The sequence below is a fragment of the Halichoerus grypus genome, chromosome 5 (assembly GCF_964656455.1).
Source record: "Halichoerus grypus chromosome 5, mHalGry1.hap1.1, whole genome shotgun sequence".
NCBI lineage: Eukaryota > Metazoa > Chordata > Mammalia > Carnivora > Phocidae > Halichoerus > Halichoerus grypus.
The window spans coordinates 778,888-887,887 of record NC_135716.1 but is presented as its reverse complement, the minus strand read 5'-3'; the positions used below and the strand labels follow the sequence as shown (position 1 = coordinate 887,887).

Here is a 109,000-nt window from a genome sequence, read left to right as displayed (position 1 = left end):
GTGCTTCCTCCCTTCCGGGACCCAGGAGCGGCCCCTACGGGGGGACCCTCACCTACGGGAGGGGGCACGGCTCAGAGTCTGCTGGGATCCTCTTGCTGAGGGCCCCAGAGCCTCCTTCCAGGGACAGCAGACGTGGTCAACGTGCGCGCGTCCTAGGGCAGAGCGGCTTTCCTGAGCCGGGACCGCCTGCGGGGCCCGCTCGGGGGGGTCGGTCTGAGAGACCCCCAGAGAACGGTGCTGGCCTCCGAAGGAACTTACCAAGCTCGTGCATCCTGGGTTTTGGCTGCTGGTAACAGCGGTTTATATTCAGCGGGGGTTTATCTGGTCCTCTAAGCTGAGTCCACAGGGGCCACTTGAGGCCGGGGCACTGCTCCTCAGAGTCTGAGGAGTCTCATCTGACCGCAGGGGCCACCGGTGTTTCTCATCTGCCCTTCTCAGCCTCGGCTTCAATCCTCAGGAGGAAAGTGCCCTGGGCCCTGGCTGTCGTAGCCGCACACCGAGCAGGAAGAAGGGGAAGGCCACGGGGCCAGAGGAGACCTCCCCTCTGTGAGCGGTGACGTGTCGCACACTCAGCTGTCCTCGCCGATTCTGGGGGTTTCCCCAAAGACATCCCTGCGCTCTTAAACAGAGACTGGATGGAGGGTAGCTCAGCACCAGCTGGCTGGCGAGGGCGGGAGCTTAGAGAGGGTGCAGACGCCATCGGAGGCCAGTTAGGGAGCCACGTCCACGCTCAGCACCAGATGCTGAGCAACTGCGGGGAGGAAGCGGGTGCGCCGTAGCACGCCCTGGAGCCAACTCTGGGCTGTGGGCCCTACAAGGAAAGGGGGGCAGGCAGACACAGAATGCTACATTTTGTGTAGGAAAGGGAGCGTATTAGTGTCCTGAGGCTGCCGTGACAATGACCACAAACTCAGTACCTAAAGCAACAGAGGTTTCCCCTCCCACAGTCTGGGGACCAGACGCTGAGATCGGGGTGTTGGGGGACCACACCTTCGGAGGCTCTGGGGGAGGATGCTTCCTGCCTCGTCCAGCCGCTGGGGCTCCTGGTGTCCCTGGCTTGTGGCCGCGTCCCCGGTCTCCACCTCTGTCTCCACATGGCCTCTTCCCACCTCTGTGTGTCTCTAACACGTGTCACTGGGTTTAAGGCCCACCTGGGTAATCCAGGGTGGTCTCATCTCAAGATCTTTAATCTATTTACATCTGCGAAGATCCTTTTTCTACATTCACAGGTAAAGGGATTGGGATGTGGACATATCAGGACCACGATTCAGCACACTATAGGAAGGAGACACATCGTTCTGTTTGTATTTAAAAAGCAACAGGATCCACACATGTGCTCTTTGTTAGGGCGGACCACCCAGGTTTGCTGAGGGGAAAGGGGCATGTGGGTGTTGAGGGAGCAAATAGAAATCCCAGGGCGAGTCCTTTCCGGTGCGTTTGTGGGGGTTTTCTCTGCACTCTGGTGTGCATATACCTTCCAAAGCTTGAAGGTCCTCCCTTCTGTCCCAGTCAAAGAAAAGGAAACTGCTTCCAGAGCTGTCTGCGGATTAGAAGGCAGGGACAGTGTCTGCTGGCCCGGGGCTCTGTCTAGTACGCAGTGGTGGTGGTCCTGGGGCATCCCTGCTCGGGCCTCCGACAGTGTCTAGTCATTCTCCATGGCCGTCACTTCTTGTACCCCTGCGACACTGAAGGGCTGAAGGGGCCCCCAGCCCCCACACAACTCAGACACTGACATCATTATCTCCGTGTTGGGACTGGGGCCATAACCTCATCTGGTCCATGAGCCCACTGGGCCCACCGTATGAAGAATACGGAAACGCTTCTGTCACACACTGCTGACAATAGGTTGAACTGTGTCCCCCCCAAAGATATGTTGAAGTCCTAACCCCCAGGAGCTCAGGATGGGAACTTCTTAGGAAATAGGGCTCTTGCAGATGTGATCAGTGAGGTTGTGATGAGGTCACCCTGCAGTGGGGTGGGCCTAAACCAGGTAGGACTGGTGTCCTGGTAAGAACAGAGACACAAGAAGGCCCGTGACAGGGGCGCCTGGGTGGCTCAGTTGTTAAGTGTCTGCCTTCGGCTCAGGTCATGATCCCGGGGTCCTGGGATCGAGCCCCCCATCGGGTTCCCTGCTCGGCGGGAGGCCTGCTTCTCCCTCTCCCGCTCCCCCTGCTTGTGTTCCCTCTCTCACTGTGTCTCTGTCAAATAAATAAAATCTTAAAAAAAAAACACACCTAAAAAGAAGGCCCATGACAACGGAGGTGGAGACAGAGCGATGCGTCCACAAGCCCAGGGACGCCCAGGATCGCGGCTCCACCAGCCGCTGGAGAAAGGCCTGGCACGGAGTCCCCCAGAGCCTCCAGAAGGAGCCAGCCCCGCCCACAGCTGGAGCTTGGGCTTCTGGGCTCTAGAGCAGGGAGAACATGAGTCTCTGTTGTTTGAAGCCGCGGGCGCCCGGGGCACCCTGCGCCCCCTGCGGCCATTAGCCCCCCACCAGGTGGCCACGGGAAGTTCTCAGTCCCAGGAATTAGTGTTCATTTGGGCCAGCTGTTGCCTTAGCACCGGGCATTTCCCTGTTGCAGGCCCTGGGGGGGGAGGGAGGGACTTAGGGGACGTCGGGGGGTCCCTTCCCCAGGGGCTGGGGCGGGGCTGGTGCTGATGCTTCTGGGGGCTGAGGGCTGATGAGACAACCTGGGGACCCTGGGGGCCCTGCGGCCTCTGACTCCCCCTGTCCTCTGGCCGCTGGGGTCCCAGCACCCCACAGCCGTGAGAGCTGGAGGAGGCAGGGCCGCGGCGAGGCATGGTGAGCCCCGTATTTATGCTCTCGTCTCCACCTGCAAACCCCCCACTGAGGAAAACTTCTGCACCCTTCCGGCCGGCGCCCTGAACTACGTGTACCCCACGTGTGTGTCAGCCAGGTCTGCCTGCCCGGAGCTGGGGCCGGCTGCCGACCCCTCCCTCCACGCCGGCCCGGAGGAGCTCCTGATGCAGGAGGGGGAGCGCGGGTTCCAGGCACCCCTCCCGAGGACGCCGGGGGGCCGTGGGGGCCACGGGGGCCGCAGCCTGGGCAGGCAGAGCCGGGGCGGGCCGGTGCAGGGAGGCTCCCCGGGCGCCGACCCACTGTGCCCTGGCCTCGTCCCTGGGCTGCCCTCGCAGCAGAGGCCACCGTGGTCACTGGAGGCTCTGAGGAAAGCCCCACTGACCAGCCGCGCCCCTTGCCCTCCAAACCCGAGGACCACCGCCCCAGTGCTCCCCCTGAGAGTGGGACCGCACGGGAGGGACAGGCGCGACGGCCGCCAGCTCCCACCGCACTTGGCCCGGGGGAGGGAGCATGGGCACCCTCACCGGCCACCCGGGGGGCCAGCCGCTGCGTCACCGACTACGGCCACGCCACCTGCGACCTGATGCGGCATCGCTGAGACGGACGGACCGGGGGGCTACATGCGGACACTTGGGGACAAAACGGGGACTTGAGGCAAGAACCATGCATTTGAGGAAAAGAACCGAAGGCAGGCATTCCGCATGAAGAGCGTGCTAGGCGGGCTCCGTGAGGCAGGGACAGGAGGGACGGGCGCCGGGGACGCAGGGGCGACCCTGGTGACCAGACCACAGCCTCCCGGCTGGCAGCTGGGCAGCAGGCGGAGGTGCCCCAGAGGCGGCGGGATGAACAAACCTCCCGGGGCATCTGGAGAAGCGATGCAACCCGGTTTCCCCGAGTCGAGGAAGGGACAGGTTTACGGAGGAGACCAGGGGAAGCCCCTGAGGCGGCCGGGTGCTGGCCTCTGGACGCCAGATAAGGGGGTGTTGTCTTCACACACGAAGGGGGGCCAGTTGGGCCTCCGATTTGCATATCCAGCCGTTCAGCACTTAGCTGGCCTCGGGACAGTGACGCCACTGCCATGGTCCGAGCCTTGGCGCTAACAGGAAGAAGGAAGTAGGACAAGAAACACAGGGACAGAGGTTGGGGGTGGGCCATCGGCCACAGGACTGGAGGGGCCAGAGTCCAGAGACAGGCTCCGAGACACTGCTCCTGAAGGTGAGCCTGGGGCTGGAGGAGGCCAGCAGCCCCGCCCGGGGAAGATGCGGGCAGAAGAGGAACCAGAGTGGGAATCCGAAGAGCACCAAAGACAAGAACAAAAATTAAAAAAAGATTATTTTTAAAATCAGAGGAAGAAAATTATATTTATGTGATGGGAAGCAGATGGGAGGGAGGAATAAAACGAAAAGTACAGTAAATAGAAGACATGCTGTAAGGGGGCAGAAATCATCTACATGTACCAATAGGTACCTGATGTGCGTGAGTTAAACTCACCAATTGGAAGAGATTCTTGCACTGGATTTGAAAAAAGCACAAACAAGATCCAGCAGCATGTTGTCTGCAAGGATCCATCTTTTTTTTTTTAAGATTTGATTGATCGATCGAGAGAGAGAGAGTGCACACGCGTGCTCGAGCACAAGCAGGGGAGGAGCAGAGGGAGAGAGAGAATCTCAAGCAGACTCCTTGGGGAGCGCGGAACCCAAAGCGGGGCTCGATCTCACAACCCTGAGATCACCACCTGAGCCAAAACCCAGAGTCGGAGGCTCAACCCACTGAGTCACCCAGGCGCCCTGCAAGGACCAATCTTAAAACCAAAGAAAGCAGTCCTGATTCCCGACCAAGTAGAATTACAGACAGGCATCCTGAAGGATGAGAGGAGCCCAGAGCACGGAGCACCCAGCAGCCCTGCAGAATCGATGAGGAAATGCAGGGGCAGGTGCGTCCACCAATGGCACATGCTTCGAAGAAACAGGTGGTTCAGAGAGACGAAAACTGCAGATCCAGCAACACAACCGGTGAATGTGATTTGTTGGATGCCTGTAGACGCAGCAGGTACCCAGGTCCCACAAGCCAGGCGCACCTACTTGTTTTTTTTTTAAAGATTTATTAATTCATTTGAGAGAGCGAGAATGAGAGAGAGAGAGAGAGCATACGATGGGGGGAGGGTCAGAGGGAGAAGCAGACCCCCCGCTGAGCAGGGAGCCCGATGTGGGACTCGATCCCGGGACTCCAGGATCATGACCTGAGCCGAAGGCAGACGCTTAACCGACTGAGCCACCAAGGCGCCCCCAGGCACACCTATTTTTTGAGTCCATAGGGAACATTTCTGCCCAAATATCAGCCGATAAAGAAGTCTTGGAGCATCCAAAATGATCAATAAGTAAAGACGTAAATAAGATTTCTTTATAAAGTCAAGTCATTTGAATCCCTAGATATGACAGATGTATTCTTAGAGGTATAGAATATATCTAAGTTGGACAATAAGAGACAGCAGCTCTCAGCAGACCCGTAAATAAAATGGTGGTTAAAGCACTTCCCACTGCAAAATCTCCAGGCCCAGACACCTTTAGAAGTCATTCAACCAAACTTTCAAAAGAATTTTTTGTGAACTCATGGCAGTTGTTCAAACAAAACCAAACAAAATAGAAAAAGAATCTAGCAAACTTTTTTATGAGGCTAGAACATGATCGATTCCAAAATCAGAAAAGGACAACAGAGGGCAGAGAAGTGATGGCCAGCACAACGTAGGAACGTGGATGCAGACACGCTGACTGTGACGCGGCCTAGTGAGCACGACGGGTCAGAGACCGTGTGTTAGTGTCTGCAACACGAGGACGGTTCGGTGTCGGGAGAGCCAACGTCACTCGCCTGCTTGACAGACTTCAGGGAACAAACCACGACACCAGCAGATGCAGCAGAGCATTTGATAAATTTCAATGCCTATTTATGATGATAAAAACAAACAAATCCCAGAAAGACTCTTAGCAAATTAGCTCTAAAACATGACTTTTTTAAAGCACGGAGCCCAATGCGGGGCCTGAACTCAGGACCCTGAGATCAAGAGCTGAGCCAAGATCGAGAGTCAGACTCTCAACCGACTGAGCCACCCGGGCGCCCCTAAGTCATGATTTCTTTAGCTGGCCTTTGCTTGTTACTGAAAGCCAGCAGAAATCATTCTGTCTAGTAGGCAAACTTCACGCGCTTTCCCCCTAAGCACATGAGCAGCATGAGGACGTTCATGGCCACTCAGTCTGGATAGTAGCGGAGACCTTGGCCAAGTCTCCAAGGAAATAAAAGGAATGAAGGTAAAATAACTGGAAGAAAAGAGAAAGAAATTGCCTTTGTAGGCAAAGGATATCACCGTCTACCTAAAAAAAAAAAAAGCAACAAACTCTTAGAAGCAAGTGAGTATTTCTCTAATACTCAGGAAGAGATGCGTAGCCTAGCGGAGCTCGGGCGCCATGAGCCCCATGCCAGGACTCAAGCTGGAGGAAAGGCCAGCATGTGGATGGAGGAGGCAGTCCTGGCCCCAGAGGGGACAACAGGCAGCCTTGGCTTCCAGGCCATGGCCCCAGATCTCATGCCCCCAGAGACTGGACTCCCTCTTGCCCTTGAGCTGGCAGCAAACACTGGCTTGGGGAGGCACCTGGAATCCCTGGGAATCCTGCATCAGAAGCTCGAGCTGGGGAGGGGAGTCGGCCTGCCCTGGGTCTGTGTCGGGTCCACATCCCTGTCCCCTCTCCTTGAGCCCATGTCCCAGTCTGCAGAGGTGGGGCTGGTATGGGGGCAGTGCACGGGTAGTGGTTTCTAGAACTGCAAGTGGACTCGGCCGTGTGTCATATTCCCATTCAGCGTTGGTGGCTTTCATTTGCATATTGCTCTGGGTGGGGGCACTTACGGATGTCAGGGTACTGGTTATTTGATGATATTGAAAAGGATTGCTAGTTTAGTCATGATAAAGGTATTGTGATTATTATTTTGCAAAAGAGCCTTTGTCTTTGATAGATGTGTACTGATGATGCCTGTGGGGAAAAGGATGGGGTCTAGAGACTAAAAGGCTGGCCACGAGCTCCTGGTGGTTGAAGAGGTTGGTGTGGGTCAATGGGATTTATTGTATTCTGCCTACTTTTGTAGGTGTTTAAATTCTCCACTGTAGAACTTATAGAAAATTTTTAAAGATTTTTATTTTTATTTATTTTTTTATTATTATTTTTTTTTTTTAAGATTTTTTAAATTTATTTATTTATTTATTTTTTAAAGATTTTATTTATTTATTTGAGAGAGAGAATGAGACAGAGAGCATGAGAGAGGGGAGGGTCAGAGGGAGAAACAGACTCCCCACTGAGCAGGGAGCCCAATCCAGGACTCGATCCCGGGACTCCAGGATCATGACCTGAGCCGAAGGCAGCCGCTTAACCGACTGAGCCACCCAGGCGCCCGAAAAAATTTATTTATTTTTGAGAGAGAGCGCACACACGGGGTGGGGGGCAGGGCGGGAGGGGCAGAGGGAGAAGGAGCAGCAGGCTCCCTGCTGAGCAGAGATTTCCCCATATGGGACTCAATCCCAGGACCCCAGGATCATGACCTGAGCCGAAGGCAGATTTGCTTAACCCAGGCACCCCAGAAAATTTTTAAAAAATAAAACTAACTGGGGGCACCTGGCTGGCTCAGTTGGTGGAATGTGTGACTCTTGATCTCAGGTTTGTGAGTTTGAGCCCCACATTGGGTATAGAGATTACTTAAAAATAAAATCTTAAAACAAAAACAAAAACAACTAACTGGTTTCTTACCCATCTGACTCCAGTTAGCTGTGTGTGCCCACGGACATGCCCTCGGATCTTTTCTTGAGTCCCTCTCTACATGCAAACCCCGTTCTGCTTTTCTTGACTTAATCACGAATACTTCAACCACACCCAGAACCTTTGGTCTCTTTACCTTGAGCCGTTTTGTCACTTGAGAGGATTTACAAGATGCCTGCCTAATCCGTCAGGGATTTGGGTGTGGGTTTGCTGCGCTACCTGGACTTAACCCTTGACTTAAGGCTGAGGTATAATAGCTTCTGTCACTCAGGTATTTCTGTCTCCGGTTGAGAAGCAGTTGTCTCTTCCAACTTTATTAAGTCCCTGAAATTATGGACTGGCTCCCTTTCCCTTTCCCTGGCTTGCAAACCAGCCCATTCTTGTCTAGGCATCTCACTCTCTCTCTCTCAAAATATAATTCACTATCATAAGATTCACTCCTTTAAAAGTGAACAATTCAGTGTTTTTTAGTACATCCCAACGTTTAGCAACCATCACTCCCATCCAATTCCACAACACTTCATCATTCCTAAGAGCAACCCCATACATTTTAACAGTGACTCTCCAGGCCCTGGAAACCACTCATCTATTTTCCGTCTCTAGGGACTCGCCGACCCAGGGCGTTTCCTGCTCACCGACTCCTACGGTCTGTGGTTTGTGTCTGGCTTCTTTCACCCGCCGTAATGTCTTGAAGGTTCATCCATGTGGTAGCAGGTGTCAATGCTTCCTTCGTTTTACGGCTGAATCACATTCCATTGCATGGATGCACCACATTTTCTTAATCCTTTCATTAGTTGGTGGTAATTTGGGTTGTTTTCACTATTTAGCTATTATGAATAATGCAGCTATGAATGTGAGTGTGTAAGTTTTTGTATGGACATATGTTTTCAATTCTCTTAAAATTTACTCCTTAATTCCTAGGAGTAGAACCACGGGGTCGTGCCGTCAGACTGCTCTCCAAAGCGGCAGCACCATTTCCCATTCCCGCCAGCAGTGCACAAAGATTCCGATTTCTCCACATCCTCTCCAACTCCTGCTATTTTCTGTTTGTTTTTAAATTATGGCCATCCTTTTAAAAATAAAGTGGTATCCCATTGTGGTTTTGATTTGCATTTCCCTAGTGACTAATAGCAGTGAGTATCTTTTCATGTGCTTTTTATTTTATTTTATTTTTTTTTTTTTAAAGATTTTATTTATTTATTTGCGAGAGAGAGAGAGTGAGTGAGAGAGCACAAGCCATGAGGCGGGTGGGAGGGGGGAGAGGCAGAGGGAGAAGCAGACTCCCTGCAGAGCAGGGAGCCCGATGCGGGACTCGATCCTGGGACTCCAGGATCATGACCTGAGCCGAAAGCAGTCGCTTAACCAACTGAGCCACCCAGGCGCCCTCATGTGCTTTTTAGACATTTGTAGATCTCCTTTGGAAAAATGTCCACTCAAATCCTTTGCCTATTGAAAAAGTTTTCTTTTTACTGTCAAGTTATAAGTGTTCTTCATGGATTCTAAATACAAGTCCCTTATCAGATAGCTGATTTCCAAATATTTTCTCCCATTATGTGAGGTGTCTTCTTGCTTTCTAGATAGTGACCTTGCATTTCCGGGATAAGTCCCAATTGGTACTGTGTATAATCCTTTTTTATACACTGGTGGATTCAGTTTGCTAGTATTTTGTTGAGAATTTTTGCATCCATGTTCATGAGGGACATCAGTCTGTAGTTTTCTTGTGATGTCTTTGGTTTTGTTATGGTGGTAATACTGGCCTCTTAGAATGAGTTAGGAAGTCTACTCCTTCTGGAAGAGTTTATGACAAATTGGTGTTGATTCTTCTTTAAACTTTTGGTAGAATTCAGCAGTGAAGCCATCTGTCTGGGCTTTTTTGAGGGATGATTTTAGATCGCTGTCTCTCATGTTAGCTCAAATCTTCTATTTCTTCTTGAGTTAGTTTAATATCTTCCTGGGAATTATTTCATCTAGGTCATCTAATTTGTTGGCATATAGTTGTTCATAGTATTCCCTTATAATCATTTTTATTTCTGTAGGGTCAATAGTAATGTCCCCTTTTTCATACATGATTTTAGTGATTTCAGTCTTCTCTTTTTCTCTAGGCCAGTCTAGCTAAAGGTTTTTCAATTTTATTTATCTTTTTAAAGCAACTTTTGGTTTCATTGACTTTTTTCCTACTGTTCTCCTATTCTCTGTTTCTGCTCTCATCTTTATTATTCCCATCCTTCTGCTTGCTTTGGGTTTGGGTTTAGTTTACTCTTCTTCTCTAGTTTCTTAAGGTGAAAGATTAGGTTATTAGTTTGAGGTGTTTGTTCTTTTCAGTATAGGTGTTTAAAGATATAAATTTCTCTGAGCACTGCTTTTACTGCATCCCATAGTTTTGGTATGTTGTGTTTTTGTTTTGTTTTGTTTTGTTTTTTTAGTCGTTTCAAAGTACTTTCTAATTTCCCTTGGAATTTCCTCTTTGATCATTAGTATTTTAGGAGTGTGTTGTTTAATTTCCACAGATGTGTGAAATTTCCAAATTTCTTTCTGTTGATTTATAATTTCATTCTATTGTGGTCAAAGAATATCTTTCAATCCTTTCAAATTTATTGAGACCTACTTTATGGCCCAACATACAGTCTGTTCCTGGAGAATGTTTCACATATACTTGAGAAGATTATGCATTCTTTTGTCGTTGGGTGGAATGTTCTATTCTGTTCGTTAGGTCTAGTTGACTTACAGTGTTGTTCGGGTCTTCTCTCTGCTGATCTTCTGTCTGATTGTTCTATCCATTATGAAAGTTGGGTATTGAAGTTTCCAACTATTATTGTTGAATTGTCAATTTCTCCCTTTAATTCTGTCAGCTTTTGCTTTGTGTATTTTGAGGCTCTGTTGTTGGGTGCATACATGTTTATAAATATCATGTCTTCTGGATGGATTGACACTTTTTTTTTAGTAGTCTCCACACACAGCATGGAGCCCAACATGGGGCTCGAACCCACGACCCTGAGATCGAGACCTGGGCTGAGATCAAGAGTCAGATGTTTTAAGTGACTGAGTCACCCAGACACCCTGATGGATTGACACTTTTATAATTATAAGATGTCTTTCTTTGTCTCTAGTAATAACTTTTGTCTTAAAGTTTGTCTGATATTAATATCCACTCCAGGTCTCTCCTTTTTTAAAATAGCTATTTTCTTAGGGATTATCATTATCATTATCATCTTAATTGATAACAATCTAATTTGGATTATTACCAACTATACTTCAATAGCATACTAAAGCACTGCTCCTACACAGCTCCATTCCACTGTTTTTCCTGTTAATGTCACAAATTCCATTTCTCTATATTATGTAAGCATCAACTTAGATTTATATTGCTTATGTAGTTGTCCTTTAAGTCAGGTAGGGAAAAAGGCAGTTACAAACAAAAACTACACTCATACGGTCTTTTCTATTTACCTTTGCCATTACCTTTGCAGGTGCTCTGAATTTCTTCATGTGAAACTGAATTATTGTCTAGTGTCCTTCCATTTCAACCTGAAGGACTCCCTTTAGAATTCCCTGTAGGTCAGGTGCACTAACAACAAACTCTCCTAGCTTTTCTTTATTATTATTAAGAATGTTTCAAGTTTTTCTTCATTTTTGAAGAATGATTTTGCTGGATATAGAATTCTTGGTTGACTTTTTTTCTTTTGGCACTTTGAATGTGTCATCCCACTTTGGGTACACATCAGGTCTCTGAAGTGCTGTACATTTCTTAATTTCTTTTTCTTTCTGTTTCTAAGACTAGATAATCTCAATTGATATATCTTCAAGTTCAATGATTCTTCTGTCTGCTCAAATTTGATGTTGAGCCCCTAGAGTGAATTTTTTATTTCAGTGATTGTACTACTCAACTCCAGAATTTCTATTCGATTCTTTAAAAAAAATTTTAGGGGCTCCTGGCTGGCTCAGTGGGAAGAGCATGTGACTCTTGGTCTTGGGGTCATTAGTTCGAGCCCAAGGTTGGGCATAGAGATTACATAAATGAATAAAACTTAAAAAAATAAAAATTTTTAAAAATAAAATAAATTTTACATTGTGTTAAAATTTTACATTGTGTTAAAAACAAACTTAGCATTTTAACCATTTTAACATCTACAGTTCAGTGGCATTGAATACATTCACGTTATCATACAGCCATTGCTGCTATTCATCTCCTGAACTTTTTTATCATCCCACAATGAAATTCTGGACCCATTAAATGATAACTCCCCATGTCCCGCCCCAGCCCCAGCCTCTGGGAGTCACTGTTCTGCATTTTGTCTCTGTATATTTGACTAGTCTAGGTGTCTCATATGAGTGGAATCATACAGTGTTTGTTTTCTTGTGTCTGGATCACCTCACATTCCATAATGGCTTTAGGTTCATTCAAGTCATAGCATATATCAGAATTTCATTCTTTTTAAAGGCTGAATAATAGTCTCCTGTATGTACATACCCAATTTTGTTGATCCATTCATCTTTCAGTGGATACTTGGGTAGTTCCCCATTTCCTTTTTGTAAATTTATTCTCACTCATAACAAGTGAATTGGCTGAGAGTCTGCTCTGCCATCTTCATTTCAGGATCCAGGCTGAAGAAATGACCATTATCTGGAATATTTCTGGTCTTCCTGGCTGAGGGAAAGAGAACTCTGGCACTGAAGCAGTCTGCTGTGAAGGCACCACTTCCTCTCACCCCTCGTTAGCCAGCACTGGTCACGTGGTCTCACCTGACCACAGCAGGGCCGGCAGCGCAGTTGTCCCATGCAGTGGAAGAGGGAGCAGAGTTGGTGAATACTCACTTCACTGAAAACCATCATATTTATCCCATTTTCCTTAATTTTAATTATTCAGTTTTGTAGTTTATCCTCTAAATAATGAGTAGCATTATTTGGTATTGGTGATTATTTTCTGCATAAATGATCTGGCATCATGTTACTGATTTTTGCTATGATTTCTGCAAAATAAAAAATATTCACTGTATCCCAGGTGTACAGTTGTTTGGATGGTCTTCTGAACCCTAGATATTGTCTCTTCCAAACTCGAACCCACTACTGTCACAGCCTGTGGATGTCTACAAGGGTAACATTTCTGACATTGAAAACTTCTGGGTTTTTAATACTTAAACTTTTAGAACATACGATCTCTCAATTTTCTTTCCAGCAATATATATTTATATCCCCCCAAATCAATAAAAGAACTTTACCAAAATAATGTATGTAGGGGGTGGCTGGGTGGCTCACCTGGTTAAGCATCTGACTTTGGCTCAGGTCATGATCTCAGGGTCCTGGGATCGAGCCCCACGTCAGGCTCCCTGCTCCATGGGGAGTCTGCTTCTCCCTCTGCCTCTGCCTTCCCCCCTCCCCCGCTCTCTCTCTCAAATAAATAAATAAAATCTTTAAAAAAATAATGTGTGGGGAAAACCTTGGGTTACATCTCAGAAACAATGGATAGATGATTGTAATCACATGAGGGCGTTTGGCACAGCACAAGGATAAACAAATGAGCGTGTGCGTGCTCGGGGCAGGGCTGAGGCCAAAAGAAGCCACGTTCCTGCTGGTGGATTTGTGAGCATCCCTGTTCATCACTGTGTTTAGGAAGTGAACTGTTTAGCATTTTACATTCAGTTATATATTAGTGTTACTTACACAAAAATGCTTTACTGGTTTTTAGTTATATTGTAATTTTTCCCACTTAAAATAGACTCCCAACTGATATTGTTGTGGAGAATGTCTGACTTATAGGAATAGATTCTTGACATGAAATGGAAGCGACCTGTGTATGAGCAATTGATAACAGCAGACCACCTAAATTACACTTTTTTAATACAGTGTCGATTCCATAGCATAAACTGTTAATTTTTTTTCAAACTTTTAAAAAAGCTCTAATGCTCAATATCATTACTGATGAGCACATTACATTTTCATGTTCACTAAGATACACTTTGTCTCCATCCTCACTCATCACCTGGTATTTTTCATGCACAAAGAAGTTGTGCATGAAATAAAAACAAAACACACAATCTTTTATTATATATTATACCATGTGTTGAGAAGCACAGGTTGTTTGCGATGATGTCAGGTCAAGAGGTCCCTTTGCTTCTGGCGCATTTCTCTGCCAAGAGCTGATGTGCATGCAGCCCCCCAGATGGACCACCACCCTCCCTTCCCTGGTCACAAAGCTGGAGTCAAGACCGATTTGCATCAGAACAAGACACTTTGCTGCCATCTGCTGGGAAACTCTCATAATAAATACCTGCCTTTACCACCAATGTTGTTGGAGACCACCAACCACAATTAAAACATACTATAATGAAAATAAGTAAAAGGTCGTCAGAAGTAAGAGGGATGTCGGGGACACGAGGTTGCCTCCACAGAGTCACTGTCCTGTTCCTGGCCACTCACAAAGACAGATGAAGGAGTTGGACAGGGGAGGAGCTGACGGAGGGACATCCCACAGTGCTGAGTCTTCTCAGCCCTGACGTAGATGTCAGGTCTTTGGCAGTTTGGACCCATCGCCCCCACTTTCAAAGACGGGCAGGTAAAATCTCCGTTTCTTGAGGGGACACGGGTGCGTGGTTGGGTGGGACATGGCCCAGCCCAGCACACAGAGGGGAAGGGCAGGCCCGTGCCCCACCGCCCCACAGCCCAGACCCACCAGGCAAGCCCCTCTGTTTTCCGGGGCGAGGAAAGAAGGCTTCTCCCAGCATTCCGGCTTTTATCGTCTCTCTCCACTTGGCTTATGGTTCCTTAAGCTATGGTCCCCGAGAGTGTGGGTGCGGCTGCCCGCGTGGGGAGGTGCTCAAGGCCAACCACCCCTCAGCACACTTTGCTCCCCCTTGTAGGGTCCTGCTCTGACGCAGTGGTGCCCCTCTGATCCTCTGGGGATCCTCCTGGCTGTGTGGGTGGGAGTTGCTCCCAGACGGCTCTGAAACGTATCAGAACGGGACACGGGTGAAATGGGCTGGGTTTTTGGCAAGATTGCTGGTGGCTTGTGCTTCCATCAGGGGGCTCACCGGGGTGACCTTTGCTCACTGGCTGCAGTATTTCTACAGGGAGAAACTTCCCCTCTCCCACGGTTTGGTTACCTAGAGTCCTAGTTTGTATAGGAAAAGCAGGGTAAGCGCCCGACGCTTCTTTTTCCTTCCAATTTAATAATTTTCCAATTATTGCATGTTTTGTTTATTTCCAATTTTTAAAAAAACTGTTCCCTTTTCCTTTCTTTGTCATTGTGGTGAAATATACATAACATGAAGTTTATCCTCCTAAGCATTTTTTTTTTTTTTAAAGATTTTATTTATTTATTTGACAGAGAGAGAACACAGCGAGAGAGGGAACACAAGCAGGGGGAGTGGGAGAGGGAGAAGCAGGCTTCCCGCGGAGCAGGGAGCCCGATGCGGGGCTCGATCCCAGGACCCCGGGACCATGACCTGAGCCGAAGGCAGACGCTTAACAACTGAGCCACCCAGGCGCCCTTCCTCCTAACCATTTTTAAGTGTAGAGTTCTGTGGCATTACATACGTGTATAGCGCGCCCAGCCAATCCCCACTGTCCTTTTCCAGAACTCTTTTCATCTTGTAAAACTGAAACCATACCCATTAAACACTAACACCAAATCACCTCGTCCTCCAGCCCCTGGCGATCACCCTTCTACTTCCTGTCTCTATAATGTGGACTATGTATCTCCTACAAGTGGAGTCATACAGTATTTGTCCGTCCGTGACTGCCTTATTTCACTGAGCATAATGTCTTCAGGGTTCGCCCATGTTTACACGTGTCATAACGTCCTTCCTGGTGAAGGCTGAATAATATTCCAGTGTATGGACTTTCCACACTTGGCTTGTCCACTCATCCATCGATGGACACTTGTGTAACTTCCATCTCTTAGCTGCTGTGAATGTCGCTGCTATGAATGTGGGTGAACGGATACCTATTCGATCCTTGCTTTCAAGTCTTTGGGGTCCATGCCCACCAGTGGAATTACTGGATCATATGGTAATTATATTATTGATATTTTGAGGAAATGCCATGCTGTTTTCCCCAGCAGTCACACCACCTTTCGCTCCCAGCAGCAGTGCACAAGGGGTGTTCCGCTTACTCCATATCCTTGCCAACACTAGTTTTTTTTTTTTTTTAAGATTTTTTATTTATTTTTTGACAGAGAGAGACACAGCGAGAGAGGGAACACAAGCAGGGGGAGTGGGAGAGGGAGAAGCAGGCTTCCCGCGGAGCAGGGATCCCGATTCTGGGCTCGATCCCAGGACCCTGGGATCATGACCTGAGCCGAAGGCAGACGCTTAACCATCTGAGCCACCCAGGCGCCCCAATAGTGTCCTTTGATGTATAAAAATGTTACATTTTCATGCAGTCCAATTTGCTTACTTTTTGTTTTGTTGCCTGTAACCAAGAAATCGCTGCCAAATCCAAAGTCATGCATCTTTTGTCCCATGTTTCATGCTAACAGCTTTATTGGTTTTGGTCTTAAAATTAAATCTTTGATCCATTTTGAGTTAATTTTTATATACAATGCAAGGTAAGGGTTTAACTTCATTCTTTTGCATATGGATGTCCAGTTTTCCAGGACCATTTGTTGAAAACACTGTCATTCCCCATTGAGTGGTCTTGGTATCCTTGTCAAAAATCATTTGATCATATATGTGAGGGTTTATTTCTGGGCTCTCTATTCTATTCCTTTGGCACATATATCTGTCTTTATGCCATTACCATATTATTTCTATTGCAGTAGGTTGGTAGTATGTTTTGAAATCAGAAAGTCTGAGTCCTCCAGCTTCGTTCTTCTTTTTCAAGATTGTTTTGGCTATTTGGGTTCCCTTGAGATTTCATGTAATTTTAAGATAAGTTTTTTTCTATTTCTGCAAAAATTGTCATAAGGATTTCGATAGGGATTGTGTTGAGTCTGTAGATCATTTGGGTAGTATTGGCATTTTCATAATAGTAAGTCTTCCAATCCATGAACAGGAATGTGTTTCCACTTATTTGCATCTTCTCTAATTTCTTTGAGCCATGATTTGTAGTTTTCCTTGTTTTTCACCTCCTTGGTTAATTCCTAAGTCTTTTATTCTTTTTGGTGCTGCTGTAAATGGAATTGTTTTGTAATTTCCTTTTCAGACTATATGTTATTAGTATATAGAAACTCAACTAATTTTTGTGTGTTGACTTTGTGTCCTGCTACTTCACTGAATGTATTTACTAGTTCTAACAGGGGTTTTTGTGCAGTCGTTAGGTTTTTCTACATATAAAATCATACTATCTGCAAACAGAGATAAGTTTACTTCTTCCTTTCCAATTGGGATGCCCTTTATTTCTTTTTCTTGTCTAATTGCTCCGGCTAGAATTTCCAGTACTATATTGAAGAGAAATAATAAAAGCAGATATTTTTGCTTTATTCTGATCTTAGAGGAAAAGCTTTCAGTATTTCGCCTTTCAGTATGATGTTTGCAATGTATTTTTTCATTACAGCTTTTATTATGTTGAGATAGTTTTCTTCTACTTCCAGTTTGTTGAGTGTTTTTATCATGAAAGGGTGCTGAATTTTTGTCTAATGCTTTTCTCTGAATCAGTTGAGATAACCATATGGGGATTTCCTTTATTATGTTACTGTGTCTTTCATTTCACCCTACAGAATTCCTTTGAGCATTTCTTTCAGGGCAGGCCTAATAGTAATGAACTCCCTCAGTTTTTGTGTATGTGGGAATGTCTTAATTTCTCCCTCACTCTTGAAGGACATTGGTGGAAACAGGATTCTTTAGTTGACATTTTTTTTTTCCTTTTAGCACTTTGGATATATAATCCCACTGCCTTCTGGCCTCCAAAGTTTTTGATGCAAAATCTGCTCATTATCTTACTGAGGATCCCTTGGATGCGATGAGCTGCTTCTCTCCTGCTGCTTTCAAAATTCTTTTTGTTTTGTCTTTTGAAGGTTTGATTATACTGTGTCTCAATGTGGGTCTCTTAGAGTTCACCTTAACTTGGAGGTCATTGAGCCTCTTGGATGTTTATATTCATGTCTTTCATCAAATCTGGAAAGTTTTAAGCCATCATTTCTTCAGATATTCTCTGTCTCTTTCCCTCTCTCTCTTCTCCTTCTGGGATCCCATGATGTATATGTTGGTCTGCTTGGTGATGTCACAAGTCCCTCAGGCTCTGTTCACTTCAATCTTTTTTTTCTTCTTTAGACTTTAGACTTGATAATTTCTATTGTCCTATCTTCACGTTTGCCAGTTCTTTGTTCTGCCTGCTCAAATCTGCCTTTGAATCCCTTTCATTCAGTTTTTGTACTGAATGTATGATTTTTTTCATTTCAGTTATTATACTTTTCAGCTCCAGACTTTCTTTTTAGTTTCTTTTTAGGTTTTCTATCTCTTTGCTGATATCTCCATTTTATTCATAATTCATTTTTTTGACATTCTCCACTCTTCCTTAAGTTCTTTGAGCATCTTTTAGGCAATTATTTTAAAGTCTTTGTTTAGCAGTTCTGACATCAGGGACCAGGGACGGTTTCTGTTGACCTTTTTTTTCCTTTGAATGAGCCTACTTTCCTATTTCTTGGTGTGTCTTGTGATTCTTCTTCTGTAGACATTTGTATCTAATAATGTGGTAACTCTGGAAATCAGATTCTCCTCCTTCCCCAGGGTTTGCTGTTTTATTATTATTACTGGTATTGGTATTATGATTACCTGTCTCTGTGCTAAGGATTAGTGTGAGGGGTAAACATAAGGTCTTATTTGGTCTTCTCTGAGCCTGTTCCTTTCACTGTGCCTGCATGGTCACTTTCTTTCCTTCTTTCTTTTTTCTTTCTTTCTTTCTATCTTCTTTCTTTCTTCTTTTTTAAGATTTTATTTATTTGAGAGAGAGAGAGAGAGAAAGCACGAGTGGGGGGGTGGGCAGAGGGAGAAGCAGGTCTCCCGCTGAGCAGGGAGCCTGACGCAGGACTCGATCCCAGGACCCTGGGATCATGACCTGAGCCAAAGGCATACGTCCAACTGACTGAGCCACCCAGGCGCCGCATGTGGTCACTTCCTAATTTTCCTTTTATATGCAGTTGCTTTTGAATGTCTTAGTCTGTAATGTTGGGCTCCCAAAGGGGAGAAAAGGAGAAAATAAAGTTGGAGGAAAGAGTGCCAGCCCTTTATTTTATTTTATTTTTAAGATTTATTTATTTATGTTAGAGACGTGGGGAGGGACAGAGGGAAAGGGAGAGAATCTCAAGCAGACCCCTGCTGAGCGGGGAGCCCAGTGCGGAGCTCGATCTCACAACCCCGAGATCACAACCTAGGCTGAAACCAAGACTCAGATGCTTAACTGACTGAGCCACCAGGTGCCCTGGTGCCATCCCTTTCATACCCTGGAAGTCACTTCAACTGGAGCGGGAGGGCTTGCATGAGTGTGGGAGGTGCATCAGCCTCCCACGTCTGTCAGCAGAGTGATCAGAAGAGAAATCAGTGATCAGAGCACAGATCCTCAGTATTTGGAGGACAGGGTCCTTTTGTCCACCCAAGATCTCGCAAGCTGTGTGCACGATGCTCCAGGAGCACATGTGCTGCGGCCTGCCATGAGATGGGGTCAGGGGTGAGTAGCTGCTACTGTGCTAAGAGCTCATATTGACCTAAATTAATCACATCGTATCATCTAAGTCTTTCCCTGGAAGTTACAAACCTTCAGTAGACTCCAGATTTCCATTAGTGGTTCAATCAGACAGATTCTGCCAGTGCAACTCTTGTTTTAGTGGAGAGATGGATTCCTGGTGCTTCATACTCTGCCATCTTCCAGTGTGTGATCCTCTTGCATTATTATCAATTTTAAGATATGTATAATAAGTTGGTTCTCCCAGTATCCTCTGAAGATGAGCAACTCATTTTTTTTAACTCGTAGAGTCAAGCAGCTATTTTCTTCCCTGATATGCAGATCGTCCCATCCTCCAATTTCTAATATTGTAAAGTCTTACGTTCTGAGAGGAGACCAGAGCAAGAAACCCCTTCCAGCAGATCACGGAAGTCCCATCCCTTCTGGGGACTGGCTATGCGGAAGCTGCTGTCATTTTGGGCGTGGGGTACCCAGTGTGGCTACAGTTCTGCCTCGCTTGGGCGGCGCCCCTTGTTTCCTGCTGGGTCTTTTGGAACAGATGCCTCCTCGACATCCTGTTGAGACAGGAGCTGAGATGCCGTCGGGGCCTGGAGCCCAGGGATAGGCTCAGTGGAGGCCAGGCCTCCTCCAGGGGCCTCTTGGGCCCTGCCCCAGGCAGCCACAGTTACAGTAGCTGACGGCCTCTCTGCCTGGAAGCAAAGCTGGTGGCTTACCCCTCCTCCTCCCACCCCCTTCAGTCCAGGGCTCATAGTGCAGCTGGCTACAGGATGGGGACTGCTGGGGAGATAGGGGACGGGCTGAATACAGGGGTCAGCTGGAATTAGCGGAGGCCCCAGAAAACAAGGACAGCTCATCTGTGCTGAGCCTGGGGATGAGGAGACTGGGAACAGTGCTGTCTCTGGATCCTGGGGGGCAAACAGGGAGGGGTGCGAGTTCAGGAGATAGGACACCTGGGTCCTGCCTGCCTACAAACAAGTAGGACACACCAGTGTTGCCACCAAGGCCCCAGGCACCTGTGCTGGGGCTGTCCCTGAGATCCTCAGCAGACGGATGCGGGCTAGGTGGGCACGTCCCGTCTCCCATGCCAGGCCCTCTGCCTTCCTTGGATGTGGTCCCCACAGGGCCTCAACCCGGGACTGAGGGGCTCAGCTTCTCAGTCCCTGAACCATGACACCCATACGCCCCAGGGGCTCTGGTCCCTGTCTGGGGCACACCTTCCTCCATCCTTAGCAGTGAAGAATTACCTGCTCCCAGAGCCCAGTGGTCCGGGGCGGCCTGATCGCCCCCCGAGCAGGGTGTGCTCGTCAGCAGCACCAGTGTGATAGTCGCTGGGCTTCTAGAACGCACCTGCCTGGGGCCAGCGGTTTGGACAATGAAGTTTATAATATTGTCACCTGGGGACTTTGGAGAACCCGGAAATAAACCAAAGAAAAAGCACTCTTGGAAGGGGAAAGAGATGTCCGTTCTACCCAACAGGATGGGCTGTTTTCACCGGGATGTGCCTGACGTCGCAGCCGCCCGCTCTGGCCGCCCCCGGCCCACGTCTTTGTCAATGGCCCCTTTGTCACACTCTCATCAGCCACCCTGCTTCCTGTCAGGACTCCAACCACAGGCACACCGCATTTCCATCCTTTGAATTTTGAATTGTGAGATCATGTTTGAAGGCCCGAGCTTTCAGTCTGGGAGTCCTGTGAGATCTCGGGGACAAGACCTCCAGAGAAGATTCTGTTGGTTCATGCCGGGCACCAGCTTGTAATCCATCTGGGGCCATGTTGACGTAGTTTCTTTGCATGCGGTTCCCCCAAATACGCAGGGGAGGACCTGAATTGTAAACGCCCAGTGGAAGGGGCCCTGGTGGCTCAGTGGGTTAAACATCCAACTCTTGATCTCAGCTCAGGTCCTGATCTCAGGGTCGTGAGGTCAAGCCCTGAGTCAGGCTCCACACTGGGCTTAAAAAAAAAAAAAATTGTCCAGCGGCTCTCCCGCAGAGCCCAGAGGCCAGTGGGTTTCCTTTCTGCACCATTTGCCAGTGGGCAGGGTTTTTTCTGGCCTGCGTCTTCACCAGATTTCACACAGAGCCTGTGCTCGTGCGGGTCCGCCGCCTAGGACCTGTTCCAACTTGAGGCCTTGGGTTTCTAGAGTCAGCAAACGGCTCAGGAAGTGTTGGCTGAGTCCTGCTTTTTCACCCCTGGGGATTTCCTTTTCTGTTTTGCGACCTCAGCTATCTGAGAGCGTATTTGTTAGGTTTTACCTAGGACATGGAGAGCAGGAGGGTTTTTCAGGGTATCTAGGTCCATCACATCGCGGCCGCTGCTGGTTAAAGCAGGTGCTGCTGGTGACGCCCTCAAGCCCCCTTTGGGGGGTCAGCATGCCCACCCCCAGCTGCTGTAGACTCACACAAGCACCCTTAGCCAGAGGATGGCCATTCAGAGATGCCTGGGAGCCCCCTGCCCCACCCCGAGGGCAGCCGCCAGCCCATGGCTGACATCGGGGGTAGCGGCTCCGATGCCTGTCGCTGGAGAAACAGCCTCTCAGGTGAAATCCATCCTCCTGAGCTCCCTGTGGTGTCGAGCTATGGCCAGACTTCAGCTGAACACGCATCCTTGGCCGGCCACCCTCAGACCGTCTCCTGAGGGCATCGCTTTGTAAGCCCGATGCACTTGAACCACCACCACAGGCTCCGCTTCTGGGGCCCGGACCTGTGACAGCTGGTCCCGGTGTGGTCCCGGGACGCACACTCTGTGGCCAAAACGCCCACTGGCCAGTTGGCCGTAGGACTTGCCTCCGGTGGCAGGTGGATAACGTTAGCCCCGGCGTCTTCCGCGGCGCGGCAGCGAACCCTGGGGCGTAGGGAGGTGCGGGCAGGCCGCGCGGAAGGGCGTCATTCTCACGACTTGGAGATGGGTCTTCATGGAGGTGACGAAGGTAAAGGTCACTGGGGGGGGCGGAGGGGCCGATGCAAGTTGACTGGCGTCCTTACAAGAGGAGCCCAGGACACGAACACACGCGGGGGTTCGAGCGCGTGAGGACCCGGGAGCAGACGCTGTCTACAGGGCCAGGGCCAACAGCAGGGCGGTCAGAGCTGTGAGGAAGGATGTTGTGTTGTTGCAGCGGCTGGTCTGCGGTGCTTGTGCTCGTGCGACAGCAGCCGAGGGTGGCCCCAACGCGGTGTTCTGAGAGGTGGCTGGGACAAGGGGGTTGCTGACAGCAGGGCTCCCAAACTCGGGCGGCGCTAAGACAGCCCCAGAATTTCTGATTCAACAGGGGCCGAGAATTTGCGTCTCAGCAGCTCCCAGAGGCCCCGGTGCCACACTGTGGTCCAGAGGCCACTGTGAGGAGCAGCAGCTTATTACACAGAATCAAAGGAAATCTTAAGATGAATGAGGTGGTGGATGTCCGCTGCCCCAGAGGAAAATATAATCACTTGACCTGCTTCCCTACCTGAGCCAATTCTCAGACCCAGAACCCATAAACTGGAAGGTTTCTTAGGTCTCCCCGAGACACTCTGAAGTAGAGGCAGCAGGACTCCGAGGCCTTCTCGAAATCTCACACAGCCGCTGCTCTGGGCAAGCGAGCCCGAGGAAGGCAGAGCCGCCAGGTCGCCGTCTGGGCTGATAGACTCCTGGGGGCCCAGAGCAGCACGGAGCCCTGCCCGAGTCGGGAACACGGGGGTCTGCAAACGAATGGAGTCCTAGTGTGGTCCCACTCAGAGGGTCCCGTGTGTCCACAGAGCCACGGGCAGACGTTCATCGGTACGTGAATGGACAGCTGGAATGGACATACTTAACCACTGGCGGTATCCTCATCCCGGTTCTTTGGGCTACAGAACAAAAACTTCTCGTAGCAGGTAAGATCAAATGGGGGCCCCGGACGCTCCTCTGTCACCGGCCAGTATCACAAAAACCAAACACTGCATCCAGGTTGAAATGGCAGAGATTAGCGGGGGTGATGCTCTTTTCTAGAACGGATTAACACGGCCTCTGGTACGTGGTCTGTGGCTACCCCGATACTGGTAGGTCAGGGAGAGGGACCATAGAGACGCTTTGCCCCAGACTCTCTCAGCTTCCCGGCTCTGTCCCCGTATAGACTGACCCACGCACAGAAAAACACAGCGGTCCCCAAACGGACAAGGTCGCCAGGCTTCACCAGCAGGAAGTGGCGAGTATTCTGAGTGACCCGGTGGGACCCGTGCGTGCCAGAGCGTGAGCTACACGCCGGACATTCAGGGACTGGTCACTCCGAGAAAGCTTTCCGGGGTCCAGAGGTCTGGGGCGTGCTAGGATATGCTCTCCAAGGTAAAGGACAAATTCGGAGCCTTGTCTTTCCTGCCTCTAAGGAAAAGCACTACGCCTGGTAAGCGTCTGTCACCTCGCACACCAGGGAGTGGGACCTCGGTCCGTTTGTTGGAGGACATGGAGGCTTCTGGTCACGAGTGGGCTCAGAGGAAGGAAGGCGACACGGCTGGAAAGGTCCCGCCCCTGAGGCCACATGCCGGACGCAGCTGCGGCAGGCGGTAAGAATGTGTCGTGGGGTCTCCAGCAAGACCGCACAGGACAACCGTCACACAGACCCTACGTCCCAGGGCGAGGCCGGAGGGTCTGCGACAGAGGATGACTCGGTAGAGATGCAGCATCTGGCCAGGGGCAGCCGTGACCGTGCACCTGGCTTCCAGCTGGAGCTGCCGGGAGGTGGGCGGGCTCAGCGCGGGTCCGGGGTCAGGTGGAGCGGACCCCCGGGCTGAGGCTCACACAGGGCCAGAGGACTACCTGGCTGGCGGCCCAGACTCTGTCACCCACCACAGCCACACTCGGCCTTGGGGAGGCTCCCAGTGGTGAGGTGATAGACGCCAAGCCCGTGCCTGGTTCACGAGGGCAGGCACGGGATGCTGGGCCCACCAGACCACAGCCCCGCTCGGGAGCCGTGAGGGAAACGCCTGGCCTGAGTGGCTGCCACACTGGGAAGGAGAGCAGCTCACGGTCGGGGCCCACGGGGACTCGTGGCCAGGCGGGGCGGGGGGAATGGCGTGGCGGGCTCCCCAGGGCCCGAGGGGCTGGGACAGGGGCCTGGGGGAAGGAGGTGCTGATGGGCACGGGGAGCCTGGTCTTGTGCCGCGCGCCCGCATCCGCCGAGCCACCAGTGGGCAGGATGGCTTGGCAGGTGGGTACTGGCCACCAGGGCTCCCGCGCAGGCTCACAACCCCAGTGGCCCAGGTGCAGACAGGCTCCGCTCCAGGCCAGCCCAGCCGCTCTGATGCCCCGTGCGTGACTGCCCCAGGCCCCCGCCGCAGAGACCCCAGACCAGCACCAGCCAGCAGCTCAGGGGGATTCTTCACCTCGGACTTGTGTTCCCGGCGCTTCGGTCTCGGCAGGCAGGGTGCGCTTCTGCGGGACGCGGCCTCGGCGCTCACACCCCCTTCCAGCAAGGGTGTGCAGCAGGGCCCAGGACCACCCGGGATACCACCCCTCAGGTGCGGCTGGCCTGGCAGAAGGTTGGACGCCACCCGGGACTACAGCCCGGGACGTGGCTATTTCCTTGAGTCGATGGTCCCAGTAGACGGGCCGTCCGGGTCTGGGAACCAAGGAGTGGAAGAGTGGCCCACCCACCACGCTCCCAGGGACCCACCGGGGCCTGCGCACTTCTCGGGCCTGCGACGGTAGGCTGTGAGAAACCGTCAGTCCCGGCTCCCAGGAGGGTCAGCGCCCGGGAACCGCCACCCAGGGCAGTGACAAGTGTCCCACTCACTTGGCTCACTGTGGCTGCCACCTGGCCACAGCAGCTCCTTGCAGGAGCCTAGCAGTCAAGGGGGGCCACCGCGGCAGGGACGGCCCTGTCATGGCATCTGGTATTTCCACAGCCCTGTTGTAACTGGAAGAGCAGAGCCTGACAAGGACCCGGGCACCAGGATTCAGACCCCCAGGGACAGGGGTCTCGGTCAGCTGCCCCCACTCTGGGCAAAGCAGGCAGATGAGCATTGGTCACAGCCTCAGGGCCAGTGGCCCAGTGGGGCTGTAGTTGGCCCCACTCAACCTTGCTCTCGTAGGTTTTCCCAGGAAGAACCCAGGAGGCTGGGCTCCAGCAGGCGTGAGGGCCGCCGTGTGGGTCTGGAGGGACAGGGGGGACAGACTGCAGCAGAGGCCCAGCTGCTGAAACGCACAACTGCGTCCGCCTCTGGAGCGTTACCCTTCGCCAACAGGAACCAACTTAGCTCGGCGGTCACGCTGCTCCCTCCAAACGACGGGCCCCGGGGGGGCGCAGCCAAAGTGAGCTGATACGGGAGCATGGAGCCCCGACCTCAGAGGTAAGCTGCAGCCCTGAACGGAGCCTTAGGGGCCTGGCAGAGTGTCAGGAGGCGGCCGGACCAGCGGCAGGGGCTGAGGGCCCTCCCGGAGCAGGCCGCTGCTCAGTCTGGCTCTCTCTTCCCTGAGACATGCAGCCTCAGGCCAGCATCCTCCCCGAGGCCCTGCTCCTCTGCCCCTGGCCAAGCTCCGAGCCTCAGGTGGCAGCCTCCACCCGACCCCAATGCACACCGGACCCCAGAACAAACAAGCAAGGCACGACGCACAGGAAGGTTGGAATTGCTTTTATTGGGGTGAGCACTGCTGACCCACCCATGGTCGGGTTAGTGTTCTGCCCTCACGGAGGCAGCCGGAAGCCTGGCGCCTCCACCCGCCGCCTGCCTGGGTTAGTGAAACATGCAAAGCTTAGAGGGTGGAGGCGGGGGAGCAGGGGCACCAAGGTGGGACAGGAGGGGCTGGCCCTGGGCTGGGCGGCCCATCCCCGGGGCCGAACAGAGGGAGCACTCTCCCTTGAAGAGACAGGCAGGAAGCACCCAGGCTGGGCCACCGGGGAGCAGAGCCCTGAAGAAGCCCCAGCCACGCCCGGCCTGGCCCGGGGCTGGCATGCCCGAGAGCTGGGCCATGGGGAGTCTCACCAGAGGGTCTACCTCCCACCCCAGATCTGGGTCCTCGGGGCCTGGGGTGGGAGGGAGGACACTGAAGGCACTTACTAGGGGGCTGAGGCTGGAAGGCAGAAGCCAGAGGCCTGGGGTCTTGGCAGAGTGTCAGGGGCTGGGGGCTGGGGGCAGAGTCCGCAACGTGGCAGGGACCAGCTGGCTCTGTAGACTGGGCCCTCATCTTCCCGTGGGGAAGGCGCTTCTCCAGGCAGGCTGGAAGAGATGGCTGACCCAGGACCCCCCGCCCTCCCCAGCAAGGCCCGCTGAACGCGGAAGTCAGTCCTGGAAACAGGAAAGAAAGCTGGTCCTGAGGGCTCTGCTCGTGATGGGGGCCCACCCCTGCTTCCCCGAGCAGCTAGGATTGGTGGTTGGGTGTCAGGGAGCCCAGCGAGCAGGGCTGGGGGAACCCGGCCCAGAGAAGACCCTCCCTGAAGACAGAGGAGGGCTGGGCTGGGGGCCTGGCTCGGGACCCTCCAAGGCACCTGGCTGTGGGGAGTGGCAGGTAGACAGGAGCAGGGAGGCCTGCAGGATGAGGTGGTCCGAGAGGCTGGACCGGCCCCATCCCCCAAGACACAGGCTGTCTGGACAGCAAACAGATATTAATACGTTAGTCTGGTTTTTTTTGGTTAAACTTTAGGCACCGCTTGGGAGGAAGACACCTTTAGACATGAAAGACCCCAACGCCCGGGCGGGGAACCTGGCCACATGCAGAGCGGGAGGGCAGGGCGCGGGCAGCGGATCAGGCCACTGCAGACTCGGGGCCCCCCAGGGAGGACGCAGGCCCTGAGGCGTAGCGGCGGCCGTAGCCCGAGGAAGAGTAGGAGGACGAAGAGAAGGTCATGGAGAAGCCAGAGCTGGTGGCGTCGAAGCTCCCTCGGCGGGAGCCAGCCCGGGAGCCGGTGCGCGAGCCAGAGCGCGAACCGGCCGTGGAGCCCGAGCCACTGACGCTGTAGGGGCTGTAGTAGCCCTTGCTGGACTGGGCGGCCGCCTCCAGCAGCCGCAGCCCCGTGCCCTCCTCCACCATGCTGCGGTCCAGTGCGTCCTTGTAGGAGATCTTGAGCTTGGTCTTGGGGCAGGTGAGGTACTTGGAGTAGGCGCCCACGTCTCGCAGCTTCTGGGCGGTCCGGGCGTCCACCATGCCGCGCTGCAGGGCCTCATCCAGGGGCACGCGGCCTGCGGCATCAGGCTCGATCAGGCCGCCGGTCAGGTACTGCACCTCCAGGAACCGCTGGCCCGCCTCGTAATAGAGCCAGCCCTTCTTCAGGGCCTGAGCGGCTGACATCTTGGTCTTGGTGCGCGGGTCCTCGAAGCCGCAGAAGGCTTTCTGAGCCAGGTTGATGCGGTCCACCATGATCTTGTCCACCAGGCCCTTGTTGACAGCATCTGTGACGGGGAAGCGCTCGCCGGTGCTGGGGTCGATGATGCCCCCCGTGCAGGCCTGGGCCTCCAGCAGCCGCTGCCCCGTGATATTGTCCACCAGGTTGCGGTGCATGGCCTCTGTGATGGATACCTTCTCCAGAGTCTCCGTGTCCAGGATGCCGGCCACAGGGCCCGTCTCCTCCGTGGGGTCCAACCAGGAGGTCCCCTGGGTCCTGGAGGCTGCAGGGCTGATGGGGTAGGACGAGGAGGACCCCACGGAGGACGAGCGGGAGCGGAAGCCGCCGGCGTTGCCCGAGAGCATGTCTGCGAACTCCGTGATGGAGAGCGTGCCGGCGCGGTACTGGTCCAGTGCCGAGCGGTCGATCAGGCTCCTGGCAATGGCCTCGTCGATGTCGTACTGGCGGCCCGAGCGGCGGTCGATGATCATGGACTTGACCACGCCGTCCGAGGAGGAGATGGTGATCTCCTCCCACTCGCACTCCTGCTCGGACAGCTCCAGGTACGTCTGGTGGTCGATGAGGCCCTTGCGGTAGGCCTCGTACACAGACATCTCCTTGCCCGTCTCCGGGTCCACGATCACCACACGGCGCTTGCGCACCGAGGACTTGGAGGACGTCTTCCGTTCCCGCTTCCTCTCCTTCAAGGGCAGCAGGCACAGGCCCGTCTGGGGGTCCGTGATGCAGCGCTCCATCAGCTGCAGGTACGTGAGATTCTCCTCCGTGTTGGGGTCGAAGAAGCCCTTGGTGTCGTCGCTCGGGTCCGTCAGGATCTCGTTCATCTCCTCGTCGAAGAGGCCGCGCTTGTAGGCCACCTCCACAGGCAGCCGGTGGCTCTCCTCGGGGTCAATGATGCCGCCCGTGGCGATCTGGGCCTCCAGCAGGCGGATGCCGTGGTCCTTCAGGATCAGGCCCTTCTTCATGGCCTGGAAGAGGGAGATGAGCTTCCCGGAGTAGGGATCCTTGTAGCCGGTGACGGCGCGCTCGGCCGACAGCAGTTTGTCCTTGAACTCAGGGCCCACGATGCCCATGCGCACGGCCTCCTCCACGGTCAGCTTGAGCCCCTTGATGGGGTCAATGACGTAGCCGGTGGCCGCCTGTGCTTCCAGGAGCTCGAAGGCCGTGCCGGGGCGGATGATGCCTTTCTTCATGGCCTGGTACACCGACAGCCGCTCCTTGGTGGCATCCACGAAGACGCCGGCAATGCAGCTAGTGCCCTCGAGGAACTTCTGCAGGTTCTGGGTGACCTCCTCCACGGAGGCCAGGCCCTCCTGCAGCCGCAGAGCCGTAGCCTCGTCCATGACCTGCGAGCGCACCAGCTCTTCCACCGTGACCTGCTTGCGCAGGCCGCGGAAGGTCAGCTTGCGGGCGTCCGAGAGGGGCAGGAGGCGCTGGCCGCTGGCCTCGTGGGGGCGGCACCTCCGGAGCAGCTGCGTGTAGCTGAGACGCTCGTCCGTGCAGGGGTCCAGGTAGCTGCGCACCTCGCTGGGCTCCGACAGCCGGTCATACGTGTCCTTGTGGAGGTAGCCACGCTGGTAGGCCACCTCCAGGGGGAGACGGAAGCCCAGGCGCGGGTCCACGATGCCGCCCGTGGCCAGCTGGGCGTCCAGCAGCCGCAGGGCCTCCTCCTCGGGGATCAGGTCCTTCTTCATGGCCTGGAAGAGCGAGATCGTCTGCTCCGTATAGGGGTCACGATAACCGGTCACAGCCCGCTCCGCCGAGAGCAGCCGGTCGTGCAGCTCGGGGCCCACCAGGCCCTTCCGCACGGCTTCGTCCACGGTCAGCCGCTCGCCCTTCACGGGCTCCAGGAGGAAGCCCGTGGCCGCCTGTGCCTCCAGCAGTAAGCGGGCCACCTCGGCGCTCAGCAGTCCCTTCTTGAGGGCCTGGTAGATGGTGAGCGTCTGCCTAGAGCCCGGCAGGTAGACTCCGGCCACGCAGCCCGTGCCGTAGAGGTAGCGCGAGGCCGCCTCCTCCTCCAGCACCTCTCGGAAGCTCTTGGTGCCCTCCCGGAGGAGGCTGTATGTCTCGCGGGAGATGATCCGGGCCTCGTAGAGGTCCTCGGCGGTGAGGCGGCGGCGGATGTAGTCGTAGGAAGCCAGGTTCTGCTGGCGCACGATCTCGGTCTTCTCGATGATCTCGATGATGATGATGATCATGCGCTCCTTGGTCACCCGGCCGGCCTGGAAGTCAGCCATGAGCCGGGTGCGCTGCTCCTCTGGGATCAGGTCCGACTGCATCACCTCCCACAAGGACATAGTGGAGCCGCTGCGGCCGCCGCTGCCGGGGATCTCTATCTGCGTCTCCTCGAACGCTCTGCGGGTCTCCTCCTCGGTGTACAGCTGCGTGGTCTCCACCACCTCTGCCTTCTCGGAGCCTTTGAGGGGCAGCAGGCGCAGCCCCGTCTCGGGGTCCTCCACACAGCGCTCCAGCAGCTGCAGGTACGTGAGGTTCTCGTGCGTGTTGGGGTCGAAGAAGCCCTTGGTGTCGTCGCTCGGGTCCGCCAGGACGCGGTTCATCTCCTCGTCGAAGTAGCCGCGCTGGTAGGCCACGTCCAAGGGCAGCCGGTGGCTGTGCACGGGGTCGATGATGCCGCCCGTGGCGATCTGGGCCTCCAGCAGGCGGATGCCATGGTCCCTAAGGACCAGGCCCTTCTTCATGGCCTGGAAGAGGGAGATGGTGCTGCCCGAGTAGGGGTCCTTGTAGCCGGTGACGGCCTTCTCGGCCGACAGCAGCTTCTCGTGCAGCTCGGGGCCCACGACACCTGCCTTCACAGCCTCGTGGACATACAAGCGCTGGTTCCGCACAGGGTCCACGAGAAAGCCGGTGGCCGCCTGGGCCTCGAGCAGGAGAGTGGCCGTGCTGGGCCTGAGCAGGCCTCGCTGCATGGCCTGGTAGATGGTCACCTTCTCCTTGGAGTCCTCAAGGTAGATGCCGGCCAGGCACCCGCCGCCCTGCAGCAGGGTCTGCACAGAGCTCAGCTCCGACAGCTCCTTCACCGAGATCTTGCCGTCCTTGAGCTGCTCGAACTGGGTCCTGCTGAGGACCCCGGAGGCCACGAGCTCGCTGGCTGGCACCGGGGTGCGGAGGCCACTGAAAGACAGCCTCTCCTGCCGCACGGTCTCAACCTCTTCCACGATGGTGATGAGGATCTTGATGATCTTCTCCACGGTGACCGTGCCCGTCCGAAACTGCCGCAGCAGCTCCTCTCTCTGCTCCACCGTGAAGTACTCGGAGCTGAGCAGCTCCCACACCGTCACCGTCCTGCCCTTGAAGCTGCCCATAGGTACCTCCACGGCAGTCTTCTGAAAGGTCTCACGGGCCTGCAGCTCAGAGCAGAGCCCCTCGCGCCGGGCCTGGGCGGCCTTCTCCGACAGCGGCAGCAGGCTCAGCCCCGTCAGCTGGTCGGGCCGGCACTGCTGTTGGAGCTGGCCGTAGGTGACCGGCTCCTGCGACCCAGGGTCACAGTAAGTCTTGGCTTCATCTCTGGGGGCCGACAGGGCTCGGCTGGTCTCCTCGTCCAGGTAGCCGCGGGCACAGGCCACGTCCACGGGCACACGGTGGCTCTTGCTCGGGTCCACGATGCCACCTGTGGACAGCTGGGCATCGAGCAGACGCAGACCCTGCTCCCTTGGGATGAGGCCCTTCTTCAGGGCCTGGAACAGGGAGACGCTCTGCCCCGAGTAGGGGTCCTTGTAGCCGGTGACGGCCTTCTCGGCCGACAGCAACTTCTCGTGCAACTCAGGCCCCACCAGGCCGGCACGCACCGCCTCGTCCACGGTGAGCCGGGCACTCGTGGCGGGGTCAATGATGTGGCCGGTGCCGGCCTGGGCCTCCAGGAGAGCCACGGCCGCCTCTGGAGGCAGGAGATCTTTCTTCAGGGCCTCGTAGATGCTCAGCTTCTGCCCCGCCTCCTCCAGCCACACCCCTGCGATGACATTGGCGCCCCGCAGAGCCCGCCGCACGGCACCCACCTCCGCCACCTCTCGCACTGAGCGCTCGCCCCGCTGCAGCTGGTGGTAGAGGTCACGGTCGATGACCCCGCTCTCCAGCAGCTCGGCGGCGGGCACCAGGGCGCGCAGGCCCTCGAAGCAGAGCTGGTCCTTCTGCTCATGCTCCTCCACCACGGTGATGACGATCTTGATGATCTTCTCCACGGTGACCTTGCCCGTGCGAAACTGCCGCAGCAGGTCCCGCCGCTGCTCTGCCGTGAAGTACTCGGAGTTGATGAGCTCCCAGATGGTCACCGTCCTGCCCCGGAACTTGCCGAATGGTGCTGACACGGTGGCTTTCTCGAACACGTCCCGAGCCTCCGAGTCTGTGTAGACCAGCTCACCGCCCCTGGCGGCCTGGTCGGTGAGAGGCAGCAGGCGCAGGCCCGTCTCGGGGTCCTCCACACAGCGCTCCAGCAGCTGCAGGTACGTGAGGTTCTCGTGCGTGTTGGGGTCGAAGAAGCCCTTGGTGTCGTCGCTCGGGTCCGCCAGGACGCGGCTCATCTCCTCGTCGAAGTAGCCGCGCTGGTAGGCCACGTCCACGGGCACGCGGTGGCTGTGCACGGGGTCGATGATGCCGCCCGTGGCGATCTGGGCCTCCAGCAGGCGGATGCCGTGGTCGCGGACGACGAGGTCCTTCTTCATGGCCTGGAAGAGGGAGATCTGCTCCCCGGTGTAGGGGTCCTTGTAGCCGGTGACGGCGCGCTCGGCCGACAGCAGCTTGTGGTGCAGCTCGGGGCCCACCACGCCTTCCTTCACGGCCTCGTTGACAGTCAGCCGCCGATTCCGCACGGGGTCCAGGAGGAAGCCGGAGGCGGCCTGAGCCTCGAGCAGGATGAGCGCCGTGCCCGGGCTCAGCAGCTGCCGCTGGAGGGCCGCATAGACGCTCAGCTTCTCGTTGGTGGGCTTCAGCAGCAGCCCGGCGATGCCGCTGCGGCCCTGCAGGTACCGGCGCACGTCCTCCCGCTGGGCAAGCTCAGCCACCGTTGTGCGGCCCTCGGCCAGCCGCTGCAGCTCCTCCGAGCTCAGGACGCCGACCTCCTGCAGCCGCTGGGCCGGCACCTTCCGCCGCAGCCCGTCAAACGCGTGCTCGCTCTCCACCTCCACGGCCGGGCCGTCAGGCGCGTCCCGGCCGTTGGGCAGGGCTTTGGCGGCCACGGCCTGCGAGGCGGCGATCTCCTCGGACTGCGCCACCGCGGCCCGGTGCTCCTCCTCCAGGCGCTGCAGCCGCTCGCGCAGCCGCCGGTTCTCCTCGGCCAGCAGCTTCTCCTGCTGCTGCCGCTGCTGCTGCAGCTGCTGCAGCTCCTCCTGCTTGCGCCGCACGCCCTCCTCCGCGTCGCGCTGGCGCTGCAGGGCCTCCTCCATGCTGGCCATCAGCCGCTGCCGCTCCTGCGCCATCTGCTGCTGCTGCCGCTGCTGCTCCTCGCGCAGCTGCTGCGCCTTGGCCACCTCGTCCTGGAACAGCTGCTCCAGCTTGGCCTTCTCCTGCTCGATGCACTGCTCCCGCTGCAGCAGGCGGTCCTTCTCCGACAGGAAGCTCTGCTGCAGCGCCCGCGTCTCCTGCAGCAGCTGCTCCTGTTGCACCACCTGCATCTGGAGAGAGGGAGGGAACGGTCAGGGACGCCGCGGCCCCCCGGGCCCACCCACCTGCTCGGGGAGGGCGGGCCGGTACCTCCTCGGACTTCTGCTGCAGCAGCGAGGCCTCCTCCTGGAGCTTCTCCTTCTCACGCTCCAGCTCAGCAATGGCCGCTCGGAGGCGCTCGGCGTCATGGTCACTCTGCTGCCGCTGGACCTCAAGTGTGTGCACCAGCGTCACCTTCTCCTGCGTGGCGAGCTCGGTGCGGTGCAGCTTCTCGCCGATCTCCTCGGCCTGTCTGCGGAAGCGCTGGGCATCCTCCTCGGCACGGGCCTGCGCCTGGCTCAGCTCGGCCACGCGGAGCTTCAGGCGCTCGGCCTCCGCGCTCATCTCCAGCTGCCGCTGCCGCTCCAGCTCCAGAGTCCGCTGGAAGCCCTGCGTCTCCTGCGCCAGCTGCTGCGCCATCTGCTCCTTGTCCTCCTGCAGCTGCCGCGCCTGCTCCTGCGCGAGCTCCTTCTGCTGCTGCAGCAGCTCCGCCTCGGCTTGGAGGCGCGTGGCCTCTTGCACCGCCTGCATCTTCTCCTTGAGCATCTTTTCGGCCAAGGCCCGCTGTTGCGCCAGGTCCTCCTCGGCCAGCTGCCGCAGCCGGGCCGCCTCCTGGACCGCCACGCTCAGCCGGGCCGCCTCCTCCGCAACCTGCTTCATCTTCTCGGCCTCCTCCTGCAGGAAGCGCTGGGTGTTGTCCTTGTCACGCAGGATGAGCGCGCGGTTCTCCGCCTCGATGCGCGCCTTGAGCTTGCTCAGCTCCTCCATCTGCACGCGCACGGAGAAGAGCTCCTCCTCCACCTGGCTGCGCTGCCGGGCTGCCTCCGTCACCTCCGCCTTGAGCCGCTGCAGCTCCTCGTCCAAGATGCCCTTCTGGTGGTCAGTCTCCTCCAGCTGCAGCCGCAGGGCGGTCAGTTCCTGCTCCACCTGCGCCTTCTGCCGCAGCGTCTGCTCCGCAAACTTCTTGTGCTTTTCCATCTCGGCGTCGGCCGCCTGCTTCTGCTTCAGGGCCGCCTGCTCGGCCTGCGCCCGTCGGGCCGCCTCCTGCTCCGCCTCCTTGCGCAGCTTCTCCGCGGCGGCCTGCGCCTGCGCCCGGGCCCGCGCCTGCTCTTCCGCCAACTGCTTCAGCCGCTCGGCCTCTTCCACCTGCTGCCGGGACTGAGCCGCCTCCAGCTCGGCGCGCTCCCGGGCCTCCTCCGCCTCCTCGGCCGCCCGCCGTGCGGCCTCTGCCTCGCCGCGCAGCCGCTCCAGCACGCTCTGCTCCTGCTGGAGCGTCTGCTGCAGCTCCTGCTCCTTCCGCTGCACCGCAAAGGCGTGCGCCTTCTCCTCCGCCTGCAGCCGCTTCTGGGCGGCCTCCTGCGCCAGCTGCAGCTGCCGCGCCGACTCCTGCTCCGCCCGCTCGCGCAGGCGCCGCGCCTCCTCCACCTTGGCCTTGAGCCGCTCCACCTCCTCCAGCGCCAACTTGCGCTGCCGCGCGGCCTCCTCCTCCGCCACCAGGCTCTTCTGCACACGCTCCTCAGCCTCGCGGCGCCGCTGCTCCTCCTCGGCCGCCAGCTGCCGCTGCCGCGCAGCCTCCCGCTCAGCCTGCTCCTTGCTGCGCAGCGTGTCCTCGGCACTGCTGCGGATGCGCCCCAGCTCCAGCTCCAGCTCCGCCTTGCCGGCGGCCGCCTTCTCGAAGCTCGCCTTGAGGGCCAGGATCTCCTCCTCCACCTGCCGCCGCTGCCGCAGCGTGTCCTCCACCAGCCCCTTCTGCCGCTCCAGCTCGTTGTCGGACGCCTTACGCAGCTGCATCAGCCGCTCCTCGATGTCCGCCTTGTGCTGGGCCGCCTGCTCCTCCAGCCGCCGCCGCTGGAAGGCCTCGTCCTCCGCCAGCCGCCGCAGACGCTCGTTCTCCGCCTCCTTCTCCTTGAGCGCGATCTCCGCCTCGGTCTTGAGCCGCGTGGCCTCACTGATGGCGGCCAGCTTCTCGGCCAGCACCCGCTCCGCCTCGGCCCGCTGCTGCGCCGCGTCCTCCTCAGCCAGCTGCCGCTGCCGCTTGGTCTCCTCGGCCAGGGCGCGCAGGCGAGCGGCCTCCTCGGCCAGCTCGCGGAAGCGGCTGGCCTCGGCCTCCAGCCTCTGCTTGGACTTCTCGCTGGTGGAGCGCGACTCCTCCTCGGCGCGCGCCTTGCTGGCCAGCAGCACCTCCATCTCCGCGCGCACTGTCGCCAGCTCCGCCTCCAGCTCCTGGCGCTTCTGCGCAGCCGCGTCCGCCTCGCGCTGCAGCCGGGCCAGCGCCTCCTCCAGGAGCTGCCGCTGCTGCTCCCCCTGCTCCGTGCCGGCCCGCAGCCGGATCAGCTCCTGCTCCGCCGCCAGGCGCTGCTGGGCAGTGCCCTCCGCCAGCTGCCGCTGCTTCTCCAGCTCCTGCTCGGCCAGCTCCCGCTGCCGCACGGCCTGCTCCTCCGCCTTGCCGCGGCGCCGGGCCTCGCGCTCCGCCGCCTCCTTCTGCTGCTCCGCCTCCGCCTGCGCGAGGCTCTTCTGCTGCGCCACCTCCTCGGCCTGCAGGCGCAGGCGCAGTGCCTCGTTGGCCTTCAGCCGCCAGCGCTCCAGCTCCCGCTCGGCCTCCTCCCGGGCGCGCTCCGCCTCGGCCTGCCGCTGCGCCTGCCGCGCGGCCTCCTCCCGCAGCTGCGCCACCGCCACGTGCTCTTCCTGCAGCGTGCGCTCCAGCTGCGCCGTCTTCTCCGCGAACGAGGCGCGCTTGCTCTGCAGCTCCACCTCGGCGCTGCGCTGCGCCGTCTCCAGGGCCACCTGCACCTGGCGCGCCCGCTCGGCCTCCGCCTGCCGGAGGCGCCGCTCCGCCTCCTCCGCCTGGAGCTGCAGCTCCTCCAGCGCCTGCAGGGCCCGCTGCTTTTCCCGGGCCGCCTCGGCCTCCGCCTTGACGCGCAGGGCCAGCTCGGCCTCCGCCTGTCGCTTGCGCTGGCTCTCGTCCTGCACCTGCCGCCGCAAGCGCTCTGCCTCCTCCTGCGCCTGGCGCTTCTGTGCCTCGGCCTCCTCAGCCCGCGCGCGCAGGGCCTGCAGCTCGCCCTCCGCCCCGCCGCGCTGGCGCTCGGTAGCCTCCAGCTGCAGCCGCACCACGCGGATCTCCTCCTCGATGCGCAGTCGGCTGCGTTCGGCCGCCTCCACCTGTCGGGCCTTCGCCTGGATCTCCGCCTCCGAGCTCTGCCGCAAGTGCTGCAGCTCCTCCTGAATGCTCTGCTTCTGCTGCTGCGCGTCCACCGCCGCCTCCTCCCGCCGCGCTGCCTCCTCCTGCATGCGCTGCTGCAGCTCCTGGGCCTCACGCTCGGCCTGCGCCTTTGCCTGGGCGTGCGCCTCGGCCAGCTGCCGCTGCTTCTCCAGCGCGGCCTCCACCTGGGCCAGCCGCTCCCGCTCCTCTGCCCGCTGCTGCTCAGCCAGCCTCTGTGGCCACGGCCGGGTGGGGGGAGAGAACCGGAGAGAGCAGTGAGCGCGGGGCGGGCCGCCGGGCACGCACAGGACACGGCACCACCACAGTTCACTCCGACAGCACGGGGCAGGGGACGGGGGCAGGGGACGACAGAGGTCACAGCCCGGCCGAAGGAGACAGCGTGCACCCGCCCAGGGCACTCAGGGCAGCGAGCGCAGCCTGGCCCCACCGTGCTCACCAGCCTGGGGAAGGAGGCCCAGGCGTCCTCCCCTCTTCCCGCAGACAGGCCATGGAGACAGACGGACAGGGAGAGAGAGAGAGAGAGCAAAGCAGGCAGTTTGCAGGGCGTGCGAGCCGCGCCCACCACCCAGCCCTGCCTGAGCCCCGCTGGGCACCTGCTGGCCTGGCTCTGGCCACAGGACCCCTCTCCCTGGCCTAGGCCCGTTCCTGCAGCCCGGCGGGGCGGGGCGGGGCATCCAGCGTGAGGCAGCAGTGCAGCCCCGAGGGACTGCAAGCCCTGCAGAGAGGAGGCCGCAGGTAGGCCAGACGGCGAGCCCACCAGGAAGCAGGAGGAACAGGACAGGGAGCCACCTGGGACCCTCCCTCCCCAGCCCCCATGATCTCCTACTCCTCGGCTCTTCCAGAGCAAGTGGCCGAGCGGAGAGGCTGCATGGAAACCCAAGGAGGAACACACGAGGAGCCAGGAGGACACCTGGTTGCGGCACGTGCCAACAGAGGAGAAAGAGGAGGTGCCAGCCACCCTGGGGAGAGCAGTGCAGCGCCAGGCCAAGGTGGGGCAGCCCGTGCTGCAGGGGAGGGGGCGGAGCTGGACTCAGTGGTCTCAGACAGGTTCCCAGGGGCGGCATCTCGGGGGCGGGGTGGGCAGGAGGACGACACTCCCACCCCCAGCAGGCCATACCTCCTCCTCCTTCATGCGCCGCAGAGTCTCGCTGATGAACTTGATGTACTGACTTGTGAGTGTGGTCAGCTCGCTGTACCTCGTGCGCAGGTCTACGTACTGGGGGGTGGGAGGGAGGAGGCAGCCAGGGTCAGGCCTGCCTTGAGCCCTGGGGCCCACGCAGCCCACGCAGCCCAGCAGCCCCACCCCCGGCCCTACCTCCTGGATGATGCTCTCAGACCCAGACTGGACCTTGGGCTTCTTGGCTGGGGAGGCCACCGGTTCCAGCTGTGCCTTGTACGTGACCAGCTGGAGCTCGTAGTCCTGTGAAGACACGACAGTCAGTCACCAGCTTTGCGCCCCCCTCACCCTGCGCCTGAACGTGCCCCAGGCTTTCAACACGGTGGCCCGGGCTCGGGGGCACCTCCTCTCGAGGAGAGAGGCCAGCCTCCACGAGGGTAGCAGGAAGCCCGGAAGCCTCACCTTGATGGCGTTGATGTACTGCTTCGCGAGGCGCTGGCACTCCTCCACCTTCTCCCTTTGCCGCTCGATTTCCTCCAGCAGGGCCTGGGGGGGGAGGGCGGTCAGCGGCCACAGGGCGCGCCCCCTCCGCCGCCCCTCCCACCCGCCCGGGGCCCAGCCCGCACCCACCTTCTCCTGCCGCAGCTGCTCCCGCACGGCCTGGCTGTCAGCCAGAGGCACGGCCTGGATCTGCTCCTGCCGCTGCTTGGCGTCCTGCAGCCAGGCGTCCAGCGGGTCCGCGCTCTCACGGTAGTAACGAAGCTGGCGGCCCAGCTGTTCGAGCTCGCGCTGCCTCACGTCCGTCTGGGCCAGCACGGCCTGCCAGCGCTCCAGCAGCGGGGCAACCCGCTCGCGCCAGCGTTCCACGTCCACGTCCCGCTCGCCGTGCTGCCGCTGCAGCCGCTCGCCCACCTCCTGAGCCCCCCGCAGCTCGTCCCGCAGGGCGTCAAACACGGGCTGCTGTGCTTCTGCCTGCACCCGGAGTTTCTGCAGAGGCAGGTGCGGTCTCAGCCCCAGGGCCCCGCCTCTGACCCCCGAGCCCCCGCCCTCATGGCGAGGCCCCGGCCCCTCAGTACCTTCAATGCAGCCTTGGTGGCCTCAAGCTCTGGGAGGGTGGCAGGCACGGCCTGGGCCTCCTTGAGCTGCTCCTCGTGTGCCTTGAGCACTTCCTCCGCCCCCTGTGTGCTGCGGATCACCAGACTGATGGTCTTGAGCCTGCAGGGAGAACGGGACTCAGCACGGGGGTGAGCGACACCAAGTCCCACGCAAGGAACCAGAACCCTGGTGGTCAGCTGATCCCTGCGGTCACGGGCGTCAGGGAGAACAGAAGCCTCGGGGAGAGGGTGGTTGGGGACCTCTGGGATCCAGGGACACTTCAGCTCTGGACTGAGTCCTGGAGACAGCTGTGCTGTCCAGAGAAACAGCAGAAGAGATCCCCAGTCTGCCACCCCCGGAGCCTGGGAGAAGCTCTCAGTCTTCCAGGCCCAAGACTGGGTAAGCGGTGACACCATAAACCAGATGATGACATTCCTGACATACCTGGCTTTGTAAAGAAAGCATGACTAACACTTGGATGTGCTGTTTACACCCAGACATTACAGAAGAACCGTGGGCCCTCAGAGCCCAGTCGGTGATGAGACTGAGAGAAAGGGTGGAGAATGGCACACAATCCTTCCAAAAGAGTCTGAACCACATGAACGTACATGCTGGAACGTACGTGCCGTAGGTGGTTGGCAACGGGCCCGCAGAGGAAGGGGCCTCGGAAGGGTTGCATTTCCCCAGGGACACATGGAAACAAGCACGGACTGGTGGGGGGGAGATTGCTGGCCCCCCGAAAAGACCTCAGCCTCAGGTCTGCTCATCCCCTGCCCTACCGCCTGCCTGCCCCCTGCAGCTCCTCATGCCCACTCTCCACCAAGAAGTGCCCCCCCAACCCCGGCCAAGCCCCTTGTCTGAACCTCACTGGCCAGGGGCCACCCCCCCTTCTGGTGTTCCTCACCCAGCTCCTCCTCGGTCTCCTTCCCCTGCCTGCACACCCCAGGCAATCCTCCCGCCTTCAGGGCACATCAGGGCTGACCCCTCTGGCCACATCCACAACCACCACCCCGGTCCACACCCACCTCTTGGCCAGACCGCTCAGCAGACCCCTCCTCCTGGCCCCCATCAGCCTGTCCTCCACCAGCACACAGCGGTCAGGCCCCCCTCTGCTCAGAACCTTCCCACCGTCACGGCTCCCCGGCCACCCGCAGGTGCACTCACTTCTCCAGGTAGATGGCAGACAGGCTGCGGACCTGCTCCAGCTTGCCCAGGGTCAGCTCCAGCTCTGAGCGCAGAGTCGGGGCAGCGGGTGACGGCTCGGGCAGGGCCAGGACCTTCTCGGCCTCAGCAGAGAGCCGGGCGACACCCTTGCCCAGCCCCTCCACCTCAGCTTGTGCTTTCTGAGGAGAAACCGAGTAGCAGACAAGCTTACTTCGGGAGCCCCGCACCCAGCACCCCAGGAAGGCTGGGGAGGGCGGGCCGGGGAGGGCGGCGGGGCCGGGCGGGTGCCTGCCTGCTGTTCGGCAATGCGCTGCGCACACTCCCGCGCAGGCTCTTTCTCTAGCGGCAGTCGCAGGCGATGCACGGTGCGGGTCTCGCAGGCCTCCAGCTGCAGCCGGATGTCCTTGAGCTCGGAGATGCATCGCTGACAGCGGGACTCCTCCTGCGCACCTGCAAACACATCCTGCTCACGGGGCCGCCCACCGCCGCCCCCCCGGCCTGCCCAGGGCCCCTCCCCCACCCTCCCGGGCCTGCCCAGGGCCCCTCCCCCTGGGGCCTGCCTGCTGCCGCCCCCCCACCTGCCCAGCGCCCCTCCCCCCCGGGGCCTGCCTGCTGCTGCCCCCCCCACCCGCTGACCCCCCCCCCGGGCCTGCCTGCCGCCGCCCCCCCACCTGCCCAGCGCCCCTCCCCACCCGGGCCTGCCTGCTGCTGCCCCCCCCACCCGCTGACCCCCCCCCCCGGGCCTGCCTGCTGCCGCCCCCCCACCTGCCCAGCGCCCCTCCCCCCCCGGGCCTGCCTGCTGCTGCCCCCCCCACCCGCTGACCCCCCCCAGGCCTGCCTGCCGCTGCCCCCCCACCTGCCCAGCGCCCCTCCCCCCCCACCCGGGGCCCGCCCGCCACCTACCCTGCTCCATGCTCTGCAGCAGCTGCTGGTAATGGCGGCTGCAGGCGCCGTACTCGCGCTCAGCCTGCAGCCGGTCCTCAGGCCCGAAGCCGCCGGCGTCCTGACTGTCCCGCAGGAAGGCCTGGTAGTGAAGCTCCAGGCTGCGCAGGGCTTGCCGCTGCTCCTCTGGCTTCAGTGTCCGGAACTGCGGGCGGCACTCAGGGCTGAGCATGGGCAAGGGGCGCCCGGCCCACGAGAAGCCCCCCATCCCCAGCGCAGCCCCCTGCGGTAAGTCCTACCGTGACCAAGGACCAGGAGCGGATGAGCTGCGTGTCGCGGCTGAGGCTCTGCCAGGCCAGGAGACTCTTCATGTCCACGTGCAGCTGCTGCCACAGGATGGCCAGGGCCTGGTGCTGGGCCTCCAGCCTGGCAGGTCAGCGGCACGGTCAGAGGTGTTGGGGCGCCAGCCCACGGCACCCACTCCAGCTGCCAGCCCCGGACTACCCACCTGGTGACGGCGTCCTGGGCCTCCTGGTTGGGCGGGGGCACAAGGAAGCACACGGAGGGCACGGCGGCCTCGCTGCCGGAGCTGCTGAGCACCTTCCAGTGGGATGGCTGCGCGGGGCCCAGCAGCTGACACTCGTCCCCCTTGTGCACGGTCACCTACGGCAGCCGGAGTGGTCACAGAGTGGCTGGGCCCCGTCCCCACCCAGGGTGCCGGTCCACTCAGCCTGGCCCTCACCTCCACCTGCTTATAGTCACACACGGCCAGCAGCGGTACGCGACCCCGCACAGGGTGGGCTTGGTTTCGGGGCTTCAGCTGCACGATGGCCTTGGCCCGCTTGGCCAGGCCTGAGAGGTGTGCCCTGTACTCGTTCAGTCGGTCCTTCTCATCCTGCCAGGGAGAGGAGGCTCAGAAACCACGGTCCAACGTCCAGACACCATGTGCCTAGATGAGGTCCTATGAAGACCCACACTCCTGCCCCAGGCAATAAGCAAGCCCCCTGGTACCCCGCCTCTGGCCCAAGATCAAGGGGACCCTCCTGCTGCCCCTGGGGCACAATGGGACTGGGCACTGGGAAGCAGGAGGTGTGACGGGGGCAGCAACCCAGGGCTTAGCCCCCAACCGATCCCACTGACCCTCCTTTCTTCCTGGCCCAGACTAAGCGCTCCCCGCCCCCCAGGGCCCCTGTACCCCCCAGGAGAGCAGCCCCAGCTGCGCTCTTGGCCACACGATGTCCTCTCCCCTCCACTGTCCTCCTACCGCTGAAGATCATCCATCTCCTCCCGTCTTGCCTCTCCAAGGGGCCAAACCCCAGTAAGGACTGTCAGAGGTTACAGTCAGTCTACCCTGAAACTGCCTGCATCTCTCATGCCTCTCCCAGAACGGCTCTCCAGCCTCCACTGCCCCCGCTCCTGCCCCCAGGGGCCCCCAGCCAGCACTCCCGCCAAGCCCTCCCCTGCCCCAGGGCACACGGGCGCCAGACCCAGCTGCCTCTCTGCCCTATGCAGCCCTTCGGACTGTGCCTGCCCCACACATCAGGCCCGAGATGCCACCGGGCGGTCTGCGCAGGCCAGTAGCGGGGGGTCAGGCCTGGGGCTTGCTCTGGGGGTGCCAGCAGCTCCGGTGTCCGGAGCTCACGTCCGCTCTGGCAGCACCCGCCCCTACTCCAGGACCCCGCCACTGACCTCGCAGCTCCCCCACAGCCCTGTCCCACGGTGCTGACTGACCCCCGTCACGTCTTCCCCAGCATCCCGGCCCCTCTCATCGCTGTGTCTCCACCCCCAGAAGGAGCGTCACAAAGCAGCCGCGCAGCCCAGACGCCGCGCCAGCTCCTCCCGGCTCCCGGCTGGCCCTGCAACCCCACCACCACCACACCCGCCCCTGCCTGGGCCAGTCCATCCCGGGATCCGATGGCCACCTGCCCTCATCCCTGAAGGCCGCAGTACCCCTCTCGTTACTGTAGAGCCCTGGGCCGGCCGAGGCCTGCAGTCCACTCACCTGGGCGTCCTGCAGCAGGTCCTCCAGACGCGTGACGGTGATGGTGCGGTCACAGGTGTACTTCCTGCGGAGGGTCTCCTGCAGTTTCCGGAGCTGCTCCTCAGTCTCCCGCACGTCCGAGAAGAACTGGGAAGTCAGAAGGGGTCACACGGGGCCGGTGGGGCCCCAGGCTGCAGAGGGTTCTGACACGAGCTCCACGGGATGGCGCAGAAACCACTTAGCCCTGCGCAAGGGGACACAGGGAGGGGCCTTGCACCCCCAGGAGCGGTCTGGGGGTCCTCAGCGGTGCTGCGGCCGAGCCGGGGGAAGGAGCCCAGTTCTCACCTGGAAATAGGCTGTGTTCTCCTTCAGGTGCGCCTCGATGCAACAACACAGCTGAAGCATCCAGCTCCACTGGGTCTGCAGGGCTGCCTGGAAGGACTGCACACCCCATCGCCCTTCTCAGGCTCCCGGCCAGCCACTGGGGTCCCCGGGCGGTCCCCCACATTCTGCCCGCCCCCCACGGCCACTGGGGTCCCCGGGCGGTCCCCCACATTCTGCCCGCCCCCCACGGCCACTGGGGTCCCGGGGCGGTCCCCCACATTCTGCCCGCCCCCCACGGCCACGAGGGGCCCCGGCCCACCCCACCTCCACTGTAGGCTGGGCAGGGTGCCCCTCCCGTAGCAGCCGATCCCCGGTGCTCTGAATCTCCTTGATTTTCTTCTCCTTCAGCTCCAGCTCACGCATCAGGGCCTGACACGGAGGCAGCGGGGCTCAGGAATGGTGTCGGGGCCACACCAGGGTCCATCAGTCTCCCATAAGCAAGCCCCCAAGGCTCCCGGTGGGAGACCAGCCAGCACCCTGAGGCCCAATGGGGCAGGACAGTCCTGGAAGACTCTGGAAGGCGGCCTCACCGAGTAGCTCTCCTTCTTGGCGGCCATGTTGGAGTTGTGCTCCCCCCAGTCGAAGCCCACCTCCTCCTCCTCCTTCTCACTGAGCCACATCAGCTCCTTGGTGGCGGCGGCCACGAAGCCGTGCAGGCTCTCCAGGGACCGGAGCCGGGCCTTGGAGGAGTTCTGAGGGAGACAGGACCTCCGTCAGCCCATCCCGCCCCCAGGCCCCGACCCCGGCCCAGCCGCGGCCAGCACTCACCAGGAGCTTGGCGTACTGCAGGTCCAGCCGGCCCAGACAGTCTCTGTAGGCGCCCCGGGGGGCCGGGGCGAGCTGGCCCTGTGGGAGACGGAAGGCGTGGCACCGCCGCAGCCAGGGCCTGCCCCCCCCCCCCCCCGCCTCAGGGTGCCGCGCACCTCATCAGCTCGCGCCCGCTCGATCTTGGCCCGGAACTCCTCGACGGACCGGTGCAGGCCCCGGTGGCTGCCCAGCTCGGCCTCCACGCTGGGCAGGTCCCCGCCCCACTCGGCGCTGTCCACCCGCCGCTGGTTCTCCCCCACCCAGGCCAGGAGGTCCTGCAGGTAGCGCAGCGCGGCGTCCTCCAGCTCGGGGCGCCGCTGCGTGCTCTGCGCCGACACCTGGGCCACGGGGGCAGCCGCGCCGGCCTGCAGCCGGAGGTTGTGCTCGGTCCGGACGGCCACCAGACGCTCGTGCAGGCGGTACACCCTGCGGGCGGCGGGGGCGTGGGACGCGTCAGCTGGGTGCGGCTGCGCCACGACCCCCCAGCAAGGCGCGGGGCCCACCTGCGGTACATCTGCTCCCCCTGCGGGTGCCGCCCGTCCTTGAGCGTCTGCACGTCGTTGAACAGCATCCGGATCATGCCATCCGCCTTGTCCAGGTCCCGCTCCACCTCGGCTGCCCGCTGGGGCGCCTTGCTTGCAGCCAGCAGTCTGACATCCTGCAGGGGGGTACCCGCAACTTAGGGCCTGCAGGTGGGCTGCCTCCAGAGCCCCGGCCCCACCCTGCCCGAGGTCCTGATACGCACTTCTGGCCAGATCACCAGCCCCTGGCTCTCTAGGGGAACTCTGCCAGGTCTAAGGGCCAGAACCCCCAGAGCTTCCTCCAAAGGTTCCTGCGCCCCATCCTCCTCCACCAAGCTGCTGCCCAGGCTCACAGCCCCGCCCCTGCTGGGCCCTATGGGTGTGGGGCCCTCCCCACCACCCCCTCTGGCCAGCAAGCCTCTCAGGCCTGGAGCTGGGGACAGTGGCCTCCTGTATGTCCTGACGGGCGCCCGGAAACCAGTTCTGCCCAAAGGCATGGATCAGAGCTGGCAGCACACCAGGAGAGGGGCTGGGGCCTGCTCTCCACCCACCGGCCACAGGGCGTGGCGGGCTCCCGGCTCTTCCCGCCTCCCTGCCGCCTCCCTGCCCAGTGGCCCTGCTCGCCCCTCCCCTCACCGACTGCAGCAGGGCGTCGGCGTGGTTCAGCTGCTCCTCACACAGCCCAGCCTCCATCTGGAGTTTGCTCACGATGCGCTGAAGACACTCCAGCCTGCAGCTCACAGCACCCGCGGGAGCCGCCGTGAGTGGGGTCCGCCCGCCAGGCGTCGGGCTCCAGAATATATACCCCTCCTGCCGCGGCCTCCGGGGCCGCCTGCGGCCCACAGTGGAGCTGGCCCCAGTGTGGGATTCCCAGCCTGGGGGGTGGTTTCCTCCCCAGGCAGTGACTCACCCTCGGGTGGCTTCCCGCTGCCACGGGGCCCCACCCCACAGCTGCCTCCCCCAGCCCTGCACCCGCCCACCTCTCAAACTCGCTGCGGAGCTGCTTCTCCCGCTCCAGAATGGCCACATGCAGCTTGCCCCACTCCTTCTCCACGTCCAGCGGGTGGTAACCGGGCGGCATCTTGAGCTGGCCTGCTTGCAGCGCACCCTGTGGGCAGGGGCCGAGCTCAGAGGGGGAGGCAAGCCACCCAGGCCCCCCAGCTGCCCGACCTGGAACAGCCCCAGTTCCAGAAGCTCAGCCACGAGGCCATGCCAGCTTGCTAAAGGGGGTCCCCAGGCTCCAGGCCCGTGGACAGCCTCACTCACCTCTGCAATGGCCCCCGTTCCCTCTGTCTAGGACCCCCCCTCACCTCCAGGGACTGGTGGATGCCCTTGGACCGGTTTTTGTCCGCCTCCTTGGCCGGAAGCTCTGTCTCCTTAAACTTCAGGAACTGGCACCACAAAATCTGCAGAGAACCAGGTGTGAGTCGCCACGCCTGGGCCGCACGGGGCGCAGGAGCTGGGGCGAGAGGCCGGGCCCACCTCAATCTCCTCAAAGCTGGCAGGGAACCTGCGCTCCTCGAAGGCCGCCGTGTGGTGCCGGATCCACTGCAGCAGCAGGACCACCAGCTCCCGGTACTCCTGCCAGCGCAGCTGCAGCTCCTGCAGGCGGCCAGGGGGGCGTGAGGGGCCGTCCAGCCATCCGGCCCCCCGGCCCCCCGGCTGCCAGCCACCACTCACGTTGGCCTTCACGCCGTCCTGCACGTCAGGCACTCGGGGCATAGCGTCGTACAGGGAGGAGACGTAGGTTATGATGGACTTCTCGTCGGGCTGAGGGACGTCCACGTCTGCGGGGAGGGGCCGGCGTCAAAGGCGCCCAGCAAGGGGCAGCGGAGGGGCACGGGGAGGGGGGACGGGGCACGCACCCTCAGGGTCCAGGAGCCGTGTCACCCCCAGGTCCCGTTCCGCCACAGAGAAGGCCTGGTCCAGGTTCTCCAGGTTGGTCTGACGATACACCTTGTTCATATCAATGAGCATGGGCCTGTGGGCAGAGGGGCGGAGGAACAGCGAGGCCCAGGGGGCAGCTCAGCATGGGGACAGGGACATAGCTTCCTCCACCTGCAAACACCCTGAAAACCACACCACCCAGCGCTAGCGCCCAATACTGCCCACCGATGTGACCCCGCATACAGACACTATACTTTGGACCTCACCCCCTGGAGCTCAAGGGGCCTACACGGGGCACAAACGCAGGCTGCGATATACCCAGTAGAGGCTACCAGTCCGCGTAGGATTCCTGCAGCTGCCTGGCCACCAAGCCCCAGCTGGGTGGGGGCAAAGCTCCACTGAGAGCCATTCCCACCGTGGCCTGGCCACCCCAGCCCCTTCTGGGGCATCCACGTGGGGGCTGAGGCTCCCGGCTCTGAGAGCCAACAGCCCACTGGCCATCCGGCCTCAAGGAAGCCAGCGAAGCTTCTGGAAAGGCCCTGGGCAGAGGAGGGCGGGCTGAGGGTGGGGCTGGGCCTGCCTGCACCCTTCCAGAGGGGTGGGCTGGCACAGGCGCTCGTCCGGGCAGCGGGTTCCTGTCAGTGGCACACGCCCCTCCCGCCGCCGTCCCTGCCCCAGCTTGTTGGAAGCCGCCTGGCTGAGGTGCTCTGGGGCGCCCCGGGCCACGTACTTGTGCCGGTGAATGATGGCGTTGAAGAGACGGCCGTCCCGCCAGCTGGACGTGAAGTTGTCGCAGCGCAGGCCGTGGTAACCCTCCACCATGCGCTGGGACCACAGCAGGAGCTTCTCCTTGGCCGTCATGTCCTCCGACTGCCCGCTCACCTGGATGTCGGAGATCTGCCCCACGCAGCGGGCAGGCGCTCAGCCACAGCCACGCGCCCGGCCCGGTGCCCACCACCTGTCATGAGTCCACGCCAGGGTGCGGGGTGCGCAGGAGCCCCCAGGCCAGCTGAGGCAGGGTGAGGCCTCCAGGGGTCCGTCCCCCGTCAGCGCCACAGCCCAGGCCACTCTCGCCGGCAGGTGCCACGGAATAAGTGAGCGCCCCAGTCCCCACTGCCATTCTGTGGTGGGCACCATGGACGCCTCCCTGAGCTGCCAGAGGTGGGCCGGAGGAGGGCAGCTGTGGGCACCAGCGCCTGCCCAGAGGCCGCAGGCCTAGGAAAGGCTGTCCCAGCAGGGTGGGGGCCAGGTCGGCCCCTCTCTGGCTGCGGGATGGGGTGGGCATGGTCTGGCTGGCGGCCTGCCTGTCCCCAACTGTCTGTCTGTCTGTCGGCCTGCCAGCCTATGTGACTCAGCTGCCGTGCCAGCCAGGCTCTGCCTGCTCAGCTCTTAGATTTGTGGCTTCCTGTGCGGCCGGGGCGGGCAGTGGATGAGTCAGCCAGTGCAGCGGGTGCTTCTCTACAGCCCTCCCGGGGCAGGAGGCTACACGGCGCACAGAGAATGCATTCCTGTGCGGGGAGGCTCTTGGGGCCCTGCCCAGCCAGGCCTCAGAGAGAGACCTGAGCCCTCAGGCCAGGCAGCTAGCACAGGACGCAGGCGCCATCCAGGCTGGGGCCGGCAGGATGGTCCCACGGGGCCAGGACGCCAAGGGCCCCGGCTCCCGGGCCACACCCCCAGTCAGATGGCCGGCCGGCCCCGGACTCTACCTGGAAGTGCAGGATGATCGTCCAGATCAGGCCGAGGGTCAGCTTGGGGTTGCCATCAGCGATGTCATCGTTCCGGATGTTCACCAACTTCACCTGTGAGCAAACTCCCCTGAGCCTCACCTGCGGCCAGCCGGGGAGGGGGGCCCTTGGCCAGAGGCCAGCCAGGCAGTCTCACCTGGCGGTGTCGGAGGTAGTCCAGGGCAATCTGAACGTTCTGCAGCTTGTGGAAGCGCATCCTCCCCTTCTCCCGGGGCTGTGGAGAGTCCCGGCCAGTCAGCACCCCCGGGGCAGAGGCACGGTCCCACCTCCAGCTGCGGCCCCTGCCTGCCCTCAGAACCCCCAGGGCATCTGGGCTAACTGAACCAACCGAGGCTCTTCCCATGTCCCCGCTTCACCCTCCCCAGCTAGAAAAGGGGGGCCACTGGCCCAAGGGCCAGGCCCAGCAGGGGCTTTGGAAGTCCAGCAGCCAGACCCAGGCTGTGGGAAGGAAGGAAGGGGTGGGAGGGGACAATAGCCAGGAAGCCGCGGGTGGAGGACACTGGGGGAGGGGTCCTCCTGGACGCGGCGGCAGCCCTGGTGGGTCCCAGGCCCAGCCCTGGGCATCGCAACAGGCAGGACGTCAGGCAGCTGGATGCACAGCCATCTGCCTGCCCAAGCGCCAGGCACAGGGGGGTCCAGACTGACCACCAGCCCCAGGTGAGCCGGGCTCCCAGTCTCGGGGAGCCCACGCGCTGCCGTAGCCAGCACGCACAACCACTCACCAGGCGCGAGCTCCTGATTACGTCCCGCTCTCTTGGCTGCCCGGCCAGAGCAGGGCATAGGGTAAAGGGCAGAGGCCAAGGTTCACAGTCCAAGCAGCAGAGAAACCAAAGCAGAGCAGAGCGTGAGGTTACCGTGTCAGCGCTCTGACACAGAGAGCAGCAGGGCCGCGAGCCCGCGGCACGGGGGACGGGCCACTCCCAGGCTGGGCCCAACACTCCAGGCTGGGAGACACAGGAGGGACCAAGGCCAGGCTGGACGTGGGTGGAGTGGGCATGTGGGAAAGCCCCAAGAAAGGAAGGCAGGCAGGGGTATCCGGGTGAAAGGCAGGCGGGGCCCCAGAGGGGGCAGGTGGGCGGGTACACGCACCAGGCTGTCCCCGGAGAGCACCTCCAGCAGGGAGATGAGGTTGTGGCCATCGCGGAGGTCTTCATACAGGTCACTGATGTGTCTCTGGGCCTGTGGGGACAGAGGTACTGGGCTGCTGCACGTCCCCCGCAGCCCCAACGGGCCCTGGCGGGGGGACAGGCCCTGACCCAGAACATGCCCCGCCCCCACGGAGACACCTACCTCTGCCCTCCAGTGCTAGAGGAGAGCAGGAGAGGCCGGAGGAGGAGGAGGGAGGAGGAGGAGGAGGAGGAGGAGGAGGAGGAAGGCAGGAGCAGCGTGGGGGAGGCAGGGAGAAAAGAGAGAATAACAGGTTTCAGAGATGAAAAGTGAGCCCCCAGGCCAACAGTAGAAGCAGCCTTTGTTCAGCTGGAGGGCCAGGGGCACCCTCCTCCACCCCATGACCCTGCACACGCATGCACACGCATGCACACGCATGCACGCACGCCACCAACCTTGATGAGGTGTTTGTTGACCCACTTGGTGAAGGTTTTCTTCTGCACACGATCCCGTTCGTCTGGGAGAGACAAAGCCAGGTGACCTGAGGCCTGGGAGCAGCCACAGGGGCCTCCAGGAGACGACCACCATGTGGACACGGTGGGCAGCACCTGAAGAGCGCCTCAGAATCATTCAGGGAGACCCAGCGCCCGCCCCTGCGGTGGGGGCTCAGGGGTGCTAGGCACCCAGGTGTCACCGCTCACTCCCCTACTGTCTCCCTCTGGAGATGGGAGGGTCCAGAGCCTGCAGCCCCACCCAAAAACCAGAGAGTACAAGTCGCGGCTGGCCCCACCCCCACACACACTGCCTGGGGAGACCTGGGCAGAAAGGTTCCCAGCCAGGACCCGGGTCAAGGATGGGGCGAGGGGAAAGCTGTACCGTCCCAACAGGGCAGCGGGCTTCCCCGGGGCGCAGAGCGCCCCCACCCACCACAGCCCTATACTCAAGATCCAGCGGCTAGTGCCAGCCTTGCCAACATGGGCCAGCCCTCTCCATGCTGGACACCAGTGGCTGCCCACCCCCACCCCCACCCCAGCTCTGCACCCGGGCCCGGCGCGGTGCTCACGCGGCCCGTGGCCCTACCCGTCTCAGACTCTGTCCCTACCTTCAGACCCTCGAAGCGGGGCCCCACCCCCACCCGGATCCAGGCTTCCTGCGGCAGGAAGTGGGCCCTGCCTGGCGGGGAGTGCCCACTACCTTTCTTGCCCTCCGAGGCCCTGAGCACTGCCAGGTAGAGGTTGTCCTCCGAGCTGGTTCTCTTCTGGCCCAGGCTCTCGGGCTCAGGCACACGGAGCCGGTGCTGAGACATGGTGCCGCCCCGCCCCTCCAGCGCTCGGTCCTGACGCCCCCAGGTGCTGAGCTCCAGCCCTCGTGGCACACGGGCAGCTTTAGGCTGGTGCCGCACGGGACTCACTCGCTTGCTCCGCTCCAAGCAGAGTTGGCGTGACCACTCCCTGCCTGATGGACTCTCTCGAGCGGCTATCCCCGCCCCCGGGAGCCCCACCCCGCCCTGCCCACCCCCCTCCCCCCACAGAGGGAAGGAGGAAGGTGGCCCCTCCCCCACGGCCACACCCAGGGCCCCACAGAAACAGGAAACCCAGGGGTTTCCTCACCCACCCGGCCCGCCACAGTCGCAGAGGGACACCCAGGGGCTCAACGGGACCTGGCATGCCGCTGCGCATCCACGCTGCCAGGACCACACACCATCCCTTCGGCCACCCCATCACAGGGAGGGGTGCCTGAGTGTGGCTGGGCTCAGGGCGCCCCCCAGGCCATACCTCCCTTCAGGGCTTCAGCCCAGGTCCAGCCCTCAGCCTGCCCACCCTGCCAGCTGGGACCCCAAGCTGAGTGACAGAGAGCGGGGGGGATGAGCTGACCATCTCTTTCTTGCAGCCTTGTAAATCACACGTTCTGATAGACCTGTGTGCCCTATGCCTGTGGCCCCCGCCCCCTGCTAGGCTCCGCTATGCCCCTGCTCAAGGGCCACTATGATCCTGTGCTGGCCTGGCCCTTCTGAGCTGCCCACCAGGCATGTCCTGGAGCAGTGCTCCCCCATCCAGAAGCACAGCACACGGCGGGGCAGGAGTGGGCACATAGCTGAGCGTTGACTCATCAGGCAGGACCGCCCAGCCCCAATCTGCAGGAACTCGGCCCGAGTTAGGGGGAGGAGGGGTGCAGAGGGCAGTGGGGAGCACGGGGTGGGGGGGCACGCCAGTGAGTCAGGGTTGGGGAGGGGGCCCTAGTGCAGTGACTCACAGGAAAGGAAACCACACCTGGGGGCTGTTTGCAGTTGGGCGGGGCTCACAGCAGCTATTCAGGGTTGTAAAGGTGGGAGGCGGAGCAAAGGGGCCCGGGTACAGCCTGGCTTCCTCCGGTCCGGACAGACCCGCCCATGGCCAGCACTGGGCCTGCCCCAGCCACCCAAGCAGCCGCAAGAATTTTCCAGTCAGAGCATCTGGCTTGATGTGATCCAGCTGTGAGCCGCTGCCCACCACCCCCCCACCCCCCCCCCCGAGCCTCCAGGCCAAGGTTCCTGGAAAAGCTCACCCACCCCCGTCCATGCTGCCCCTCTGTGGCCACGGGAGGGCGCCCAAACACCATGGGGCAAAGGGTGCACCAGCCAAGAAGAGCTGGTAAAACCCACCCCCCTCCGGCTCCCCGCATCTAAGTGACTCAGCCAGACACCCAGGCTTGGAGCCCCAACTCTGAACCTGGCTCGAGATGCAGGAAGGCCGTCCAGCTCTACAGTCCCCACACCCTCATGCAGGGCCTGGGGACCTGGAGAGGCTTGACCGGGCCTGGCTCAGCAGTCCCCACAACCCCAGCATACATCAGCTCTTCACCCTCCCAAAGCCCTCCCAAATCCCAAATCCGACCCCACAATACACCCACCTGCCCCCTCCCCCTCTGGAGCCTGCAGAAATGCCCCTTCAGAGGACCCCTTGTCCTAGCCGCCCAGAGTTCCGGAAGCCTATACTGAACACCTGCAATGTGCAGCCCCTGGGCTAGTCCAGCACTAGGGGGGAGGCGGGGTCCCCACTGTCATTCTGGTGAGGAGCAGAGGACCTCTCAGTTCCCTGGGAACCGGTCGGGAGTTGGGAACAGGGAATTCTAGGACAAGCAGGAGCCGGGAGCCAGGCCCCCCACCCCAGTCCCCAGTCCAAGCCCCTTCTCCAGCTTTCTGCCACTCGGGGTCTCCAAGGATGCTGGGGGGGTGGGCAGCTCCAGCACCTGTTCCCCGGGGAAGCTCTCCTGCCTCGGAGCCCCTCCTCTCCCTCCACCTCCACAGCCTCTTCCTCCCAGCCCCGCCTGCCTGCCCCTTGCCCCTGTACAGCCTCCGACCCCTGTCCCCCAGATTCAGACCCCAGAACCAACAGACAGCCGTTCCAGGCTGGTTCAGCCTCTGTGTGCCCTTAGCCAGGCATACTGGCCTCCACGAGTGCTGCCGACCTCAGCTGGCCCTCCCTCTCGGGCACTGGGGCTCCTGCACCTCTGCTTGACCCTGTACTGTCCAGAGCAACACATTTTCTGCCACCAGCCAGCGTCCCCTAGAGCCGCCCACGACCCTCTGAGGGTCCTCCTTTTACAGATGTGGAAACTAAGGCTGGGGGTCCCACAGCTAGTGAAGACGCTCCTGGGATGGGAAACACACAGACGGAGGGTACCCGCTGGCCAAGGAGAGCTCCAAGGCGGCAGAAGGCCTGGAGCGCCGCCCTCTTGGCCTCCCTCCCTCCCTCCCTCCCCCGGCGTCCCGACTGCCAACTGCCTGGTGCCCAGGGCAGAAAGAAACCTTGGCCAAAGCCCAAGCCGGCCCCGCCCACCTTCCCATCCCCCTTCTCCAGATAAGGAACAAATGGGGCCAAGGGCACCTCGCCTCCTTCCTCCCCAGGTGTTTCCGGAGCGGAGCGGAGCGGGGCGGGGGGGGCGAAGGGGGCGGGGCTGCACCTGGGCCGGGCTCCTTCCCGGTCCCGGCCGTTCCCTCGGAGACGGTGCCCCCCGCCACCCCCCTGCAGCCGCACCCACCTACGCAGCACAGCTGCCCGTGGAGGTAGCGCCTGCGGGCCCGCTCACAGCCCCCGTCCAGCCAGCGCGGCCGTTCCAGCGCGACCTCCTGCAGGGCGAAGGCGCCTCCCGCCCGCCCCGTGCCGGCCGCAGCCATGAGCCTGGGCGCCCTGGGGTCGCCCACAGAGGAGAAGGAAGGACGGCGCGCAGCCTCTGCTCCCCAGCCCACGCCGTGAGGCTGCCGGCAGCGGGCGCACCGCCCAGACCCGAAGAACCTGCCCCTGGCGGGGCGCCCCGCCCAGCGCGCGCCGGAAAGCCGCGCCCCTACTTGGAAGGAGAGGACCCCGCTGGGCCCGGGGGACTGGCGGCAGAGGGAGGCTGCCCGACAGAACAAAGGGGCATGGGAACTCGCGGGATGCCCAGGTTCCCGCGGAGGGGAGCCCCGGGGGACGCCTAGGCGCCGGGAAGCTCCCCTAGACTGACGCCCACGGACTGACGTTCTCAGAGGCTGGCGGTTGGGAACGGCGCCGGGAGCAGAGGGCTGAGAACAGCCAAGAACAGAACCGAGGCATCAAAGCCCCGAGGGGCACTGCAGGGCAGGGAGAGGGACACACCAAGATAGCAACGGAACAGGAGCCCCTTCCCCACGTGCGGACAGGGGACAAAGTGCGCCGAGGGAGGGAGGAAAGGTCAAATCTAGCGGGGGAGAAGGCCTGGTCCCATGCATTTTATTGAACGCCCCTGCAGCTGAGTCACCCGCTGCTCCCCAGTCCCCAAAGCCACGCCTAGAAGCCCCATCCTGACTCAGACCTCAGGTCCAGCGAGCCTGGCACCCAAACTGAGATTGGGCAGACCCTCCAGGGGCAGCTCTGGCCACCCTCATCGCAGGCGAGTCCCTGCACCCCAGGTGCACCCAGGCACAGACCGGAGCACAACTCCAAATCCCTTAGGGTAGCCCCTCAGGCCAGAAACCCAATCCCCAGGGCCCCACCCTGCTCCATTCACGGGAGGAAGCAGGCCCCACCCCATCCTTGCTGGGCGGTCCACGGCGGCACTGGGCTAGCGCCCAGAGCGGGTGACTTTGAGCAGGGGGTGGGCAGAGCGCAGCCTGGCTGCCTGCCCCTTGGCAGTCCTGTGCCCCAGCTGAGGGCACTAAGGCCCAGCCCCACCTCAGTCCTGGGCAGGAGCCTCTCCAACACCTGCCCCAGGGCACCTGCCCTGCACCAGCCAGCGGTGGTTTCTGTGTTGACAGTCTCTGTCCTTGGCAGCAGGGGAGAGGCCTTCCTCCTGGACTGCTCGTGGCCCTGGTCTGGAGCCCCCGCCCCCAAACTCCTCTTCACCCACCTGCCCAAGCCAGGGCTCCAGGATGCAAGAGCCACTGAACCCTGGCCCCACCCCCAGGGAAACGGGCAGGGGTCTTCAATGCAGAAGACACAAGGGAGGAGAACTCTGCTCTCCCACTGTGTGCCGGGGCTTAGCTCCGGGACAGGAAGGGGAGGGGACAGGGAAATTCAGAAGTAGGAGGGGGCGGCCCCTCACCCCGCCCCGCCTCCAGCCGCCAGGCAGGGGCGGTGGCTGCTGGCCGCAGCCCGGGCTCGGCCCAGGTGGTAGCTGCCAGAGGCGCTTACCTTGCACATCCTGCACCCGCCAGCGCCCCCTGCGCCAGTGCCACACGGCGGCCAGGGTAACGACGTGGCCCACGACCACCAGTGAGGGAAACAGGCTGCCCGAGGGCTCCATGGCTCTGGGGCTGCACGGCTGTGGGCAGAGCGGGTGGAGCTGCCCTTCGGAACCGGCTGCGAGAGACCGGGGAGACCCCTCCCTTCCCTGCTTGGAAGACGGCGGCGGGGGGGGGGTGCTCCTCGGGACCTGGGACCGCCCAGCCTGCAGGACCGCCCTACCGCGCCGTCTGCCCGGCGCCCCGGGGACGAGTCCCGGCCACGGCACCAGCTGTGCTCCCGCCCACCTCCTGTCCCTCCTCCCGCCCGGCCACTCGGAGCTCCCCACCCACCTCCCGTGGCGCCCAGCTCAGCTGTCCCTACAGAGCTAGCACGCTCAAGGTTAGCGGGAGCCTTAACCCCTGCTCACCCACGGCCACACCCGCCGGGAGGAGGGGCCTGTGGTGACGCGCGGCCCCGGGCAGCCTCGGCAAGGCCCCCCCATGCCTCCCCAGGAGGGGGACTGCAGTGTCCCAGCACCCCACTCTGCCTCCAAGAAGCCCTCTGGCGACAGCTGCCAGGTGCCCAGTGGGGGGGGGGAGGGACTGCCAGCGCCCCAGCCCCCACTGGCCCCCCAGGCTTGCAGCTGACCCAACCACCCCCAACGACAAGCACCCCACAGAGCCCCAACACCCCCATGTGGGACAGCGAACGGGGTCGAAGGGAGGGCTGGGACGATGGCCTGGGAGGGCAGGGTGTGTGCAGGGAAGTAAGGACAGAGCCTCCGGCCCACCGCCCCCCGGACCCCCTGTGAGCTCTCACAGAGCCTCCGAAGACTGCGCCACCTACCCGGCACGATCTTCATTAGGGACAGCAGCGGAGCCCGGGGGGCAGACAGGGAGTGGGAGCAGGCTTGGAGAGGGTCACAGAGCCCGCGGAGGCGGCGGTGGCGGGAGGGCACGGCTGGCCGAGCCGCTGTGGGCAGCAGAGCCTGTGTCCATGGGGGAGGGGAGGGCTGGGCAGGGGGCGGGGGGGATATAAATATCTGAGGAGGGCAAGCGAGGCCCGTCACTCGTCCAGACTTAGAACATGACGTGCAGAGCGAGGGCACTGGGGCCCAGTCTGGCTGGGCGGCGCCACCCGACACTCACCCCCAGTCCTCTGCCCATGATTCTAATAATAAGAAGCCACCTGGCGTCAGAATCCACCTCGGAACCAGGCCCAGCACTGACACTGAAGCCGGGGGGCTCGTGCCCATGGGAGGAGAGGCAGCCCCGGCCCCGCCCCGCCCTGCCACTCAGGGTGCAGGAAGTAGTGGGGGCACACTCGGGGAAGGCCACAGGGCAGGGTGCTCAGCTCCCCTTCTCCCAGAGGGCCCCACACAAGTCACTCAACACAACACCTGGCCCAGGAGAGACGGAGCAGCCTCCCCAAGGTCACACCACCAGCCAGACACCCGGGGTGCCCCAAACCGGGCTGAGCCGCAGGGACACTTGCCAGCCCTCCAGCACAGGGCCATGTGTCCCTGCCCCAGGCTGCTCCTGATGCCTGCCCTGACCCCACCCCAGAGCCCCCGCAGCCTCTAGTCTGCAGAAGGCCTGGCGCCGGAGGTCCCTGTCAGCCCGCATGCCCAAGCCATCCTGGAGACCCAGAGCCCAGCGTGGCCGGTAAACAGGACATGGGGGGTCACCATGCTACCCTCTCCTCCCAGGTCCCCTCGGGCCCTGGCCAACAAAGAGTTAAGGCCCAGAAGGAAGGATTTATATCCCACTTTGTAGCATTTCCTGTGTGTGAAGCACCGTTCTATTTCAATCTCAGAGAACCCCACGAAGGAAGTCCTATGCTATTACTGCGTGGTACAGATGAGGAGCCCGAGGAAAGTGAGGGGCTTGCCCTTGGAGCCCACGCAGCGTCCGGCACGTGCGGGCACCCTGCAGCAAAGCACAGCAGACCGCGCTCGGCCTCTGACCGCTGGGCTACAGGCACCATGGTCCATTTGGGGAGCCCAGGAGCTATAAGGAGAAAGTCGGGGCTGGCACGCAAGCCTCCCGCATCTCAGAAACTCATTTCTGAAGGAAAATGGCCTGCAGCCGCTGGCTCTCATGGGAGCCTCAGAGCAGCCTCAGGACTCCACAGCCAGCTAGAGAACTGGCTCCTGAAGGCCAGAGGGCCCCTCCAGGGCAGTGGGTAGCCCCCCACCACCCACCTAGACAGGGCCTTTCACCTCCAGATGCCTCCATCCACCCCCACACCAGACACACTCCCGGGCAACTCTGAGAGGGAGACCAGCTCATTCCTGCATCTCTGCGTTCTGATGTCCCAGGCAAGGCAGGCACCCCCAGCGCCCCCGGAGCCCCAGCCACAGGCTGCCCGGGAGATCCCAGTCCGGCCCAACTGGAGCCCACATGCCCACAGCGCCCCCACACACACACACACTGGGGCTCTGCCCTACCTTGGCCCAGCTGAATCAGCTCCTCCATGCTGTACCTGTCCATGGCGGCTGAGCACGGGCCAAGCCATGGAGCAAGCAGGGAGGAAAGGCAGGGACGGCAGGAAGGAGGGAAGGGTGGGAGGCAGAGGGAGGGCTCACTCAGGCCCTGGCCTCCCCACCCAGCTCTGGGAGCTGTGACTCCTCCTCATGGCCACCCCTTAGTCAGTGAGCTGAGCAGGGCTGAAGCCAGCAGAGCTGAAGCCCGGTGGACCAACGGGTCCAACCAGCCTAGGTGGTAGGTACAGTGGACAGGCCTGCCCGAAATCCCTGAGGCTCAGTGCAGCCCACGGGGCCCGCCAGTCTTTAATGCCTGCCCTGAGCAGCCCTCCACAACGACCCCCCCCGCCCTGCCCTTCCCCCAACCCCCCTCAACACCCTCATTCCCCCAGCCCCCAGGGCCAGCCCCTTCCTCCACCACAGACCCCACAACAGGCTCAGTCCCAGCCCCCGTGGTCTCTAGCCTGGGCAAATGCCGTATCTGTGTCCCTGCCTCTGCCCTCCTCCATGCTTCTGCCCACGCAGCCGAACAGGACCCAGGAAAGGCAAATCTAATCCTGCCATACCTGCTCTAAAAACCCGCCAGAGCTCTGCGGCTATCCCAGGGAACATGCACAGACCAGACACAAAGCTAGTGTTGTTGCAAAAACCTGTCCCACCACGTGGCGCTATGCAGCCATGAAAAAGAGCAAGGCGGTTCTGTGTGCTGACCCCGGGTTCCCTCAGGACATGAGCGCCACACGGGAGAGTCAAGGTACACTGCGGGGCGGGCCACCTGCTGCGTGGAACGGCTCTGTGCACAGTGCTGGGAGCACTCAGGCGGTACCTTTCCTTTATGAGCATCTCGGGTCATCTGGAGTTCTGAGCTGGGCAAAGCATCACTATTGGAAACGTAGATGAACTTCATATACAAAAGCCCATGGCCTCGGCTTCCCAGCCCCCACCCTCCCCTCGTCCCTCCCTCTACTAGGCTGCTCTTGGTGGAGCAGGTGCTCCTCAGCAGTCAGGCTCAGCTCAGAGCACCTCCTCAGAGGGGTCCTCCCTGATTGCCCCATGGCTCATCCGTCATCTCAGGCCATCCCCAGATGCTGGGGCCTCCCTGGCCAGGGGCTTGTCTGGGTCTGGCCGGCATTCTGCTGACCAAGCCTCGGATGCCTTCCCACACAGATGAGCAGACCACCACGGCTCACAGGTGGGGACGGAGGTACAGCACGCACATCTGACTGCCTCCCGCGTCCGTGGCTCCCTGACCAAGGCTGGACGGGCAGAGGTGACCCGCTGACCGAGTCCATTCTGGTCATCAGTGCACTTGGCCCCACACGCTCCTGCCCTCACCCTTCTAGCAGCAGACTGGAGAGGACAGAGCCGGGGAGGAAGGGGTCTCTCTGAGAAGTCGGTAATTCTAGGTGCAGCCCCAGAGATGAGGATGTGCCCGCGCCACAGCCAGCGCCCAGCATGCCCTAGGTGCCCCCCGGTAAGGGTGGCCCTCGGGTCCTGCGCTCAGCCCTTGGGAAGCCCACACCCGCAGGCCTGACTCAGCCTGGAGCTGGAGTTCATTTCCTGTTGGAAACTCTGAGCTGCTGCCTGTGGCTGCCGCTGGGAGGGAACACTGAGTCACCTCCATCAGGGCTGGGGGTGCCCTCCGCTCTGCCCACTGCAGCCACACCCAGTCCCCCATCCTGGCCCCACTACCACGTGCCGACCCAGCCGCCCAGCCTGGCCACAGACAAGGAAGGAAGGAGAGAAAAGGAAAGAGGAGCTCATGCTCACCACACCCGTGACTCAAGAGAGGGAGCGGGCTGGAGCCCCGGTGGCAAGGGTCGAAGGCCCCGGGGCTGGAACTTGGCCATCGGATGCTAGTCAGTGCTGACCAACACCCGGCCGAGCACTCGCCGTCCCCTTGTGGGAGACACTGTCACCCCATCAACAGGAGTTTGAAGAGGCCATGCAACTTGTCCACGGCCACGGGGAGAGCCCAGCGACTATTCCTCTGGCCCACCACCTCACTGATCCTCCCAGATCCCATGGCACAGCCCTAGTGGGTCCAACCCAGACCACACAGGAACTTGAACAGGGGCCCCTATTCACCTGGCAGACTCCTGCCCACCCTGCCGGCCTCACGGCAGGCCCCCTTCCCAGACCCTTAGAGACCAGGTTCCTCCCCAGGTGACAAGACACAAAGATGGAAACAGCAGCCAAGCCCGACCTCTGCTGGGGCACCAGGGCCACCCCAAGTCAGCACCAGGGCCACCCCAAGTCAGCACCAAGGCCAGTGAGCTCTGAAAGCACACGTGTGAGCCTCAAGCTATATGGGACACGAGTCACCTGCCCACCTGAGTCCTGCCGGCGCAGCTGCTTAGGGACAGAGGGATGCCACAGAGGAAGGACACTGCGAAGGGTCACCTGGCAATCCCTGGGACCACAGGACCTGTTCCACAACTCTGGGACCCACCTTCCACCATCTGCGCAGACCCAGGCCTGGGCCCAGCGCCCACCACACCCTGGCCTCTGGTCTGCTGGCAATGCTCCTGCCTGGGGTCTGCTCTTCTCCCTCCAACCCAGGGCTGCCCCTGGGGCCATCACCAACCCCACGCCGGCCACGCTCCCAGTCACAATACCACATCAGAACACCATATGAGCCACAAAACCATGGGGGTAGATGTCACCCGCACTGGACAGACCCGAGGCTCGGCAAGGTCAGGCAGTCCGCCTGGGCCACACTACCAGAGAGCGGTACACCCGCCCCCACCCCGTCCCATTCTGGCTCCTCCCCTGTACACTGCCGCCTCTCGCAGAGAGGGCCTAGGGGCAGCCAGGCCACAGGGACACACCGAGAAGGCCCAGGCCAGAGGCAGTGCCGGGACAGCGACTAGCTGGTGTGGGGCAGGGCTGTGCTCACAGCTGGTCCTGCCAGTCCAGGCGCTGCAAGCCCCACCCCTAGCCCCAGGGGGAGCCTGGGGATGGCCTGGCAGCGGCCCATGGGCTCCTCCTCGGCCTACCCAGCCCAAGGTCCTCAAGCCAGGAGGAGGAGCCACGTGGGTCCACCAGCAGGGCAGCCGACACCCTCAGGCAGACAGAGCACCACCTGCCGGTGTGAGCGACGTTCCCACGACCCCAGCCCACCAGGCCTGGGCCCAGGCACCCCGTTCCCATCCCCCATGGCTGGGGCCAGGATGCAGCTGACCTGTGGCTGGGGCCGGCTCCGGGCCAGGCCTCACCAGGTTCCCTGGGGCGGTGGCGGGCACCACAGGGGGCTCAGCTGCCCCCTCCTCAGGCTCCTTCCGACGGTAGACCCGCCGCTCCTCACGGGCAGGGTCCTCGGCTGGCAGCGACCCCCACTTTGGCGGGCAGCCCAGGGGGCCCTGCACAGACTGCACATGGGGGGGGCGCCGCGCGGGCATCACCATGGCGACAGGGCGGCGCACGCGCTGCAGAGAGGCGGGCACGATCTCCGGCGGCAGGTGCAGGTACTGGCGCAGGTGGGCAATGCCCTCATTGGTGAGGTACCAGTAAAAGTGGCGCCAGGCGAAGGTCTCTCGCACCAGGCCCCGGGCCCGCAGGGAGGCCATGGCGCGCATGACCTGCAGGTTGCTGACGCCAGCGACGTGAGGGTGCAGGCTGCGGGGCCGCCGGTCCTTCTTTGCCACCATCACGCCTTCACGGAAAAGCACCTCATAAATGGCCCGCAGCTGGTCCAGCGGCATGAGCATGCCCGCCACCATGGCTGGCAGAGCCCGAGAGGCGCGGGGACGGGCGGGGCACGGGGCGAGACACGGGCGGGCAGGCCACCACACTGAGCTCCAGGGCACGGGCGCCGGGGCGGGGGGCTCTTGCGCCTGGCTCCCTGGCTCAGTGAGTCTCCGGCCGGCACTGCCGCCTGCCCGCCGGCTGCGCGAGCCTCCCGCCGGCCCGCCCTCCCTCCGGGACGCCCAGGCCGGCCCCCTCTGACTCAGCAGCACGGGTGGCCCCTCCCACCCACAGCCGCCGGGGCCCCTCGCGGAGTGGGGGGCACCTTGCCGCGGCAGCCACCCCAACAGCCCCCGTCCCTTCCCAGGCCCCACAGCTCTGACGTCAGAAATTACATCAGTTTCTAAACACTTCCTTCGCGGTTCCTAAGTGGAGGCGGAGGGAGTCCGGTGGCAGCCATGGAGCAAGAATCTGAAGAGGTGGCAGCGTGGACCGAAGGGAAGCAGGGAGCAGAGAGGACAGGAGGGGTCCTCAGGCTGGGGACCCAACCCAGGGTTGTGGTCTCAGGGTTTTGTGGAATTATAAGGATCTGAAAGCGGGGGTGGGCTGTCTGGGCCTGGGGGGGGGCACTTGAGGTCTGAGGGGAGAGCTGGGGTCCGGGGAGGGGGCCAGAATCTGGGCGGGAAGTGGGGTCTTGGGGAGCAGAGGCCTGAGGGGGATGGTAGTAGAGCTGCGGCAAAACATGGACAGGCAGGCGTGGGACGCCACTGGCTGCTGTCCCCAAACAGGCAAAGGGACAGAGCCCCCACCTCCACATGCCAGGCCCAGGACCGCAGCCGCCCCATTTAACACTTCCCTTGCCAAGCCAGATCAAGGGGGACGCAGGAACACAGAGTCTGCCGGGACCCCAAAACACTCTGAGCAGGGAACAGAGTAGGGGGCTCTGGGCAGGCCTTCATCCCCCCAACCCCCAGGCCAGCTGTTGGAAGCCAGAAACTCTCAGCTGCTGCAGAAAATCGGTCACCAAGTCCCGGCCACCCCAGGCAGGCCTGGTATCCCTACTGCCGCAGACACCCTGCCCTGGGTGGCCGGAGTGTCCGCCTGTGAACAAGCGGGGCAGATGCAGGGGAGAGGAGCAGCACATCAGAAGAGGGTCAGGGGCCCAAGTGAAAGGGGGACCAGCAGCGGGGTCCACAAGCGGCTGCGGGTTCCACGTGAGGGCCCTGGGGCCTGGCAGGGCCACACCCAGCAGTCACTTCCAGGCTCCCACCGCTGAGGCTCTAAGCATGGACATCCTGTGCCTCCGCCTATCGCACCCCATACTCCACCGACCCGCACCCAGATCCGCGCTCTCCCCCTTCGCCCATGCCGACACACCCATTCCCACCAAGCGCAGCTAGCCCGGGAACTGATTATAAATAGGGCAAATAGGGCGGGGGTGGGGGATCCCGAGGTGGGAGGCGCCCGCGGGCAGGCGGCCAACTGGCAGCGGGTGGGGGCGGGTTTATGGGGCCGTTGCCATGGCACCGCAGAGCCGGCTCCAAACAGCGCCCCCAACACACACACACTCACGCCGTCGTACACGCGCGCGCACAAACTCATTAGACACACACACGCGTGCGCCAGTGCTGGCGGACGCGGCGGTGGAAACGGAAGGTACAGCCAACTGTCCCCACGGCCCCGCCCGCCAGCTCCCCGCCGCGCCCTCCCTCCGCCCCCCGCCAGTCCCCTGCAGCCTGGCGGGCAGGAAGCGGGCCAGCCCACTAGGAGACCGGCTCCGGGAAGACGCACCGCTAGCGCGGGAGCGGACAGCGTCCACGCCCCTTTAGCCCAGTAGCGCCTGCGGACCCTCCCCGCCACCCGGGCTGTGGCTTCGGGAACCAGCACCAGCTGGGGTTCAGGACAGCACTCAGACAGTGGCCGGGCCCAGCCCTGTGTCCACAGAACGCCCACTCTCCTGGTCTGTTCCTCAGCCCTCCCCCACAGGCCTCCTGCGCTCCCCCCTGCCCACCCTACAGCCCCTCACTCACCTCCTGCTCTCCCTCCATGCCTACCCCATTCATCCAGGCCATCTTTCTGGCATGATTTCCCGACCTACTGCCCCCAAATCCCCAAGCCGCCCCCCAAACCAACCGATGCCCCCCTCCCAAAATGATTCCAAGCCACCCCCAAGCTCTCCCAAACACTTGGACCTAAGGTCTCTTCTCCTGCACAGACCTGCACTAGCGATGGCAGCAACGCGGGGAACCGCAGAAAGGGGGCGGGGCATGGTAGGGAATTTCCCCCCCCCCCCCACCAGCCCAGGCGCCCTCAGTGGATGAGGGGAGGGGCAGTTAGGAGCCTGGAGCAAGCTGTTCCTGGCAGCTTCTTCTGCTCCTGCACACCTCCCCCTGTCCCTCTCTGCGCCAGGGTGGGGGCGCCCCCGCCCCAAAGTCCCAGGGCTGGAAGGATGCCCTTTTCTGCCCCGCCCCCACCCTGCAGAACCGCAGCCGAAGTCGCTGATTCGGCACCGGGAGGGCCAGGGTGGGCGGGCCGGTTGGGGGGGGGGGGGCGCAGGGCGGCCTCCTCCCCTCACACTCCAGGGCCCTCCAGGTTTCCAGGGCAACCAGTCGGAGCCCTCGGGCAGCCCCCAGCCCCCCCACCCCAGAACAAAGAGCCGCAGTGTGGACTTGCCCTGGGCCAGCCCGCCTGGCGCCTCCCCACAGTGATACCCACTGCCCTGGCCGGTCCCTTCGGGCGCCGAGCTGCGGGGCTGCAAAGCGGCAGGGAGGATGGCAGGGCCGCAGGCGGGGCGGGGGCTCCGCAGAGGCCGGGAGGAAAAGGGGCGGACCCGCCGCAAAAGCCAGCTCTCACCTCCGACCCGCCTCCGCCGCTGCAGCAGCCCGCCCCGCCCCCCGACACTCACTGCAGGGCTGCAAGGCTGCAAGGCTGCAGGGCTGCGGCAAGAGTAGCCCCCGGCCAGCCCAGGGCAGCCCCCGGCCAGGTGGAGACCTGGCGGTGCATGGGCCTGGGGTCTCCCGCGGCTCCGGCTCCCCATCCCCAAGGCTACTCCCGGGACGGCAGACCTTGACCGCAGCCCTCCGCAGGGCTGCACCAGATAGAGGTCACTGCCAGGTCCTCGCACCCTGGCTTGGGCCCCGTCCCCGGCCCGCACCTTTGAGGGAGCTGATCTCCTGCTGGATAGCTCGCGAAGGGTCCATGTCTCCACCGGGACTGAGGGCGGCGGCGCCGCCACGCAGAGTCCAGCCCCGCAACTCACTGCGCGGGCCAGAGCCGCAGCCTGGGGGAGGAGCCGGGAGGCCTGGGGCGGGGCTTGCCGGCTCGGGGCGGGGCTTGGGCTGACCAATGCGCAAGGCAAGGCCGCCGAGGCGCGAGCTCCCGCCGCGCCCCGCCCCCACCCTCCAGCCTCCATCTCGTGGCGCTTGACCCCGCGAACTCCAGCTAGACTGCCGGATCCAGGTGCGCTCCGACGGCCCACAGTCCCTGGGCCTTGGCCTCTGCCACCCTCAGAGTGCCCTCGGGTCGTTCGTGCACGTGGCTTCCCGGACCTCGAAGCCACGGCCACTCGCTCCTTGCAGGAGATACCCACTGGTCTGCGCCACCTGGCGACCTCCTCAGCCAGCACCCTGGTTGTGGAGGGTAGGCGGGTCCCACCAGGGCAAGGGCGGGAGGCCTGCCCGCAGTGGTGCCCCGGTGCCCTGGACCTGCCCCTTGATCACCACTACTCAGGTCCCCACCTCCCCTGCCCCAGCGGTTCTGCCCCTGCCCACACTCCACCCTCTTCCCTGGGTGGCCGGCCGCTCCCCTGGGCCACCTCACCCACTCCTATGACTCAAGACGCTCTCCGTACTCTGACTCCTAAGATGTCATGTCCCGCAGGACTCCAAACTGCACCCCAGCCTCAGCCGCTCCCACTCAGCAAATTCCAGTCATGCTTGTCTTGGGATGCTTTTATCTTCCCAGCTCAGTGGGTACATCTCTACCCACAACGCAGTGGTGCAGGCCACCCCCTTCGTGGCCAACCCCACAGGCCCTGGCAGCTCCACCTTCCAGTCCGCCCACTCATCAGCATCTCCACCAACTGCTACCTCCGGGGCAGGCCCCAGCACATCGCCTTGCAGGGTCCCCACCAGCAGCCCAAATGCTGAGCGCTCAGTCTCCTGACCGTCACCACCTGCCTCCTGGGGCGAATGTTGGCACTGGTGAGGTGGGCACAGGGTGCGGCCCGTCTCACTCACTGCACCACGGGAAGCCATCAGTTACTGCAGGAGCCTTGCTCACACCTAGGGTGTCCACCCCAGGACTGCGCCCTGCCTTTCCACCCTGGCCCTCTGTGCTGGGCTGTGGGGGAGAGACACAGCCTCCACAAGATGTGGCCAGCCTGCCTCAGTCTCCTTCCAGGCCAGGCCACCCACCCTTACGGCCTGCACACCCACTTTGGGGGTCAACCATTCAGAGGAGTGTCCCTTACCTGGTCCCCGCCAGCTGGGCTGCCCACCTGTAAGTGGTCACTGCAGCCACGGCAACTGGGGCTGCTCTCAGCAAAGTGGCAGCAGCTGGAAGGCCCGGTGAGGAGGTGTTCTTAGCCTGCCCTGCCGAATCTGCCCCCAAAAGCAGCCACGTGGTGTGGCCTCAGAAGTGGGCAGCAGCCACGCGGACCCTGACAAGGCTCCACGGGACACGCTGAGCCCTTTCCTTGGTCCCTTATCAGAGCAGGCTTCCCAGAGGAAGGGGCAGTGACATGGGGACCAAAGGACAGGCTGCAGCTAGCAAGCAAAGGAAGATGACCACCCGTGCAAAGGTCCAGAGGTAAGAGAGGAGAGTCCGGCCAGCCCCAGAGAATGTGGAGACCGCTGAAGCAGGCGAGGAGGGACTTCACTGGGGGTTCACCAAGCTAGGGAGCTCCCTCAAAATACCTTGGACAAAGGCCTGGAAGCAGGAGATATGGACAGTGAGGAGGAAAGGAAGCAGGTTCTCCAGATCCAGTGCGTGAGACTGAGGGCTCCGGCCCACCCTACATCCTCAGCTTTCACCGGCCTCACTGCCCACGAGGCCTCATATGCAGGTCCTCAGGAGGGCGGATGGTCTGACCCGGCAGCATGGCTCTCTCATGCCTGCTAGAGCCTTATCAGGTCACCCGGGCCAGGGACTCAGACCTTGGACATGCCAAACCATCTTGAAGCTTTCTGCAAATTCCAGGAGCCAGCTCATGCCCTCAGGGTCCCTGGAACCTGAGCTTAGCCCTAGCACCACAACCAGGCCCTCCCTCCTTCCCAGACCCTCTGAGACAAAGCCCTCCTCACAAGTCCCGTGAGACCCTGGTAGGCTTGGCTATGGGCCACCCCCAAGGAGGGGTCCCTGCCCCTGTCCCCATACACCCTCATCTGTCATTCAGAAAGTCCCACTGCCCCCAAGACCCTACCTGCCCTCAGCATGGCACTCCTCCCGATGGTCCCCCCCCCGAGCTTCAAAGCTGTCCCCCACCCCCATGGCAGCCTGCGCTGCTGGGGCTCCCAGCAGGTGACCCAGGTGATCTCATGCAGGGGGCATGTGTAAGAGCTGTAGCTGTGTGAGCAGACACCTTCCACCTAGGTGGGCAATCACCCAGGGAAGACCTGACCCGGTGCGACCCAAAGACTGCGCCCGCAGCGGGAGCACGGGGGCCATCTCTCCCCACAGCCACAGCCCAGGGTGCCCCTCCACCTTGGGAAGCTGCTGGGCTGGGGCAGGAGGAGAACCTTCTGCCTGGGAGGCCACCCCTTGCTGGATGATGACGGCAGGAACTCGGCCCGACCAGCCGCTCTGGGCGGCTCCTGGGAGGTCTAGGCTCACTACGCCGGCAGGTCAGGCGCCTGCCGGGGCTCCTGCGGATCCTGGGCAAGGCCTGGGCGGCACCGAGGTCACCTCTTCAGGCCCCGTCCAGCTGTCTCCATGCAGCCCCCTTCAAGAATAGCCCTGTTACCAGGCACCTGCCAGAGACTTTGGTGGGGGATCCTGGGTCCGGGCCCCACATCCCGTGCTCCGTCATTCTGCCCCCAAATATCTTTCAAACCCATCCTCATCTGCACGCCCACCGCTGTGCCACTTCCCTTCTCAGCAGGCTGGTCCTGGCAGCCCCCAGAACACGGCCATGTGCATACCAGGTCCCACCACAGCCCTGCTGGCACCGCCCGCCCTGGGCTGCCCTGCCCCCTGCAGCGTAGTGGACCCTGTCTCGGGCCAGTGGAGACACCGGTGTCCCACCGCACGCGCCCCTCTGCCAGTCCCTCCCAGCAGGGACACTCAGCTGGGTGGCCCCGGCGGCTGCCTCAGCATCGCCAAACCCCAGACCTGGACACGCGGGCCTGGCCGTGGGGGCAGAAAGGGAATGATCTCTCATGGTGCCAGGATGAGGTACTCCCAGGACCTCTATTAATATAGTTTTGCCTCATTAATAGATTAAAGAAGAAAACCTGTATATGGATCTCAAAAATGCTGACAACTCATTTGATCAAACCCAGAAGCAGTTCTGATTTTTAAAAAAAAAAAGTGGCCCAGTAAACCAGGAAAGGCACACACTGTTTACAAAAGACCAGACAGGCTCGTCGGGGCTGTCCTCCCAGGCCCCCTCCTGGTCCCACAGGACATTATACAGTGGGACAGGGAGTGTTGCAAGGAGCAAGCCAACGCGCCACGCTGCAGGGCCCTCGGGGCAGTGGTTAGGGACACCTCCTAAACCCACTGCCTCCCCCTCGGCTTCTGCGAGGTTGGTCCAGGGCATGTGAGGGCAAAGGAGCCCCTGCAGGAGAAGCCCAGGACAGAGAGCGCTGACTCGCGCGGGCATCTCCTCCTCTCAGCACCAAGACAGACTCCGCGGACCACCTATCAGAACCCATGAAAGAGGGCGCCTGGGTGGCTCAGTTGGTTAAGCGACTGCCTTCGGCTCAGGTCATGATCCTGGAGTCCCGGGATCGAGTCCCGCATCGGGCTCCCGGCTCGGCAGGGAGTCTGCTTTGCCCTCTGACCCTATCCCCTCTCATGTGTTCTCTCTCATTCTCTCTCTCTCAAATAAATAAATAAAATCTTAAAAAAAAAAAAAAAAAAAAAAGAACCCATGAAAGAGCTCGCTAAAGCGGCTGGCTTGAGCCATACCTCTAAAAGACCCAAGGGGTTTCTTATAGGCCAGCAATAAGGACTAAAAAACATAAGGGGAGGGACGCCTGGGTGGCTCAGTCGGTGAAGCGTCTGCCTTCGGCTCAGGTCACGATCCCAGGGTCCTGGGATCGAGTCCCGCATCGGGCTCCCTGCTCAGCGGGAAGCCTGCTTCTCCCTCTGCCTCTGCTGCTCACCCTGCTTGTGCTTTCTCTCTCTCTCCTTAATAAATAAAATCTTTAAAAAAAAAAAAAAGGAAAGAAAGAAAAACATAAGGGGAAAAAAAACCTTCATTTGCAATGGTAGATATAGATAAATAAAAACCCGTCAGAACTCGAGGGCAGAAAGCCCCCCATGCATAAAGAAAGACCGGGGGACTCACGCTCCCCAGTGCGGAGGTCCAACACCCCCCAAGCTAAGCCCTGCAATTCTGATTGGCCCTCCCACTGGCCCCATTGGGCTCCTCTGTGAACACGGCCTCACGTACTCACGTATACGATGTTCTAGACCAGCAAGGTTCTGTCGGCCATTTGAAATGGTAACATGGCCGCTGGGCAGGTGTCGGGAGTGAGGCGCAACTGCGATACCTAGCAAACACCTCAGAGACTCTAAATATCGTGTTTGAATGGGACACGTCCCCCCGACTCAAACACGGAACGCTGGCTGGAAAGGCTCCTTCCCACCCACACGGTGTGAGAGTCGCTGGGGCTGGCTTCCTGTTTATTCCTCTGCAACTTCTTTATGGAAAATCAAGCAAATGCAAACACGATTCTTGCTTTTCCTCCTTTTGACACAGAAAGTGACACCTCACACGCACCATCCGACCCTTGCTTTGCCATCAGCCCCCAGCACAGAGACGTCCCCCGGCTGCTGGTGGAGCCCTCGGCCCTCCCCCAGGAGCCCTGTCGCCACAAGGACCCCCAGGAGCGCGGTCCCCTTGGGCGCCCATCTGATAGGCACCGTCACTGGCCTGGTTCCCACAGCTTCCCCAACACAATCCAGAAATCCTAGTGTTGGGATTTTTGCCAATCTGATACGTAAAAAATAGTATCTTGGTGTAGATAAGGCTTACGTTTTACACACGATTTGATCCAGAAATTCTATTTCGAACAGTAGTCATAGATACACCCAACCATCCAGCTACAAAACCGCTCCTTGCAGCCGCCCTAATATCAAATAAATAAATAAGTAAATAAATAACCTTAATGTTGTATGAGAGCAGATTAGTTTAAGCACGATATGGTTGGTGCCTGGTTGTCTCAGTCAGTAGAGAGAGCAACTCTTGATCTCAGGGTCGTGAGTTCGAGCCCCACATTGGGGGTAGACTTTACTTAATAAAAAAAATTTTTTTTAAATATGATATAGTTACGCTACAAAGGAATATTATATTATGTTATATTGTAAGTAAATGTTATAGAAAAATGTCCATGTTATAATATTAAGTAAAAAGAAGTTACATGTGCCTAAAATACTCTATAATGTCAAATTATAAAATTATAAATAAATTGTACTACAAAATACTATGCACATTGTTTAAAACCAATGAGACAGAAAAGAACAGAGCCACAGAGGAGAAGCCATGTGAAGACAGGGGATGCAACCACAAACCAGGGAACGCCAACAGCCACCAGAAGCTAGAAGAGATGAGGAAGGTTCTCTTCTAGAGCCTTCCCAGAAAGCATGGCCCTGCCAGCACCTCGATTTTGGACTTCTGGCCTCCAGAGCTGAGAGAGTGCATCTCTGTGTGTTAGACCACCTGTGTGTGGCAAGTGTTACGGCAGACAGAGGACACTAGTCAACCTTTTGTTCCTGGGGTGGGTGATCAATGCCTGAGCGTGTGATGTGGCTCCGGAACTGGGCCGTGGACAGAGGCTGGGGGACTCCAAGGAGCATGGCAGAAAAAGCTTGGACTGCCATGGACAGACTGTTGGCAGAAACATGGATGCTAAGCGTGTTGCTGGTAAGGATTCAGAAGGAAGTGAGGAACACATTCCTGGAAATCAGAGGAAAGGCGATCCTTATCAAATAGTGGCAAAAAACATGGCTGAACCATGTTCCGCTGTTGGGTGGAAAGCAGAACTTGTGAGCGATCTTTAGCTGTGGAGATTTCAGGTGAAGTGTGGGAGGCGTGACCTGCCTTCCTCTTGCTGCTCACAGGAAAGTTCAGGAGGACAGACGTCCGTCGAGGAAGGGATGGTTAGCACTGGGGACCCAGGAGAGTCACGACCTGTTCAGATCGCAGAATATGCTAATGTTGGGAAAGCATGCCCTGGAGAGACAGCCAAGGGTGACTGGACAGCCTTCTGCTGAAGAGATTAGCTGTCTGGCCCATAGGTCCACTCAGCCGTCTCAGCAGAAGCTAGGAATGGAGTGGGGTCATCCAGAAAAGATCTGGGAGACCCTCTTGTCTAAGGACATGGGTCCCTGTGACATACACGGGAGACCCACGAGGTGTATGCGAACGTCATACCCACAGAGAAACCACCAGCTTGGAGGACGGGACAGAGACAGGACACAACGAGGAAAGGCAGTTAGGATTCTGGGATTCTTCAGGCAGGAAAAGGGCTGACAGCGCTACTCAGCTTCAATCCTGTGCTGCCCTTCAAGGAAAAGGAGACAGGACTGCACGAGCAGAGCCTTGGGCCCAGAGCGGGAGCCAGAGAGCAGAGCATCCAGCCACAGAAGAGGAAGGAATTTGCCCTGCAGGTTTCAAACTGGCTCGGACTGTGAGCCCGTGCTCACTTTCTATTTCCCCCTTTTGCAATGGGGATATCTACTCTGCCTGCCCCACCATTGTATTCTGGAAGCCTAGGACTAGCTTACTAGATTCACAAGTCCACCGGCAGACAGGAATTCTGTCCCCGGGTGGACCGTATCCAGAGCCTCTCCTAGTCCAGACTGAGACACTTTGGACAAGACGTGGGGCTTTTGAGCTGCTGAAATTTAAGTGAGGTTTTGAACTTGAGTCGATGCTGTAATGGGCTGATGCTTTGAGGGATGGTGAGAAGGGGTGAATGTATTCTGCATGTGACACACATGAATTTTAGGGGGCCAGAGGGCACACAACAGTGGCTTGAATGGTGGTCCCCAAAATACACGTCCACCTCCAAATCCCTAGAGCCCACGAATGTTATCTTATTTGGAAAAAGGGTCTTTGCAGTTATAATTAAGAGTCTTCAGATAAGATCATCCTGGATTACTCGGGGAGGCCCTAAATCCAGTGACAAGGATCCTTACAAGAGACAGGAGAAGACACAGGGAGAAGGCCGTGTTGAAGACACCCAGGGAAGGCCGACGGCCCCCGGGAGCTGGGACAGGTAGGAGCAGCCCTACAGCCTCTGAGGGAGTGTGGCCCTGCTGACACCTTGATTTTGGACTTCTGGCCTCCAAAACAGTGGGAGAGTAAAGTTCTGTTGTTTCAGGCCACCCAGACCGAGGCAACTTGTTATAGCTGCTGCAGGAACCTAGGAGAGGGGCGTTCTTGGGGGCTAGCTGTACTCCACGGCCAGGCATGAGCTGTCGTAGTAATAACCACAGTGAAGCTCAGTCATGTCCCTCAAGGCTAACTCTGGTCCTACAAGCTTTCCCGAAGCCATCCACTTAACAAGAAAGGAGAAAAAAGGATACATTTCAAAAGTTCAAAATACACATTCATTTGAAAAACAAAAACAAAGAACAGAATAAAGACTCTAAGAGCCCCACACGAGAGACACCTGCTGTGGACACTTCTCTCGGGCTTCCTACCCGCAGCCGTACACCTGCACCCTGCGGGGCCATGCTTCCAGCCCTGCACCATGTGCACCATGCGTCCTAGAGGGCCGCCCCTCCCCCGCTGTCCCAGGCACCAGCGCCCCCACCAGCCCGCACGAACCCAGACTCCAGACCAGCTACACCAGACGTCCTTCTAGGGCATTCGTTTCCTGCAGAATTGGCCCTCGACCTGTCCCCACCCCAGGAACCAGAGTGGGCAGCAGAGTGTCCCCTCATCCTCTTCCTGGCCCCACATCCCCTTAGCCTCAGGACAGCAGCAAAGGTCCCTGCCAAGAGCCGACCACCCAGCGGGGACAACTCTGCAGCTAGAGCAGGCCCAAGCCCCCCCAGAGGAGAAGGCCAGCCCTGCAGGCTCCCGTGCGGAGAGGGCCAGCCCTACAGGCTCCTGTCCATGTCTTCTGAGTGGGCACCTTCTTCCCATCACCTGAGGACGAGTTCCTGACCTCCCCTCCACCCGGTCCACCAGCAACCTGGGCCCCCACCAGATAACCCATGCCTGCCCCTCTTGGGTCCCCAGCCTTACCACCCACAACCCCACCAAACACCCACCACACTGGCTCCCCCACCCCCGTGTCTCCCTGTCCATGGTGGGCCTACAACTGGCCCCCACTTGCATCAATGCTCTCCAGCCTCCTTGAGTCCCTTCTGAAGGCACCCAGACCCTGCCCCCTACTGCTAGCTCCCCTCAGGCTTTATGGGGAAACCGAGGCTGGGGGCACCATCACCCACACCTTCCCACACCCTAAGGCCTGACGGCCCTAAGCCCTGCTCATTCCACAACACCCTCAGTGGCAAGGGGTGATCACATTCAGCCCCCAACATGGGCAGATGGGTAAAGGAGAGAGATCACCCAGCACTCAGCAATGCCCATACCCCCGATGGCCACGGATGCCCTCTGGGCCAAGGCCTCTCCTGCCCCAGGGACCTCGGCCAGTGTTCTGCCTGCGTGCCACCGCTCTGTCCTGGAAGGTGTCCTCCCTCCCACACTGTTGGACACCTTCCAGCCTTGCACCCCTCTTCTTACCCCTACATCGCCCTTGGCACCTCCAATCTGACTACACCTTCAAACAGGTCTCACCAAGGTCCCCAGTGTCCCTTATCACCAAGTGCTGGGCACTCTTTGGGCCTCGTCCTGCTCGAGACTCCTCGCCCAGGTAGCCCTCCCCTGGCTCGTCACCCCTTCCCATTCACTGGGCTGCCAGGACCCCGTGATATGGCTCTGCCCCTGCTTCCCCAGCTGCCCCAAGGCTCAGAGCGTGGGCCTCTTCTCTTCCTCGTGAGGGCCCCAAAGCACTGCCCCAGACTGGCCTCCCTCAGCTCATCCAGCCTTTTCCAGCATCTTGGAGTCTCCGTAGGCTTGCTCATCTCCAACACCTACGCCCAAAAGCAAACTCCCATTCTTCTGCCTTCCCTGTTGCAGAAATGCTGCTCCATTCCCAAGCTGCTCTGCATCTCCTCGGCTCCCACTGTGCCTTTTGCCACCACTGGGTCTCTCCTCAGCAACTGCTCTGGGGGCACCCAGGAGTCTTCATGCCAGACCAGGATTCCCACTGGCTCGGGATCCACTTCTCCCTCCCATCCATCCATTCATTCTTAAGCCATGCTTGTCTTATAACAGAGGTGCAGCAGGACATGGACCCTGCCCTCAGGAAGCTGAGTTTCATGGGAAAGGAGATAGTCAAAATCCTCCTTGTCACCCACTAACCCAAGTCCAGACCCTGAGCACAACACCCCAAGTCTCCCACACACTTCAGCCCCGAACAAATTCCAGATAAAGAGGAAGATGTTAGAACACAAACACACCAGAACTTGAAAACACTCTCAGCAACTGTTTTTATAAAAGAGGAGAATCCTGAACAGGACATAAAATTCAGACATCATAAAATAAAAGACTGGGAAATTTTAAAAGTTGATATGGCTAAAGACACCATAGACAGAACTAAATGACAATCAGCCAAAACTGACGCATGGTGTGAGAAGTCAAGACAGCAACTGGGGACACAGGACCTTTTAAGAGGCTAAGAAGCTATTTTCATGATCTCAGTGCTGATCACAAGGAAACTGAAATTTAAGTAAGCCACGTGTGTATAATTTGTAGGCTTTTCTGGAGGAACGTTTTATTTTGATAAAAGTTTACTTACCAAAGGTAACAAACTGGGAGAAAAATTTGAAACATATATAACAAACAAGGAAGTTAATCTTCATAATATATAAAAAGGTCTTTTTTTTTAAAAGGCTTTTTGAAAGATTTATTTATTTATTTATTTATTTATTTATTTATTTTAGAGAAAGAGAGGGATCGAGCAGGGAGGGGGCAGAGGAAGAGGGAGGAGCAGAGAAGCAGACACCCCACCGAGCACAGAGCTGGACACGGGGCTCAATCCCAGGACCCTGAGATCATGACCCGAGCCGAAACCAAGAGTCCAAGAGTCGGAGGCTTAACCAACTGCACTGTCCAGGCACCCTGGAAAGAGCTCTTATAATTCAAAGAGAAACACATCTTCCAGAAAAATGAACAATGTTTTTTTTTTTTTCCAACCCTGATCCTTACCTGCCTCCCTCCTAGATCTGAACAACGGTTTTGAGAAGGCAATTCATAAAAGAAGAAAAGTGAAAATAGCCGAGAACTACAAAATGATGCTCACTTTATTTACCAATCAAAGAATGCAAATTAAAACAGTTCGGATTTTCTCATCAATCAGTTGGCAAAGAATTGGAGAACTAGTGTGTCTTGTATCTGCGGCGCTCACCTACCCCGAGGGCAATCTAGAAATAGAATCATTTTTTTTTAACGATTATTTTTTATTTTTTATTCATCTGACAGAGAGAGACACGCTCCAGGGGAGCAGGAGAGGGAGAAGCAGACTCCCCCCTGAGCAGGGAGCCCATGTGGGGCTCCATCACGGGACCTGAGCCAAAGGCAGACGCTCAACGACTGAGCCACCCAGGTGCCCCGAAATAGAATAATTTTTTTTTTTAAAGATTTTATTTATTTATTTGACAGAGAGATAGAAGAGCACAAGCAGAGGGAATGGCAGAGGGAGAAGGAGAAGCAGGCTCTGCACTGAGCAGGGAGCCTGATGCGGGACTCGATCCCAGGACCCTGGGATCATGACCTGAGCCGAAGGCAGACGCTTAACCATCTGAGCCACCCAGGTGCCCCGAAATAGAATAATTTTTAACAATAAGCCCAAATGTCCATGTAAAGGGACCAGCAAAATAAACTGTGGTGCTTCTAGGTAATGGAATATTTAGTGCCCACGAAAAGGCCTGAGGGGACCAAGAGCATTCCTTGGGGAAAAAATAATCATTCCAACAAATGGTGCTGGGACAGCTGGATATCCACAAGTAAAAGCATGAAGTTGGACCCTTACCTCATGCCACACTTAAAAATTAACTCAAAATAGGGGCGCCTGGGTGGCTCAGTCGTTAAGCGTCTGCCTTCGGCTCAGGTCATGATCCCGGGGTCCTGGGATCGAGCCCCGCCTCGGGCTCCCTGCTCAGCGGGAAGCCTGCTTCTCCCTCTCCCACTCCCCCTGCTTGTGTTCCCTCTCTCTCTGTGTCTCTGTCAAATAAATAAAATCTTAAAAAAAAAAAAAAATTAACTCAAAATAGATCAAAGACCTAAATGTGAGGGCTAAAACTATAAAACTCCTGGAAGAAGACCTAGGCATAAATCGTCATGACTTTGGAATAAGCAGTAATTGCTTAGATACGATGCCAAAAGCACAAGCAAAAAAAAACAGACCAATTGGACTTACCATAATTAAAAATTTTATGCTTCAAAGGACACCATCAAGAAAGTAAAAAGACAACCCGTAGAATCAGAAAATTTTTGCAAATCCTGTATCTGGTAAGGGACATATATCTAGAATACATAAAGAACACCTACAACTCAACAACAAAAAGATAAAAACCCAATTTAAAAATGGACAAAGGATCTGGACAGATATTTCTCAAAAGAAGGTACACAAATGACCAATAGGCACATGAAAAGGCACTCAATGTCATTAGCCACCAGGAAAAGTCAAAATCACAATGAGATCCTCCCTCTACCCACCAGGACTGAATGTCTACACTCAAAAAGGCAGGTAAGCCTAAGTGTTGGTGAGGACGTGGAGAAATTGGAACCCTCACATGCCATTGTGAGGAGCGCAGGATGGCGCAGCTGCTGTGGGAAACAGCCTGGCAGTTCTTCTGACAGTTAAACATAGAGTTACCACATGACCCAGCAAACGCACTCCCTCGTGTCTACCCAGGAGACATGGGAACATGGGTCCACACAGAAACTTGCTCACAAATGTCCACCACAGTATTACTCGTAATGGGCAGAAGGTGGAAATGGCCCAGATGTCCATCAACTGACGCACAGGGAAACAGAACAGGTACATCTATACCGTGGAGTATGATTCTGCCATGGAAGGAATGACGTCCTTCACACGCTACAACATAGGCGAACCTTGAAAACATCATGCTAAATAGAAGAAGCCAGATACGAATGGTTTTATTCCACTTATGAGAAATGTCCGATGCAGGCAAACCCTTAAGAGACTGAACGTAGATCGGGGTTTGCCAGGGGCCGGGTGGGGGGACATCAGTGTTCTGGAATTGACTGTGGTGATGGTTTCACAAGTCTCTTAATATGCTCAAAACCACTGCCCTCCCTCCCTCCCTCCCTCCCTCCCTCTGACCACACACACACACACACACACACACACACACACACACACGCTGCGGTCGCCCCAGCCAGTGAGACTGGGGCCGAGGTGTGACTGTAACTGGTTTTTTTTGTACTTCCATAGTGTGGTCATTGTTTTGTTTTGTCTTGTTTCCTTTCAGCACGTTGTACTTTTGACAGTAAACACAGACCGAAAGTCCTCTCCAAAGAGCCCAGACAACCGCTAGCCTGGCTCCTGCTGGCTGAGCCCTGGTCACCGAAGACGACACCCCGTGCTGATCACCCACTCACCCACGCGAGGCCCTGCAAATGCTGGCTGAGGGCCTGGGGTGGCGCCGGGGACACATGACCCAGCTCAGAGTCCAGGCCCGGAAAAGGTGGGACATGTGAGGAGGGTGCCGGGCATGATGCCAGTCCTGCCAGGGAGGGGGGGAAGCCCCTCCAGCTGAGTCTCGAAGAAAACATAACACACATGCTGGGCCCATGCCCTGCAGACATGCTGATACCCCTCCCAGGGCCTCTCCGGACCCACCTTCTCCCCAGGCCATGCAGGCTCCCTACCCAGACCTCCTGCCTGGAGGCCCTGCCCCCCACCCCAACCCCACCCCCATGCCACTCCCCAACCGGGACCACCACAGCGGCTTTGTCAGAGCACCCAGGCGCTGCTCTCTGATCCACATTGACTCTGTGGCCACCCTGCTCCCAGCCCCACGGGACAACCTTAAAGTCTCCACCCCAGCTTCCCCAGGCCCTCCTGGCTGGCCCCAGTCCCTGCCCTGACCCATGGACAGGCCCCTGGCCCTATGCACACAGCACCACAGGGGACTTGGGCTGCTCCTTTACCAGCAGCCTTACCCCATTCACCTGACCCACCTGGATTCTCCCTCACCCCAAACCCTCCCTGCCCTCCCACACCCAGCCTCTGAGCTGCTCTAGGCCAGGCTCTGGGGAACTGGGAGTCAGGACAGCCCTTGCAGTCCCTCTCCCACAGGGCACCCAGAGCTCTCCCACCACAGACCCAGTGGCTCCAGCCCCACGTGGAATCTTCCCCGGAGAGAAGGCGGGGGGGGGGGGGGGGGCAGGGGGAGGAGCTCAGGCAGACAGGAAACTGAGAATGTTCTGGGCAGAGCAGTGACCATGAAGGGAAGACTGGGGATTTCCAGGGGGAGAGCCAGGGAATGAATGACGTGTCCAGGGTGGGGCCTGGGGTGTTGTGGGGGAGGGGATCACTTGGGGGAGGGGCAGCTGGGGAAGGAACTTCTCATGGGTGGGGCCGGGGCAGGGGGCAGTGAAAGCTAGCTTGGGCTAGAAATCAGGAGGCAGAAGCCAGAGCCCTTCATGGGCCCAGTGAGGGACCAGGAGTGCTTGGACAGGTCTGGGGGGCAGTCCCCGAGGCAGAGCCAGCGAGTGCTGTGCTGGGCCCCAAGAGAGGGGGGCTCGGCCTCCTCCCCACCTGCACACGGGCTGACATCAGGGGCCATGCCTTCCCTCCGTCCCTCACGGTGGCCCTCCACCTCCAGGGACAGGATGGGCCAGGACCTTGGTCCTCTGGTAGGTCCAAGGGGTGCACAAGGGTCAGACCTGTGGCCCGTAGCCCAGCCACCTGTGGCCTCCTCTAGACGACTCCTGGCCTTGGCAGCAGCCCTGGGCCGGCCATAGGCACCCACCTAGCCCCTTACTCCAAGGAACTGAGGAGTCATGCGGGTGCCCGGTATGACCCAGGAGCCCTCTGACGCCTGGCCTGCGTGGCAAGCCCCCGGCACCCGCTCTCCTACTTAGCGATGGCCACACGACTGGGGAGCTGGGCCACAGCACTGGCACGTCCACGCTCTGCACCCTCGGGCAAGAAGCAGGCACGAGTCGCCCACTGCCCTCTTGTCAGCCTCCAGCCACCATGCCCAGGAGGTGGACACGGGCCAAGACCGCCCAGTGTGTCCAACATCAAGCCTGGCGTCCGGGGAGGCTGGGCTGGGGAGGGCAGGCACCGAGACAGGAAAACCCCCAGGGACCTGTCGGATCTCCCTCCTGGGAGGCAGATCTCCACCCCAGGGGGTAGAGGGAACACGGCTACTCAGGTCAGGATGTTTCAGATGGATGCCCCGGACTGGCTCTGGACCACACGCAGCCCTGTGCCCTGATCACACCAAGGAAGATTCTGGAACAAACCACTATGTATTCTGTGTATATTCCGTGTAGGTGTCCCTACTTTAAACAGAGTGGCCACTTCATAAACAGTTCTGTTCTGGGGTATGCCAGGAGAACTGTGGTTCACATGGACAGCTGCTTCCTTGCCCAGGACCTGTCCAGATGGGCCCTCCAAGGCTGGGCCAGCTCTGGGAGGTAAGAGCAGCAGGCCGGCCCTCTCCACACTTAGGCTCCCTCCCTCAGGAGCCCATTGTCCCAGGAGCATCTCTGGTAGGACCAGGCCAACGGGGTGACCACAACGCTGGCAGGAGAACCACACGGCACAGCCACCTTGCCAGAGATCAAGCAGAAGCTGTTAGGGGAGGGTGGCCTGGCAGGGACGAGCCCTAGGCCCTATGAAACCTCTCCGTGCCTGGGGGAGGTCAGTGGGTAGAGAGCAAGGCGAGGCCCGAGCAGGACCTCTCTCCCTGAGCTGCCCTTGGGGGCAGAGCCAGCAAAACCAGCCATGTGGAGCTGGAAACAGCTCTGGTCAGCTCTGCCCAAGGCCCCCGCCTCGACCCTCTCCAGCAACTCACTCTCAGGGCCCTAAGCCTGTGTGGGCCAGGAGCCAGGCTGTGATGGCGCCCGCTCAGAGCCCAGGGACCCGGGCAGCTGCGCTGGGGTGCAGGCTGCTGACAACAGCGAGGGCCTGGGCAGGTCCAGAGACCCCAGGGGGCCGCTGCAGCAGGGCAAGGGGGTCTGTCAGAGACACAGAGCCAGTTCTTCTGAAAAGGAAGAGAGCGTTGGCCTGTCTTTCCCAGCCCACAGCTGCCTGCCCAGGGGACAGAGAAGGGGTGTAAGGAGGTCCCTGCCAAAGGAGGGTGGCAGCCTAGGGGCTGGCCCGTTTGGGGATGTGAGGAGAGGCCACAAGTATGTGACCCTCTGCCAAGTGCAGCAGCGGCCCCCACCCCACGGGGGAGGCACCCCGCTGAGGGACAGGGGAGGGCTCGGCCTTGACCCACGTGTCTGCTGGGCACAGACTGGGGACACTGGACACTGGCCCCGCGAGCCCCCGCCCGCGGCGCGGCCCACCCCACCACCCTCGCCGCGCGATGCCCTATTAAGGGCATGACCGCGGGGGCTCCGCCGGGCGCTGCCGCCTGTTCCCTGCGCGCCCAGCCGCGGGTGTCGAGCGGGACCGGCGGGGCGGCGGGCTGGGCTGTGCCTGGGCCGCGATCGGACCGGCCGCGGCGGACCAGGGGTCAGAGGCCGGGCTGTCAGGCTGCCGACCTGCCAGGGCCCAGGCGAACGGCAGGTCGTCCGCAGGATGCGCGGGGCCGCCGGCGCCGTACCTTTGTACTTCTCCCGCACCTCCTCGTAGGCCTGGATGAAGTCCAGCTCGTCGGGCGGCGGGCCCGGCGGCAGCAGGGCGGCCATGCCTGGGCGCGGGTCGCGGCGGGCTCTGCGGCGCACAGCGGCCTCCAGACCCGGCGGCCACTGTCCCCGCGGCCGCGCGCCGCTTAAAGGGGCGGCCCCGCCCCGCCCCCGCACCCAGGATGCCCCACGGGCGGGGCGGGGCCGGGCGAGGGGCCAGGGGGCCAGGGCTGCGCCGGGCGGGCTGGGCACGCTCCCAGCCGCGGCCCCACGCGCGTCCCGGGGGCGCACCCCCTCCCCGCCCCCGGCCGGGTCCCAGTCCCTAGCGGCCCCTCCCTCGCCGGCCCCGACCTCTCCGGCGACCTCACCTGGCCGCCCTCAGGCGCGCCCCTTCCCTCCTCCCTCCGCCGCTACTGAGAATCCTCCCACTGCGAGGCTGGAGGTGAGAGTTGCTACCTTCGATATAAAAAGAGCCCTCAAATCACAAAAAATTTAAGTGAGTATAAAAGGACTAAAATAGGCAATGTGCAGCAAAAAGAAAAAAAAAGGTTTGGTAAAACTAAAAGACAAATTCTTTCCCACCCATGAAATGGGCAAAGACCCTGTGTCCCAGGCGGGCAGATGCCCTCCTTTCTGGCGCGCGGGGGCAGTGTCCGTCTCTAACCTTAACCGCTGCAGACGCCGTGACCACACACCCCACTGCTCGGGCTCAGTCCTGAGATCATCAGGCTGGGGCCCTGGCTGCAGAGAGCTCCTGGCAGGGAGAGCTGAAGGCCACCACCCCCGGGGCAGGGGCTGACGCTGAAGAAGGTCCGGGGGGGCGGAAAGACACTCATGATTCGCTTTCACGTGGGTAAAAATCCTCCTTTAAAATCCATATGTGATACACCCACAGAACCCTCAAGCTGTCCTGAGCCTCTGCGTTTCCTTGAGCTGCTGCCGGTCCTCCCACCCACAGAGCCCCTCGCTGCCTGCAGTCCTGTCCTCCGTCAGCAGCTGGCCTTTCAGGCCTCTGCCCACCTGCCTCAGTGTGCGCTCCCGGCCACCTGCCAGGGCGGCCCTGCCCTCCACACGCTGCACCCTCATTCTGTCCTCGGGGGGGTGGGGTCAGCACTCTGCAGCCTGGGCCGAGGACCCTCAGCTGGCTCCTCCCTTTCCCAGCACAGCCGGCCTGATGGCCTCCAGCCTGGGTCACCCACTTCCCAGGGGGAGGGCCCACTCTCCAGCTGCCCCACCCCACACTCTCAGGGGCCTCTGGCTGGGCCTCTCCCATCCTCCTCCACAGAGGGGCAGCTGCTGGAGGCCAAGGCAGGACCCGGCTCACGCAGGTGCTGCAGCCCTAGCCAACCAGGGGGCCCCTCCTCTCCCGCTCCTGTGTGCTTCCCCACACTGCTACTGGTGGCAGCCAAGAGCAAGGGGCCTGGAAGGCGGCTCTGCCCCAGAAGCCCAAGGCAGTATCATGGCACCTGGGCACGGGCTCCTTGTCATGAGCCAATGATGGTGCCACGGCCGGGGACTCAACCTCAGGCCTCAACCTTAGGCCTCCTGCAGCTGACAAGAGGGGGCCAGCAGGTGGCGCTGTGGGGCCTGCAATCACCTGCCACCGAAGAGTCCGCCGGGACCAGCCCGTCAGCCTCCCCTCCCGGTCCTGACACCCGCAGGTAGCCGACAGCAGGTGCTCAGCCAGCAAGCGAGTGCTAACGTCCAAACTGGGCAGACAAGGCCCTTCAGCGTTACCTGCAATGCGGATGACTGCCCGCTCGGCAGGGTCCAAGACACTCCCGTTGCCCCCGGAGCCCCCTCCACTTCGCCGGCTCCTCTGTGTTTTCCCCAGGTTCCAGGGCAGTGTGTCCCCAGGGCTGGGCGAGCCGCTGGCATCTTCAGCCACTGGCCGCCCCTCGTGGTCCTCGCCTGACATGGCCTCCTGGAGAGGGAGCAGGAGGGGGTCACACCTCTGTGTTTAGGGGGATACTGCACACCAACCAGACACTTCCTTGATCTAGACATTGACCGCGCCCTTTCCACCCTAATCACCTAGACACTGACGCCCACTCCCCTCCTGTGTCCCACTGCATCCACATACTGATCCCCCCAACCCAGACATTGACAACTCTGCTCCCGCCCACAACTGGCCTCACTCCCTCCAGCTCACCCCGGGACACCTGCACAAAGACACCCCTCCCCCCAGCACTGACCTCACTCCCTTGTCTATCACCAGGACACTGGCCCCTCCACACTGTCAGCCTGGGGGCTCACCCCATCACTCAGACACCAACCGCCCCCCCTCCCCGCCCCCCGCTCCGTCCCAAACCTGGACCTCCCCTGTAAACCCAGACCAGCAGGCAAGCCCGACCATCAGGAAGCACTGAGCGCACTCCCTTCCCGCACCCCGGCATCAGGGAAGGGTCCCGGCCCCATCCCCTGGACACTGGGCTCTACCTCCAAGCTGTCTCAGCCTCTAGGACTCTCCACCGTCCTTCCCCACCCCCGGCCCCGCGCAGTCCCACCTTGAGCTCTGCAGTGAAGGCCTATAAATATCTGGAGCCGCAGCGGCGTGGGCCGCGGGAGCTCGGGCCTCCCCTCCAGCCCCCGCCCAGAGCCTCGCGCACACCCGCGCTGCCGGAGCACACGCACACCCACGCGTGACCGCTCTTCAGCTCCGGGTCCCCAAGAGCGCTGGCGTCCGAGAGGTGAATGGGGCTCTGTCCGGCAGGGCCGGGTAGAGTGGGGGCACAATGTGGACTCTGTGCCTCCGCCCTGGGGTCAAGGGCTGGGGAGGAGACATTGGGCACCGAGCTGGGGGCCACCCCGCCCCGCCTCCCACAGGCTCCTCCACCCGCACCTCTGCTCCAGGGCCCCCCCGGCCGGCACCCCGCTGTCAGCCGCGCCTCCCCAGCAGCCTTTCCTGCCCACACTCCGGGCACCGCCCGTCCAGTTCCGCAGTCCTGGGCGCGCCGAGGTGGTGTCCTCCGGAGGGAGGATGGGCCGCGACGCAGCCCCTAGTTCCGGGACGCCTGTGGCCGTCGAGCCCCCAACCCCACCTCGCAGCTCCCGCACGCTGCGCGCCTCTCCATCCCGGCCCCGGTCCTACGTGCCTGGTGGCTCAGCTCGGCTAGGCTCGGCCGCCGCAGCCAGACTGCTGGGCCGGGAGACCGCGGAGGCTGCGCAGGCGGGGCGAGCCCGGAGCCCCGCCCCGGCCCCCACGGAGCCCCGCCCCGGCCCCCACCGAGCGCCGCCCGTGCGGTCGCAGCGGCCGGGTGCGCGCCGGGCCGGGGCCTCACCGAGGCAACGGGCTGGAGCGCGCCTTCCGCTCGGCCCGCAGCGCCCGACTGGTGCGCGCCGCTGTCGCCAGGCGCAGCCCTCCCCGCGCGTACAGGGCGGGCCGGTAGGCAGGGAGACGTTGTTGGGTAGCGTGCGTGTCACTAAGGCGACGTGGGGTCGCAGGGGTGCGCGCTGGTCCGGCCTCGGCCCGCTGCTCAAGGCCGCCCCAGAGGAGCCACGGACTGTGCCCGCCGGCCCTCGCCCCTGGCCACGCCGAGGTCCCCCACCTCCCAAGCAGAGGTGGGACCCAGAGGCCCCGTAGGCCCCGCCGCCTGGTTTCACGTAGACGTTTATTCAAACAACAGAGTCGCGCTCGGTCTGGGTCCGGCCGAGGCGGGCGGGGTCGAGCTGGCCCACCCTCCTCCCGGGCTCTGCTGACCCCTGGTGGCCGGGCCGGCTCCGGCGGGTACCGGCCCTGAGCGCGGACACAGCCCTGGTCCCCCGGGTCCGCACCCGCCTGTCCACGCCCCGCAGCCAGCGGCAGGGGCGCCCCCCGGGGCAACTCAGGCAGCCGAGGGGGCGGTAAGGCTGCGCGCAGCGGGGCCCAGGGAGCCGGCAGCCAGGGACTGGGCCGAGGTGGGGGGGTTAGGGGGCTGGGAAGTGGCCCAAGTGCCCAGAGGAGTCCCCTGGGGAAGCCCAGGGCACGTGCTTGCAAGTAATGAGGTGGGTGGGCAGCGCCTCAGTTTCATGAAAGATGACAAAGATGCTGGCCTGGCGGAGGCAGTCCACTGCGCTGTTGGCGCGGGAACATGTGGCCAGGGGCCCGCAGTGGGGGGCGGGGGGGCTCCCACAGGCCTCCAGGACCCTGCCCCTAGTCGCCGGTCAGCACCCGTGCTCCGAACACCACCTTGTGGCCATCAGCGTTGGGGGGCAAGTAGCGGTCCTACAGGGGCAGGGAGGCGGCTCCTGCCCATAGAGTGTGCCTGCAGGGGGACAGACGAGGGCCAAGGTCGTCCAGGGTCGGCAGAGCCCTTGACCAGCACCTGGCCTCACTGTTAAGGCCTCCTTCGCTATGGTCGAAGCCCTGCGCACAGGTGTCGGGGACTGCCCAGGCTGATGGGCCGTGGTACAGGACCTGCTCCCCGGGCTTCTCTCAGGGGGCTGTTCCAGGTGCTCCCCGTGGGGTTCGGACCTGCTGCTGCAGCAGACACTCACATGCTCCACCCTCGGAAGGCCATTCAGAGCCAGGCTATCAGGAGACCCTCCTACCCCCTGGGCACCCCGCCGCAGACCTGAGCCTGGAAACCAAGAGCCTTCTCTTGGTGGAGTTCAGGGTCTGGGGAGATGGCAGAGCTCCAGTCATGCTCTGTCCAGCTGCAGACGTTGGGCAGACATTAGCCACCTGGATGGGGCCCCAAGTGGCACTGGACAGCTTCAGGGAAGCCTTGCTCCCTCCAGGGAAGTCTGGTCCTTCCAGGGAGGCCTGCAGGTGGACAAACCCAAGCACTCCCCAGAACTCAGCACCCACAGCCAGGCCTCTGCAGGGCAAAGCTGAGCTAGGTGCCCATACTGCCCACAGGACTTCCCTTGAAACACCGAGATGTCCTGGACCTCTCAGTACCGGGAAGACCAACAGCCAGCCTCAAGGGAGCCACTTCAGCGGCTCAAACAGTTTCTGAAGAAATTCTAACTCATCTCTTCAGGGGGATGCAAAAGAAATTACATCCATGCAGCAGGACTTGCTGTGTGAGAAGAACCAGTCTGAAAACACTGGGAATGGAATCTCAGAGTGGAGTCCAGTGGGTAGGCTGGGTGATGAGGTCAGGAGGTGGAGTTAGGGAACTGCCCCCCAGTGCAGAGCTAAAGGAAGGAGATGGGGACTGGGAGGGCCCCATGGGGAGGGTGGAGGCGCAGGGGTGTCTGGTCTGCCCGCAGGACCTCCTCAGGAAGGTGGCGCACAGGTGGCCAGCCCCAGCCAGTGAGGGAGCACAGTTTCCCTGCCCTGAGCGGGGCGTCTGCTGGTGGAAAGGATCCATAAAAGGCCCAGAAGGACAATGGCAAAACATACATCCTCGGCACCTACCTGCCGGGGAAACTCTCACTTTCAAAGCAAAAGAAAACTCCAGAAGTATCCAGACGCACATACACAGGACAGGCACACACCCTAAGTCAATATGCAAATGGGAAAAACATCTTGGAAAAACTCCACATGCTCACCACCAATACTACTGGATGCTGAGAGACCATAGATGGATTTTTTTTTTTTAACTTTCCAAAAACAAAGTTTTTTAAGAGGAAAGAGAAAGGGTAATGTCTTTCAGAGATTGGAAGGAAAACATAGTTTGATCCTGAACACTATATCCACCTAAACTATTAATGAGGACAAAATAAGGACATATTAAGATATGCAAGATCTCACTGTGCTTATTTAACTTAAAAGAAATGTCTCAAACACACAGCAACTTTCATTTGAAAAACAAGTTTACACCAGTTACAGTTGTAAATTACCTCTAATGGTAAAAGGCAAAATAAAGGTGAAAGTCCAAGATATTGACTAGCCACTCAAGGAGATTCCTCTACTAAACAGACAAAGAATCTGTGCAGGAAGGGGACAAGGGAGCATAAAGAGTACCAACGCAGGGGGGGGAAAATGAAAGTGAAAAAAAAAATTAAGGGGCACCTGAGTGGCTCAGTCGTTAAGCGTCTGCCTTCAGCTCAGGTCATGATCCCAGGGTCCTGGGATCGAGCCCCACGTCAGGCTCCCTGCTCCGCGGGAAGCCTGCTTCTCCCTCTCCCACTCCCCCTGCTTGTGTTCCCTCTCTTGCTGTGTCTCTCTCTGTCAAATCAATCAGTCAATCAATATTAAGAGCCACTGGTCCTGTGGCGCCTGGCTGGCTCGGTCAGTAGACCCTGTGACTCCTGATCTCAGGGTCATGAGTTCAAGGTTCAAGCCCCACACTGGGCGTGGAGCCTATGTAAAGAAAAAGAAAAAAAAGAGCCATTGGTCTTTGAACCCTTGCATAATTCTCTTTCGTGAAACACAGGTTTTTGTTGTTGTTGTTGTTGTTTTAAAGATTCCATTTATTTATTTGACAGAGACACGGCGAGACAGGGAACACAAGCAGGGGGAGTGGGAGAGGGAGAAGCAGGCTTCCCACTGAGCAGGGAGCTGGATGCGGGGCTCGATCCCAGGACCCTGGGATCATGACCTGAGCCGAAGGCAGACGCTTAACGACTGAGCCACCCAGGCGCCCCATTGTGGAACAGTTTTAATAACTAGGATTTCATTTCCTTGTTTCCTCTTTGGTTCAATGGTAAATGCTTTTCCATTATCATTATATATCCACCAAAGTACGGCCCAAGCGCGGAGCCTCAGGGTAATCACAGAATAGAAAATGACACCTGTCAACCTTGATGACATATGAAAATAATGCAACCGACCAAACTGTAAGGGAGAGGAGAAGGGGAGCCTGTTCTCCTCATCCTCCATAGAGCAAGTCGAGAGACAGTCTCCGAAGCTGTTAATGGAAAGCAAGTTCACGTGTGCCATGTGAACTCACGCAGGCGCCGACTGGGGGAATCCAGAGCGTGTAGCTAACAAAACCCGCCAGGGGAGCGCGGGCGACACCTCTGTTTCCGAAGAGCAGAAGTGAGAGCTGCTGAGTCCAAACCCGGAGGAAAGGGACCCCCTCTGAAGTTGGAGCGACCACCTGCAGGAAAAGAGCGGTGTGGGCAGCCTGGGGAGGGCCGGAAGTTCCGCCGCTGCCCGCCGGGGGTCACTGCCGCTGCCCGGCCCACCCCCAGTTTTGTGCATCCAGAGTCAGGAGTGCCTGGCTGGCCTGGGCTCTGCACGGCTCCTTCCTCCTGCCTGTCTACACGGCAAGCACTCAACCTGCCCTCCTTCCTCACCTGACCAGCTCATTTGCTCTGGTCCCCGTCCTCACCTGGCGGTCACTCTTGGACCTGCTCGGCGTCAGCTCCAGGCCCTCACACTCACTCACCAGCAGAGCCTCCTCCTCAGCCTCTCCTTCTGCCCGTGCAACGCACCCCCCACGCCCCCATCGCCTCCTGAGGCCCTCCGCAGCCTCTCCCTCCCCCTGCCTGATAGGCGGGGGGTCACTCTGACCCCCCACCCCCCCACCCCCACCGTGGCTCCAGTGTTTGTCTGAAACACGCATAGGGGCGCCCGGGTGGCTCAGTCGTTAAACGTCTGCCTTTGGCTCAGGTCATGATCCCAGGGTCCTGGGATCGAGCCCCTCACCGGGCTCCCTGCTCGGTAGGGAGCCTACTTCTCCCTCTCCCTCTGCCTGCCACTCTGCCTACTTACGCTCTCCCTCTCTCTGTCAAATAAATAAATAAAATCTCAAAAAAATGTTTAAAAAAAATGAAACACACCCATGCTCAGAGTTGCAACATTTAGCAAATAAAAACAGTGCAGCAAGCCTTCTCCGGGCTGGGGCAGCTGCTGCGGGGAGATCCCCAGGACCGCGCCAGGTACCTTACCTGCGGGATGAGTAATCCTCAAAGTGGCCACGAGATGGCGCCCCAACCCCATGCTTGAGACAAGGAGCCGGGTCTGCAGTCCCACCCTCCACCCTCACCCGGCTGTAATTAGCAAAACGGGGACCCCTGCCCGGGCCTGTCAGATCGTCGGGCCCCCCTACCGTCTAGGCCCTTCTGTCTCCCCCCTCCAGAGCAGGGACCAGAGCTAGCGAGCCCCATGGGGCCTCGTCCCCCAACCCTGACATAGGCTAGAGTGACAGCCCACAGGCTCTGTGCCATGAGCCCTGTCTGAGCAAGAGTGTGGACTCACCTGGACGATGCGGATCCCGCCGTGAGCAGCCGCCAGGTGTCAGGGCAGACCCGCAGCACCATCCGGCACTCCTGCCACTCTCAGCCAGACCCCAGCCCATCCCAGAACCCTTCAGCCTCTGCTGAGGCACCTGCAGACAAAGGGGGTCCGGGCCATGCCTAGGGCGCTGGCCCACCCCACCTTCCCCGAGCCGGGCTGCAGGCCTGAAGCTGCCAAGAGAAAGGCCAAACCCTGATGCGGGGGGCCAGCCGGCGGCACTGCTAGGTGGCTGGGCCCCCGAGTCCTGGAGAACGGTGCTGTCACCCCAAGGGGCAGTACGCACACCACGGCATGGCTCAGACGGGCTCCCAGCTCTGCAGGCCACATGCCGCCCCAGGACCCCACCATCGCCTCCTGGACGTGCACCTCCAAGGCAGTCCCCAGTGCCCGGTCCGGCTCGGCCACATCCTGCCCGAAGGCCACGCGCACCACCAGCCAGGCCACCCGCTCCCCCGCCCACGAGCTCGTCTTCTGCCTCCTGCAGGGTTCACCGCAGCGTGGCAGCTCCTCCTGCGGCCACCTGGGCCCCCTCCCAGCCCTGGAGACTGACTCCCGCTCTGGCTGCTCCTCAGAGCCCTCTGCCCGGCCCCCAGCTCTGGAGATAGCCAGCCAGCCCTCCCACCCAGGCCCTCCACGGTGGCCCGCAGTGCTCAGACCTCCTCTGGGGGCTGGGAGAGATGGGGGGTCAGGAGCCAAGCCCAGCCAGGGTACAGGATAAGTCAGGCAAAAGATGGAGAGAAGGCGAAGGGTACGGGGCCACAAAACAGGTGCAAGTGTAGGGCAGGGTAGAAGGTGAGGTCAAGAAAGGGCCACAGGGTGTGCTGGGGTCCCCAGGGAGCCTCACCTTCTCCTGGTCACTGCCTGTGCGGTCTGGGGGCTGCAGGGTGTGTGGGGGACCTGTTCCAGAGACCCTGTGGCCATCTCCCTGGGCCCACTGGGCCTGGAGACCCCATGGGCTCCGGCTCACCAGCCCCCTGTCCCGGTGACCCCATGAGCCCCAAGCTGACTGGCTCAGCCTGTCCAAGAGACCCAAGGGGACCCGTCCCCAGGGAGGCTCCTGTCTGCCCTGGTTCCTCTTCAGAGCCTCCTCAGTGTCACCAGCCCTGCACCCTTCAATGCCCTCACTGGCCCTCCAGCCTCCAGAAGAGCATGCTCAGTGGTCCCTGGCCCCAACTTGACCAGGTAGTCCCCTCCACCGGTGTTCTTGGCAAGCTGCTCAGGCTCCAGGACGTCATAGTGGGGGACCAGTCTCAGCTCTGAGCACTGTCCCTGGGAGTCCTGCTGTAGGACTCACTCGGCCACTTGGAGGAAAGGAAAGGACAGAAGGCCCGTCAGGGCTCTGAGGGGTAGGGAGGGGTAGGCCACCAAGTCTATCTCACTCCCCTCACCCTCCTGCTCCTGGAAGGATGCAACCGCGCCCAGGTGCCCAGGCAGGCTGCAAAGGCCCCCCAGGGGTCCCCTGCTACCGCGGGGCTCAGTCTCCAGGTACACGTCCTGCAGCAGCAGGCCCTCAGGGGGGATACCCCCACCACACGCACAGCTCGGTCCTGGGACACCCCAGTCCCCTCCAGGCCCAGGGCCCAGGCCTGTTCCTCCAGGACTCAGGTTTCTGTGGGGGAGGGTGCAGGTCGGCTCCGAGCGTCCCCCCAACAGGCACGTCTGCCCCAATCCTGCATCTTACCTGCCTCAGAAAGGGGCTGGGGCAGCTGGGCCAGGACCCAGTGTGGGCGGGGACTGTCAAGGGCACAGCGGGGCTGCACTGGGTGCCCCGTGGCTCGCAGCAGGGTCTGGCTGTGCTGCTCTAGCTGCTGGGGGGGCGGTGTTGGGGGGCAGTCCTGGGAGCAGCAGGCTTGCAGGGGCACATGGTGGGGCTGGCCTAAGGCTCAGCCAGCGCCGGAGAGCATGTGCCCCTCCTAGGTCGAGACCCTCCCTGCACCTGCGGGCAGGGGTGGAGTGGGGCGTCGGGGCCCACAGCCAGCAGAGGGCCCTCAGGCTGCCCCTTCCACCAGCCCCCTCACCTGCAGACTTCTGAAAAGTGAGTGTGCCCCCTCCGCCAAGCTCTGCCAGCTCAACACAGGTCCTCCCCCAGAGCGACGGCGGTCCTCGAAGCAGGGCGCGAGCAGCCCCTCCGGGATGGCAGGGGGCAGCCCACTGAGCACCACTGCTGCCCCCCACCCCCACCTCGGCCACAGCAACCCTGAGGCCTATACGGGTGGGGAGGGTAGGGGCACCACAGTCCCCCCTTCACAGTGGGGGAGGGGCACATCCAGAACTTACACTCTGCAGGCCCTGAGCTGCCCCAGCCCCTACCTTCAGCCAGGACCCCTGAGCCTGCTCTGCAGCCAGAAGGCCTGGGACAGGAAAACCACAGTGATACTTTGGGGCCTGCAGAGCTGGGGCTGGGGGACCACTTCCTCGATGCTTTCCTTCCTTCGGGCAGGCCCCTCCTGCAGAATCTTCCACCCCAGCCCCAGCCCCTGAGCCTGCAAAGAGCCCCTAGCTGACCGGGGGGTGCTGGCCAGGCCTGACCCCTCAGTGCAGCCTACCAGCCCCAGCTCACAGGCTGCGAGGGTGTGGAGAGAGGCCCCTGGTGGTCCTCTACTCCCACTGGCCTCTCCCTGGGAACCTCAAAATGGCCAATCACCCTCCCTACTAAATCCACCAGGGGTCTTGAGTCCTGGCCCCCCACTCAGGGACCTCAAAATTCTGTCACTTTCCCCGGAGCCTGCTCCTGGCTGAGGCTGGCAGTCATCTCTTGCCCGAAGTCTTCCCAAACCCGACTCCTCACCTTTCACACCTAGCAGGTGACCAGGTCTCATGCTGCCTGCGTGCCGAAGGGGAGCAGCTCCTGCCCTGGACCACCCCGCCCAGCACAGCCATCCTCTGCTCTCTGGTCTGCGCTCCCGCCAGTCTTCCCGCCCGATACCATCGTTGCTGTCATCATAACTGGCCCTGCAGGTGGAGACACTTTGCTGCAGCAAGGGGAAACGGAGGCACAGACAGGGCCCAAGGTGGTGCCCGGCCTCCCCCAGGCTGCACCTTTAGAATCCGCCTTAGAATCCACCTGCGCTCCTGCTACCGACCGCCCCTCCCCCTGCTCATCTGCTTTCAGCCTCTCAGAGGGGCCCCCACTGCTGCTGTCCATCTCCCACCTCTCACCCACCCCTCAGCCCGCTCCTGCTCCTCCTCCAGGGGACTGAGGACCTGTCCAGCCCGCACCCCAAGCTGCACACTCAGCACCCTGCTCTGAGCCTCCATCATCTCTTTCCTGGATCACTGCAGTAACCTCTTGTCTTAATCTCCCTCTGCCACTCCCACCCCACCCCACTGTCCCTCAACAGAGAGGGCAGGGTGAGCCTTGTGAAGTGGCACCCACAGCTTGGGCCATGGGAAAAGCCAGAGTGACTCACACTAAAAGCCAAAGTCCTTTGGGGGCCCTGCCAGGCTCGGCCTAGCCAGGCCCCAACCCCCTCTGTCCCCATCCTCCCTGCACTGCCCCCTGCTCAGCCAGCTCCAGCCTCCCACCTCAGCGCCCGAGCAGTGGCCCTTCCCTCTGCCAGGATGGGCCTCTCCCACAGAGCCAGCCAGCTACCACCCCCCATGACTCCCCTCACCACACTCTTCTTGGTAGATTTAACTTCAACCTAAGGCCCTAACGACCAAGGCCCTGACCTCAACTTCATAGTTGTCATTTTTAATTATTTTTCTCAAAGTGAGCCCCTTAAGTTGCATGAGCTTCTGGTTCTACAAACCGGAACCCATCCCTGCCTGCCCCGTATCTTCTCTTCTCGTGGAACGGATCACCTTCCAGCACACCGTATAATTTACGTGTTACATCAAACCCTGGTGCACAGGGCCAGCCGCAGGCAAGCAGTGCTCGGGAGCGGATCACACCATGACAGGCGGCTACGTTTTCAGGAATGTTTGTGAACCAGCTGTTAAACTCGTGGTAGCTTGGAACCAGCTGCGACGAGTGTGTTTGTAACACCAACACGTGCAAGAGTGAGAGCTCAGAGCTTCCCCTGCTAGTCCCCGGTCTGACACGGTGAACCAGCACGCCACGGGCACAGGACAGAGCATTTTCCCACGACTGCAGGTCTGGGCGAGGCCAAGCCTCCAAGAACGGGCCCCCAGGCACTGCTACAGAACATCCCGGCGGCCGTGGCAGTCAGCCGGCCTCAGGAGCACGGCTGGAGCCAGGGGAAGAAGCCGACTTGATCTCCAGTCCTGGTGATGAAACAGGGCTAAGAACGCCACCTTTACAAACTGTGAAGATGTGGTGAAGACAGGAAGGTTAAAAGGTCTAGTTTGGTCTCGATGACCGCTAGAGAGGATGGGGCAATTAAAGGATCAGGCCTCTTGATTTGGGATAGACTCGGATGAAAGGGCGAGAGAAAAGGGAAAGTGGTGTTTTAAGACCATGGAGGCATAGAGGGTCCTTGGCAGCTTCAGCACATCCCAAATTTAGGAACTCCCTGAACCAAATTAGCCAGGCCGGGCCTCTGCCTCTAGGATCTTCAGCCCCCACGGCCCAAGCCGACACTTTGGCGGACAGTGCGGGACGCAGGGTGCAGGCCTGGGACTCGGAAAGGAGCCAGCAAGGCGGCCACAGCGGGTAGGACCCAACCACAAGAATCCCGGAGTTCCCGGTAGAGCCCGGCCCCGCAGCCCCGCTCCTACTGCTGCCGGCCCCGTCCTACCCCGGGCCGGCCCCGCCCCGGCCCCGCCCCTGACCCGCCCACCCCGCGCCCCTGCCCCGCCCCCAGTCCCCGCCCCGTCACAAGGCCCCGCAGCGTCTCCGGAGCCGCAGGCGCAGGCCCAGCCGAGCCGGCCGCCGAGCGGGTGCGGGCGTGGGTGCGGGCGCGGGTGCGGGCGCAGCGGCCATCGACCGCGCGGTCGCGCACCGGACACCGTGCGCACCGTTCCGGAGGCGCCCCGCGAGTGGTGAGTCCCTGGCCCGAGCGCAGCAGCGTATCTACCCGCTCGGCCGCTGTGCCGGCCGCCCCCGCGCGGGCCCTCCGCAGACCAGCGGCATCGCGGTGGGCCAGTCGGTAGGTCCCGCCGGGGCGCACTGCCCGCTCGGCCCGCTCGGGCCGGGCGCTGCGGCGGGCGGCTGGCGGCCGGCCGCTGGGCCGGCGGGGGGCGGGGGCGGCAGCGACCCGTGTCCAGAGCGCCCCCCGACCGGGCAGCGGGGCCCATCCGCCCTCGGTGCGGGATCCGTGGCCGCCGCCCCCACCCGCCTCTCTGTCTCGCTTGCTTTGTTCCCCCGCACGCCCTCTGGTCGCTTCCATCCCCCACACACCCCCGCACCCCGCTGTTCCTGGCGTACCCTCCAGGCAGGCACTCCGACAGCTGATCCAGGCCTGCTGCCCCCCACCTTGGGAGCGAGGGGCAGTCGGGCCTGCTTTTGGACAAGGGTCAGGGCTCTCGCTGCTCACAGATGGCCTGGGGATTTCCTGGGATAGAAATAGCCGCCGGCTCTGGCCCCTTAAAGCTGCTTAAGGGGAGGGTGGCTAAGGGGAGGGTCCGGGCACACCCCCACACCTCCCTGACCGCGCCCCCAGCCCCGATCCGGGCTGAGCTCTGACCCGGGAGACTCCAGCAGCGGTCATGAACCTCCCCCAGTTGCACCTAAGAAACAACCGAAACCAAAAAATCCCGAAGCTGACGAAGTCATCGTCTTGCCTGTCCCCTCCTCCACTTTTGGGGTCGTCTTAGAACGGCTCCTTCCGAAGCCCCAGGCCCAGCTAACGGGTCCCCACTGGCTCTCCTGGTCCTTCTGCTCTGGGGTTGCCAATGGCCCTGGGGGCAAAAGTCATGAATGCCCCCCTTTGTGTCCTGGTTCCCTGCAGCAGGTGGGGCGGGGCCGCGGTGGCTGGTTCCGGGGACTTGTCACTGCAGAGCTGACTTCTCTCTCTCTCCTCTAGGGGGAGACCACAGAATCTGAGGCCATGCCCCATGAAAAGAGTTTCTTGGTGTCTGGAGACAGCTATCCTCCCCCCAACCCTGGATATCCTGGGGGACCCCAGCCCTCCATGCCTCCCTACCCTGGAGCCCCTTACCCACAAGCCCCCTTCCAGCCTTCTCCATATGGCCAGCCAGGGTACCCCCAGGGCCCCAGCTCCTACCCCCAAGGGGGCTATCCTCAGGGCCCCTACCCCCAAGGAGGCTACCCTCAGGGTCCCTACCCTCAAGGGGGCTACCCTCAGGGGCCGTATCCGCAGAGCCCCTTTCCCCCCAACCCCTATGGACAACCACAGGCCTTCCCGGCACAGGACCCTGACTGTGAGTAGTAGAGGGGAAGCAGCCGGTGGGGGGTGGGGGGCGCAGGGGCTCCAGATGCCCTCCCGTGGTGCTGACCCAGCCCGTTCTGCTCCTCAGCACCTCAGCATGGAAACTACCATGAAGAGGGCCCCCCGTCCTACTACGACAACCAGGACTTCCCTGCCACCAATTGGGATGACAAGAGCATCCGCCAGGCCTTCATCCGGAAGGTGGGCAAAAGAGGCTGGGGGAGGGGGGCAGGGGTCCCGCTGGGCAGGGCTCTGAGCTGGCTCCCGCCCTAGGTGTTCCTGGTGCTGACCCTGCAGCTGTCCGTGACGCTGTCCACTGTGGCCGTGTTCACCTTTGTTGGCAAGGTGAAGGGCTTCGTCCGGGAGAACGTGTGGACGTACTATGTGTCCTATGCTGTCTTCTTCATCTCCCTCATTGTCCTCAGCTGCTGTGGAGACTTCCGGCGAAAGCATCCCTGGAACCTCGTTGCCCTGGTAACCCCAGCCCCTGGGCCCCGCAGCCCTCCCTCCCCCTCCCCCCCCCCCCCCCCCCCCCCCCCGCGCTACCGCACTTTGCAGCCACAGGAGGAGGGGTGGGGTGGGGGCAGGGGTGGGCAGCGGCTCCCCACACACGAGGCTTCGTGTCCCCACAGTCGATCCTGACCGTCAGCCTGTCCTACATGGTGGGCATGATTGCCAGCTTCTACAACACTGAGGCGGTCATCATGGCCGTGGGCATCACGACGACGGTCTGCTTCACGGTGGTCATCTTCTCTATGCAGGTGAGGGCCCCTGAAGGCGGGGCTGCTGGCCCCCAGGGCCCAGACGCCTGCGGGGGCCCGGCACCCAGGGCCTCCTGTCCCCCCTGTGCCCGCAGACCCGCTACGACTTCACCTCGTGCATGGGCGTGCTGCTGGTGAGCCTGGTGGTGCTGGTCATCTTCGCCATCCTCTGCATCTTCATCCGGAACCGCATCCTGGAGATCGTGTACGCCTCGCTGGGCGCCCTGCTCTTCACCTGCGTGAGTGCGGGGGTGGGCGGCTGGGCGGGGGGGCCGGGCGGGCAGGCTCGTCCCTCACCAGTGCTGCCCATCGCCTCCAGTTCCTGGCGGTGGACACCCAGCTGCTGCTGGGAAACAAGCAGCTGTCCCTGAGCCCGGAGGAGTACGTGTTTGCCGCGCTGAACCTGTACACGGACATCATCAACATCTTCTTGTACATCCTCACCATCATCGGCCGCGCCAAGGAGTAGCTTGTGCTCGGGGCCCCACCGGGCGGCGTGGCTGGCCTGGGCCCTGCCCCTGCTAGGGCAGCACCGTCACGCCTCTCCTCGCGCCCCCCCGGGCCCAGCCCGGGACCGAGGGCCCCCCCACCCCTCCTGTGTGTACACTGCAGATACTTCTGTGTGGACCCGCTGCGGCCAGCATGGCCCCCTCTCGCCCTCCGGCCCCGCCAAAGGGCAGTGGGGGCCCGGTTTCCAGGCCACCTGCTGCCCACTCACTGTTGCATGAGCCCTGTCTGCCAGCCCACCCCAGGGTCTGGGGGCAACACCAGGTCCCAGGGGAGAGGGGTCGAGCCAAGAGGTGAGGGTGCACGTCTCCCCTCCTGTTCCAGCCCCCAACCCCAGCCTGGCATAGAGTCCCCCCCACCCCCCCCGCCCTGGAGTGCTGCCCTCTGGGGGCCCTGAGGGGTGAGGGCCTTGTCCCTGTGCTGAGCCCTTAGGGCAGAGAGGATGAGACTATTTCAGGGCGGGAGGAGGCCTTCCTCTCGTCTTGTTGTCTTTAAAATTCCAATAAATGGGACCTTGTGCTCTCTGCGTTGTGATCCTTCTCCTGGCCGCTTTTTCGGGGGGGTGGGGAGGAGCCTGTGGCACCATCAGGGCAGAGGGAGTGGGAGCAGGTTAGGCTGCCGGGAGGGGAGGTCAAGGGCAGGGAGGGCAGCCAGGCCTCCTCGTGTGCACTCCATCACCCTCCTGCCACCTTCCCTGCCCCGTCATAGGCACCGCGCGCACCGAGCGAGGACACGGACAGGGACCTGGAGGCCTCTGGAGCTTAAGCCTGGTGCCTGGTTCACATGGTGATAGATGGCCTGACTTTGCCACTCGATCCTGGAACCGCACAGCATGGCAGAGGGTTTTATGAGACCCTTACCATCTTGCCCTGGGCCTGGGGATGCCGTAGGTCACGGACCTGCCCCAGAGCAGACTCTTCCTGGCTCTGCCCATCAGTGGGCACCTGACGTGCCACCTGGGCCTGGCTCAGACAAGGCCCCACAGATCCCTCTGCCCTCCCCATGAGAAACCTGCAGACTGGAGCCTCTGGAGGGAAGCTGGACAAAGACTCTGAGGGCTCGGCCCGTTGGGTCCCTCAGCCTGCCTCTAACACCTTCTGCCAGCACCCCCCTGCTGCCTCACCCACCCTGGCTCTAGGAGGTGCATTCAGAGGTCAGCCAGCTGTCCACGTCCTCACCCTCCCCACAGAGGGGCTCCTGCACTGCCCAGGGCCCAGATCTCTCAGAGGACCTCCCTGCCCTTGGCTCACTGCAGCCTCCCCTCTGCAGGACCCTCCATCTAGTGTGGCTTGAGAATCCTCTCCTGGGACCCCTTGCCCCCACCCCCACCCCCCACCCCTGTAACTGGCCTATCACCCCGGCATCCATGAAGGGACTCACACATTGTGAGCAAGCATCCCTGCCAAGGTCTAAGGGCACCTCCACCGTGGCCCACCTGCCCCAAGTCCATTCTCCCCCAAACCTGCTGCTGCCGCGTCCTCTCCCATCCATGGTCTCCACCCTGGCCACCCGGCCAGAACCAGGGTTGTCCTCTCTCTGTCCTGCCCGCCTTCACCTGCATGGAAGGCCTCATGCTCACCTGTCCATTCACACCCACCCGCCCTCTGCCTGCTAGGTTTATTTCCAAACACGGATCCCACCACCCTCCTGCTTCAAACTCTCTGAGAGTTGCCAGTGGATGAAGTGCACGTCCTTGCCTGGCCCATGGGCCCTGCCATCTGCCTGCTGGCTGCTTAGCTGGCCTCTCACTGTCCCCTCGTCGCTCAACCCCCGGGCCTGACCTTGCACAGCCTGAGACCCAGGCAGGCCCCACTGCCCTGGGGCAGGGATGCATGCACCCCTGGGCCCTTCCTGGAGTCCAGCTCGCCTTGCCCCGTGGCTGCCTGTGGCACTGTGCCCCTCAGCTGTGTCCACCTGCTAAGTACCAGGCAGGCAATGCAGCCCCCACCCCCCACCCCTTGGTGGCTGGCTCCTCGAGCAGGTGCAGCTCCCCGGCCAGGACTCTCTGCCCTGCCCATGCTCTAAGCAAGCAGGAATCTGCTCCATGTCAGCTCACAGACCCATCAGGGTTTCATGCTGAGAAGAACCCCAGAGTGTTGACATGGTGAACAAGAACATCAGTTGAGGTGGAGGGAGCTCAGGAATAATACCGCTGAGTGCAACAGGCAAGGACAGTGTTTTTCTCGAGGAGCTCTGGGAACACAGACTCTCCACTAAGCTAACCCTGGGGGGAGGCTCCCTGGGGGCAGCGAGGGTCTGGTGTGGTGCAGGGGCACGGCGACGGCCAGGGGATAGAGAGAAGAGGCGTCTGCCGCCAGAGGGAAGCCCAGGGCCGCACACAGCCGAGGCCCTGTAGGTAAAGGGAACTCCAGCAGGGGACTCCAGAGGAGCCCAGCAACAGAATGTCCAGGAGAAGGCATGAGGTGTGCACAGGTGAAGCAAGCAGGAAAGGAGCCGTGGAGGTGTGTCAGAGAGGAGCTCGGAGCAGCTACAGCAGGGCCCGGGGCCGCGGGCATTAGGAGGCGGCCTGCAGCGCCACAGAGGGACCAGGCTGGGCCCGGGGCAAGGCTGACAGGCAGGGCATTTTTCTTTCTTTCTTTCTTTTTTAAAGATTTATTTATTTTATTTGAGAGAAAGAGAGAGCGCCGGGCAGGGCAGGGCAGAGAGAATCTCGAGCAGACTCCTCGCTGAGCAGGGAGCCCGACGCAGGCTCAATCCCACGACCCTGAGATCACAACCTGAGTCAAAACCAAGAGTCGGACGCTCAGCCGACTGAGCCACCCAGGCGTGCCCGGTGTCCTCTCCCATCCATGGATAGGGGCAGCTATGAACCGGTGAAAGAGCATGTAGAAGGTGCTCACGCTGACTCAGGGAGCAATTGTGGGTGAAGCACTGTTGCTTTTCCAGCTGAGGAAGGAAACAGCCTCCAACCTCTGGGGGCTGGCCTGGTCCTATGAGCAAAGCCCCAGTGTTGCTAGGAGCAGGCGCAGCACTCAGATCCAGGCGCTGGTGTTCTGCTGGTCAGATTATAAACAACTTCACACAACACCAGCATCAGACAAGTTCTCTCCGTAACCACGTGTGGACATAGACAAGACAAGGGCAACGTCCAGGCGTAAAGACCAACAGTGCACTGTGCTGCTTACAGACAGCTAACCCCTCTGGCCTGCCCTCCTTCCAAAGAAGAGGTATTGAGACACCCCGGCACAGGACACCCCCTTTCCTGACAGCATGTGACCCAGAGTGAAGCCCTGCCTCCGTAGCTGTCCCCAGTTCACCCAAGGGAGCCCAACCCCCGGTAGGTCCTTTCTAGCCCCAGTCCTGTGACCCCCCGGCTGCCCGTCGCCTGAGGTCCCCTCACTGCAGTGAGTGATAAGCCCGGCCTGCACACCTGCTGGCGTGTCCAGTGGGCTTCCACTGGAGGGCACTGAAATGGCTACTAACTATACTAAGGCCAAAGAGGGCTAATGTATTCTTCAACCAAAATGTTTATCTCCATAGGCCATCGTTAAATCCGTCCTCATTTTCAAGGTGAAAAGACACAAAGTGTGCACGCCTCCATCACACTCCTTGCCAAGCAACACTGCCCGTGGCCGTGGAGAACCATACTGAGAGGCTGGCACAGGACCCCGGCTTGCTGAACACCCAGGCCAGCAGCCTGTCCAGGCCGAGGCTCACCATAGGTGTCAACTGTGGAGTGAATGAACGAACTTCATGTTCCAGGACTGGGGACAGAGAGTGCTTTAGACTTCAGGACTTTGGCTCAGCATCAACATTAGCAGGAAGTCATTTCGGGAGTGTGGACGGCAAAACTCAAAGCCCAGGAGAATGCATGGAGGCACATCTGGGGAAACCAAGTGGAAGAAAGAGAAGACGCACAGAGAGTCATGAGTGGTCAAGGCCAGGTGTGGAAAACCGAGCATGGGCAGCTCCAGGGTCTGGAATCCTCCAGAGAAGAGCCTGGGAGTGGTTTGAGTAAAGGCAGATCAGTACGGATTGCCCTGGCGGTGCAGGCGGGGAGAGCCCTAAATAGAGAGATGTACCATGCTCATGGATCAGAAGACTTAATAATGTCAAGATGTCAATTCTCTCTAAACTGATATAGAAATTCAACACAATCCCAATCAAAATCCCAGCAGGCTTTATTGTAGAATTTGACAAACATCTTAAAATGTATATGGAAATGCAAACGATGTAGAAAAGTCAAAACAATTTTGAAAAAAAAGAACAAAGTTGGAGAACCCACACCACCTGATTTCATGACTTACTGTAAAGCGAAAATAATTCTATGGAGGAACACGTAGATCAGTGGAACGGAATAGAGAATCCAGAAATAAACATACGCATATGTTTTTTAAACAAATGGTAATGGAAAATTGGATACCACGATTAAAGAAAAAGATAGAAAATCGACCCTTACCTCACATCACACACAAAAATTAACTTGGAATGGATCCTAGACCTAAATGTAAAAGCTAAATTTATAAAAACTTTTTTTAAAGATTTTATTTATTTATTTGACAGAGAGAGACACAGTGAGAGAGGGAACACAAGCAGGGGGAGTGGGAGAGGGAGAAGCAGGCTTCCCACTGAGCAGGGAGCCCGATGCAGTGGTCATATGGTACGTACATTTGTCAAAACTCCTAAAATTGTTAGGTTGTGATCTCGGGGTGCTGAGATCCAGCCCCACCTCAGTTCACAGTGTCATCGTCCATCGCTGCAAAAGCCTATAAACAGCCCCGATTTCTGTCCATGAGACCGTGACACACGCACAGAAGACGAGGGTCCCTCGGCCTTGTTCTCAGACCACAAGGTAGTTCAGTTGAAAAATTAACAACAAGGTAATAAAAAATGCCTTGGGAGACTAAAATACTGTTTGCTGGCTACACAGTGAAGGTGTGGTGTTTCTCAGCAGGGACACTCCCTTTTTTGGGCAGAACGATTGTGGCCCCAAACCGCCCAGCATGCAGCCTTAGCAGCTGCACTGATATCCCAAGTCCTGGTGACGACAGGAAAAGCCCACACAGATTTCCCAAATGTGCCGCCCCTGGTGAGAACCAAGCCCTGCCACAGCCCTCGCCGCTCGGGATGAGATCCACATTCCGATAGGACCCCAAGGTCTCTGCTGCCCCCCCACTGGCCTCCCACTCACACACGCTAGCTGCACCTCACTCCCTCCGCTCCAGGTCCTGGCACGGCCCCAGTCCTGCGCACACCTGACCTTCCTTTAACCTGGATGGCTCCTCCTGACCCATGACATCGAGAGATAGTGAGAAGTCATCCCCCTGGGAGGCTTCCCCGACCCCCACCAGCCAGGCCCCCTCCCGCACAGCCCTTGCCCGCCGTGTGGTGGCTTCCTGTACGTTGGTCCGTGCGTCCGACTCCATTGTAATTCTCTGTAGCGTGCGGGGTACGACCATTGCCACCTCGATGCCCAGATGGCATACGGCACATGCCTGGCGCTCAGTGCATCTAGTGCTCGTTGTGCGGCCCTGCGAGTTACAGAGCACGCGGCATTCCCGAGCCCAACGTGGAGGCACACGCGGGAGTGGGGAAGACCCCTCGAAGGGTCTGCGACACCTAACGAAGACAAAGCAGCCCTCCCACAGGTGACTCGCTCACGGACGCCGATCTTCCAGGATGAGTTTTACATTGTGTGAAAGATGGTGGTTTTTTTCTGCGCCCCCGTTTGGACTCAGGGCGCTACTGCCCTGGTTGAGACCCACATCACCTCCCACTGAACCCCCCCAGGAGCCTCTCAGTCACTGGCCTCCCATGTCCAGTCTTGAACCAGACAAACATGGGACGACCTCACTCCTAGCTTAAAGCCCTCCATGAGCTGCCCATGGTCGTGGCCGGCACCAGTCTGAGCTGTGGCTGCTACAAGGTCCCAGGGGCCAGCCCTGCCTCCAACCCCACAGCCGCCCTCGCCCGCGCCTTGCTCCCGTGCGCTCACCCGACGGCCGCACGACGGCTTTCCCAAGGCTGGCCACTCTGTCCCCTGAAGACAGTGAGCTGAGGGCATGTGTCCCTAGCCCTTGACGCACGAGCTGCTCAGATCGGGGTGCTTGGCCTGAGAAGTGGCCGAGAGGAGGCCCGGGGCACTGGAGGGGACCCCAGCTGCCCTGACGCTCGCTCGCTCGCTCCACCAGCGTCTGACCAAGCACCTGTCTGGCCTCCTCCTGGATGTGCCATTTCTAACGGCATTTCCCTTGTCCGTCTGCCCACTCGCCCCTCCACCGTGCCCCCTGGAAGGTCCCACTCCCCCAGCCTCTGTGCCCCTCCTTTCCTTCTCCTCCCAGCTTCAGTGCCCCACGTCCCTTCCCGCCAGGGCCTCCTCCCTCCCAGTCCCGGCCCTGGTGCAGGAACCTCCCCTCAGGATTTCATTCTCCTTCAGGTTTCCAAAGCAGGCCCACGAGGCTCCCCCTTAGCCTGCGTGCTCTGGGAGTGGACAAGACCGCTCGGCTGGATCAGGCACCCCTCCTGTCTTGCCCACACTGTGTGCCTAGGGTTTTGAGCACCTCTGCCCACAGCTGGGACAGGCCCAGGTCATGGGCTGCTGGATGGACGGATGAGCAGACGGGGGAGCCGGATCAAGGGGGCTGTGGCTCAGGGGAGGAATCGACGGCTTGTGGCCATTAAATGACCAGCCAGAGCCATGCAGCAGGGGAGTCGGGGCTGAACAGCCAATAAGACCAAAGACCGCTGAGAAACACGGGGGAGGTGGCCATGCAGACCTTCCGCAGCCACCGAGGGCAGGAGCCTCATACACATGACGGTGGCGTGGCCCACGTGTGCTAAGGGGTTAAGAGGTGCGGACAGAGCAGTGGGAGTGGTGTTTACTGGAAGACCTGCCCTCGGAGGGCGGGCTGGGGCGGGGCTGGGGCTTGCTGCCCGGGTGCCGGGTGCCGCAGGTGGTTGGAGTTGGGGAGCTGTGACCCCCTGCAGGGCGTGAGCGGGTGTGGCTCAGGACGCAGTGACCCAGCCGTCTGGGGCCAGTGTGTTTTGTGGTCTGTTCAGCGGGTGCAATTTTTGCCATTTTCACATTTCCCTTGGACATATTTGCACATAAACAAACCAAACCTGCCTTATGCTCAAATTGTTCCCAAATATATCCATCCCACTGAAACAATGCACACCTGTTTGTTGAGGATTCTCTCGTTCAACCAGCTGCTTGACAACATGACAAGCTGAGGGTCCCAGCTACACCAGACAAGAGCGCCTCCACTCACCTGCGCCTGAAGCGCAATGTTCGTCCACCCGAGGCCCAGGGTCCCAGGCTGAAGAGGGTTTCCGGGGGCCCTACAGCTCCCCGCAGCGGCCCACGCGCGGTGGCGGAAAAGGCTGACGAGAAGACGCCTCAGGGCGAAGCAGGTGCCCACCACCCCCACCCAGCAAATGAGCTTAATCAAGGAAGGTCTCGTGTCGGGAAACCAGGCCTCCACGGGACGTTCGAAGGAGACCGGGTTTGAGAAGTTCTGTATTTTCGATGCAGCTGAAGGAGGGACAAGAGAAGACAGACGATCCCTCAAGCCAGGCAGAAAGGCTGGCCAACAGCGTCAGCCGGAGAAGACGCTTCCCCAGGGGCAAGCCTGTCACCGGGATCTGGCAGGAGTCCAGGCAGGGGCCAGGCAGGCTGGAAAAGCTGACCCCGAGTCCAGAGCCCAGGCTCCCAGCTGGGGACTAGGCTGCAGGCCCCGGGAAGGGAGGCGTGAGAGCCACGGGGAGGCTGGGCTCTCGTCCTTCGCCGAACCTGACGTCTGACACTTGGCCTGCTGACCTTCCCAGGACAAGCCAGTGTGCGCCGTCGTCTTGAGACCGTCCTGCTCCTGCACATGGTTAGGGCCACCTGTCCTCGGGCAGCACCGGGCTCAGGCAGCTGGAGTCTGGAACCGTGACCAGGTGTCGGGCGCCACGTGCAAGCTCTGACCTCAGCACTGACCCTCAGGGATCATCGGACCCTCAAGGCAAAGCGAGGGTGGGTGTGACGACCCCCAGTCCACAGATGACATGGCCCGGCCTGCAGTGACCACACAGCCCCAGTGCCACCCAGGCACGAGAAGGCAAGCTCCAGAACGGGCCCAAGACCGGGCCCTCGGCGCCTCCCCACTTCCCTCTGTGTTCTCGGAGAATCCTGATGGAAACTCCTTTTGAAGCATCTAGTTCTGTTGTGCTGAGCGAAGTAAGGGCTGGGGCAAAGGTTGGTTCAGTCATCCACTCAGGAGCCGGGTCCGCCCTGGGCTGCGGGGCCAGCACTAGCGTCCCAGGGCGGGGGCGCAGACTGTGGGCGCGGAAGGAACACGGCGCCCCAAGGAGACCGGTGAGGGGTGGGGCAGCGTCTGGGGAGGGGCTGCGGTCCACAAAGGCACGGAGCCCCGGGGGGCGCTGTTGGGGGGCCGGCAGAGGTTGGACTCCTCCTGGGGGCTGAGGGAGCGGGCGGGGTGCACGCGTGGGGTCCACGCACACGCTCCGCGAGGATGGAAAGTGCTTGCACTGGACTCAGGCGGACCTACACAGGCTGCCCACCTAGGCCTCAGACAGCAGGAGGAGAAAGGGGCCCCGTCACCCCATCGGACAGACGAAGGACTAGATGCACAGACGAGTATAAAGCCAGAAGCGGGCCTGTGACCCTTCGATGCTGCCGAGGGGAGGCCCCTGACGCGTGGCTCAGAGCCAAGGTCTGAAGAAGGAGGAATCAACCGAGGGTCAGGGCTGGGGGCGAGGCGGCTCTGCGGTTGAGCCCTGGAGTCTGGGGTCTGGAACCCCGCCACACGCCTCCAGCAACCCCCCTTGGGCCTCTGAGTTCCTAGCCAGCAGGCCGGCCCCGCTCTCCCCTCCTGGCCGCCTTCCAAATAATGTTTGTACCTGACAAGCTCCAGGGACCGACAGAGGCCTCCTGGTCTCCCCTCAGCCCTCCATGAGGTGACTAAGGGGCCCCTGCGGTTGGTGACCAAGTCACAATCCCAGAAGACTCTGCCTCTAGCCAAGACCTGGAGACATTTTCCCTGCGGCCCCTGCTCCCGGCTCCGGCTGGCAGGGCCCTGGGCCACCAGCAGATGTGTCTGCTCTGTCCCAGGGCCATCCGCAGTCCTAAGGGCACTCCGTCAGCAGGGGACAGCGCCCTGCACAAGCCCAGGGGCACACCCTCAGACACTCAGCAGCCCAGGCAGCACCTGGCTGTTTCTACTGCTAGGCAACATATCTTCTCCAGCTTCCCCGTGAGAATTCCTCTAGAAAAAAAAATTTTTTAAAAGGTTGAATAAAAATGCATTCATTTATTTACCGAGCACCTACGACGAGCCAGGGCCCGTGCCGGGCGCTAGGCTGCAGAGCAGAGTACGCTGCGGCCCTCACCCTCTCCCGGGACACCACCCGGACTCCTCTCTGAGCAGAGCCCAGATCCCGTGGGGGGGCCGCCGTGGCAGAGGCTGCACCAGAAGGGGTGAGGCTGGAGGCAGGAAGAGCAGGCCAGACACTAGGCTGCCTGCACCAGGCCCCGAGCCTGAGAGCTGGAAAGGTAGGAAGACTGGACTGGCCACGGAGACCCAGGGGCCCCGGGGAGAAACCCGGCGCTGGACACGGAGGGCGGTAGGAGGTGGTGGCTCGAACCATCCCAGGGACTGTTACAACAGTGCTCGGCACACAGGGAGCACCCACGAAGAGCGGCCACGGCCGTTTCGATGTCTGAAGTGAAGGAGACCAGAAGGAAGGGAGGTGCCCATGGCGGCAGCCTGGGCAGATCCCTCCCGGAGCTCCTGGCCAGCCACAGGATGCGGCCCGACGTTGTAAATGGCCGTAGGGGGCAGTGTGGACATGACGGTACAGCCAGGATTGCCAGGCCGGGCACTGGCCGGGGTCTGTCTCCCACACCCCGGGGGGCAGCACACACAGCCTGTCCTTGTGGACGGAGGCAGAAGGGCTGGGGGCAGCAGGTTCCCGGTTAAAGGTCCCTGTTCTTTAAAAACTTTTTGCCTTGAAAACATGGCTTTTACGGGGAAACTTACAAAGAATCCCAAGCCAAGAAGGGAACAAAGATCCCTAGAGGGCTCGCCAAGCTGGTGTGCTGAGCTGAATCTCGGGAAGCAAATGCAAATGGGGACAAAGTGTGCAAAGCCAGTGACCTGAAACCAGAAGTGGGGACGCCTGACTCAGCATAAGCAAGTGGGGACACTGAAGGTGTGTGTGCAGTGAATTCCTAATGAGCCCATGAGGGATGCAGACCGAACCCTGCGTGGGGTCAGGAAGTGAGGCTGGTGTCCCATTGCTCAGATGGAAGAGCAGGGAGAGGGCAGGGGAGACAGCCCATCACCTCTCAGTCCCCAACTCCCACTCCCCAAACACATCATCCAAGGTCGTGTGGATAAAGCTTTGGGTGAAGCTCTTGCTCTCTGCAAACCCTTGCTCTGTCCCCAAACCCAAGCCCAATAGATCTGGGCACCAAAGGACACTCGCATACTCGATAGAACGACCAAAAGTTAAGAAAATTGGAACAAGGGAGGCTGGGTGGCTCCATCGGTGAAGCGTCTGCCCTCAGCTCAGGTCATGATCCTGGGGTCCTGGGATCGAGCCCCACGTTGGACTCCCTGCTCCTCAGGGAGCTTTGCTCCCCCTGCTTGTGCTTTCTAACAAATAAATAAAATCTTAAAAAAAAAAAAAATTGGAATAAAGAGGAAATGAGCGGGCCAGGGGCAGGTGAGGCCAGGGCAGGTGAGGCCAGAGCAGGTGAGGTTGGAGCAGGTGAGGCCGGGGCAGGTGAGGCCGGGGCAGGTGAGGTCGGAGCAGGTGAGGTTGGGGCAGGTGAGGCCGGGAGCAGGTGAGGCTGGGAGCAGGTAAGGCCAGGGCAGGTGAGGTCGGGGCAGGTGAGGTCGGGGCAGGTGAGGCCGGGGCAGGTGAGGCCGGGAGCAGGTGAGGCCGGGGCAGGTGAGGTTGGGGCAGGTGAGGCCGGAGCAGGTGAGGCCGGAGCAGGTGAGGTCGGGGCAGGTGAGGCCGGGAGCAGGTGAGGCCGGGGCAGGTGAGGTTGGGGCAGGTGAGGCCGGGGCAGGTGAGGTCGGAGCAGGTGAGGCCGGGGCAGGTGAGGCCGGGAGCAGGTGAGGCCGGGGCAGGTGAGGTTGGGGCAGGTGAGGCCGGGGCAGGTGAGGTTGGAGCAGGTGAGGCCGGGGCAGGTGAGGCCGGGGCAGGTGAAGCCGGGAGCAGGTGAGGTTGGAGCAGGTGAGGCCGGGGCAGGTGAGGCCGGGGCAGGTGAAGCCGGGAGCAGGTGAGGCCGGGAGCAGGTGAGGCCGGGGCAGGTGAGGTCGGGGCAGGTGAGGCCGGGGCAGGTGAGGCCGGGGCAGGTGAGGTCGGGGCAGGTGAGGCCGGAGCAGGTGAGGCCGGGGGCAGGTGAGGTCGGGGCAGGTGAGGCCGGGGCAGGTGAGGCCGGGAGCAGGTGAGGCCGGGGCAGGTGAGGTTGGGGCAGGTGAGGCCGGGAGCAGGTGAGGCCGGGGCAGGTGAGGCCGGGGGCAGGTGAGGTCGGGGCAGGTGAGGCCGGGGCAGGTGAGGCCGGGAGCAGGTGAGGCCGGGGCAGGTGAGGTTGGGGCAGGTGAGGCCGGGGCAGGTGAGGCCAGGGCAGGTGAGGTTGGAGCAGGTGAGGCCGGGGCAGGTGAGGCCGGGGCAAGTGAGGTCGGGGCAGGTGAGGCTGGGAGCAGGTGAGGCTGGGAGCAGGTAAGGCCAGGGCAGGTGAGGTCGGGGCAGGTGAGGCCGGGGCAGGTGAGGTTGGGGCAGGTGAGGCCGGGGCAGGTGAGGCCGGGAGGAGGTGAGGCCGGGGCAGGTGAGGTTGGGGCAGGTGAGGCCGGGGCAGGTGAGGTCGGGGCAGGTGAGGCCGGGGCAGGTGAGGTCGGAGCAGGTGAGGCCGGGGCAGGTGAGGCCGGGAGCAGGTGAGGCCGGGGCAGGTGAGGTTGGGGCAGGTGAGGCCGGGGCAGGTGAGGTCGGAGCAGGTGAGGCCGGGGCAGGTGAAGCCGGGAGCAGGTGAGGCCGGGAGCAGGTGAGGCCGGGGCAGGTGAGGTCAGGGCAGGTGAGGTCGGAGCAGGTGAGGCCAGGGCAGGTGAGGCCGGGGCAGGTGAGGCCGGGAGCAGGTGAGGCCGGGGGCAGGTGAGGTCAGGGCAGGTGAGGCTGGGGCAGGTGAGGCCGGGGCAGGTGAGGCCAGAGCAGGTGAGGCCGGGAGCAGGTGAGGCCGGGGCAGGTGAGGTCGGAGCAGGTGAGGCCGGGAGCAGGTGAGGCCGGGGCAGGTGAGGCCGGGGCAGGTGAGGTCGGGGCAGGTGAGGCCGGGGCAGGTGAGGTCGGAGGTGAGGCCGGGGCAGGTGAGGCCGGGAGCAGGTGAGGCCGGGGGCAGGTGAGGTCGGGGCAGGTGAGGCCGGGGGCAGGTGAGGTCGGGGCAGGTGAGGCCGGGGGCAGGTGAGGTCGGGGCAGGTGAGGCCGGGGCAGGTGAGGCCGGGGGCAGGTGAGGTCGGGGCAGGTGAGGCCGGGGCAGGTGAGGCCGGGGGCAGGTGAGGTCGGGGCAGGTGAGGCCGGGGCAGGTGAGGCCGGGGCAGGTGAGGCCGGGGGCAGGTGAGGTCGGGGCAGGTGAGGCCGGGGCAGGTGAGGCCGGGGGCAGGTGAGGTCGGGGCAGGTGAGGTCGGGGCAGGTGAGGCCGGGGCAGGTGAGGCCGGGAGAAGGTGAGGCCGGGGGCAGGTGAGGCCAGGGCAGGCGAGGCCGGAGCAGGCGAGGCCGGGGCAGGTGAGGCCGGGGCAGGTGAGGCCGGGAGCAGGTGAGGCCAGGGCAGGTGAGGCCGGGGCAGGTGAGCACAGAGCCAGGAGAGGAACCTAGGCTCACCAAGTCTGCTGCCGCAGCTATACTCAAACAAGAGGCTTAGGGCAGAGGCCCGGGGCCGGAGCCCGGGACCGGGTGGTGGGGCCCGCAGTCTGGGAATGGGATGGGGCGCCTGGTCCCCGTCTCAGCAGCACACACCCAAGCCTGACACAAGACCTTCGCCCCCTCCCTACCAAGCTGGTGGTGTAACCAGCAGCTGCGGCGTGCTTACCAGAAGCCTGGAGGCTGTCCCTGCTTTTGCCCACGCCCCAAATCCCTCCGTCCAGTGGCGGCGAAACTTCCCTCAGCTCTGCCCAGTCTCCCCGCCTCCACGGCACCGCCTGCGGCTTCTTGGGTGACCACAATGGCCCTCTTCCTGCCCGCTCCGCAGCTCTTTCCCCACCGAGCCATCCCTGCCCGCGCTTCCTCCCTTACAGCCCATCCAGGACTGTGCAAGACCCTCAGGATGAAGACGAACTCCGGTGTCACAGCCGGGACCTGCCCCCCCCCCCCCCCCCC

At 60.8% G+C, this 109,000-nt stretch overlaps 3 protein-coding genes across 20 annotated transcripts; 1 reads left to right on the top strand and 2 right to left on the bottom strand.

The window, feature by feature from the left end:
• Window positions 1-25,795: 25,795 nt before the first annotated feature.
• PLEC (plectin) lies at window positions 25,796-82,450 on the bottom strand. 17 transcript variants are annotated; one of them, XM_078071886.1, is made up of 34 exons: window positions 82,428-82,450; window positions 81,726-81,912; window positions 49,534-49,595; window positions 49,061-49,150; window positions 48,694-48,729; window positions 48,108-48,185; window positions 47,933-48,025; window positions 46,957-47,123; window positions 46,205-46,320; window positions 46,020-46,126; window positions 45,822-45,941; window positions 45,650-45,745; window positions 45,320-45,447; window positions 44,976-45,069; window positions 44,322-44,476; window positions 43,935-44,244; window positions 43,780-43,857; window positions 43,542-43,703; window positions 43,276-43,380; window positions 42,973-43,068; window positions 42,649-42,774; window positions 41,389-41,541; window positions 41,155-41,309; window positions 40,946-41,072; window positions 40,668-40,851; window positions 40,057-40,214; window positions 39,765-39,943; window positions 38,582-38,720; window positions 38,136-38,492; window positions 37,968-38,051; window positions 37,704-37,808; window positions 37,506-37,604; window positions 33,220-36,600; window positions 25,796-33,140 (listed from the first exon to the last, which is right to left on the bottom strand). In XM_078071886.1, the coding sequence occupies exons 2-34, from the start codon at window positions 81,904-81,906 to the stop codon at window positions 26,922-26,924; spliced, it is 13,740 nt and encodes a 4,579-aa protein (XP_077928012.1). In that variant the 5' UTR covers window positions 81,907-81,912; window positions 82,428-82,450; the 3' UTR covers window positions 25,796-26,921. The 17 variants fall into 17 exon arrangements, with proteins under 17 accessions (XP_077928012.1, XP_035961549.2, XP_035961555.2 ...); XM_036105656.2 differs by lacking the exons at window positions 81,726-81,912; window positions 82,428-82,450 and adding an exon at window positions 79,967-80,066; XM_036105662.2 differs by lacking the exons at window positions 81,726-81,912; window positions 82,428-82,450 and adding an exon at window positions 64,065-64,171.
• Window positions 82,451-83,894: 1,444 nt separating this feature from the next.
• PARP10 (poly(ADP-ribose) polymerase family member 10) lies at window positions 83,895-93,392 on the bottom strand. Its single transcript, XM_078071649.1, is given in 17 exon segments — window positions 83,895-84,054; window positions 84,056-84,232; window positions 84,287-84,396; window positions 86,810-86,959; window positions 87,194-87,279; window positions 88,063-88,192; window positions 88,447-88,579; window positions 88,957-89,190; window positions 89,192-89,402; window positions 89,490-89,618; window positions 89,621-89,710; window positions 89,783-89,915; window positions 89,917-89,990; window positions 89,993-90,037; window positions 90,120-90,161; window positions 90,164-90,305; window positions 92,883-93,392. Coding segments are annotated over 17 exon segments (2,556 nt in total).
• On the top strand, window positions 92,890-96,184 carry GRINA (glutamate ionotropic receptor NMDA type subunit associated protein 1). Of its 2 annotated transcripts, none has more exons than XM_036105634.2 (7): window positions 92,890-93,045; window positions 94,029-94,386; window positions 94,483-94,595; window positions 94,668-94,868; window positions 95,027-95,155; window positions 95,251-95,394; window positions 95,475-96,184. In XM_036105634.2, exons 2-7 carry the CDS (start codon window positions 94,053-94,055, stop codon window positions 95,622-95,624), a joined length of 1,071 nt encoding a protein of 356 aa, XP_035961527.1. In that variant the 5' UTR covers window positions 92,890-93,045; window positions 94,029-94,052; the 3' UTR covers window positions 95,625-96,184. The 2 variants fall into 2 exon arrangements, with proteins under 2 accessions (XP_035961527.1, XP_035961528.1); XM_036105635.2 differs by having other exon boundaries at window positions 92,895-93,152.
• Window positions 96,185-109,000: the final 12,816 nt, after the last annotated feature.

Coding starts and splice junctions, on each gene's coding strand:
- GRINA (XM_036105634.2), top strand. CDS start 94,053: ATGCCCCATGAAAAGAGTTTCTTGGTGTCTGGAGACAGCTATCCTCCC. Junction 95,156..95,250: donor TGGTCATCTTCTCTATGCAG/GTGAGGGCCCCT, acceptor CTGTGCCCGCAG/ACCCGCTACGACTTCACCTC. Junction 95,395..95,474: donor GCGCCCTGCTCTTCACCTGC/GTGAGTGCGGGG, acceptor CATCGCCTCCAG/TTCCTGGCGGTGGACACCCA.
- PLEC (XM_036105639.2), bottom strand. CDS start 60,945: ATGGTGGCGGGCATGCTCATGCCGCTGGACCAGCTGCGGGCCATTTAT. Junction 49,151..49,533: donor TCAACAAACACCTCATCAAG/GTTGGTGGCGTG, acceptor CTGTCCCCACAG/GCCCAGAGACACATCAGTGA. Junction 37,605..37,703: donor CTGAGAGCATCATCCAGGAG/GTAGGGCCGGGG, acceptor CCCACCCCCCAG/TACGTAGACCTGCGCACGAG.